We start from the raw sequence: 142,055 nt of genomic DNA, 5'->3' as shown, positions 1-142,055 counted from the left end.
ACTGGCTTCATAGAATGAGTCTGGAAGTTTTCCTTCCCTTTCTATTTCTTGGAATAGCTTGAGAAGGATAGGTATTATCTCTGCTTTAAACGTCTGGTAGAACTCCCCTGGGAAGCCATCTGGTCCTGGACTCTTATTTGTTGGGAGACTTTTGATAACCGATTCAATTTCTTCGCTGGTTATGGGTCTGTTCAAGCTTTCTATTTCCTCCTGATTGAGTTTTGGAAGAGTGTGGGTGTTCAGGAATTTGTCCATTTCTTCCAGGTTGTCCAATTTGTTGGCATATAATTTTTCATAGTATTCCCTGATAATTGTTTGTATCTCTGAGGGGTTGGTTGTAATAATTCCATTTTCATTCATGATTTTATCTATTTGGGTCATCTCCCTTTTCTTTTTGAGAAGCCTGGCTAGAGGTTTGTCAATTTTGTTTATTTTTTCAAAAAACCAACTCTTGGTTTCGTTGATCTGCTCTACAGTTTTTTTAGATTCTATATTGTTTATTTCTGCTCTGATCTTTATTATTTCTCTTCTTCTGCTGGGTTTAGGCTGCCTTTGCTGTTCTGCTTCTATTTCCTTTAGGTGTGCTGTTAGATTTTGTATTTGGGATTTTTCTTGTTTCTTGAGATAGGCCTGGATTGCAATGTATTTTCCTCTCAGGACTGCCTTCGCTGCGTCCCAAAGCGTTTGGATTGTTGTATTTTCATTTTCGTTTGTTTCCATATATTTTTTGATTTCTTCTCTAATTGCCTGGTTGACCCACTCATTCGTTAGTAGGGTGTTCTTTAACCTCCATGCTTTTGGAGGTTTTCCAGACTTTTTCCTGTGGTTGATTTCAAGCTTCATAGCATTGTGGTCTGAAAGTATGCATGGTATAATTTCAATTCTTGTAAACTTATGAAGGACTGTTTTGTGACCCAGTATATGATCTATCTTGGAGAATGTTCCATGTGCACTCGAGAAGAAAGTATATTCTGTTGCTTTGGGATGCAGAGTTCTAAATATATCTGTCAAGTCCATCTGATCCAATGTCTCATTCAGGGCCCTTGTTTCTTTATTGACCATGTGTCTAGATGATCTGTCCATTTCTGTAAGTGGGGTGTTAAAGTCCCCAGCAATTACCACATTCTTATCAATAAGGTTGCTTATGTTTATGAGTAATTGTTTTATATATTTGGGGGCTCCGGTATTCGGCGCATAGACATTTATAATTGTTAGCTCTTCCTGATGGATAGACCCTGTAACTATTATATAATGTCCTTCTTCATCTCTTGTTACAGCCTTTAATTTAAAGTCTAGTTTGTCTGATATAAGTATGGCTACTCCAGCTTTCTTCTGGCTTCCAGTAGCATGATAAATAGTTCTCCATCCCCTCACTCTGAATCTAAAGGTGTCCTCAGGTCTAAAATGAGTCTCTTGTAGACAGCAAATAGATGGGTCTTGTTTTTTTATCCATTCTGATACCCTATGTCTTTTGGTTGGCGCATTTAATCCATTTACATTCAGTGTTATTATAGAAAGATATGGGTTTAGAGTCATTGTGATGTCTGTATGTTTTATGCTTGTAGTGATGTCTCTGGTACTTTGTCTCACAGGGTCCTCCTTAGGATCTCTTGTAGGGCTGGTTTAGTGGTGACAAATTCCTTCAGTTTTTGTTTGTTTGGGAAGACCTTTATCTCTCCTTCTATTCTAAATGACAGACTTGCTGGATAAAGGATTCTCGGCTGCATATTTTTTCTGTCTAGCACACTGAAAATCTCGTGCCAATTCTTTCTGGCCTGCCAAGTTTCAAAAGAGAGATCAGTCACGAGTCTTATAGGTCTCCCTTTATATGTGAGGGCACGTTTACCCCTTGCTGCTTTCAGAATTTTCTCTTTATCCTTGTATTTTGCCAGTTTCACTATGATATGTCGTGCAGAAGATCGATTCAAGTTACGTCTGAAGGGAGTTCTCTGTGCCTCTTGGATTTCAATGCCTTTTTCCTTCCCCAGTTCAGGGAAGTTCTCAGCTATTATTTCTTCAAGTACCCCTTCAGCACCTTTCCCTCTCTCTTCCTCCTCTGGGATACCAATTATGCGTATATTATTTCTTTTTAGTGTATCACTTAGTTCTCTAATTTTCCCCTCATACTCCTGGATTTTTTTATCTCTCTTTTGCTCAGCTTCCTCTTTTTCCATAACTTTATCTTCTAGTTCACCTATTCTCTCCTCTGCCTCTTCCATCCGAGCCGTGGTGGTTTCCATTTTGTTTTGCATTTCCTTTAAAGCGTTTTTCAGCTCCTCGTGACTGTTCCTTAGTCCCTTGATCTCTGTAGCAAGAGATTCTCTGCTGTCCTGTATACTGTTTTCAAGCCCAGCGATTAATTTTATGATTATTCTAAATTCACTTTCTGTTATATTATTTAAATCCTTTTTGATCAGCTCATTAGCTGTTGTTATTTCCTGGAGATTCTTCTGAGGGGAATTCTTCCACTTGGTCATTTTGGATAGTCCCTGGTGTGGTGAGGACCTGCAGGGCACTTCCCCTGTGCTGTGGTGTATAACTGGAGTTGGTGGGCGGGGCCGCCGTCCGAGCTGATGTCTGCCCCCAGCCCACCGCTGGGGCCACAGTCAGACTGGTGTGTGCCTTCTCTTCCCCTCTCCTAGGGGCGGGATTCACTGTGGGGTGGCGTGGCCCGTCTGGGCTACTTGCACACTGCCAGGCTTGTGATGCTGGGGATCTGGCATATTAGCTGGGGTGGGTAGGCAAGGTGCACGGCGGCAGGGGGGGCAGGCTTAGCTTGCTTCTCCTTGGGTGATCCACTTCAGGAGGGGCCCTGTGGCAGCCGGAGGGAGTCAGATCCGCTGCCAGAGGTTTGGCTCCGCAGAAGCACAGAGTTGGGTGTTTGCGCGGAGCGAGCAATTTCCCTGGCAGGAACCGGTTCCCTTTGGGATTTTGGCTGGGGGATGGGCGGGGGAGATGGCGCTGGCGAGCGCCTTTGTTCCCCGCCAAACTGAGCTCTGTCGTCCGGGGGCTCCGCAGCTCACCCTCCCTTTGTCCTCCAGCCTTCCCGCTTTCCGAGCAGAGCTGTTAACTTATGACCTCCCAGATGCTAAGTCGCGCTTGCTGTCGGAACACAGTCCGTCAGGCCCCTCCGCTTTTGCAAGCCAGACTCAGGGACTCTGCTTGGCCGGCGAGCCGCCCCTCCGCCCCGGCTCCCTCCCGCCAGTCCGTGGAGCACGCACTGCCTCGCCGCCCTTCCAACCTTCTTCCGTGGGCCTCTCGTCTGTGCTTGGCTCCGGAGACTCCGTTCTGCTAATCCTCTGGCGGTTTTCTGGGTTATTTAGGCAGGTGTAGGTGGAATCTAAGTGATCAGCAGGACGCGCGGTGAGCCCAGCGTCCTCCTACGCCGCCATCTTCCCCTCGAGAGCGAGCATCTGACTCTTGAAACATATCTCACAGTTTGCGGTATCAGGCCCCACGTCGGACTCTGCATTGACATCATGGAGTCTGCTTGGAATTCTCTCTCTCCCTCTCTCTCTGCCCCTCCCCCAGCTGGTGCACGCATTTCTCTCTACATACATACATACATACACGTTAAAAAAAAAAAAGAATGAGAGTGATAGAGGCCATGTGTCACTTGTCTTACTAGACACCAAGAATTATTACCAAACTAAAGTAATTAAGAGAGCATGGGGTAGGGGCACCTGGCTGGCTCAGTCGGTGGAACGTGCGACTCTTGATCTAGGGGCCGAGAGTTCAAGACCCACGTTGGCAGAGATTACATTAAAAAAAATTTTTTTAATAAAAAAAGAGAGCATCGTGTTGGCACAGAATAGAGAAAACCTAAAACTGGTCTCCTATGTGAAAACAGTTTATAACAGAGAGGTGTTGCCATTAAAGAAGGTAAGGATGGACTTTTCCATCAATAATAACTAGAATAGTTAGTTATTGTGTGGGGAAAATGAAATTAGATCTGTGCTTCACACTCTAGATAATTTTAGGTTGGATTAAAGACTTGAAAATGACAGGCAAAAAAAAAAAAAAAAAGTGTCCCATCTTATATAAAGCATCATAGGAGGATACCATTATGACCATGGGGTAAGGAAAAGATTTCTTACATTAGCCCCAAAAAGTGCAGACTGTGAAGATGGAGATTGATAAATTTGACTTTGTTCAAATTGAGAACTTCTAAGACACCATAAAGATATTGTAGGTTTTTTGTTTTATTTTGTATTTCTTTTTTTTTAAGCCCTTAATATCATTAGAGATACATTGTGAAGTTTTTATAGGTGAAATGATGTGTTACCTTGGGTTTGCTTTGAAGTACTCCAGGGGGAGGAAACCGGGGGAGGGAGAGAGAAAAAGAATGGTAGAATGTTGATAATTATCAAAGTGAGATGCTGGGAACATGGAACATGGAGGTGTCTTACACAATGCTATTTTGTGTGTATATCTAACATTTTTTTATTTAACAAAAAATTTTTTTTAAACAAACCATCCATCTTGGGATGCCTGGGTGGCTCAGTCAGTTAAGTGTTCGACTTCGGCTCAGGTCATGATCTCACATCTCATGAGTTCAAGCCCCGCATCGAGCTCTGCTGACAGTGCAGAGCCTGCTTGGGATTCTTTCTCACCTTCTCTCTCTGCCCCTCCCCCACTCACTCTCTCGCTTTCTCTCAAAATAAATAAATAAACTTAAAAAAGAAAAAGGAATAGAGTACTGCTACATGCTACAACATGATGATCCTTGAAAACATCACGCTAAGTGAAAGGAGCCAGACACAAAAGACCACATATTGTGTGATTCCACTCATATGAAATGTGACGAATCGGCAGATCTATAGAGACTGGAAAGATTAGTGGTTGCCTGGGGCTGGAGGATGAGATGTGTGAGAGTGATGGCTAAGAGGCATGGGGTTTCACCTTCTTTCAATGAAAATGTTCTGGAAGTGATTGTGGTGGGAGATGCACAACTCTGAATATACTAAAGCCACCAGATTATACACATTAAATGGGTGAATTGTGTGGTATGTGGCTTATAGCTCATTGAAGCTGTTTTTTTTTAATCAATAAACAGTAAACTCAGTAAGAAAATAAGCAAAAGCCATGTCCAGACATTTCACAGAAGAAAAAACATGTATGTGCCATAGATACTTGAAAAGAGGCTCAACTTCATTCCTTTTTTTTTTTTTTTTTTTTAAGCTTATTTATTTTGAGAGAAAGAGAACGCGCATCGGGGAGGGTCTCAATCTCACAAGTCTGGAGAGATCTTGACCTGAGCAGAAACCAACAGAGGCTTAACCTGACTGAGCCACGCAGGCATCCCTCAACCTCATTCCTAATTGGGGAAAATGCTAATTAGAACCACAGTAGGACACTTGACTGGCAAATATTTTAAACTCAGGCAACACCCCTCCTCCACCGGTAGGTGAGGCAGAGAAGCAGGGGAAGCCCATCCAGTGCTGTGGGGGTAGGGGGTGAACTGGCGCAACCGCTCTGGAATGTAATACGGCTTCGTTTTTTAGAGTTGAAGAGGCAAGTGTCGATGACCCAGCGGTTACGCTCCTAAGTATATAACTGAAGAAATTCTCCCAGCTGTGTGCTGAGATCACATGTAATAATAGTTATAGCAGCACTGGGAAATTGAAAACCACATAAAACGAAACGACATATATTTAGGGATATGAGTATATGTGGTGAATAAACCTGTTTTTAAAAAACAAACAGGGGAAGGATAAACACAAAATTGAGGAGAGTGGAAATGGGCAGGCAATGGGAGGGCCTCACAGGGGATTCGGGGTAATGGTAATGTCTTTGTCTTAAACCAGGTGACGGGATGTAGGTGCATATATGGGGGATAAGGACAGGGGTACAAGGCAGAGTGTATTCTGACAACCTGCTGTTCGGCAGAGTTTTAGACACGCTCAGAGGTGTGCATAGAGCAGTGTTTCCATGCAGTTCGATACTGAATGCTAATTGTGCTGGCCCTACACTTCTAGCAAGGATTCACATATTTTAGCATCTTCTGTTTAAGAAGCAAAAGGGATAAAATGTTCTTACGGGGGGGTGGGGGGAGAAGGGGGAAGAAACTAAGCAGCACACAAAAAAAGCAGCAGCAGAACCGGAGTGTGTTAGAAAGGTTTCCAACAAAAGTGGTTAAAATGACAGGTCTTCAAGTTCAAGGTGAACTTCATTTATTTGGCCACAACTTCCTTACTCTTCCGTAATGCTGACTAAACCAGACGTTATTGTAAGGAAGTGAAACCCCATGTCCTCATTTAGGTCACTTAGCGGTTGGTTCTTTGTTTCAGATCCTGCTCACACTAAAAGATGAGCCACAACCGCACTGAGGAAGAACCTATTTGCTGTCCCGCTACTGCCATGGGTGTGTCGGAGGCGCTGCAAGGGGTCCATGGTATTTTTTTTTTTTTTTTTTTTTTTTTTGCTGCCTCAGTCCCCAGAGCCTTCAAGCGGCGGTGGCAGTAGGTTGTTGCCATTCAGCCACTCCAGACTTTTACTGAGACAACAGGAAAACACATCGGCTGGGTTTTGATTGAACTTGGCAGTGGGGACATTCCACTGATACGTTATGTACCCCATCAGAGCACACATGTATCTTTTACCCCTTTTACCTCCTCCCCCAACCTGCTTAGGTCTTCTCTGTCCCTCTCCTGCTACCACACAGAGACGATATAAAAGAGGCTCTTTGGCTATTTGCATTTTGCTTCCTCTTCTTTTCCAGATTGCAGTATTAAGCTTTACTTCCTACAAGCCTAAAACCCCAACAACAGTATCTACCAAAGTTGTTCTTCCCTTTTCTGAGGGTTTGGGGGAAGGGGGAAGCATACATCACAAGTTTCCCAGAGAGCAGAGAAGAGTCGGTGTGCTGCTGACCACATGAGCCATGGTAAGGGCACCCTTTGGAATTACTGATTTCTAAAATTAATAAAGTAATTCTATTTTTATTTTCTTTTTTTCCATTTACTAATTTCCCCCAACAATCAGTACTCACACACGAGCCTGAAATGGGGCCAACTTGGTGTTTTATGTCCTTGCCGGGCAAGTTTTGAAACTCTGTTTTAGAAATGCGAACTCGGAAAGAGAGGTTTTATTCTTCCATTTGGTTTCAGCAGATGGCGGGCCCAGGCCGCTCCCCGCGGGCAGCTCCTGTACCTGGGAAGCTCGTATGTGCAAATGTGTCCGTTGTCAGCCCGCAGCAGACAGGTCCTCTAGTGGCCAGTGGATCTGCACCCGTAAACAGTTCGTCAGAAGGAGGCCGCACAGCCCCTGATGGCTTTCCACTTGACCTCTGCTCCCTTGCCCCCTCACCTTTCCCCGGCCCTCTCTCTGGCTTCTGTTGAAGAAGAGGTTGAAAGGTGGGCTACAGAGCCCACCGAAGGACTGACTTAGCTGCCCTGGGGAGTACTGGGCGAGGATCCAGAGTCTGGGGTTTCTACAACAGGGTGCTGTAGACTCAGCATGGAAACCCCAAAGGAAGAATGACACCCAACAAGGAAGAGAGAAAAGGGACTTTATTGACTTCTTAGCGAACGAAAACAGGTTTGAGCACATTGAAGCGTCTTGTTTGCGTGTGAGGGATGAAGACCGTCACTTTGCGGGAGAAGAGAGAACGTATTCATGGGATTTCTGGTTAGTAGCTTGAGGTCCATCTTAACCATTTGCTAATTTGGTTGTGAATTGGTTAACGGGAGACAAATCGGAGTTCCTTCATGATTCCCTAAGTGATGTGTAGAACCAGGAAATGAGATGTTTGGGGAGACTCAGCATATGGATCTTGTGGGAGAGGATAAGAGGGTATGAGCCCAGTTTAAAAACCAAAAAACAAAAAACCTTTGAGACCTACTAGACTGCTTGGAATTGCCCTAGGTAACCGTCAGAATTGAGTCCTCAACCTGATTTCTTACTGCACTCACCACTTGCTTATCCGGTGTGAGACCGGACTCCAGATCTCTCCTTCATTTAACCAAGTACTTTTCACGTCATCTCTCCTGTACTGGACTTCTCGTGGCAAGTCCAAGTCTTGGTAATAAACAAAACAGATCATACGATCCGCCCCGCCACCTCCAACAACCGTGTCATTTCCAGTGTCCCTACCTCCCCTCCCCCAAAACAAGCGTGTATTTTTTTTTAAGACAGACAATGGTTCAAGTTTCTGCAGTGCCTATAAGTGGCATGTGGAATGCAGAGACTGGACTTCAGACCCCCGTCCATATTTGTATCTGCTGGTAAAGATAAGAATAGAGCTCTAATATAAAAAGAACATTTGGAATCACAGTGTGTTCTGTTTTCTTTGGGATACTTCAAGAAACATATCTCATTGCCTCGGTTCATTAGGATGAGCCACAGGCCAACATTTTAGTGATGTCCTATGAGGTTGGATAAGAAGGAAGGTTTATTCCAGGGTCAGAAAGAGTACTCCTTTCTTCCTTAAGCCTTAAGTAAGGACCAATGATGTAAGGTATAAGCTGCTCAAAATGGAGCTTTTAGGCAGCCTGGACCTTCCCCCAGGCCTAAAGACACCTCCAGAGCTGCAGCCTGAAGTTGCACATTTTTAGTAAACCCTTGGGTGCTTCTCCCGCCCACTGAAACTTGAGAACAGCTGCCACGAGTGAGTAGACTCTGAAGCTTGGGATAGCAATGGCCCATGGCCACAGGGCTGGCCCCTGTCTAGGCCCACTAGCTTCCCTGGGTAGGATGGACCACAATCCCAGGAGCCGTGAATTTAGGGCAGGGACACAGCCCCCAAAGTACAAACGGGATCAAGACCGCAGGGGACAAAGCCTTAGAGAAGCTCTTAGGATTGGTTGAGCATGGACAAAGCGAGAAAGAAAGACTTAGTGACCAAAGTCAGGAGTTCAATCCAGGAGAACTCCAGAAGGAGCAAGATACATCTCCATACACACACACATACCACACAGACCCTTCGACCTGCAAATTTTAGCTTCAGATAGACTTTTTCACCAATGGCACGGTGATTTCAATAGAGGAACGTGTTTTTGGGGAGCTGCTAGGTGGTTCCTCACTCATTGCAGATGGTTGCTTCAGGTGGACGTCAACGCCACAGTGGAATTCTGCATTGCTCTGGGATCTGGGACCTCGAAACAGAACCGTGGGATTGTTCTTTCCCCGCCCTCTCCCATCCCTAAATCATTGACAAGAGGCCCTCTGTCTGTAAAGGGTTTCCTGGCGAGCTTAACCTGATAACAGAATTAGCCTCGTCTTCTTAGGCCATTTGCCAGACAGTTTCTCTCATTCCCCACTGATGTGGCGGGTGAGATCAGATTTTCAAAAATGATGTTCTTCATGGATAGTGAATGTACAAACCAACACACTTCCACGTACAAGGGCTCACCCCGAGTGATTTTGGCCCACAGTTACACTTTCTGCCCATCTGAGCCACTGCCACTGCCTCTGTGTGTGTCTGAGAGCAAACTACTTCACGAGAAGGAAAGGAAGGAACACCAATAACAGTTGAGTCTTCTCCCTCCGATGGCAGAGGCAGTGCAGTTTACCGGTGTCCAGGGGACTCACACTAAGCAGTGTGCTCGAGATTCCCTGCCCCGGGCTCCCGTTCCCTCTAGTTAGTGGATATGAACAGGGAATTAAGAAAAGAGTGATTAAGGATATTCACCCAGTCAGACTTCCTCCTTAGAAAAGGCTTTTTACTGTTCTAGAAACAATCTTCCAGAAGATGGAAATGATCCAAGATTCCCCAAAAATATTTATTTATACAAAGATTTTGAGAGTAATATTTGTATTTGTCTTTATACCTCAGTCTATGTGTCTGGGGCCAAGTCGTGTGGCGCATTTGCTGCTTCCCCACATGCCTCACCCGTTCTAGCACCTGCTTCCAGGAACACCAGATGAACACAGGGTCTTGGGGGATAGAGGGGAACCCATAATGCCCCAAGACTGCACAGACCATAATCCAGATACGTGCACCCTGACCTGGACGGTGTCTAGCCAGATGTCCAAGGGGAAATACGGTCGAGGAAGAAGGCGAGAGGAGGGGCCCAGAGGGCGGGCAGGAGAGCGTTCATCCCACCCTCCGCTTCTGAGTTCGGCGTGTCCATACGGCCCAATCCAGTTGATGGCCCGGGAACGACATTACCTGGATTTTCTCCCTGTAATGACCCTCGGTGCTGACTGATGTTGAGAGGACCATTTGCAAAAAGCAGATTCATCTTTAATCCCAGGGAGTATGAGCTACAAATCTGGGACACTGTCTAGGTAACCTGCCTGAAGGAAAATGCTTGCCTTGTCTAAAGTGATCCAGGTTCCCTAGAGCGGATGTGGGGCAGCGATGAGCCAATCTGACCTCAGAAGCGTCTTCCAGCCTGGCCCTGTCCCGGCCGTTCTCTGCCCTTCCTCCTCCCTAGGGTTTCCCAGATCCATTGCCACACCATGTGTCAGGTGCCGACTCGCCATCCCTCTTCCTCCGTCCCCACCACGTCTGTCTAGGTCACAGAAAATCTGTGTATTCTGAAGAGTTGGGCCTTCCCCTAACCAAACCCACACTTTCTTTACCACAGTGATTCTCAGAGCCAGCAAGAAGGAGAAATGTCCCAAAAGGGAACATCCGTCTCAGCCATTTGCCTGGAGCTGAAGGTTGCGGGCTCCAGGCCTCTAGGTGAGGAGTGTTGCTTTTGTGTGTCCCGAGGAGCAGGCAGTCAGGCAGTGGCGGTTCTCTTTCCTCTCTCTCTGTCGCAGGCGGGCTCTCAGCTACACTTACAGGACTTGACCACCATGTTAGAGAGCTGTTCCACCTTGGGGGTCCTCCCGACATAGTACAGGATGGTCAGGGGCTCCAAGTCCTGGGGCACACAGCAAGGTGAGGCAGAGGCTTCGGGATTCAGGGTGTTGTACAGTCCCAGCACCTGGGGAGGACACATCATTTAGAGGTTGGCAAGCCAGGCCCCGGGCCGAGAGCCCTCCGCAAGTTCTGGGGGCCGCTCCAGAGACGGGGCGAGTGGTAGACTGGCCAGCCAGGCTATTTCGTTTTGGGGGAACATCTGTACCGGTTTGAGCATTATCAGGTTAAGCTTGTAACAATTATCAGGCGACTTTAACGGGATAATGAGATTTTCTCTGCTGTTAAGAAACGCTCCTGTTATCGGTGTTCCTAGCTGCGACTGGCCACTTTGGTGAGAAGTGATCTCACTAAACGCTGCTTTGGGCCATTCAGTAAGCGCCAGAGCGTGGGGCCCCAGACCGGATGCAGTAATCATGAGCTATCGGGAAACACGTTCCACAAATTACTGCCCTAGCTTTGATTCCCCTTGAGGGAAAGAAAGGCCAGCAGCTAGTTTCTCCCTTTCTCTTCCCATTGTTGCATATTAGCTTCTTCTGTGTGCTTTGCATTATCTTTCAAAGTAACTTTTCTGCATCCAAGAGGCTGGAATTATCAGAGTGTTTGAACGGATGGTAGAAGCCTCTTGTCCCCAACACTCCCCGCTAGCTGTGTGCAGACATCTTTGACATACAGGGTGGGGTGTGACCGTTAATTTCCAGAATGGTACAAGAGCTTTAGAACAAATTTTAAAGTCTGGTGGAAACCATGGAAGAAATTTTAAAGGGCACAATGTGACGAAGTAGAGTCGGGCCAGGGTGCCAAGATCAGAACCTTCACAAAGGGATTTTACTCGCCCTGGATCATCATTCGCTCATTCCACATTCAGTCCTTCACGCATTCAGTTGAACCAGTGGCCGGGCGGCTCCGCCCCAGCGCCCCGCCTGGCATGAGCCCCGCCCCGTACCGTGCTGTGGGTTGTGTCCGCACTGCGGAGGTAGGGGCAGGGGCCTGAGCAGAAGTTGGCATAGTAGCCCTTAGGTTCGTGGACCCATTTCCAGCCCAGATCTTGTCGGAAGTCAATGTAGAGAGGGCGCACACAGCAGTTCTCCTCCAAATTGCTACAACGAAAAACATTTAGAGACCATCAACCTAAAGGAAACCACCCATATAAAAGAACTTCACCAACGGCCCTCATATTTGTACCTGGAGTCCTTCCAGGTCATCCTAAGAGGTGGTCCTAATCGATGGAATCCCAGGTTCAAGTGCATTGAGCAGTATATACCATAAAGGCATTTTCTTGGTCCCAAGGACACAACAGGCAGATACAGATGATGCATGAGGAAGAGAAAAAAGGCAAAAGTGGACCTGCCCCCTTTTTCATGATGGATCAAAGCAGAGCCTTAAATTGCTTCACATAGAACCAAGCACTGAATGCTCTTAGCCAGCTCAGTTTTCTTGAGGTTGGTTTCATTGTTCCCTTCCTAACGTGCACCCAACCAGACGTGAACTCTAAGCTCATGCCGCTCACATACAACCTGAGACTGCTCAGACTAAACCCAGGGGCCATCAAATAAAAATGAAGGGTATCCTTCCATTAGACTCATGATTCACCCCAAGTGCGATTATCAGGCCATTTCAATTCTGTTCCCTGCAGAAATCCATTTGGCAGTAACTCTTGCCAAGTGGGCATCTAGCCTGTCCTTCAATGTCTGCTGAGACCTAAAACTTACCACTTCCAAAATCTGGCTTCTTGTGGGTTCCGAGGGTGGACCATGGCAGACACTCTTGGTTATCTATTCAGTAGCCATCCCTACTTCCCTTCTCCCTTGCCACCTCCCATCACAAGAGTCGAGAGCACCATTTTCCTGGCCTCTCTTGCAGGTAGGGGTGGTCATGTGACCCCGCAATGACCAATCAGACATAAGGAGAAGTATGCAGAGGGTAAGGGCAAATTCTGGCAAAAACATTTTGATTCTTTATAAAAGTCACGGATGGGAGAGGAGAGCTTCTGGCTCTGCCTCTTCCCCCTTCTTTCTTGTCTTGAGCCTGGACAAGATACCTGGAGCTTTAGCACTCACTGCAACCATAAACAAGAAGATGAAAAGCAAACCAACATAGTAATCGTGGTGGCCTGCAGAGAGAGAAAGCCCGTATTCCTGATGGCATAATTAGGCAGCCAGCCCAGCCCTGAGCCTGCTGCTGTGGGCCTATTGTGAACAAGAAATCCTTTGGGGTCTAGGCCACTGTTACTTGCAGCCAAGAGCATCCATTCCTAACTGATTAAGAGCCACACAGAACAAATCTACACGCCAGCCTTCAGACAGTCGGCGCAACGTCACTGCTTCTGTTACACCTTCAAGCTCAACAGCCTGAGTTCACTCAGTTGTTCCTCGTAAGACGTGGTCGTAGATCTGAAAAATTTCCTAATTCATTCTCCCCCAGCTCCATTCAGGCATCCCCCTCTCCAGCCAGACTGACCCACGCGTGCTCCTTCCTTCCTCTGCCCATATCCCTACAGGTCCAAGCCTCACTCACTCACGGAGGCTCAAATTCCACACCCTTCTGAAGCCTTTCCTGCATCCACAACTTCTTGCTCCAAGTTCCTCAGGCACTCGATCTTTCAGACCTTCTCATGGATGTGGGCATTTTCTACCTTTCAGTAATTGCTGTGTGTGCTTTATCATCCCCTCCCTTATGAATGAAGAGCTAAACTAGATCAGAGAAGAGGCTCTTTCTTTTCCTCTCTTCCCAGTGGCTACGTAGTCCTTCTGAGTGAGTTCATTAATTTCTCCGGCTCAAATTCCCCCGGAAAGGGGAGGCTGCCCTACTCCCCTCACCCAGGAGCATCCTTGAGCAGCTCATAGGGAACGGAGCACTTCTTTCGTGGGAAGTTCTCCACTCATCTCCCCCATGCACAAACACCCCCTACAAGTCCTTTAAAACACGAAAACTGTGGGGAGGCTTCGGCCAGGTATCTCCGATCCAAACTGTCTGAACAACACTCTCCTCATTTCCTTCACCTGGGCCCTCACAGAGCTGGGCTGTGGAGAAACAGTAGGGCTCCCAGAAAAACAAGAACACCTCTGTAAGAGGGTTTGTGAATCGCATCCAGGACCCCCGGGTTAGCACCGCTTAAGCCTAGGGACTGAGCCACAGCAGGTGCACCGTAAACGTCTCAGGAGTTCCGGGTCGTGAGAGGGCCCCAGCTCACCGGAAGCAGTAGTTGGTGTCCAGGGCCCGCTTCTTCCTCTGCCCGCCCTGGCCCGGGTTGTCCAGCCGGTGCGGGGGAATCATCATGAGGATGAGGTGAGGGTTGTGGTGGTCCTTCTGCTTCTTGAGGCGCCCGAGATCCCCACGGCCATGATCATCCTCGCTGTCCACACCTGCAGAAGGGAAACAGGATGACAGTCTCCTGTCTAAGGAAGGCAGAGTGGAGGCTGTGTTCTCACCCCATCCCATCTCCGCCCCGGAGGAGGGGCAGTGCAATCTCTGCGGAAGGTGTTGGGAGAAGCACGGCTTCATGCTAATATCCAGCTGCAGGAAGGGGAGGACCGGGTGGAGGGGCTGGTCGCACAGGAACTCCCAAGACACCCGTGGTCGGATCCCCTCATGGCTCCTGTGTGTACATCTTTCAGAATGCAGACAGCCCTTCCAAGAGGCTTCCTGGTATCTCAGGGACCCATGAAGCTTCTGTAGAGAATCCCAGACACATTGCTTTGTGCTGTCGGTGTAGATTCTGAGACTTAGAATCTTGGGGTGTGAGTTTCCTCTTATCATCTGAATCGGTCAAGACAGCACAGAAGTCCTACCCATAAGGTAAGGTGTCTCCATTGAAGGTAGCTTTAACGGGAGCCAGAGGAATGAGACTGAATCATCGTTAAACTTGCACGTGCACTAGTCGTTTCACAGAGTTCTCACTATCACGCTCAGGTGAGATAATGAAGTATATGACACACAGATTAGCAAATGAACTCTCAGGCTGGGGGGACCTGCTATTTCATCTAAAAAGGAGAAGACTGAGGACTGAATTAGTCTCAACTAAAAGGAGATCCATTTTGTGACGGGCAGCTGCCAGCTGTTCATCTCCACCAAGGACAGGAACATGAGGAGCTTAATTTACACAGTGACGGAAGGGACCCTGGACCCCACAAAGGGGCACTAGGACCATAAGAAGAATGGGAGGCCTGGATCTAAAATTCCCTTTTCTCCACATTGAGAAACCACCTCACACCGGTCAGAGTGGCTAAAATTAATGACTCAGGAAACAACAGATGCTGGCGAGGATGTGGAGAAGCGGGAACCCTCTTGCACTGTTGGTGGGAATGCAAACTGGTTGCAGCCGCTCTGGAAAACAGTGTGGAGGTTCCTCAAAAAATTAAAAATGGAACTACCCTAAGACCCAGCAATAGCACTACTAGGAATTTATCCAAAGGACACAGGAGTGCTGACCATAGGGACACATGGACCCCAGTGTTTATAGCAGCACTTTCAACAATAGCCAAAGTTATGGAAGGACCCAAATGTCCATCAAGTGATGAATGGATAAAGAAGATGTGGTATATCTGTACAATGGAATACTACTTGGCGACGAGAAAGAATGAAATCCTGCCATTTGCAACAACGTGGACGGAACTGGAGGGTATTGTGCTAAGTGAAGTAAGTCAGTCAGAGAAAGACAGAGATCAAATCTTTTCACTCACATGTGGAACTTCAGAAACTTAACAGAAGACCATAGGGGAAGGGAAGGGGAGAAAGTAGTTTCAAACAGGGAGGGAGGAAAACCACAAGAGACTCTTAAATACAGAGAACAAATTGAAGGTGGATAGGGGGATGGGGGAGAGGGGAAAATGGGTGATGGGCTTTGAGGAGGGTGCATGTTGGGATGGGCACTGGGTTGTTGTATGTAAGCGATGAATCATGGGAATCTACTCCCGAAGCCAAGAGCACTTTATGCACTGTACGTTAGCTAACTTGACAATAAATTATAAAAAAAAAAATTTTTTTAGTAAAAAATAAAATTCCCTTTTCTGCGGCACATGGGCGGCTCAGTCGGTTAAAAGTCCAACTCTTGTTTCAGAAGCTCAGGTCATGATCTCCCGGTCATGAGATCCAACCCTGCATCAGACTCCATGCAGAGCACGGAGCCTGCTTGGGATTCTCTCTGTCCCCCTCTCTCTCTGTCCCCCCCCCTCTCAAAATAAACTGTAAAAAATAAAAAATAATAAAAGTAGGCTCTGAAATAGAGCCCATGAAGGGTAAAAGCCCAGGGCTGGGAGCCAAGAGAGGCCTGCACCTTTTCCCAGACAAGACTCTGATCTCAGGCTCTGGCTTGGTTGGTTTGACCTTGAGGAACCACCTGGCTTCAGGCAAGCCTCAATTATCCAAAATGGGACTATGAAAGGAAAAGAGAACTTCGCTGACATCCAGAGATTGTCCACAGATTGCACGCCTTAGAAACATATTGGAAGACCACAGAAGATTCTTAACTATTTCTCTATCTCAATACAAACACCCTGAGCCCCAAAGCGATCATTCACACCCAGATGACTCCTGGGTGGGAATCAGGGTGCCTCTGTAACATCTGGAAAGTTCAGTAGTCAGATCACCACAGTTCATTTCTTTTAGGGAAGGGAAAGACAACAGCGATTTGTTGAGTGTTTGCGGTCCTGGGTTTTACATTTGTTATCTCGTTTAATTTGTGTGATAACCCTATGAAAGAAGCATTCTCAGCTCCATTTTACTGACTGAACTCAGAGAGGCGGACCCGTTGGCGTCCATGACTATACCCCTCTTCCCAATGTAATACTGTCTTCCAGATGTTAACATCTTCTATCTATAAACTGAAAGTCACGCCCGTTGTCTTTGGGGCGAAGCAGAATTACTCAAGTACAAAACAGTTGGCCATCTCTGTGAGGGAGCTTGGTTGCTTCTCTTGGGGCCTGGTAGGCGTCTCCTGTTCTATCCCATCTCATCAACTGCCCCCACCCCCACTATACACATCCATTTTGTTACCTTTGAATTTGATTTCCATCACCTCATGAATGTTCTCCAAGATGTCTCCATTGGGCTGAAAGGTGTGACACGGACAGTGAATGCTGATTTCCAGACCTAAGTTGGACTCTGCAAAATAAGACACGGAGTCAGTGAGAAAATTCTTTATGTGATGCGGAAGTGTGCCCATCACCGTGCCTGTGGGCCAGGGCTCTGCTCCCATAGGCAGTCACGGGAGCTGAGTAATCCCGAGGGTCACCGAGGACAGAAAGTGCTGCGAAAGCTACAGTGGACCTCCACACATGCGTTGCCGCACTGCACGTGTTTCTGTTATGTCATGAACAACCAAATAAAGGCATAAAGGGAAATTAATGGGAAGGAGAATTTTCAAGGTCATCTATTTTCAAAGGATGGTAATGGGAAAAACTGTCACCCACCTCCTTGGGGGGAAAAGAATGAGGACATAAGAGGAAGAAAAACAGCCATCACACCCCCTAGGTGTCTGTTGGAAGAGGGGATATTCGAGCCAATCTACTGAGGAAAGATAAAGTAAGAGGCAGGGGGACTAGGAGAGGCCAGGGAAAGAGGCTCACTGAAGAACTTTAGAGCAGAGAGGCAGTGATTCAAAAGGCCACAAAGTCCACCAGATGGGAGGAAGATGGGACAGTCTGGGCCATAGGATTAAGTGAGGAAGCAACGCTAGAGGCAAGGTCACCTGCACACAAGCAGCAGTATCAGTCTAGGTAGAAGACGCCAGCCTTTCTACCAGGGCCATGATTGTGGGTGTAAATGGACTGGTAGATTCCAGAGGAGATAAGATGAAGATCACAGTTACCCTTGGCCATATTTTCTTGAAGGGATAAGGACATAATTGGGTCAAAGTTACTTGGAAGTTTCTTCTCTGGGAATCCTTGTTCACTTAACAGCGAAGCTGGAGATGTGGATGGCTCGCTGAGGGAAAACGAACAGCTCAGGAAGACAATTGTGAAATCAGAGCACAGGCCACAGAAGATGGCCAATGGCCAATGGCCAAGGCCAACGGCCCAGATGATATGAGCTCAGAGAGAACCAGCAGGAGGAAATCTGGAGGTGCCAGGGTTTGTGGACTGAAACTCGGTGTAAGACTACCAGCTGTAGCCCTTACTCCTATTAGTTGTGGGATCGAGGTGTTTTGGTTACTAAAATTGGGGAATCAAGGAAATTAGTAAAAGGGGTTGGGTAAAGTGGAGGGGGGGGGAAGGAAGAATAAAAAGAGTTCAAAACATTTGAACTGGATCCAGGAATTCTGTGCAGGGAAACCAGGAAGGATCGGTGTCATATCAGTTCTGCAGGGTAAGACTCAACTAGGGAAGTTCTGTTAACCCGGAGGCAGCAGCAAGCTGTGGTGTAGGAAAGGTCATGAGGAATGGACCCTTCTGCATTCAGGGTCAGCATCTCAGCAAGCTGATTGATTTACTGCATCCCGAGCTGTAGGGGGGCAGCAGTTCTGTGTGAGCATCCAGCCTTGGGACCCACCTGTGGTCTTCCCGATATCTGGTGTCACCAGGGAAAACCCCAGAGCCTAAACCAGCTCAGCACCCTTCTCATGCACAGAATGGCCCAAGTTCAGAGGTTCTGGTCACTCTTAGGCAGGCTTGGATCCCTTTTTCCACAAACTCCAGAACCCAGTCTCATCTGTCCTGCTCCAAGCCAGGGCAGCCTCTAGGACATACTGACCCTTGCTGAGCTTGAAGACTTCTATTCCAGAAGGTTAGCTCTGGTGGGGAGGGATGGGACTAATATAACAAGGAAGCTGAGGCCCAGCCAGAGAACAGGGAGTGAACAGAGACGGAGCTGTAGCTGTGTTTTCTTCCTGGTTTAAGGCCATTGAGGGAAGGAGCCAGGGAGGTTGAAATGGGCTACAGAGTGTATTTCCTAGTACTCAGAAGGGGCCAAGGCCAAGAGAGACCTGGAGTGGACGAGTTCTGTGATTCTGTGAATTAGAAAGTCAAGGTGCAGACAGACGTGCTGGGGATAGTTAGGTCTTAGTGTCAGAGATGGTGGCCTGGCTTGGCCAACAGGCTCTGTCTGTGTAGAAAACTCACCGTGATGATAACAATTACCAACATTTGTTGGGCATTCTATGTCAAACGCCGCTTTAAGACTTTACATGCATTAATTCATTCAATCTTTAAAATAATCCTACAAAGTAGAGACTACTACTACCCCCCATTACATAGATGAGGACCCTGAGGCTTAGAGAAATTAAATGGCTTGCCCAAGATGCCCAAGCAGTAAGCAGTAGAACCAAGATGCCATCACCTGATGCTGGAACCATCCTAATTGTTTGAGACAAGGAGGGATAAAAAGTGGGGCAAAAGAGACTACCAAAGGAAGATGCCTGTGTTTTTCCAGCATCCGTCCCCCACCTGCCCCCATCCTAAGCTATGAGGCTGGCTGTGCTCCCCGACAGGGCTGCTAGGGGATGCCTGACCCTGCACCTGGAGAAACTGCAGACCTTGTAGAGCAATAAATAACCCAAGGGTCTGAGGACCCAGGCCCCTAACTCTGGATAGGGCTCCAGCCGGCTCCGGGACCTAGAAGGCAGCCTGGGAACCTAGCGCACGGTAGGCTCTCGGATGTTTGCTGAATGAATACGAGACCCTATACGTGACTCGGCTTCCTCATCAGTCCACACCACCAGTTGTTCCATTTGGAGTCCATCTGCTGCCTCGTTTGGGGCCACGAACTCTGAAAAGACTCCTGAGCTCTGCATAAGTAAAGGTCTGTGTGTGATTGCCCTGTACGAGGGGCGGGAAGCATCTGCCTAAGTGGGAACTGAAGGTTCCAATGAAGGACTAACCTCAGAATTGGCAGCAGTGGGGATGGTGGGTGGGGGACCCACAGGTTTTATTACGAAATTATCTTTTTGATGTCTCAAGGAGGATGGAAATCATTCTCCGCGCAAACTTCTCATTGAGCTCTGCAGCTGGGAAAATAAGAACTCCTTCAAGTGCCCAGGGCTTCAAAGAAGTCCAGGTGGAGCTGATCAAAATCAGACAAGGGAGCTAAGAGATTAATTTCCCCGGCCTCTCCTTTTCTGCAGCCATGTCAGGCTCTAGGTGGAGTGCCGTCTGAGTCAGAATTCCCAACTGTGCTGCCCACGGCAGATCCCTGTCCCGTGGGTGCTCCTAGGCCTCTGGCTTTGTGCTCAGTAGGGGAGATAGGCTGGAGCTCCCAGGCACCCCTGGGGGTGAGGCAGGACCTCCAGCCCGCGATCAGCCAGCTCAGCCATCAGGTGATGCCCCTTCGATGAGGACCTATAAATTCGGACGCCTACAGAGCCCAGGCAGGTGACATAAGTGAGCGGAGCTGGCCAGCGTATCATGCTTAATGGGGACTGCCGGCCTCACTCTGGGGGGTAACGGTGGGGACCAGGAGGGCCTACAGGGGTGTGAAGAATGTGTGCCCCACCTCAAGAGGTGGCCACTACTCCTCTCCCATGGATCGTTACCAGGAAATCTTCCCACTTTTCTAGAAAATCCAGAAGTCCAGGTTTTATGTGAAATCTCCTGACTTAAAAGACAAAACAAAACAAAACTGCAGGCCATTATTTAATTTACAACATCACGTAGGCCGAGCCTTAGTGCGTTAACCCCTGGTTTCCCAAAACATCAAGGACAGGGAAGGACCCACCAGCTCCAGGGACTCTGGACATCAGGACGTGGATGGACTGTGCCTCTGTGGCAGTGATGATGGAAGAAAACTCTTGGCAAGAGGGGGAGAAGGAACAGACGAGCCCACGTAGGCACCTGCTCCCCACTGAGCATCATACAGAAAGAAGGGGAGAAACAGCACAGCGTGATGTTTAGAGGCACCACGACTGCCAGTCAGGACACTCTGGTTCTGATCCAGGCTGGATAACCCTGGTCAAGTCACTTAACCTCTCCGGGCCCCAGTGTCCTCGTCTGACCTAATAAAAGCTTACTCTTGTGCAACAGGTTGAAAGCCATGAGGTTCTCTCAAATACATTGTACCCTTAACACAGCCCCGTGAGGCATGCAGGGAAGGGACCAGTAGCTGATTTTCCAGGTGAGGGAACACAGCAAGTGGGTGAGAAATTTGGAATGGGTGAAGTTTGATACGGCGATGGGACAGCTCTCCTTGGATGACTACCACGCTTTTCGAGCTTAGTTGGCCCCAGCAGAACCTGCCCCATATCTGCTCTTCTCCCCGCCTTCCCCATGTCAGTAAGTGTTAGCCACCCAGGGGGTTCCGTCCACAATCAGAGAAGGCGTTCTCCTGTCTTCACACCCCATGCCTCACTAGCCCGCCCAAAATATACGACAAATCTGTATCCTCTCCACGCCCACGGCCACCACCCTAGCCAAGCCCCTTTTGCCCTCATCCGGGCTGCTGCAGGGGCCCCTACATGGTCGTTTTGTTTATTATTTTTGAGAGAGAGCATGCGCGGAGGGGAGGGGCAGAGAGAGGGAGACAGAGGATCTGAAGCAGGCTCTGCGCTGACAGCAGCGAGCCCGATGCGGGGCTCAAACTCACGAACCGTGAGATCACGACCTGAGCCGAAGTCAGCCGCTTAACTGACCGAGCCACCCAGGCACCCCCCAAACTGGTTTTCCTACTCCTTTCTTTGACTTCATGGCAACCAGAGGGACCTTTTAAAGATGGAAAAGATATAAAATCACCTCAGTCCACATCCCAGCCCTGCTTGGAATACTCCAGGGCTTCTCACCACACGTGGAATGAGTCCTAAAACCTGACCATGGCCTCACAGGTCCCAAATTAAATGGCTCCGGCGACCTCTGGCCCCCCAGCTCACTCCGTTCCAGCCACATCGGTCCGTGTGCTGCCAGAACAAACCAAGCCTGCTCCTGCTCGGGGGCCTGGGCCTCACTACCTCCTTCGCCCAGCATATCCCTGTTGAAACCTTTTCATCACTCAGGCCTCGGTGCACACACTCCTTGTCACAGAGACCCTCCCTGAGCATCTCATGTCAGACTGCGCCCTGTCATCGCCACAGTGCCCTCTATGTTTCATGGCACTCATCACTGAGATTCCTGTTCATCGAAATGTTGCCTTGTGTAGTGTGTGTCTCTCCCACCAGGAAAGAAGCTCGATGGGATAGGGACCTCACCGGCCTGGTTCCCGGCTGCATCCGCAGTAAGCCACACTTAATTTTCTTCGTAAGTATCGGTTGCGTGAACAGATGAAGAACACAGCGAACCGATGGCAGAGCTAGCGTTTGAACCCAGATCTGCGACTCTTCTGGTTTTGTCCTCTTCCTTCTGTTTCGGAAATGACCAAGGGACCTGAGGGATCCTTCCCAAATGCTCAGGCTAAGAGTCAACCTACCTCTTCGCAAGAGCCATTCCCGCACGGTGTCAGTGACGTCGAAAGACAGCCATTCGGCGGTGCCCCGTGTGGGCAGATTTTTGCCACCGATATAGCGCTGTTTGGCGATGTGCTCATCGGGCCGGAGTATCTGGAGGGCGGAGAAAGGAGTAAGCGGCCCAGGCCAGGACAAGGACGGCAGCACATGTCACGATGCAGAGGGGCACGTGAGGGGAGCAACAGGAAACTGAAAATTCCTGAATGCTCCTTCAAACGCTTAGCTAATGCTTAATCCTCTCAGCAACAGACGCACATACAGAAAGCAAGACTCCAAGAAGGTAGGATTCACACCCAGGCCTTCTGAACGGTGCACAGAGCAGAGGCCTGCAGGGGCAGGGGAGCCGGCTTTCCCCATCTGTCCCTGTCCGTGTGGCTTCTGTTCTGGGAGGGGCTCACCTGGAAGAGCTCGATCCTCTGCTCACTGCGCTTAGAGCTGGGGTTGGGCACCCGCAAGACCCGGAATTCCGCTCGGAACAGGTTGGTTCCATTTTTCTCCACTGAGGACACGTTGAAGCGGAAGACCTTGGAGGTGATCCCTTTGGGGCAGACGGCCAGCTCATCTAGGAGATCAAGCAAGCAGGAGAGGTGCCGTAAGTGTGTGAGTGAGACCCCGCAGGAGCAGTGTGCGGCCCACAGACACCCGCCAGGCGGCCAGGGTCCCACCCATGACCTCCCTAGAGGCATGAGGCCCCAGGCCTGAAGGCGGAGATGGGAGGAAGATCTTGGTGAAGGCCCCAGTCAGGAGCAAGGAGCCCCGGGAGTCCCGGGACCGGCACTAATGACTGGCCGGTCAAAGGCAATCGCCACTCCTCCCACGGCCTTGACATCCCAACTGTGGCAGGCTCTCCAGCCTGCTTTGCTACTCTTTTAGAAAACACACGTCCTCAAAAGATCTCAGCAAACCCCCTGGCGGTTTAACCATCTCCCAGCTACCTGCCCCATGCATGTGTTCGTTCCTTTGGGCGTTCATTCATGTATTACTCGTGCACTGAGCACATACTATGTGCCAAGCGCAGCGCTGACACTGGGAAGCAAAACTGAACAGACGTGCCCCTGCCTTCAAGGAGAGTCATGTCGGGGGGTGCAGAGGGAGGATCTTAATACAAGGGCCCACATAACGGGATGAGTGGAAAAGTGTTGAGGGCCTTTGGAGAAGCCCAGGAGTTGGGAGGGACCAGAGTAGGGAGACAGCAGGGAGCACCTGATGGAAGAGGTACCATGTGATCTGGGTCCTGAAGGAGGAAAGGGTTTGAGGATGGAGAGGAAGGGATTTTCCATGGAAGGACTGCTGGAAACGAAGCAGGGACAGGAGGAGATGCGAGTAAGAGGAAGCAGCCAGGGGAGGGCCCGCGAGACAAGGTCAGCACAGCAGGCTGGGGAGGCTGAAGTATCAGCCCGAGAGGCTGGATTTTATCGCGTTAGCAGTAGGGAGCCATGGAAGGTGTTAGAAGAGCAGTGCAGTGACTTAATTAACACTGTGTTTTAGACCCAATGAGGCAGCATCGGTATGGCAAAGAGCCCACATGTCAAGTCTGGCAGACCCACAGATGTTTCTTCAGACAGAGCTGGGCCATCCCCACTGACTCCTTTCTAAGGATTTCTGACTTTGACAGCACGTGCTCTGCCAGCCTCTGTCACCGTGCTGGCCTCTCCGTCCCTGTCCAGAAGACACGAAGCAGCAGATGCTCTTTCCCCACACCTCGGAGCCAGATGAAGAGAAGAGAAAGATCCTGTCTCTTCTCCTGCACGCTTTACAACCTCAAGGTCGGAGCAGCATTAACACCCAGAGAAAAACTTTCTACCCAAACGGTAATAATAGCCAGAACTTGAAATTCAAGCTCATAGACCCAGATTCCACACATAATGGACATGGCTGGAATGAGCTCATAATCACCCCGAGGGGTGGTGTAGGAAGTCACGGACAAGGCGGGAAGGATCAGAGGCTTGGAAACAAGCAAATGCGCTACTGATCTTGAGGAAAGGATGAGCGAGTGTTTCTGGAAATTGCCATCTGGTGGGCCTGACACTGGTTCTTAGAAAATTAATGGAACAGATGTTAGGAAAACAAATGTGTGAATGCCGGCTAATGAAGCCCTGCTTAATAACTGGCTTCGAAAGAACAAATATTGCCAACTATTCCCTAAATTATTGCAGATAGAACCAGAGAGAGGCACCAGCGTGAGCAGTTTAATTTTTAAGTTTGCCCGTTTGAAACCCTCCGGACCTGGGTAGGTTCCTCAGACTGGCCACCCTCTCAAGTACTCGCACGCTTGGTTCCTGAAGGACCTGTCATCAGTGTGGCTTCAGTTATAATAGCACCTCCAGCAGCTGCTGAAAGGGGGCATAAAGTGTATGTCCACACGACGTGCACGCTGCTGTGGAAAAGAAGATGGAACAGAAGACAGCGCATGCCAGTGAGGAGAGTCAGAGGGGGGTCAAGACAGCAGGAAGCCAGGACACGCGGGCAGCGATGAGCTAAGAGGGTCTTTAGCACACCCTTGTAACCATCCCTCCTTTGCTTCTTCCAGCCCATCAATCAGATATCTGTTCCCTACGACGGACTCCTCTTGGTGGGAACCTCAAGGAGATTTCGAGAAGGAGGTGGAAGGGTCATTTTTTAATCACTGGGATCTACAGGTTTCTAGCAGAGGTAGAACGGACGCTGGGGCGGGGCAGGGCGGGGGGGGGGGGGGTTCCTTGGTTGACACAAGGAAATTGACCCTATCAGTAAAGCTCAGACAGAATCGTTGGGGATTACAAAAGAACTGCCTAGGAGAGAAAAGAAAACGTAAATATAATCTTGGCAATTAAACCCACTGAAGAATGATGCTGTTTTAAGTAATCTGTGGAATGAGACTGTAAATCAACTGTGATAACACCACCTTACATTGCACAGAGCTCTTATTAAGTCATCTGACCCTCGAACAATCCTCGAGGAGGACGAGAAGTCAAATTGACCATGTTAACAAATGAGAGCTGCGCCTGGGTGGCTCAGTCAGTTGAGCGCCTGACTTCGGTTCGGGTCACGATCTCATGTTCATGAGTTCGAGCCCCACGTCGGGCTCACTGCTGTCGGAGCAGAGCCCGCTTTGGATCCTCCTGTCTCTCTCTCTCTTTCAAATAAAATTTTTATTTTTTTTATAATTTTTTTTTCAACGTTTATTTATTTTTGGGACAGAGAGAGACAGAGCATGAACGGGGGAGGGGCAGAGAGAGAGGGAGACACAGAATAGGAAACAGGCTCCAGGCTCTGAGCCGTCAGCCCAGAGCCCGACGCGGGGCTCAAACTCACGGACCGCGAGATCGTGACCTGGCTGAAGTCGGACGCCCAACCGACTGCGCCACCCAGGCGCCCCAAAATTTTTAAAATTGCAAATGAGAAAATTGAGTGTCAGGAAATTTAGTGGGTAGCACAGGTGGTATTTGAACCCAGGTCTTTGCACCATACCTCTTTTATTGAAGTGGGGAATCTGGAAGTTGGGGGGCCCAGAGAGATCTAGTGGAGGCACAGTTTCACCAACAAAATGAAGGCTTCCCTGAAGTGGGCCCAGAGTGCCAACTTAGGCCTAAGCAACAGCCAAGCCCCGCTCAGTTCTGTGGGTAAGCCGTGCTTCTGCAGGATGCTGGTATTATTGGGAGCTGGACTAGAGGATCCACCTTTCAAATTACATTATGACCAACTTTTTCCACTGCGCGAGAAATACATATATTGGTGGAGGCCCTTTCCCCCCCTTTTTTCCTACGAGGAGAGAAAAATAAGCAAAGAATATTCATGTAGAGTTTTCACACAAAAACGTGGAAACAGCTGACCGTGTTTCGACCATGCCTTTTAAAATGTTTTCAGACACCGGGGCTCCTAGATGTGCCTTTGCTTATATACATCATTTCTGCATGTAAAACCCTGCAGGTTCCAATGACAGCATGCATATTTCAGTGTGGCCAAGCTTCTTCTGGCTACACGTTAGGATCACCTGGAGAACCTTGAAAATACATGATGCCTGGCCCCACTCGCCAGAGATGCTGACATGCTGACTACCTTGGAGTGGGTGGGTCCGGAGTTGTTTTTCTTTTCTTTTCTTTTCTTTTCTTTTCTTTTCTTTTCTTTTCTTTTCTTTTCTTTTTCTTTCTTTCTCTTTCTTTCTTTTCCTTTTCTTTCTTTCTTTTCCTTTTCTTTCTTTCTTTCCTTCTTTTCTTTCTTTCTTTCTTTCTTTCTTTCTTTCTTTCTTTCTTTCTTTCTTTCTTTCTTTCTTTCTCTTTCTTAAAGATCTCCAGATGATTCTGATGTGTAGCCAGAGTTGAGGGCCACAGTTTATAGTGCTCTGCAAAGGGTACCATGGCTTCCAGATGTTCTAGAAGTATGAGAAACCACACTCCAATGATTTCACCATTAAACGGGTTAACCTTTAAACGTATTAGACATGCAGTTGGACCAATGCATCATTTGAAAAATTTTTGAATTAGAAGCCCATCAACATGTTAAGCCCATGTTACAAGTTGGGAAATTTCACAAAAAGATCCAGATTTTCTGCTCTTCTGGGTAACGGCAAGGTCGAGGCAAGCTGGACCCACATTCCTAAATGCAGAAATCAGCAGGGACTGAGCAGCGGGTACCCTCTTTTAACAGGGCGTGGGCGCTTCCAGCTCCCCCCGCCCCATCAGCCTCTTGCACACCCTATTCTCTCCTCGACCCCGAGGCCAAGTGTCCTGTGTGCTCCGTCATGGTGTTGGCTTTTCTTCCAGATCCTTCGTATTAGCTGGGCACTTGTGTTTTCAGCTCCTTAAGGAGAGGTTTTGCCCTGCAGTTCACTGAGTCTTAAGCCTCAGTGAGCTTAAGGATCAATGGGGTGCTTTTCGGAAAGACAGATTCCCCAGGACCCCACGCCCAGATTCTGATTCTGTAAGGGTGGGCTTGGGCCTGGGAATCCACATTATTTACATTTACCTAGCCCTTCTAGGAGAAACACTTGATCCAGCGTGCAGAGGGCACTGGCCCTTAACACAAATGAGTTCTTGTGATACAAAATATCTTTTAATTTTCAGAATGAAAAAATCCAAATCCAAAAGTAGCATCCAGGAAAGAAAGGCTAAAATATCAAGTTTTCTCTTTGCTCAGGAACTCCGGGTTTGCCGGCTGTCTTAGAGCCACTGCTGGATGAAAACAAGGGTCTCCCGCCAGACACAGATAATTACGAGCCAGAAGTTAAAACAACACCTACACTGGTGATATCTTGATAACAAGGATGACAAAGGAATGGAAAAGCCTGTGTCCTTCCCCACCACGTGGGGCAGAGACAGCCTCCACAGAGCCAACTCCTGGTGAATTATAAAAGGATTTCCAGAGTCTTGCCTTCACTGCTGAGGCTGTTGAATCATCCCAGATGTATGCATAAAATTGGTTCGGCCGCGAGAGAGCTTAGAGATGATCTCTGACTTTACAGATGAGAAAACTGAGGCTCAGAGAGGTGACCTGACTAATGCCATCTGGTGTGGTTGCTTAACCAGCTTGCGGCTCTTCGTTAGATAAAGAACGCCCTTCCGCTGAATCTGGGAGAACGTCTGTGACGATATCAATCTCCTGGCCATAACGATAGGCGGAGCTAAGAAACAACACACCCAGTGGTCCCTGTGCCATCTGCCACCAGGGTTACAAAGAGCTCCTACCCGCTCCTGCTTGGTCCGAGAGGTGATTTGCTCATGTTGTAAAGCAAAGTGCTATTGGAGCCTTGAGGTTAAAGGTGGGGCTTAAAACGTTTATTTTCCACACTTGGGTTAGTGCCTCACAGCACGCATTCTGCAGGCAGAACAACGTCTAGGTTGGAGCCCCTGCTCTTTGAGGCACATTACTTAACTGATGCACGTTTCTGTGTCCTCATCTGTAAGGCAGAGAATCGGGGTTCCTCTCTGACAGGGCAGAGCCAGAAGATGGGCCCTCTCCTCTGTGCTCACCGTGGTGCCCTTTCTCCTGCACACGGGAAACGATTCCTTGCCACACTTTGCTCTCCAGGCTCCCCTACGTCCTTACGCCAGCTCCTGCCGTCACCTCCCTCTAAGTGCCCCTCCACTGGGTACAGGAGCAGGCTGGGAATGATGAAACGTGGAAGCGAATGCGATCTCATCACTTCCCCCCAGAAGCTCTGGCACCCAGACCCTGCTAGGGTCCCGCCACGGACCCAGTGCCACTCTAGGACACAGCCCTCGTGAGCTCAGGACGGGCTTCCCTCACCCCAAGCCTCTGAGGATGGCCTTCTGCTTCTTCTCAGCATCTGCCCCGCTGCCTCCTTTATAATTAGTGTGCCTTCTGCGTCTGCCTCTCTGGGGCTGGCTCGGCACCTGACCAGCTGCAGGGCGGGCCCGAGCCGCGTCTGCTCAGCCTCTGTGTCACCTCCAACAGCTGCAGAGAGTCTGGGCCTGCTTCCTGTTTGCACCTGCAAGCCTCCACGGCATCGCCCGTGTCCCACTGTTTCCTGGCCCCTCCACAATATCCCAAATAGTGTCTTGCTCCCTGTGCCGGGCTGGCTCCCAGCCTGACCAGGCTCTGTGGCCCGAGGGTCGCCCCTACCTGCTAGGGTTCTGCTGCTGCAGGCCGAGCTGCCCAGCGTCCGTGGGCCCTTGCCCTCGCTCTCCCCAAGACTGCTCGCTACCTGTGTCCTGAGTCTCTGTACAAAATCCACACCCACTGGCACCCATATGCCCTCGCATGCATCTGGCCCATTCATTCTCGGCTCTGGATTCCAGGCTGGATGCGCCCTTGTGACTCAGAACCCCTCCTCCCTGGGACTCCACCTCCTGACCCGGATCGTGAGGTCCGAGCCCTTCTCTCTCACCCTGGGCTCCCTTCAGACCTCTCCTGCAGGCCTCAGTTTTCCACCCTCGTGGCCACTGTCTCCGGACTTGGTGGTTGCCCGGGGGGTTGGGGGTTCAGCCATCCAGGTGCTGGTGCCTCTGGGAACCGTGGGCCCCTGGCAGAGGCTGAGCCAGACCCACGGGAGGACCCTGGGCAGGATGCACGAGCCCTGCCTCTTACTCCGGCTTCCGCCCCGCACGGTAGCCACATCCTAAGGCAAGGCGCTCCAGGCGGCCACAGGAAACGGGAGTGGGAACCCCTCGCCAGTAACCACAGGCTGCTGGACCTGGCATGGGCCGGCTCCCAGTAGGGCCTTTTGCACCTTCAGCTGGAGCTGCTCCACCCACCAGCCAGCTACTCCTCTTCCTCCTCTGCAGCCAGGTTCCTTTCAACTTCCCAAGTTCCCCCACTGACCCCCCTCACCCTGCCTGCTCCCTCCCACTCCCACTCCCCACTGCCAGGTGGGCCTGGAAGAGGTAGTCCGGGTGGTGAGGACACCTGCTGGTAGGAAAAGCAAACAGAGCTGCTCCCAGGGTCCCTGGCCCAGCGCGGCTCACATTCCTCCTTCTCGGGCTGTCAGTTTCTCAACATCTGCCAAATCTCTCTCTCTTGTATTGAGGTTTTTTAAAGGTCCGTTCAGTAAACACACATGACTTCCACACGTGTACAAACACACACACGCAGACGTCTCACCCAGAAGCCTCCCAGCCTCTCAGCACAGACGGGAGCCTCCTGGGAGGACACGCTCCCAGACATATGTCCTCTCTGCACCCACGGCCACACCTCCCACCCACTCTTCCCGTGACACGCAGACACAAAAGGGCGGCCAGCAATCATGTACACGTCCCGAGCCACAACCCTGCTCTCCCCGTGTCCACAGGCCTGGAAGACGCCCATTTTGAGCACATGAATCTGTCTACTGTACAAAGCCAGACTACACATCACCCTGAAGCACTCGTACGTGTGAACGTAGGTGCGTGCCTTTCAACCATGCTCACAGCTCACGTGGGTCATGTGTGTGGCATAGACCGAAGGGCCTAGACAGCAAGAAGCTGGATCTTGCCTGGGCTTCAAAAAGCTTGACAGACATTAATCTAGGGCAAGTGTACCCTTCTTCCCAAGGACAGGAAAAACTAAACCAAAGACGCGTCACAATGAGTGGCGAAAACAAGGGAGAAGACCCGAGGTCTCCAGACTCAGGGAGCTATAACGGCTTTCAAGAGACCCGGCCCTGTCCCTCTATGGCATCCGTATGCTCGCAGTCGCCTATCCCATCACATGGGCCAGAGCACAGATGTGAACAGGACGGCACGGTGTAATTCCAAAGTAAAATCAGTCGAGGATGTGATGTGAGTTCAGCAAGCCACTCAACTCCAGGGCGCCTGGCCTCCCAGAAGCCCCCGGCTCTTCCCACAATGGCCCGGTCTCCCTCCCCAGCCACCCACCCGGCCCCAACTGTGCATCACGCCTCCTGAGCCTTGGTGTGGGTGATCCCGGGGCACCCTGCTGTGAGGCCCCCACTAGGCCCCCCCTCCGAGGATCTCCCCACTCCTGCTCAGACCCTCTAGAGCAGACACCCCAGCGAGAATGTGGACTTACTGTGCTCCGCCAGCCCCTGGATCATGTCGAATTTATGGATTTCTTTGGCATAGTACTCCGACTCGGTGTTTTCCTGAGTGCAGCTGTCCTCCCTCTCCCCCTGCATCTCCTCCAGCAGCTCCCGGGTGCTGTTGTAAAGGGCCAGGACCTGGTAGGGGACGTGGGTCATCACCGATGGCTCGGGGGGACTGGTGAGCCTGAGCTTGCTCAAGATCTGTCCCCTAATGGCTTCCACCCTCTTCTTCTTGATGTGGCCAAAGTCCAAGGTGGTGCAAGTGGACAGAGAGAGGCTGACCGTGGCAAAGTTCAGCAGGGCCAGGACCACCAGAGCCCTGTGCAAGTGCATCTTCATGCGCAAGCTGGGGAGAGAGGCCAGGGGGGCTGCGAGGCCTGGCGAGGAGGAGACCCCAGCAGTCGTGCAGAAGGAGGGAGGAAAACCAGGCGGCCTCCCTAGATCCCGAAGACTGAGGCTTGGCAAGAAGGTGCATGAACTCACTGCACTGCGAGAGCTTCAGGACTTCCAGGAAGCGCTGGCAACCCTGAGCGCGAAGAAGCCGACTGTGTGCCTTGTAGCTCTGGGTTTCTTCTCCATGTGTCTAAACAGGTTCTGCTGGGCTCTGACTCCCAGCAGGCCAGGTGGAGGGCAAGCAGAGGGCTGGGAGGGGTGGCGAGGCAGCTGGGAGTGGGAAGGGAGCTGGAGTTTTTCCTTAGGTAAAAATAAATAGAGCGGATATCTGATATTGCCAAATGCCGCTTGGCGATGGGGAGAAAGTGGGTATTTTAAAGAAGGAGCAGAAGGACCGTGGCTGGGTCCCAAAATCAAAATCCTTGCCTTGCCCTGAAGGAGGGTAAGAAAAGAGAATGGAAAAGAAAAGGAAAAAAAAATTGTTTAAAAAAAAAAAAAGTCAGATCACCAGTGAGTAGGTGGGGAGAGGCAGGGCTGGGCCGCGCTGGCCCAGCTCAAGGTGGGGGCAGCCCGACACACTTGTCTCTCGGGCACACCATTCATGCTTTCTCTTTTGTTTACACTTCCTCGGGGGCTTTCTAAATGACTTTGTTCACGCTGCCTCTCCTCTTCATTGGCTGGGAAGTGGGGGTATGTGCAATTGGAAGGCAGGGAGAACAGGCCCCAGGAACAATAATCCACTTGGACGCCCAGGGTCACCAGCACCTCGGCTTGTCTTCTCCCTCGGCCATTGCTTCTGTTCCCTGCTTCTCTTTAAAAAATAAAAAGGCAAAGAAAGAGAAAATAGAAGCCAGTTCACTGCACGCCTGCTCCGGAAAGCTGTTATTCCTTCTTTCTCAGGCTTCTTCCCCTATCTCTCCCCTCGCTTGCTCATTCCCTTGGCCTTGGCTTTCTGCTTCCCTCCCTTCCTCTCCCTGCTGCTTCTCCCTCTCCTTCTCCCTCTCTCTCTCTCCCTCTCCCTCGCTCCCTCTCGCTCCTCTCCCTCTCCCTCTCTCACACACACATGCACACACACTGCTTTCTCTATTTCTCTCTGCTGAAATTTTATACCTCCCTCCCATGACGTCTCTGGCCCGGGTGGGGGAGGGAGGGACCAGCGCACGCAGCCTCTTTTGCAGCACGATTTTAATGTTTTAAACAGGCACAGGAAAAGCCGAGCCCATTTGAAAAATACTTTGCGAGTCCTCTCGCTCGACGTGGTAACTGAACTTTTTTTCCCCTCTTGGAGTCACTCCTGCTACACGTTGACTGTTTTTCTGGAAAGTTACTCCGACGAATCCCTTCCCTCCTTCTCCCCCAGCTCCTTCGCCCTCTCGCCAGCTGTCAGTCCGTCCTCTCGCCTCGGGGCCCGTCTCTCGCTCCGGCCCGGGCCCCCCGGCCCCCGGGCCGCCCCCGCGCCCGGCGGGACAAGGGGCAGGGGCAGGGACTGGGGCAGGGGCGCGCGCGGGGCCGGCTCTGGGGCGGCCGTGCCCACCCTCGGGGGTGGGGGGCGACGCCCGGCCGGGGAGCGGGGTTGGAGGTGGGCTCAGCTCCGCGGCGATCCTGGCCCCGATTCTTCACTGACAAGCCTGGAGTCGGGCGGCGGGCTGAAGCTTGGAGATGCTCCAGGGCCATTGAAAATGGTGGCGTTTTCCGGCAGATCGAGGGTGCCCTCTGGCGAGGCGAGGCCGCCAGTGAAGGAGCGCGGCGGGCCGGGGCCCGGACGGCGGGCAGGGCTGGGGCGGGGGTGGAGGGGGGGGGACTGGAGGGGGGTGGCTGGAGAAAAGGGGCCGCGGGGGAGGGCGAGGGCCGCGGGACCGGAACCTGCGGGGACCGCCTCCCTCTCGGCCCGACGTGCGCACAAGTGCACCTCTCTCTTCCCCGGGCCCCGTTCGGCAGCCGCTCTCGCAGAAATGTCCTCCAGATGTTCGCAGCCTCCCTCCCCGCCGAGGGTTCCGCAGGGAGCCGCGCCAGCGAGCGCAAAGTCAGCAGTTGGCCCCAGCCCATTTCCCAGATGGGTGAGGGGAAGTTTTCCCTCCGCTCGCGCTCTCGTTCCTCTTCTCCAACTAAGCTTCTGGGTCTTTTCCCACGAGAAGCTCAGAGAAGGCAAGGCGCGTTGCTTCCCAGTAACACAGCCTCCCGATCACTCCTGGGAATCAGTGCTGCTTCCAGCCACCCCACCCCACCTCACCCAGCCTTCCTGGACCCTTCCTGTGAGGTCAGTTCCCTGCTCCTGGCTCCTAGGCCGCTGGGATGTTCACAGAATTCCAGTCTACTGTTGAGGAAACTGAGGCAGTCTACTGTTGAGGAAACTGGACAGGCTACTGTTGAGGAAACTGAGGCACAGAGCAATTTTTTTTTTAAAGGCCACACGCTTATGGGTGGCGGAGGTGATAGTTAACTCAGCCCCTCTAGTTTGGGTAGGCATTGTTGTCATTTGAGTAACAAGAGGAAATCTAGGTGTAGAAAGCTTAAAAGTAATTTACCTACAGTATATAGCCAGTAGGTGCCAACCCTGAGATCTGGAGGCAGGAAGTCTCTTGCCAGAGTCTATGCACGTCCCATGCAATACTGCCTCTGAAATTCAGCCATCATTCGAGAAATATTTATGACATTCACTGTGTGCCGGGCCCTGTTCTAGGCTCTGTGGACGCAGCAGTGAACAAAACAAACTAATAAACAAAGCCCTTGCCCTTAATGGAACTTACACAGGGGGTGGGTAGGTGCATGGGAAAGGCCATAAACCAAGTAATTTATGTATTATGATAAAAGAGAAGTGCCATGGCAGAAAATAAAGCAGGGAGGTAGAATATGGAGTGCCTGGGTTGGGACTGCTGAAACTTGAAATAGGGTGACAGCAACACAGCTTGTTGCTGTGTTACTGAGGCCTTTAAGCAAACACTTGCAAGATGGGAGGAAAATTAAAATTATATCCTTCTGGACTCCACCTCTACCAAATCACCCTCCGGGGGTGGGGCCCTGGCACATGTGTTTTTAATAAACCTCACAGGTGGGGCGCCTGGGTGGCTCAGTAGGTGGAGCATCCGACTCTTGGTTTCGGCTAAGGTCATGATCTCATGGGTTCATGGGTTCGAGCCCCGTGTCCTGCTCTGCTGACAGCTCGGGACCTGCTTGGGATTTTCTCGCTCTCCCTCTCTCTCTGCCCCTCCTCTGCTCTCTCTCTCTCTCTCTCTCTCAAAATAAATAAACTAAAAAAAAAAAAAAAAGAGTAGTATAATAAACCTCACAGGTGATTCAGGTGCTCAGCAAGGTCTGGAAGCCACCATTCTAGAGCTTCTTTCTGCCCAGAGTGAGCACCAGGCACCTTTTGCTTTCAGCAAGGCAAGGAAGAAGTGAGAGTAAAGGTTTGAAAACTGGCTTTAAGGTGGTGGCAGTGTAGCTATGAGCTCACACAAAGCAGGGAAGTAGGTTATGGATTTTGGAAAAATCCAAAGAGTAAGCCCTTCTTCCTCATCTGGTACCAAGGAAGAAGAAACCAAAGGATTCATCGGAGCCTATATTTCATCTGTCTCAGATTTTGGCAATGGATGTTTCTTCAGGTTAAAATCTAACAGGGTATTTTCATTGAGAATCAGATCTTAGGGTAATCTCTAAGAGCAATTACAAGGGAGGAGACAGGTCCAGAGGGCTCTGCCTGGCCACACAGGTAGTTATCAGCAGAGCCAGGATAAGACCTCAAATCTTCTGACATCCAAGCAGTGCTGTTGCTGTCACAAGGCATGTGAACACACGGCCCTACCCAGTAAACATGTGTGGATGACCGGTTGAATTGAGTAATTTATTGGGTATTGAAGAAATGCTTGCAATCCACTTTTAGGGGGTGCCACTTCCACTCTCAAGTCCTCACGTTTTAGCAGTGGTCATCTTGACCTTATGCCCAGCATGATATCGGGGCTCTTGCTCACTTTCAGGACCATGAGACCATCTCTCTGGGGGTTCCAGCTGATCAGGACCAGGGACCTGGCCAGCGGTGTTGACTTGGGGATCTTACATGAAGAATCAATGAAGACTCAACTTGCTTGCCCCATTAGGCTGGGAATTGGAGGGATATCTTCCTCGGTTAGCCTAGGAGAATGGCTGGTACCCAGTAATATGTGCAGAAGAAAAGTACTCTTGTAAGATCTGGTATCACAAAGGCACCTGGCGGGGGCACCTGGGTGGCTCAGTTGGTTAAGCCTCTGACTCTTGGACTCTTGATATCTCATGGTTTGTGAGTTTGACCCCACATCGTTGGGCTTTGTGCTGACAGCATGTGGCCTGCTTGGGATTCTGTCTCTCCCTCTCTCTGCCCCTCCCACATGTGCACTCTTTGTCGCTGTCTCAAAATAAGTAAATAAACTTAAAAAAAAAAGGAACTGGCTCTGCTGCTTAGCACTCAGATGATTTCCCTCAAGCCACATCTTTGCACCTTAGTATCTATCCTCAATTGTTGAATGCAGATATCACTGGTGCTCACTTTGTGGGGCTGTTGGAGAGATTACTTATGCTTTTGAATGTTATTACTACTAAGGTATTTGACATCTTCGTTCAGCCTCTTTGTAAAGTTCTTGAAGGCAGAGATTATATATATTGCATTTTCTATTAGAAACTATTTATTTGCACCTGACACCCCCACCCACTCCCCCACCTGTAAGCCTGTTTTCTTTACTGTCCAATGGAAACAATACAACTCATCTTGTTTTTCCACATACGGTTATTATGCCTTTCATGTGAGCTAATAACTGTGAAGGTCGTTTGTACATTGCAAGGGCTATATAGGAAGCTAAATAGGAAGGATCAATTTAATTACTACTATTAGCTAATGCTTTGCACTTAATATTTAAATTAAAAAAATTTTTTTAATGTTTCTTTTTGAGACAGAGCACAAGTGGGGGAGGGGCAGAGGGAGAGGGAGACACAAAATCCAAAGCAGGCTCCAGGCTGTCAGCGCAGAGCCCGATGCAGACCTCGAACTCACAAACCGTGAGAAAAAGGGCCTGAGCCAAAGTCGGACGCTCAACCGACTAGGCCACCCGGACAACCCTGCACTAAATAATATTTAAACAGATCTACAAGTGTAGACAGTTCCTAAAGACTAACATTTTTTCACTGTCCCACAGGAGCAGCCTTAGCGGGATTTAATATCTGGAGGTTTCTTCCAGAACTGTCAAGCGAGGAAGTTTTGGGAAGTTTTGGTTTAAATTCAAAGGGGGCACACGGAATCCAGGAATGATGCCACGGATCCTTTAAATATTGAGATGAAAGGGCGGAGCCATCGTCAGGGACGCGACTGGGCCGCTTGGTTTCCAGGAAGTGACGTCAGGCGGCCGCGGAGATGGAGGACGTGCTGGACTTAGGCGAGGAGCGACGCCGCGGCTCGGCCACCTCCGTGAGGATTGACTTGGGGATTTGGGGCTAGGATTTGGCGGGTGGGGAGGAGCGACCTAGCCGGCTCGGCGTCCCTGAGGCGCCTCGGCCTGGCCTGTCCCCAGCGGCCGGGCCCAGAGCCGCGCCGGGGTGAGGCCGAGGAAGAGGCGGCCTCAGCTGCCCCGCCCCCGGCCTGGGGTGTGCTTTCTTTAAAATTCTCCAAAAGCAGAAAACAGATCCTGCGCCTGCAGGCCTCCGGAACCGGTGGGAAATTTCCCAGCCAGTCTGCGCTTTCTGGAGCCCCGAGTGCTAACTCCCCTAGAAAGGACATATCTGAAGGGTGATTGGGGCGGGGTGGGGGGGGAGATCCTGGTCAGGGTCGCACTTGCACCTACCCTAGGGCTTTTTCCGTGGGACTTCACCTGCCAGAAGTTCATGTAAAAACCACAGTGTTTTAACGCATGAAAAGAAGGCAGGCAGGCTGGAGTGGCCTTTTCTTGACCGGAGTTCCCACGAGGAGGTGGGAGTTACTTCAGTTTTATGATTTAGGAAATCAAGACTCGGATTTCTAACACGGAGGAATGGCTAGGAGCTGGGGGTCCAGAGGTCAAATGGAGTATGAAGCTGCTTACTGGGTTAAAAAAAAAAAAAAAAAAAAAAGGTGAACATTGTGTGTCAATTATAATAAAATTATTTTTTAATTAAAACAAGTGAACCCTCCGAACCTCGGTTTCCTTATCTGTAGAATGGAGACGTTGATATCTACTTCAAAGTGCTGCAGTGAAGATGAAATGGAATAACGCATGGGAAGTATTTAATCCAGTGCCTGACATGAGATCTCTGTTCCTTCTAGAGGAAAGTCTAGCTGCATTTCTTTGGGTAGGAAAGATCTCTGGTAGTTAAAAAGAGAAACCTGTGATCGTTAATCCAGGAATTTCATATTTTCCTATTAAATAGAAATGATGTCAGGTGCTTTGTTTTCAGGGTTTGGAGCATTTTTGAGAAATATATTCAAGTTACTCAAATCCCATCCTCCACCACGTCTTCATACATCATGTCCTTGCTTACCTTCCCAGAATTCTTGTCCTCATAGTGGCTCGAAGATGTTTGGGTCAGCAGCGCTCCCCATCTCTCCTTACAGGGGCCCAAGATGGGTCGCCGAGCTCAGCAGGAGTCAGCTCAAGTGGACAATCATCTCAGTAACAAGAACTCCTCTTCGATTCTGACTGGAGAGGTGGGTGTTACAAAAAAATGCCAAGGGTTAGTAATTGCTTTTTTTTTTTTTTGCAAGTTTATTTATTTTGAGAGAGAGAGAGAGAGAATGAGAGAGAGAGAGAGAGAGAGAGAGAGAGAGAGAGAGAGAGAGAGAGAGAGAGAGAGAGAGAGAGAGAGAGAGAGAGAGAGAGAGAGAGAATCCCAAGCGGGCTCCGTGCTAATAGCACGAACTGTGAGATCATGACCTGAGCCGGAATCAAGAGTCGGTCACTTAACGGATTGAGCCACCAGGTGCCCCAGAGTTAGTAATTACTTAATCAGCAAGGATTTGGTATTCCATATGGCTTCTCGTTAACACCAGCCCTTCCTCCTGTCTTGATTTGGGGATTCCCTTCCTTGGCATTTGTCCTGTTTGCAAGAAATGACAGAAGAGCGTTTTTCTTTGATGCCAGAGTAGTTTCTGCATTGCTTTATATTCTCAGTGGAGAATGTTCTTCAGCTTGCTGAGGCAGGGGTAACTGGGAAGTCTGAAAATCCCGGAGAAATCCAGGTTTTTATTTCTACCGAATAAATGTCAGTGAGGCATGCTGATGACGTAAGGTTGGATTACACAACTGGACGTTTGCTCTCAGCGGTGACCTGCAGTTTCTACAGTTTTCAGGCAGGAAGGGGATTAGTACTGGCCTTACTTTCCTGGAAACTTCTCCGAGTGCCCTGGAATTGTGGGAATTTATCCAGCTGCTCTGTGGAGGGTGGGTAATCCTGATGAGCAACACTTTTAATGCCAGGGCGCTATTTTTGGAAGTTTACGCAGAGCCCCTTTGCACTTTTCCTCTGTTCATTTGAGCAAACTTTGCCCTTTTCAAGAGTCAGTTTCAGGGTAATCCCTCTGTCAGTTCTTCCTAACTCCTCCAGGCCATCTTAGGGCTCCTTCTTCTTGGTGCCCGTGGTACCTATTATAGAACGTGTATATGTTCTCACGTCGTGTGCTCATTTTCTTTTTATGGATCTGTTTGCCCCACGAGACAGTTCCCAAGCAGCAGGAAACCTGGCTTCTCAGTTATCCAGCTCGTTGGCCCTAGCAGGTATAAAATAGATGAAGGGATCTACGCGGCAAAGCCATTATAATGGGCTCGGCAGGTGCATGAGCAAAGCACGCTGGGGACAAGACACAGACACAGGTACTTACATATCACATATGTTGGGATGTTCTTCACCCTTCTAGGAAGCAAGTTCTCCAGCATTTCTGTACATGGCCCTTTCAGTTTATCTTTCCCTTTCTCACTTACTATAGAAATGTGGGTACCAATAATTATTACTTGAAGGTAACAGTCATGCCGGCACAGAAAAGTGGTAGCCAACCGTTGGCCTCATTGCCTGGAGCAGTACAGAGAGGGTGGGAAGGGGTTGTGGGAAGGGGGGGTGGTGGCTGTGTGTGGCACACGTCCCCTGTAAAGAGGTAACCACTGCCTAGTGAAAGCTAGTGATACTGGAGAATACCCGGTATTGCCGGATCCTCTGATTTTCCAAGAGATGCTGGCCATCTAAAATGTGGTGAGAAAGCAACACATTTTTACAGGTTAGCAACCAATTATGACAACTCATCATATGGACCAGATTGGGCCTGAGGGTTGTCAGTTTGTGACTTTGGCCACAGCACCTACATTATGGCGCTTCTTATGTTGTATTCTAATTGTTTACCTGCCTGGCTCCCTCACAAGATGTGAGCTTTTGGAAGTCAGGTTGTGCTTTACCATTGTACCCCTTTGTTGATCACAGTGCCCAGCGTGGAACAGGCATGCAGTTGACAGTGCAAAGACTCGGGGTGAAGTACACCGTGTGCGATGGGGCCCTTAGAAGCTGAGAAGGAGTGTTGCAGGGTGGGGGTTGCAGGGTGGGGGTTGGGGTGGCGCACTGGAAGCACAGCTCAGGGGAGCGGTGGTAGAATCTAGGAAGACGGTGAGAGAACACATATACCCAACACTGGGTATGGAACTGCGGTCCATACTGCGACTCGAACTGCAGTCGTGGATGTCTTTAAAGAGAACTGTGCAAGCACGTGACTAGGTTAATGGAAGTCTCCTCTTGGCCTCTGGCCGCTTTAGACTGTGGGTCTAGAAGGATGCATCTCAACAGCAAATCATTTATTCCTTTGTCCAACAAATATTTATTGAAGTTTACTGTGTGCCAGGTACCATTTTAGAGGGTTGGCGTATCTCAGTGATCAAAAGGGACAGAATCTCCTGCCATCATGGAACTTCTATTCCCATGATCACTGGCAGCCAGAAGGACTAATCACACGTCTGCTTAACTACTTAACTGTGAAGGGGATTCTAGCCACCCATCATGGTTAGGTGGTGGGCCAGGAAGGATGTCCTGGAATGACCTGACAGCCTTGAGGCTCTGTGTCACCCCCACACCAAATCAGCTTCTAGGCTGGGGTCGGTAGGCGTCATTCACCCGCCCATCGCCTTCCCCTTGGCTCCCAGGTGAGAGTCAGTCCTGTGAGTACCTAACTTCAAAGTTGCAGACTGGGATGAACTTTTCAGGGTTTCAGCCCTCTGGAATACCTACTGATTTCCCCAGGGATACCTACCTCTGGGCCTTAGCATTTTTCTGGGAGAACGTGATGAAAAGTCATTCTGTTCTTCACCCAACCGGTGCCTGGCTGTGACATGCGCATCAGAAATGCAGCATTCCTGGTCTCCCTGGGCTGACTGAGGTTTAAGGCCATGTGGGCAGCCTCCCTCAGGGCCAGATGCTCACTGTGCTGTGTGGGACATTTTGGCTGTTTCTTTCTAAAATTAGATCCCGAGACTTGTGTGTGTGCCCATTTACATTCCGATTCAGAGTGTATGACTTGATATATTTTTCTTTGCCCTCTCGCTGACTATATTCTAGGATGGAGCTATCCATGAAAACGTACTTAATGGTACCTGGGGGCGGTCAGACAGCTGCAGTTCCTGTAGAGTTAAGTAGGAATGATGATTTCGAAGCAGGGTGGTGGAGTTGGACGCTCTGGTGGAGGAAGAAGAGGCGCATCCTGCTAGAGTAGAGAGAACACACGGCTTGGACAGACCAGAGCCTGAGACCCGGCTCTGCTAATGGCCTGGATCTCGAACAAGTCCACTCCTCTCTCTAATCTCCCATTTCATTATCTGGCAGGTGGTGGCAACAATACCACCAGGTTGCTGCGGGGATTACGAGAGGGATGCATTCGACAGTGCTTTGGTAAACTGAACAGCACTACGCACACATGCGTTCGCTTGGTAAACTAGCAAATAGACGGGCACTGGCCAGTGCTTTGCCATTTCTATTAAAGGACAGCGACGTAGGAGGATGTGAGCCTGGGTCTCTTGTCAAACTGACTTGGAAGTCCCTTCGAGGGCTCTGACTGATTTATCCACAGGTAAACTAGTAGTGATCCAAAGCAGTGTTTGTGCTTCCTGGGTGTGTGGGCATGCCTTAGGAAGAGTGGGGAAGAGCGCCGGCCTCAGGGTCATACGGGCCTGGGTTGAAATCCTGGCTCGGCCACCCATGAAGCCTAGGACTCCGGGCAAGTTATTTAACCTCTTTCAGCCTCAGTTCCCTCATCGATAAGCCGGGGATAATCATTTTACATCCTCCACAGGGCGGCTGAAAAGAAAACATGAGATAATAGATGTAAGCCCTTCACACAATCTGGCACATGGCTCGCAGTTTGTTACTAATCATTATTATCTCTCTAGAACTTGGATGTTCTTTTTATTTTGCCTTAACCCCCTCTATTAAGATTAATAGAGCCTTTGGGTTGAATGTGGCATACAGTCATGTCTTGTTTGATCCGCACAGAGTTTAAAATGTTTTCATTTGGTTGTTTATGAGTTAGGAAACTTCACGTGAAAATCCAGATTCTGGGCTTCTCTTTAAAATCAGAAGCTCTGGCACAGTGGGAGTGCTGGGCCGGCGTCCCCCCATGGCGACAGCTGGCCGGAGCTGGCTGGCGCCAATACCGGTGCTTGCTTACATGCGGCCTCCCTTGTCCAGTTTGCCACTCCTTCCTTTCATACACCTGCTCAGATTTACTCACGTTTCGTCTGCCGTGTGCTACTTCCATTGAAGTTTAAAACTCCTGGTCTTTCAGGACGGATTGATTTTCAGGTACCCTTGTGTATCTCTCAGTATTGAATTCGGCTACATGGATCAGAAACTTGACCCCAGTTTTTGAATCAAGCAGGCATGAGTCTTCTCATAGCAGGAAGTCCAGTGGAGGGCAGAACAGGGCAGGTGCAGTCACTGGGCAATATCCTGCATTACCCCGGCGCCTCCTGGCTTCTGACTCTGCCACCTGCAGCTCGAGGCTTGTTCTCACTGTTATAGTTGCGAGCTGGCTGGTGGTTCCCCGGGCATCAGATCTGCATTCTAGGTAGGAGGAGGGGCCATAGTAGAAGAGTTCAAGGTGCATGCCAGCTAAGTTTGTTCCTTCTTATGAGGAAAACAGTAGCCACAGACCTCACCAAGTAGACTTCTAGTTACGTTTCATTGGTCAGAACTGGCTCTTAAAAACCACCGTAAATTTCAAGGGACTTTTCAACCAGACATGTTGCCACAGCCATAACACTGGGGTTTGGAGTTAGGGAGAAGAGGAGAAGGGCTGTTGAGTGGGCCATTTGCAACCAATGTGTCATCATTTCTTCAAAAAACAATTCATACAGAGGTTTTATTCAGAGATTTGGGTATGACAGGAAAGAATTATTTTTAGTAACAACAACAACAAATCCACATTCCTCTCCAGATTTCTAATTTAAAGTTGTGTAGAGTTCGGTGGAAGATTGGATGCCCTGAAATCCCAGGATACCTGCCTGAGTTGCCTTTGTCAGCTCTTCTGGGTCTTTTCCTTCTGCCCATTTTCTCTGTAACCATTTGGGCCTTTCTGCCTCTAGGATCCCGGTGGCACAGTCCAGGTTGTTAAATGCTTCCTCCCTCTCTGAGAGGAGAGGGAATGTCTCTTTATTTGCTTAGTCATTCTGGAAATTTCAGATAATTTCAAAGAACTTCAACTGTCTCGTTGTACTGAGTCACCTGGAAGATGAGCTCTTGGTGAAGTTTTACTAGCTCGGAGTTGGTTAGAGTTCTACTTCCTGCTTTAGATGAAATTAGGTAACGAACATAACGTGCTTAGCCCAGTACCTGACACACAGGAATCTCTCAAAAAACAGTAAGCACCAAGAAAGTTTATGACTGCACTCTTCTCTTTTTGGGGGTTATGGGGCCACCTGTCACAGATCAGGTGTGGATCGTAGATGCCTAGTTCAGCTGGCAGTTTGCTATTGGTTTGGTATTTGGTATGGGTGCTGAACAATTACGGTTGCTGAGAATTGTACTGGAAGATGATTCCATGGTGAGTATCTTCCTGCCTGCAGTGTCTAACTTCCTCCTGTCAGGGAAGCTCTGAGAATTGAACTGGATTTCTCTGTTTGACCTTTCACCTTCTGTTGATTCAAATGATTCTGCTCTTACACAGCTCCTTCAAGAAAAGACCAGGGCGCTCTCTACCATGATGTTACATTACCGGACGATGCTGTTGGCGGAAAGTAATCTCGGGCAAAACCTGCCCAGGGCTGGCCTGTCTTTTGGATGAACACTTCTCACTTGGGTCTAGACCTCTTTGCGGCTTAACTTTTGGCTTGCAGATTGTCCTTTTAATAAGTTTGGTTTGCACTGGAACAGCTGCTACCTCTCTGTTAATTGCACACAATGTCCTACGTAAGCCTCACGGGAGCTCTTGAACTGGGTGCTCCACTGACCTCATCTTACTTTGAAGACACTAAGACTTTGAGAGGTTGGGTGACTGGTCCAGAGTCATTCAGCTCATCTCCGACTCTAGTCTCGTCTCTGTGACTCCAGCCAGGTGCTTCTCCACCACCTGACCTCTTCTACCTGCGGGACAGGTCGGCGCACAGAGCTCCCAGCAGAGAGTGGCTTTTGGGTTACTCCCCGGGAATCCTTCTGGAGCGGGGGTTGGTTCTCGCTTGACGACCCTTATTCATCCACTTGTCTGGAGAAATGTTTGAGTCACAGCTGTTCCCTTTCTCTCCACCCCCCATCCCTTCAGTGTTCCTCCTAGGACGCAGAACTGAAAGTTAGCCAGATTCTCTTGCAGGAATCTGAGCAATGCCGTTGGGCTCATGTTCCCAAATTAGGCCAATTTCCTCATCCCTCGGCCGCTTCACTCCAGTGGAGCTCCCTCAGCGCTCTGCATTACGTCTCTCGTCCTCCGCCTGTTCCCTGACGGCTCTGCCAGCCGGGCAGTTATTTTCAGCCCAGGAGGGTTATCTCCTGACCCTTTTTGGTGACATTTTTCTTCTTTCTCACAAAAATAACTTTCCTGATTGGTCACATTTTTCAGCCTTTTTCGTAGGCGCGCTCCAATGGGCCGGGTTGAACGATGCTCCTGATAACGTCGTCGAAGAGGGATGCGGGGAATTTGACGGGGAACCGTTCGCGAGGAATGCGTTTTCCACACTTCATGTTTGTGTCATGGTTCGCATGCTTCGGTTTTGAACTCTCCCTCAGGGTGGGCGATGCCCGTCGCTCACCATCCCTGGGGCCACCACTGTGTGGGAGGGAATGTCAACTGAGGGTAGAGGCCGCCATTAGAAATAGCATCTTGAGATTCTCCTCCAGCGCTGGCTCAGGCTCTTTCATTGTCCCCGCACGACACACTTTAATAACTCGTGACTCATTTTGCTATCTGGAAAGCCAGAGGGAACCGCTCTCGCTGACTTCCTGCGGGTCTCGGGGTGAAAGATAGTGCTTGAATGCCACTCGAAGGTTCTCTCAGACACCTGTGGGCAGGGCTAAATTCGAAATAAGTGTAAAGAGTTTAGCCCAGGGCCCCGCTAAGTTAGCTGTCGTTCTCGTGATCTGCACAACCTGACAAGTGGACAGGATTATCATTTCGTCTTTAATCCCCGACGAGGATGAATATCCTGGGCAAGTTCCTTACTGCCCTAAGCCTGGCTTCTCATCTCAATAGATCATATGGAGATAACAGTAGTAGTTCTCTGTTAGCAGTTGTTGGAGGATTAAATACGAGCACATACAAAGCTCTTGGCCTAGTGCCTGGCACACGCCAGCCATTATTGTCATCCACGTTAGATGAGAATTAGGAGGTATTGTCCATATATCTTCAATTGCATTTCTGTTTAAGATACGGAGATATTTATATTTCACAAAACTAACTGGCCCTTAGGACCAGAAACATGTGGATGAGGAAGGAGCCTTTTGATGAGAAATCTTGGTGCCACTTGAGAGCTATTTTATTGGTCTCCTTTAGTGGCCTTTCTCCCTGTGCCACAGACCAGTTATCCGCTAGTCTCTTTCCATCTCCTTCTCAAAACCCAACCCTCTGTCTAGAGGTTGGCGGTCTTTCCAAAGAATCATCTTTAATTGCTGACGTATATCATTCTGTCATTCTGGAGAAATGTGGGTAGAAAGTGCGGAGGGTAAGAGTGACCTTGGTGACCCCCAGTGACCTTGGAGTAGAAAGTAATAGCTATTCATTTATTCATTTACTTGTGAAACTAGACTGAGGATTTTCTACGTGCCAGGCATTGTGCTTAGAGCTGGCAACCCAGTGAGAAACTGGACATGCTCCCTGTCCTCTCAGAACTTTGATCCGGGAGCTACAGAGAATTAAGTGCCAGGCAGGGGTGAACACAGCAAAATACAGGAATACCTACGTTGCGCCCCTTTGAGCCCTGAGGACATCCAGAACGGTTGTCTAGGGAAAAATCACATCTGAGCTGAGACTTGGAAGAGTGAGTAGATGTTAGCCCAGGGAAGGGGCAGAGGAGAAAATACTTCCAAGCAGAGGGATGAGCATGTGCCAGTCCTGGAGGTGAGGGAGAGAGCGTGGCCTGCTGGCTTTGTTAGTGCAGCCATTGACCCTACCAGCGAGGGAGTAATGGTTGGGAGGGACTTTTGCCAGCAAAGAGATGGTTTTCAGATCGTCCCAAACCCGTCCCGTCGTCTTTTTTAACAAAGAACCATATGAGGCCAGTGTTTCTTATATGACACTGAAGTAACTGGTAATATTGTGAAGGTGAGACTGACCTTTCCATGTTTTTCTCGCCTTTCACTGATGCATCTTCCGTGCAGCCATTACACTTCACTGCAGGCGTTTGTGTTGGCCGGTCAGGAAAATCTCAGAGATGTGCTCAAGTGCAGTACCCCTGCCTTGTAACTCTCCAGGCTCATCCTTTATGAGGGGGCGCCTCATAGTCCAGCAGTTTACAGCGTTCACCCTTCATTTATATCCTGAAAGTTCTTAGCTTTCTCTGAGGATTCCTCTGAGCATAGATCCTAGTGACCCTGGAGAGAAATCTGTCCATAATGGACGTAACACTGAATTAGTCGCCATCTGCTAGGATTTAGAAAATGTCCTTTAATTTCACAAAATAAGAGACTAAGTATTCAGAACTCTGCTATGACAAGAATATGCTAGATGCTTAATAAAAATATGTGTACAGGAATCAGTGACACAAGCCAAGTTGGTGTCCGTGACGCATGACTGTTGCATAGCCTCAGGGAAGACAACCCTCAGCTCAGCATCCCTAATTTGCATTAAAGAACATACATGTAATTTAACAACCCAGGTCATATCTGCTTACGACCCAATTCAAAAGACTTCAGATTCTGTTGTAACATTAGAATTTGATGTGACTCCTCTTTGAAATAAGTAGAATACTGGCATGTGCTCGGAAATCTTTTTTTTTTTTTTTTGGTATGTCAAAATTTTCACGATCATGATACTTTTGTTGTAGTGAGAATTGACTCATATTCAGGCAAGGTTCCCGGAGCAAAGACTTAGCAAAATCTATGACCATCAGTGCCATTCTGTTAGGGAAAAAAAATTATCAACAATTGGCGAAATGGCTTAAGCCACTGTTAACTTACCTGAACTGTGGCAGCCACCTTATCCCTGGACTCATCTTTTGTACTTCTGCCCTCCTGCAGTTCAGCTAGAGTGGGCTTATAGAGAGGTGCCTCGTTCACTTCATACTCGGGACCCTTTACTAGACACCCCTTGCACTTAGGCTAAAAGAAACCCTAAATCTTACCTTGAACCTGTGTGATTTGGTGCCTGCCTGCATCTGCAGATTCATTTCACGCCTGCCACCTGCTTGTTGTCCCATGGAACGAGCTTCACTTTGCCTAGAAGTCCCCTACTTATTCTAGTTTCCTAGAATACTACAGAATGGACTGGACTGGAGTGGGTCCCTAGAATATTCATGCCTCCTCTTTGCTGGGCTGACTCCGACTTCTCTTTTCCACTGTGTTCAATGTGAATATCACTCCTTTTTAAAATTTTTTTTAACATTTATTCATTTTTGAGAGGCAGAGAGAGATAGAGCATAAGTAGAGGAAGGGCAGAGACAGAGGGAGACACATAATCTGAAGCAGGCTCCAGGCTCTGAGTTGTCAGCATAGAGCCCTACCCGGGGCTTGAACCCATGGACTGTGAGAATCATGACCTGAGCCGAAGTCAGATGCTCAACCGACTGAGCCACCCAGGTGCCCCTATCACTCCTTTTTAAATGAGAATATTACCCTTTTATTTAAATTACCTCCCTTTATTATATTGTCTTTAGCTTTTTTTTTTTTTTTTAACTTTTTCTATCATCTTATCCACAGTTTGTAACTGTGTCATTATTTAGGTCCTTGTCCCTCACTAATTGCAAGCTCCAGAAGTAGTACCTGAGCCTGTCACTTTGTAGGTCCTCAGTAAGTCACTTGTCCAGTGAAGCTGAAGTGGGTGTGGGAGGAATGATGCATTCACTTTAGGGGCAGGTTAGCTTGAGATGCCTCTGACACCCCTAGCTGGACACATCCAGGAAGCTTTGATGTGTGGTACACCTGCTCGGGACGGGGCCCTGGGCTGGAACTGGAGCTTTGGAAGTCATTAGTATTGAGGTGGTAAATGGAAGCCCAGCTCTGTAAGGGAGAGTCTGTGTAATAAGAGAAGAGGCCCTTGGACAGAACCTGGGGAACATCCATGTGGAAGGAACACACAGCCAAAGAATGTCTCGCAAAAGGAAATTGAGGACGGGCCAATGAAGGGAGGGGAAACACAGGCATGTGGCATCCAGAAGCCAAGGCAAGAGAGTGTCAAGAAGGAGGGAGGGGTCGAGAGTGCTTGATGCCACTAGGAGGGCGGGAGCAGGGTCTGTTGGATTTAGCGGTACGGAGGTGTCTGAGGTTTCACATTAAAATGCACGACTGTTTTTAGAAGGCACATCAACAGACCACCTCCAGTTGTCTTGCTTATGGTGGCGTATGTACCTTACTGTGGGGAACAGCAGACTAAAGCCTGGCTAAGGTGGTGAAGAAGAGAGGTCAGCGCCCATAGGCATTTTTTTTTTTTAAACTTTTATGTTAGAGAGCGCACACCTGAGTAGGAGAGAGGGAGAGAGAGAGAACATCTTAAGCAGGCTTCTCACTCAGCATGGACCCTGATGTGGGGCTCGGTCTTATGACTGTGAGATTATGACCTGAGCCGAAACCAAGAGTCAGATGCTTAACCCACTGCCACCCAGGTGCTGCCCCAACCCATAGACATTTTGAAGGAAAGATAGATAAGATGTGTTAGCGGACTGGCTGTTGGAGGTAGGAAGAAGGACAGTCTGGAGTTTATCCCACGTGTAGCTAACGTGACTGAATAAATATTGATATTTTTGAGACTGATGGTTTTTTTAAATTCAATTCATTTTATTTACAGTTTTTAGGAATTTAGAAGAGACTCATTTGTCTTTTTTTAATGTTTATTTTGAGAAAGAGAGAGGAGGGCGGAGGGGCACAGAGAGAGGGAGACAGAATCTCAAGCAGGCTCTGTAGCTGTCAGCGTAGAGCCCGACACGGGGCTCGAACCCACGGACGGTGACATCATGACCTGAGCTGAAACCGAGAGTCAGCCGCTTAACCGACTGAGCCGCCCAGGCGCCCCCAAGACTGAGGATTTCAGAGCCTCAGCTGAGGGGAGCAAGAAGAGATCATTATTTCAGTTTGGGGCATGTTGAATTTGAGTTACCCTCAGGATTTTCAAAGAGGTATGTCAGGTAAACAGTTGAAAGTTTTGGTCTGGAGCTTAAGAGGGGAAGTTGAAAACTAGTGATAACAGATGTAGGAGTCATCATTATATATTCTGGGGTTTCTAAGAGGAACATATAAGAAAAACTTCTGATTCCTTTGGGTAGCTTACAGACCATTCATGATCTCCAGGTGCCAGTGTGTGAGTTTTTTTTTGTTTTTTTTTTTTGTTTTTTTTTTTTTTTTTAATTTTTTTTTTTCAACGTTTATTTATTTTTGGGACAGAGAGAGACAGAGCATGAACGGGGGAGGGGCAGAGAGAGAGGGAGACACAGAATCGGAAACAGGCTCCAGGCTCCGAGCCATCAGCCCAGAGCCCGACGCGGGGCTCGAACTCACGGACCGCGAGATCGTGACCTGGCTGAAGTCGGACGCTTAACCGACTGCGCCACCCAGGCGCCCCCAGTGTGTGAGTTTTAAGCAGAGAAGAGCTATGATCAAATTTGCGTTTTAGAAGGAGCGCTTTGGCAGTCAGTGGTCAGGGATACTTCCAGGTTTTGTGGGCCCCAAGCTTACACAGTTTGGAGGCCTTCTTTAGGAAAAATAATTCAAAGTTATGTGTTCAAAATGAGTTATGAAAGTGAATACCTATTTATAATGAGGAAAGAAATCATAGCTTATAGTTACAAGAGCCCTGGGTATTCAGATGCCTTTCTTCAGAGAGCTTGTTAGGCAGCGTACCAGCAATGCTTACGTCAAAAATGCCTCCTGATTGAGACCTAGCATCCCTTTCCTGTGTAGAACTCTCCGTAATTCCCAGGGGCCCATCCAGGTAAGGAGTACAGGTTGAAGGAAAGTAAGGCCGATGCAGGGAGACCAGGTAGGATCCAGCCAAAAGAAGGCAGAACACGAGCCTGGTAGGCCTTACTTTGCATGATTGTGCAGGTTCCCAACAGCCCTCAGCAGGTGGGTATTGACAGAGTGGAGGTATATGGGTGCCTTGATCCAGTTTTGGGGTAGTTCTCGGGGAAATGTGCTAAAGAGGCAAGGGAGGGAGGCATAGCGTGATGGACCTTGGGAGTGAGCTGGGTTGATGGAGAAGGAAGTAAAACCAAGGAAGAAGTTCTTAGATAAGGAAGGAGGGAGGGGATTAGATATTTCAGGGATGGAGCAGTTCCAGGTTATGACATGTTGGAAAAAGTAGCAAGGTCATTGGTATTTAAAGAGTCAGGGACCTCTTAGCTAAGCATTAGATGAACTGTTGATGTGAGAGTGGACTTTGCTCAGAATGGTGGGGCAGGTTGGGGAGCAGTCATGCCCTAGCGTCTCATCAGTCTGTGCTCATGCATTGTTAGTGACAGACATGAAGAAGGAAGGAGAGGTGATGTAGCTGAACAGTACAAGTTTCAAGAGGAGTGTTCCATGATAATTTAGAAGAATAATCGTCTCAAGGAACTTTGGGGAAGTGAACCTCACTTGGGACCCTGTTTTGTGCAGTTTTAAACAATGAACAGGCTCTACTTGAAAGAACTGCCAGAGAAATGGTGTCCACGGGGGAACGCCAGGATTCGGGAGAGGTGAAGAGATGGAGAGGGTGTGCCGTGAACAGAGAATATCTAGTCGGTTAGGAACCAGGAGACTGATCAGAAAGCCTCATTGAAGTCATTAGCCAGGCTAGATTTCTTCTCATTATGTAGCATGGCGATAATTACTGAGAAGGAGCGGAATGATAGTAAAATATTCTTTTCAGAATGATATTTTACAGGAAAAGGGTACTGACTGGTGTTGAATGTCACTGGTGATAGACGGAAACATTTCTGGTCACGTGCCTTTACCCCATGTAACAGAATTATGTCAGTTACTAGCTGATTGCTTTTTATATTGCATTCTAATCCCTCCATTGGCTTTTCAGGTATAGGTTTTTTTTGCTAATTTTTTTTTAACATTTATTTATTTTTGAGAGACAGAGAAAGGCAGAGCATGAGCAGGGGAGGGGGAGAGAGAGAGATACAGAATCTGAAACAGGCTCCAGGTTCTGAGCTGTTTGTTAGCCCAGAGCCTGACGCGGGGCTCGAACTCACAAACTGCAAGACCATGACCTGAGCCGAAGTCGGACGCTCAACCGACTGAGCCACCCAGGGGCCCCTCAGGTATAGTTTTTTTACGCTTTTTTTTTTTTTTTGGTCCCAGGGATTAGAATATGCATCTTTAACTCCTCCCTGGCTATGTGGAGTTAGTATAATACCCCTTCACGTAACATGCGAGAGCCTTGCAGCGGCGTGAGTGCATCTGACCCCCTCTCTCTTTTGTGCTGGTGACGTCACATACTTTAAAACAACCTACTTCAGAAACTCCACGGCACCATTTGTCATTTCACTTTAAATAGTTGTCATTTGGAGAAATCAAGAGAAAAAGAGACTCCTGTATTTCACCCACATGTTTACCATTTCTGGTCTTCCTTTCTCCCTGTAGGTCCAGGTTTCCATTGGGCATCATTTCTCTTTACCGTGAAGAACTTTCCTTAGCATGTCTCATAGTACGGATTTGCAGAGAACTGCTCCCTACTTGCTTGCTTGATCTGAAGATAGTTTTATTTTACCCTCATTTGTGAAGGATATGTTCTACCCACCTAGAGTTCTGGGCTGAGCATTTTTTTCTTTTCAGCGCTCTAAAGATCCTCTTTCCTTTGCCCTCTGGCCTTCATTGTTTCTGAGGATGGGTTTTATATATAAATCTTTTCTCCTGTCTTTGCTGCTTTAAAGATTTCCTTTTTATCTTCTTTGGTTTTCAGCAGGGTGACTATGACTGGCTAGCTGTGATTTTCTTTGTATTCGCCGAGGTTCTGAGATCAGTAAGTCAGTATTTATAGCCGAATTTGGGAAACTTTAGGCCATTATTTCTTCAATTATCTTTGCCCCATTTTCTCTCTCCTTATCCCTCGGACTCCAATTGCAATATGTGTTAAACTGTTTCATATTGTCCCATTAGTTTGTCATGTGTTTTTTGGTCCTAAAACTTTGGTAATTTTTTCCTATCTTTTATCTTTTTTTTCCCCTTCAAACTGGATATTTTCTGTTTTCACTGATAATTTCTTCTGCTGTCTTCCAGCTAAACTTTTCACTGCAGCTACTGAACTTTTAAGTTCTAAATTTCCATTTGTTTCTCTTTCTTTCGTTTTTACGTCGCTTCTGTTAGATTCCCCGTTTGTGCATTTATTACGACCATCTTTTCTTTTAAAGTCCTTGAACATATTTATAGTAGCTGCTTTAAAACCCTTATCTGTTAATTCCGTTATTTGGGTCATCTTGGGGTCAGTTTTTGTTGTTTTTTTTCTTTTGCCTTTGGGTCACATTTTCATGTTTCTTCACATGTCCAGTCATCTTTATTTATACACAGGACCTTGTGGACAGTACATTGTGGAAACTCTGGATTATGTCACTCTCCTCTGAAAAGTGTTGTTTCTGTTTTAGTAGGCAGTTTCATTCTTTGCAGAGCACCTTGAATTTGTCAAGACTTGGTTTGAGGCTCTGTTAGGTCAGGTCTATTTTGGTTTTCCCTTTAGTCGTAGAGCGAATCCCATAGTCCTGGGACATGAACTTCACTCCTAATGTGTGATTCACTTGGGATTTCACTGGCACACTCAAGGAATGTACCAAGTACCTCTAAGTTGCTGGAACTCAAACCAATGTCTTTCCCCTGCAGGGAGCAGCAGCTGAAATCTCATCTCCACTCAGTGGTTTGGGGGTGTTTCTTTGTTGTGGTTTATGTTTTTGTTTTTTTCTTTTTATCTCTTCAGCAGTTGTTTTTCACTGGGTTTCATGATGCAGCTCAGGTAAGCCTAAAGGATTTTAGGGGAGTTCAAATGCAGATCTGGGGCTCCTTTCTTCCCAGGATTTCTCCCTTTCTTTTTTTTTTTAATTTTTTAAAATGTTTATTTATTTTTGACAGAGAGAGAAAGACAGAGCATGAGTGGGGGAGGGGCAGAGAGAGAGGGAGACAAAGACTCCGAAGCAGGCTTCAGGCTCTGAGCTCTCAGCACAGAACCCGACGTGGGGCTCGAACCCACGAACCATGAGATCATGACCTGAGCCGAAGTCGGATGCTCAACCAACTGAGCCATCCAGGCGCCCCAGAATTTCTCCCTTTCTATGTTTAGTGACTCTGGCAGCCCCCAAATTTGTCCTCAAGCCAATACAACTGCAGCTTTCTGCTTCAGTTCTGTGCTGCTCAGTTGCTGCCCAGACTGGAGAGTGCACTCAAGGGGAAAATCCATTTTAACATGGATTTTTGGCCAGTACAGTTTTTCTTTTTTCTTTCAAGGGTCAAGTCCCTTCCAGTTTCTGCCTGTTTTTGTTTGCCCTCCGGTGCCTTCGAATAGTTGTTTTACGTATTTCATCCAGAGTTGATAGTTGTTATCTGTGTGGAGGTTAGCCGAATACAAACTACTCACCCATTACTGAATCCAGAACCTGCCAGTTGCTTTTGGATTGGTTCAGAGTCACTGTGGTTTTTTTCAAGTGATAACTGTTGCCAAGAAAAGAATGAGAGTGGTTGTTTCAGAGACAGAGTGTGTCGATTTTCTCTCAGGGTAACTGACGGGGCGTACAGGTACGTTAGCTATTCAGGCAGGAAGCGTTCTGACATCAGTGGTGCCCTCGGAAGTAATGATCAGAAACACGGGCATGAAAGAGACCCAGAGACCTGTGATGCAGACACTAGGATATCAGTACCCATTCAGGCACGCGCTGTGCTAAGCACTCTGAAAAGTTAATCTAGAAAGGCCTCTAGAGTTGGAGAAGTTGGCAGTGGACGATTTGAAGGGTGGGAGGTCTTCCCGTACAACTTCAAACTGAGTATCAGAATTTCTAGATTAAGGGACTGCACCTAGGCCATGGCTTTTGTGTCAGAGCATCATCACCTGGGAGGAGTAGAGTGGCTGGCCTTCTGCCGTTCTTGTTTGAGGAAGGGTGGGATGAGAGCCTGGGATGAGAAAAGACAGAGAACGTAGCGTGTTTTAACCCTGGTCTAGGAGGAACTTTTTACCAACACGAGAAAACCAAGAACAGTGTAGTAAGTTTTTCATAAGCGGTTCAAATTAAAGGAACATTCTTGGGGTGCCTGGGTGGCTCAGTGGGTTATGCATCCGACTTGGGCCCAGGTCATGATCTCACAGCATGTGAGTTCAAGCACTGCATCGGGCTCTGTGCTGACAGCTCGGAGCCTGGAGCCTGCTTCAGATTCTGTGTCTCCCTCTCTCTCTGCCCCTCCCCTGCTCACCCTCTGTCTCTGTCTCTCTTTCAAAAATAAACATTTTTAAAAATTAAAAACAAAAAAAGGAACATTCTTTATCCTGATTTGTGTCCTTCCTAATTTGTGGAGATTGAAAAGGTCCCTTCTTTAGTGAAATGATCATGAGAGGAAATGGTGTGTGTGTGTGTGTGTAAGTTTATTTATTTATTTTGAGAGTGAGAGAGAAGGCAAGCAGGGAAGGGACAGAGAGGAGAGAGAGAATCCCAAGCAGGCCCCATGCTGACCATGCAGAGCCCAACATGGGGCTCACACCCACAAACTGTGAGATCATGACCTGAGCCTAAATCAAGAGTCCAAGGCTTAACCACTGAGCCACCCAGGTACCCCAGAAATGGTGTTTTTTTTTTTTAAAAAAGAGCCCTAACAAAATTAAAAATTGTGAACTCTGAACTGCCAACCACTTCCTACTCCCCACAAATCAGTTTTTTGAAATATTAACAGTCCATGAAATTTAGAAGCTTGGGAAACACAGTTGTAGAGTTTTTTTAGATTTTCGGATTACTGAGTTCCTTGAAACATTGGGGGGCAAAGTGGAGTGGGTGCTAGCCCGCCAGCCATGACTTTGTGGTGTGCTAGCGCCTTCTCCCCTTGCTTCCACAAGTGAGTCAGGACAAAGTCGGGCTGCAGCGGGAGACCTGTGGTGTGTGGCATCTCACCGCAGCGAAGAGAGGAGTGGAGCCCGCCATCGCGCTCTCTAGGTCACGTGATGGGGGCCGCCAGCCCATGGTTGAGTACTTCCTTCAGACTCCCTCCATTTCTTTTCCGTCATCACCCTTGAGGAGTCTTGTGAGAGATCAGGCTTCTTAAAGCGTCAAGGTCACAGCTCACTCCTCTGCTCTCAGCTTCCTCCAACTTATCCCGCTCTGGATTTGGTTGAGGGAGCAAGTCTAGACCGTGCTTATACAAACTCACAGGTGCCAGGAAGGGCTAGCCTCTCGGAGTTCTGGGAATTTACACCCTCAGTGTTGTACACGTTTCTGGCTCCACATGTGCCGGGTGGATTTTTAGCAAACTGAAAGGAGTTAAGAGAATGACAGAAATGTATCGGTTTTAATTTATGATGAAAGTTGGAAGGAATGTTTATTTTAGCTGAACTGCAAAAAGTATGGGGGAACAGGGCATTTCTTTGTAAATGTCTGGGAGGTATAGACCTGAGGAGAGGGGAGAGCTGATTTAGCAGGACCCAGAGGGGTAGAGCTGAGATTCAGAGGATGCCATCCGGGGTGGAAAAATCCAGGACAAATTTTAAGAATGACTTTTGAGGCTGAAATCTGTTCTCTTTGGATCAGCTACTTCAGCAAACTGCCGGCAGCCTCATCCCACGAGTCATTTGAAGTGGGCAGTTTGATGGCCGCACATTGAGATACGGGATATGGGTCTTTTATTATGGGGTACGTGGGAATATTTGGGGAAGTGTGACCCCGCCAGAGTAACTGGCAGACACTGTGGTCATCCTGAGCATCACGGTTAGTTGCCAGTGAGCAGCGGAACTGTGGTTTCCTCTTCTTGGTTAAGCCAACTTTAAAGGATTTCTGTATCTTCGGGGCAGCAGGAATAGGTAAGAGTTGGCCCCCTGGAACGACACTTGGGCGAGGCAGCCCCATATACAGGTCCCTGCAGTGTTCGCCTGCCGGAAACTTCCTATTGTTGCAGCCCTAGGCATTCCAGATCTTGCCGCCAGGGTGTGTAGTTTAGTACTATCATGATTTCTGGTAAATAGTATGGCCGCCACCGTCACCACCGTTTACTGTGTGCTCTGTGCCAGAGATGGTCTCCAGTGTTCACAGTGGATCTGCAAGAGACTTGGGACCACTGTTGTTCTTCCCATGAGGAAAAGGAGCTTAGCGAAGACACGACTAGCCCAAGGCTACACAGCTGGAAAGTGGCTATTCTAGGATTTGAACCCAGGACTCTCCTCTCCTCCAATCTGTCCCTCCATCCCTCCTTTAAAATCATCATGGCTTTTCCCCTTTCCTTCTTTATGGCAGATGCCCTTCTCCCCGCATTTAGTCACCCCTTCTTCAAACTGCTGTTCTGTCGGTATGAAGAGCACATCTTGTGACATGAGGCAAAGACAGCCACTTTCCAAGGCCTGAGACTTATATTGAATTCCTCTTAATACACTTTGGCACAATGCTCACTAACGGTATATTGTTGGCATCACTTTTTGACCCTGACTTGACCCTTAACCCATCCGTTGGCTGACCGCTCTACAGAGGTTAAGGGTTAGGCTGAGTTCCTTTTTGGTCCTCCCGTCTTATTGAACACACCTGTATCTTGAGCAGATGTATTTACTCTGTGCCTAGAAAGTGAAGGAAGGAAATGGTCCTTTGGTTTGGTCTTCCCAAATCTTCCCCTTGTCATTCTAGTCTCTCTTGTTATTGGGCAATTTTTTTTTCTTTTTCTTTTTCTTTTCCTTTTTCTGTTTTTTTTTTTTTTTTTAGCCTAGACAGGTTCTTTTTGTAGTTTCTCTGTCGTTTCAAACCTGTTCCAGCTGGCATGCATCTAGTGTCTAGGAACTCACCTATCACCTGGTTCAGTGCAAAGCTTTGGTGTCAGAGACTTGGACTTGAATCCTTGCTCTGTGACTTAGAACAGGATGATTTTAGGGGAGTTAGCCTCTAAGTTTCAGTTTCCTTGTTGGTAAACTTGGCGGGTGGTATTGTCCTTCGCTGGGGCACGAGGATTCTGCATAGCGATTCTGCTAAAGCTTTGGCGTATAGCAAATCCTCAAGGGATGATGGCTAATACTATTATCATTCGTTAGGAATTAGCAAGGATATTCTTTGTCATTGTGTAGATTGGCTTATTCACCATGGATGAAGTCTTTTTTGCTTATTCTCATTTTTCTCTGTACCTTTTCTTCTCTCTCTCTCTCTGTCTCCATCTCCTTCATACCGGCTCAAACCGATGATGAGTGTCACATATCATCGTTTACATCTCCTTGCCCAGATACCCTCTCCCAGAATTGAAAATACTATAATTCATAGACTCTTAGAATCACAAAATTGTGAACCAAAGGGAATCCCCTCTGGCTTGAGTGAAAATCCAGAATCTTGGAGCCAGTCAGTGGTAGAATCAGGACGAGAGCCTGGATTACCTGGTGTCCAGTCTAATGTTCTTTCTGCCATGTTTTTTCCTTACCCACCTTTCACATACCCATATGTACACACAACTACAATAGAATCCACGGTCAATTGAAGTGGGTGAGGGTGTGAGGAGGCACCTTGTATAAAAGGCTCTCTCCTGTCACTTGTAATTGTGGCGGGGATGTCAAGACTGGAGGTTTTAGGTGAAGAGTTGTTTTCTGGTCCTCAGGGCATCGGTGTCAGGAATTCCCAGCCGCCAGGTGGAAAGTGACTGTCACATCCAGCCCAGTTCTTCACTGAGCAGATAGATCCATGAACAACCCCCATATTGGTGCCCCTCCTCTTCATCAACCCTGCCTTTGGCCTCCTTTGTTAACCTGAACTTTATGCATCTGGTTTCTTTCATTTCTTAACTTCACATTAAAATCAGAAACATCCAGAAAAGTAGACACAATAAACACAGTAGTCCAATGAATAGCATATGCCCACCACCTAGCTTCAACTGTTATCAACATCAACGATTATTTGTCTTTCCTTAAATGATAATTTGTAAAATATCTGTTAATTCTATGCATAAGTGTTTTATATTTATACATTTTGCTCAATTATCTCAAAGCAGACCTCGTGACGTGTCACTTTAATACTTCAGCGTGTATCTCTAGAAAAATGGGGATGTTTTCCTAGAAATCTACAATTCCACACCTCACAGTATTAGCAGTTCCCTGACATCATCCATACTTGGTCCATATCCATTGCCCCCCGTTATCATCCAAATGCATTTTATGGCTATTTTTTCAAAGCAGGATCCAATCCAGAACCAAACCATTACATTCCTCTTAAGTCTCTCTGAATTTAGAATAGTCTACCTTTTTAATGGTGTTGACTTTTTGGGCCAGTTGTCCTGTAGAGATCCCCTCCCACCGGATTTGTCTGAGCCTTCCTTTCTGCTCTCACTCTTACTCTTGCAACAAGCTGGAAACATCTTGGAGGGCTCGATGGACATTGGCAACAGGAGTTTTTCCTGGGTGATGGTGCATGCTTCAGGTGAAGCACCTTACCTCCCACTGGTAGTGCTGCTAAGTCTGACCACTGAGTTAGGGTCAGGATAGTATCTCTGTTGTGAAGGAACATTTTCTCCCTTGTGCCTGCATGTGATATATGGGGCAATTCCTTGGTACCGTGAGAATGTCTGGTTCCCTGTCAGTCTTTCACCTAAGAGCTTTAACATCTAGTGACCATCAAGTTTTATTCTTACACTTAAAGCAGATTTTGCATTTTGTTACGTCCATTTCCGTCTTGAAAGAGCTATGCGTACTCACAGGGGTCGATTTACAAGTTTGGATGGTCCATTACCTTCATGACCTTAAATCTGTGAGGGAGAAACTGAGGTCTGTGGTGAATTAGTTGTCACACCCAGGGCCGAGGCTGGAGGAAGAAGGGGACAGAGATGGAACTGGACACAGGTTTAAGGAGCACACACCAGCCCCTGTGTTGAATTCACATCTTTATCAGTGTTAGTCTTCTCTCTCATCAAGCATATAAGAACACCTGTCTTGGATCTTCTGTCCGGTTCTTAGAGAAAGGTGGGGAAATTTGCTCTCAGCCCATAATCGCGTTGAACACCAGAGCTGTGTTGCCCCTAGAAGCTGGGAGATGGGTGGGTGTGAAGTTTGCGAGGGATCTTGCTTAACCAAATGTCTCTTCTGTTGGGAATCCATGCGTGTGTTTGGACTGCATTTTTGAAACAGGTTGCAGTTTGGATTTGGGAGTGACTCATATTGTGGGGTTTCTCTGGGACTTTCGAGAGTGTGTGAGAAGTTTCTAAACTCAAAAGGCTCCTTTTTTGGCACTGCAGCATCTTTTCTATTTCGGCATCTTAAGAATCTGGGGGAACCATATAAAGATCAGAAACAAGTCTGGCCCTAAAGGCTCCCTGTGACATAGTAATTCCAGTTAGTTGAATCTTGGCCCATTCGGATGAGACCATATAAAGAGGCCGCTTCCTGAATTTCCCGCTCTCTGTCTCTCACAGGCTCCTTTTTGTAGAAAGCTGGTATTTCAGGACCGCAACCGCCAGTCATGTGCTTTCAACTCTTCACTCTCAGTCTTTCCTGCCCCCTGTTTATTTTTGGAGAGAGCACATTTTTGCTTCTCTCCAGGAGCTATGCGGGGTCCTGCCCCCTCCGTCCATCAGGCGGCAGCCCCAGCAGGCTGTGCTCATTTCCCACACTCGGAGACGTGACTCCAGCTTTCAAGAGAGAACACGAGGGATGCGCCGCCTAAGGGCTCCCGTCGCCCGATCCTATTTCTGGCCCTCGTGCTGTTGCATGTTTTAAGACTCTCCTTCTTAAAGCACATTTGGATAATGTTACCTGGCAGTAAATCTGCCCAAATTGGAAATGGTTTTCCCAGCAGATGTTTTGAGGCTGTGCTTCTGAATTTCAGAGGCAGAACAATGAAAAGAAGAAACCAGGACCTTTTGAATTCTAGAATCAGGTCTTCTTTTTCGCTTTTAAGATCACTTGAGTTTTCCCCTCTTTTCCCGTCCAGGGTTTTGTTTGTTTGGTTGTTTGTTTGTTTTGTTTGTTTACCCTTCTCCTAACACAGGGGTAGCAAACAGACTTCTTCCAAAGTCTTGATTCAAACAGATTGTTGATGTCTTCCTGAGTGCTTGATTAGGGAGGATTCTGGACTTGGTGGGCTCCATGGAAAAAAAAAGAAACAAAGGCCCCAGCTGACTGTCTTAGCCTGTCTAGCCTTATTAGAGTAAGTTTCAAGTTTAGAGGATGGAGCAAGAGCTAATTCCTTTTCCTTTAAATACCCGGGCCATTATACAGAGAACTCAGACCCAGAATATTTGAGAGCAGATAAATCACATGTTCATGTCCTCTTGTCCTGCCCAGACCTGATGGGCAGGAGAGGGAAGGACCCCTGGCCCCAATCGAAAGGTTTGTAACCAAAGGGTTACAACTTCTCACCACACCAGGCAGGGACTGGAGCTCTGGAAGTCAAGCTTGGGAGCACGTGCATGTCTCTAAAGCAACCCCCCCCCCCCCGCCCCCCAGCATTTCATCTGTCACCCAGGGAAACTGGAAGCTGCGTTCCCGGCAGCTGGTCCTAAAAGGACAACAGGAAGGGTGTGGCCTGTAAGTGTGTTTCCTATGAGATCACTCTGTGAGAAAGCTGGGACACTCTTTTTGAAACAGGGCCTATCAGGTATCTAGGTGTCTTCATAGCTCGTAGGAAGCTCAGCCAGACCCTCACGGGCTGGACTGTCCATTCAAAGGACCCGCCAGACCTTTTAAATTATATTGCTAAAAGCCAGTGAGCCACTTACATTTCAGACAGATCGCTTGCACTTAATGTCAAACCGCTGCCTCATGAACAAGTTGCAACAGCTTCCACTTAACAGCCTGCATTGGAAAGTAACAGGTGCCAAGCTGCTCAGACCCCCCAGAGAGTTCTCCCAGGGACTCCTACCAATATGCCGATCAATGAATAGCGTTTACTGCAGCCCAAGTGTTATTTATGTGCTCTCCTGGAATCCCTGTCCCTTGCATCTGGTTGCTTCAGGAACGCTTTTCCTTTTCATCTCCATGTATATTTCGAATCCAGGGCAAGCTCCACTTTCCCCATGAAGCTTCCTCGCCCTCTCCTTGTCCACAGCACTTCCTGGCTTGCACAGTTCTGTTGAATCTTCAGTCCTGTACTGCCAGCTTCTGCACTCTTGTCACAGTTCTGTCTTAACGATGCGCCAGGGGAAAGTGGTTCCAGTAAAACCACCGGAGGTGGCAAGAAAACTGCAGAATTCGGTGGAACTATCCCGTGGCTGAAGGGATCCCTCCTCAGCTTCGCCTTTGGACCATGGATGCAGCCTGTCCCTGGAATAACCCTTTCCCTCCACCCCTGATGCCTGCTTCCCACCTCCAGTGTGGCCTCTTCAGTTTCAGAGTAAGCCAGATGTCCCATCACGTAGATTTCATACAGACCTGATAACACTCTGAATTTGGCCTCTTCTCTACCTCACTGAACAGGGGTAACGTTTGAGGACAAAGGTGCCATCTGTTTTTTGTTGTTGTTTTTTAATCTTACCCAGTGCACTTAGGACAGTGCCCAGCTCCCCACAGAGGGAACGAAGTTGGATTCTGGGGGAACTGCCTTTGTAACTTAATAGGGGTTAATTAAGTCTGTTTCATCTAGACAGAATATTTGTGTGTGGCCATAACAAGACTTACAGTAGGGAGTATTACAAAAAAGTTTTCTTACCCTGGGACCCAGGGTATGAGACCGAAACTAAGGATTTTCCATGAGGAGGGAGACAGCTCCCGCTTCGTGCCAAGCCCCAGCTTGTGGGGAGCGGGTTCTGCCTGCCCTTCTGGTCTCCCCTCTTCCTCTGCACTCTCTCCCAAGGTCGAGGTCGGCGAAGCTCCCGGTGGGGAGTGGGGAGGACAGTCGCAGCCTCTGCCCCACCCTGCGCATCTCAGGGGAAGGTAGCTTACACAGTTTTTACAGCCTTATGTCAAGTCTTGAAGTCTTTAGTCACTTGTGAAAAAAAACCCTTTGATTTTGGAACTAGGTTTTCAGTCTGTTGGATGCGGAGGTATGACTCTTACGTGGTGATCTTTTTGTTTTGATGCTGCGGTCCTAATGTAGCAGCTGGTACGCTTTCCTAACGGGAGGAGCGTGAGAGAAAATGCGTCTTTGTGCTACTGCTGGCCGGCTGGAAAGGGCTCGCATCAGCCCCCCGACAGCCGTGGCTTCCTGGGATTTGTGGTTAAAGGAGATAAAGCAGGTCGTTTTGGTTTTCAGAGTCTTAGGGAACTTTATTAACCACACAATGTCTCTTAGTAGTCAAAGTGACGGCTCAGGCCGAGCTCAATTTTTTTCTCTTTTTTTTTTCCTAATGGTGGTATATTTTACTGCCCGCAGTCTAACCTTTCACATACTGACATTAGTAACGCCGCCGGTGATGATCACAGGGGAAGACAGAGTGCTGGCGTGGCGGGCACTGCTCTAAGCGCTGACCGTGCAGCCCCTGATTTAGTCTGGCCATTTAGCAGTTACTCAAAGGAGCGCATTTTGACGGAAGTATAGGCTGCTGGTGCCCCTTTTCCGAGCCGTCTGATCTCCCAGAGCCCCTTCCCAGTTCAGTCTCTGCTCCCTCTGTCGCCGTTGTCACCCCACAGTGGAAAACCGCCGGGACCAGGAGACAAGTGGCGGAACCCTGCCAGTGCGACCCCAGTTCGCTCCCTTCTCGCCCACTCTCAGCATCTCACGGCACTGGGAGAGTGCCAGGGGGACTCAGGCACCCCGACCTTGTGGCGCCCTGGATCTGACTTAGTTCATTCTGTGCTTCCCAACATCCAGAGCGAAGAGAAGAGAGCAGAGGATGCCAGCTCTGAGGCCGTAGCTCTGGGGTCACTTGCACACGTGACAGCGTGGGCCGGGCAGGTGTTATCGCTGAGTGAAGTGGGGCTAGGGGTAAGATACGGGCACTCCTTCGGTGCGCATCCGGAACTTGTAAGATAAGCTCACACTTCCAGCCGAGAGATACGCTCAGGCCCGTCTTTCTCAAAACACCTGAGCTGGCTTTCATTTTCCATTAGACATAGGAACAGAGAGAGGATTCTGCACTGCAAGGGGAACAACAGCACAAGAGCAGTGGTAACAGAGGGCAGCTGCGCTTTAGCAGGAAGGAGACAGAGAGGGCGGGTGGGGACTGTGGCCAACTGGAATGCGCCGGTCTTGTCCACAGGGGCAACTATGATCTCAGCCCCAGAGCTACTGGATCTTAGAGTTTTTCAGGAGAAGCCGGATTTTGTGTGCAGATCTTCCAGTTTTTTAAATATTAATTTAAATTTACAAACCAAAACAAAAAAACCCACTGTCTGGCAAAACACAACATGTGGCTGTGGGTCTGTCACCTCCAAATTCAGGAATGTTCATTCTCACAAGATGGTCCTATCCTTGGGTAAGGAAGTAGGGAATGTTACCTGCAGAAGTACAGGGAAGACGGCCTGTAGGCCAGACTCGTTTAAAACATCCTCAAGGGGGCCCCCTGTGATTCAGTCTGGTTCTCTTTAACATTTCAAGTGTCCCCAGCACAGTGCCTTACACACAGTAGAAGCTCAGCCAGACAGGGTTGTTGGTTTCTGCTTATATGCAAGTTTGGTTTGTGGTAGTTTGGGGCTATTCCGCTTCCAGGTAGCTGGTCCTTCGACAGCTCCTGCTTTTGAAAAAACTTAACCTCTGAGCTTCAGTTCTGGATTCCTGGGACAGAGGAATCGATTGGTCCCCTGGTTCATCCAGTGTCTGAGGGAAGTAGGGTTGTGGAGTAGAGGCTTCCCCTTCTGGCCCAGGGGTGGGTGGGTGTGGGTGGCAGGGACACCAGACAAGGATGTGTGGACTGGGGAGCAGTGGTGGGCATCTCCTTGCTACATCTTCTTTGGATTGGGATTTCCCCCCTGATAGAGACAGACGGTAGCTTGTTTTCCACTTCTGCATTTTTGTCATTTCTAACAGAGTCCCTCAGATAGCTCTATTACCTGCCTCTAGCTTAGAAAAGTCAAGTTCGTTTTCTCTAACGTGGCACCTAGCATGTCCTGGGAGCTGAGTTGGATAGAGGCATTTTAGGGCTTCGTTTCTTCTCAGTCATTTCCGGAAGGTTCTGGCTCACCCTGGTATCTAGATGGAGCATGTCCTTGGCAGGCTGGGGTGCTACTAGAAAAGCCAGAAAGAAAGTATATCTTGGTGCAAAATAAAACATCAAAAGTATAAAGGTATTTTGGCACATTGAGAGATGTTTTCTTAAAAAGTTACAAGTTAGGGGGAGCCTGGGTGGCTCAGTCAGTTGACCATCTGATTTCAGCTCAAGCCCCATGTTGGGCTCTGTGCTGACAGCTCAGAGCCTATAGCCTGCTTCAGATTCTGTCTCCCTCTCTCTGCCCCTGTCCTGATCGTGCTCTGCCCCTCTCTCTCAAAAATAAACATTAAAAAGAAATTTTTTTAAGTTACAAGCTAAGCTTTAAGTGATAAATTTAAAGGATGTTGCAATGACACATTTTAGTCTAAGGTTCTACAAACCACATCCTTCCTGCTAAATTTGACTGCTGCTTGTTTTTATAAAGTTTTATTGGAACATGGTGACACCTGTTTGCTTACTTATTGTCTGTGGCTGTTTATTGCCCTACAGTGTCAGAATCGAATAGCTGCAACAGAGACTGTGTGGCCCGCAGAATGAGAAATATTGAAAAAGTTGGCCAACCTATGTTTTTAGTCATTCATCAAAGTATCTCCTTAGACTGAGAGCAACAGTTAGAAGTATATGCAGTTCTTAGAAAAATGAAGTTGACATTTCAAAAAACAATCCTAGGAGAATGCTGGGCAATTGAAAATAGGAAATGTTCTCATTGCTGTTTTATCCACCTTGATTGACTCAGTGGATTGCTTGATGTTCCCTTGGTATTTCCAGTTGAGATGTGCTGGACCAGAATGCCCACACTTGGGTTCCTGAATGCATCCTTTGCAGGTGAATCCTTCTTCCCCAAATAAGCTGAGTAGATTTTTATCCTGCCAGTTTAGTTTATGTTTTTTAAGCAAACCTCTGTTTTACATCTTTTTTTATTACCTTTCAATTTATAAAAGATAAAGTGATTGTAAAGAAAAAAAAACAGAAAATGGACAACAACACAAAGAAGGAAATTAAAAATTGTCCATAATTCTGTCACTGGGGTCCTCTCTCGTGTATTATATAGCTCATTAGACACTTGATATTATGTATTAATAGTTTTTTCACCAAATTGGAAGCATATATGTACTGTTCTGCAACATGTTTGTTTGTTTGTTTTTAATTTTTTTAAGGTTTATTTCTTTTTGAGAGAGAGACAGAGTTCTAGCAGGGGAGGGGCAGAGAGAGAGGGAGGCACAGAATCCGAAGCAGGTTCCAGGCTCTGAGCTGTCAGCACAGAGCCTGACGCAAGGCTCGAACCCACCAACCGTGAGATCATGACCTGAGCCAAAAGCGGACACTTAACCGACTGAGCCACCCAGGCGCCCCTGCAACATGTTTTTTAAAAGTTAATATATACTGAATATTCTCATATCATTAAGTATCCTTTTTTACCATGTTCTTCATTATTACATAGTATCTTCGTGTGTGTATTCCATGATTTACTTCATTTCTTATTGCTGTCTATTTTGGTTTTGAATTTTTTACGATTCAGAAATGACACTAGGTCTCTCTCTCTCTCTCTCTCTCTCTCTCTCTCTCTCTCATTCTTTCTTTGGAATAAATTCCTTGGATTAGAATCACTGGCTTAAAAAGTATGAAGTACTTCTAAGGCTTTCACTAAGCTTTGCCAAATTGCCCTATAGATCTTGCTTTTTTACATACCCACAGATGGGCATGAAAGCACCCAGATTTTGAAAGTAAATTAGAAAGGCTACCGTATTTTTATTTGAAAGATTTCGATAGGCAGAATATTGGTTCAGGTGGCCTTAACCTCATCCACTGCGTGCTTGAATGTCAATGGTGAGCGACTGTTATTTTGGATTCTCCTTCCCTTTTAGGCTCCCCCTCCCAAGCCGCCGCGCAGGCAAGGAGGCTGGGCAGATGATTCCACGAAGGCTTCAAAGTAAGTGCGGCAGCTCATGAGGGTGGAGGTGGGCATTTTGCTCTTGTGGGTTTTTTCTTTCCGTTTTTGTAACAACTTGATTGAGGTGTAATTCCAATTCCATGTAATTCACCCATTTAAAATGGACAATTCAGTCCTTCCTGGTGCCTTTAACAGAGTTGTGCTACCAGCACCTCAGTCAATTTTAGAACATTTTCATCACCTGCCCCTTTAAAGAAACCTGGTACCCATTAGAGTTATTTCCCATGCCCTCCGCCCCCCAACATCCCCAACCCTAGGCAGCCACCATTCTGCTTTCTATCTCTGTGACTTGCCTGTTCTGGACATTTTGCATAAATGGAATCGTACATCATGTGGTCCTCTGTGACTGACTTTTCACTTGGCTTGACGTTTTCAAAGTTCATCCATATGTGGCATTCGGTGTTCTTTTTGTTTTATTTCATTTGTTTTGTTTTAAATGTTTATTTATTTTTGAGAGAACGAGAGAGCGGGGGAGGGACAGAGAGAGAGGGAGACAGAATCTGAAGCAGGCTCCAGGCTCTGAGCTGGTAGCACAGAGCCCGACGCGGGGCTCGAACTCACGAGCCGCAAGATCATGACCCGAGCCGAAGTCGGACGCTCAACCGACTGAGCCGCCCAGGCGCCCCTCTGTGTTCTTTTCTTAAAAAATGGAGGGGGGCGCCTGGGTGGCTCAGTCGGTTGAGCATCTGAGTTCAGCTCAGGTCACAATCTCGCAGTTCGTGAGTTGCTAGCTGCTATCAGCACAGAGCCGGCCTCAGATCCTCTGTCTCCCTCTCTCGCTGTCCTTCCCCCGCTCACTCTCTCTCTCTCAAAAATAGATAAAATATTAAAAAAAAATTTTTTTTTAAATGGAGGTATAATCGATACACATTATATTGGTTTCAGGTAAACAACATAATGATTCGCTATTTGTATCTATTGCTACATGATCACCACAATGTACAAGTTAACATTCGTCACCATACATAGTTACAAAAATTTTTTTTTCTCGTGCTGAAAACTTTTAAGATCCACTCTCTTGGCAACTTTCAAATATACAATACAGTATATATATTTTAATGTTTATTTATTTTTGAGAGACACACACACACCATGTGAGCAGGGGAGGGGCAGAGAGAGAGGGAGACACAGAATCCGAAGCGGGCTCCAGGCTCCGAGCTGTCAGCACAGAGCCCCACGCGGGGCTCGAACCCACAGACCGTGAGATCATGACCTGAGCCGAAGTAGGACGTTTAACTACCCAGGCGCCCCCTGCAATACAGTGTTATTAACTGTAGTCACCACGCTTACATTCCATCTTCATGACTTAAGTCATTATATAACTGGAAGTTTGTACCTTTTGACCCTCATTCTGTGTTCTTAAAGTAACTTTCTAAACAGAATGGAATGGCTGGTTAGTAATTGCAGGATTACAAACCACTTTGGTCTCTAATTCCTTGCACTAAGTCTTTGATGGGAAGTAAACCAGAAAAAAAATATTTACTACACCAGCAGGATGGCCAGCTTTCAAGTTTAACTATTTGAGATATACTTGGAAAAGGAATTTCTTTTTCTTGAAACACAGACATTACTCTTTTTTTTTTTTAAGGTTATTTATTTATTTTTGAGAGGGAGAGAGAGAGAATGCAGGAGGGGCAGAGAGAGAGGGAGACAGAGAATCCCAAGCAGGCTCTGTGCCGTCAGCACAGAGCCCAATGTGGGGCTGGATGTCACAAACTGTAAGATCGTGACCAGAACCAAAATCAAGAGCCAGTTGCTTAACTGACTGAGCACCCCAGGCCCCCCAGACGTTACTCTTGTCGAGAAATTTCCTTCAGCACTCATTGCCTTCAAAGTATATATTTTTCTAATTCTTTTCCTCCCTTCATTTACACACACACACACACACACACACACACACACACACACACGTACGTTTCCCCCTCTGAATCATTTGAAAACAAGTTGCAGACATCATGACATTTCACCTCTAAATACTTCAGCATGCATCTCTCAAGATTAAGGACATTCTCCAGATAATCACAGTATGATTATCACATCCAAGTAATTTCATAATGAATTAACAGTTAGTATATAGTTTATATTTAAATTTACCCAGTTGTCCCCAAATGTCTTTTATAGCTCCAGGATCCAGTCAGAGTTCACACATTGTGTTGAGTCGTTCTACCTCTTTATCTAAAATCATTTTTATTTAAATCTATCTGGATAAGTGCAGTTAAAGATAAATTTATCTTCTCTAAAATCTCTCTCTTGATCTGAAATAATTCCAATTCCTCCCCCGCTCTCCCAGACTTTTTTGAGGAGTCCAGGCCAGTTGTCTTACAGAATGTCATACATTCTGGTTTTCTCTGATTGGTTCCTCATGGTTAGGTTCAAATTGTAGGTTTCGGGCAAGAACAGGTGATTGTGTATACTTCTTATCATATCAAAGTGGCATAGAAACACGTACTCAGAGACACCTCACTCCCATCCTTATTCCCTCCTCCTCATTCCCATCCACCCCATCCAGTAACCTCTGTATTAGTTTCTGGTCTGTCCTTCCTATCTTGTCTTTTTCTTTCTTTTGCAGAATTAAACACACACACATGCAATTTTAATTTATTCTTCTTTGTTTCTATACATTAGGATTCAGCAAACTTTGACCCACAGGCTAGCTGCCAGTTTTCATAGATCATGTCTTATCAGAACACAGCCACACCCTTTCATTTTAAAAATTCAGATCTCTGATCTGTTTGGAATTAATTGTAGCCTACGATATAAAGCATGGATTCAGGTTTAATCTTTTTTGAAGTGGCTATTGCCCCCCCCCCGCCATTTATTTAAAAATGCATCTTTCTCCAGGGAATTTAGAATCATCTTTATCATATTCTCCATCTTTGTACCTGAGTCTCCTTTTGGACCTGTTACTCTGTTCCAGTGGGCTTTCTGTCTGTTCGTATGCCAGTAAATGCCACGCTCTTTGCCTTATGGAACACAGCACTACTTTTCAGTGCTAACCGAGAACAAGAAGGTAACGCGGCAGTATTAGTGAGAGTCTTAGAGGGTAGCCCCATTTTTCTAAGCTATTAGGGGATTTTAGTGCTTGTAATAGCTGGAATTTATTTTGAAGTATGGAGATGAGACAAATCCTGTATCTGCTCCTTCGAGAACAAAAGAGGATCTCAAAAACGGATCTATGAAATGAATGTATCAACGTATGTATTAAAGATTTTTCCAGATCAGATCAGCTTGCTCTTGGAAAAAGATGCTTTTCCATCTCGTATATTACTTCTCAAAGTATTGTCTTGCGTGGCTCCTTGGTCTGTGGCCTAGTCCTGAAGCTGCTGGGGGGCACAGGCCTCCTCCTCGAACCTCCTCTCTTTGGCGTCAACCCTCACTCTTGCACGATCTCAACCCAGTCTCGGGAGTTTTACTATCACCTTCACAGTGACGACTTCAAAATATGTATCCCTCCAGGCCTTTCCCTGAACATCCAGTTATCCACGTGATGTTTCTACTTGAGGACACAACTCAGTCATAGCACGTCTGAATCAGTCCTCTTAATTGCCGCCCCTTCCATCCCATCCCCTAACCTGTACCTCCCAGAGTTTCCCTCACATCTCCGTAAATGGTGACTCTTCTCTTCCCCATTTCCCAGGCCATAAACTTTGGAATCCTCTTGGACCCTTCTCTTGGTCTCAACTCATGTTCAGTCTGTCAGCAAACTGGCTCAGGTCTACAGATGAAATACATCTGCTGTGTGTCCTGCCAGTGCTTGGCTACAGTCACCGTCATTTTTAGCATTGACTCAAGTGAGAACGTCCTGACTGGTCTCCTCCCTTCATCCTTGCTTCCCTCTGTCTTATCTCTACGGAGGCAGAGTGACTTTTTTAAAACATAAGTGAGGTCATTTCACGTCTGTTGAGAACTCTCCAGTGGTATTCCCCATAGTCAAAGTACATCACAAAGCTTTTACCGTGGCTTACAAGGCTCTACCTGACTTCACTTTATATGAAGTAGCAGCCTGGTCACTCTGTGTTCCCATCTCTTGCTTTATGTGTCCGCATGTGACATATATGCATACATGTGCGTGTGTGTGTTTGTGTACATGTGCATATGTTACCTTTTTCTCTCTACTGTGATGTAAACTTCTTGAGAGGAGACACACACTGATTTGCCTATGCCCAGTACCTCGAATAGTGCCGGTCCATAATAAGTGCTCAGTGACTGTTTATTGAACATATGAGTGATCGCATCAGTGTTTTTGCTATCAGATCGAGCCACTCTGCTATCAGTGTGGAAAGTGGAGGTCTGAAAGGTTAGAACCGCTTTGGGGAAGGTACTAGTCTGTATGAAGGATGATAAGAGCTGAACTAGGGCACTGGTGTGAGCACGGAGAGGAGAGGAGCTTTGGAGACGTTTCGGAGATAGAGTTCACGGATGTGCCATTGGTTGGAGGTAGGGCAAAGGAGGGAGGAGGGGAGGGTCACCACAAGGCGCCTCGCTTTGATGGCTGGTTGGGTAGTGGTGCCATCAGATAGGGAATGCAGGAGAAACCTGATTTGTAGGCTGGTGGTTGTCCACATAGATAATTTCCACTGGAAATTAGTCTGGAAGGGAGGTCAAAAGAGAGGTGCAACTTGGATCATCTACGCAAGTAGAAGTCAAGGATGGAGCCTTGGATTTGGCTGTTTGGAGGTTACTAGGGACCTTTGAAAAAGTGGTACTGTGGGGGCGCCTGGGTGGCGCAGTCGGTTGAGCGTCCGACTTCAGCCAGGTCACGATCTCGCGGTCCGGGAGTTCGAGCCCCGCATCGGGCTCTGGGCTGATGGCTCAGAGCCTGGAGCCTGTTTCCGATTCTGTGTCTCCCTCTCTCTCTGCCCCTCCCCCGTTCATGCTCTGTCTCTCTCTGTCCCCAAAATAAATAAACGTTGAAAAAAAATTTTTTTTTTAAAAAAAAAGAAAAAGTGGTACTGTGATTTGCACTGGGGCAGAAGCCAGATGATGGGCTGAAAAGGAATTGAGGTGGGAAATGGTGATCTGGTCTCCTTCCCTGAGAAAGAAAGGAGATAATGGGACGGTATTTGGGAGTGGTTTGTGTTGAGAACGATGTGTGTAATACGTGGGGAAAGAGTGACTGCAGGTGAAATAGGGATTTGACCAAGCAGATCGTTGGAAGGATAGGACCTTCCAAGAGAGATTAATTAACCTTGGACAGAAGGAGGCGAGGATGTTTTTCCTCCAAGATAGGGAGCTTGGAAAAGTTGGGTAAGTGATCAAGAAGAATTCAGGGAGTAGGGAATTGGGGGAAGTTCATTTTGGATTGGCCTCTTGGTGTTCTTCTTTTTTCAAAGTAGAAAGGCACACTGTTGAGTTCACTGGAGCAAAGGAGAGCTGGTCTCGGGAGGCAGGCGGAGTAGATGTGAGGCACAAAGAGGATGGGCACTGACTAAGGGTGAGAGAGGCCGTTCTTGGGCTACATTGAGGAGTTGCCTGTTCGGGTCGGAAAACAGGGGCTCGTGCTCCTGCAGGGCACCCCAGGGAGTACAGAGTGCCCCCTGCCCTGCTAGAGCTTCTGTTCAAATTGCAGGGTCAGGCATTTTCATTCACGAAAATGGTGAAAGGAGCACATCACAAGTGAGAAACAGACTGGCTAACACTGGTGATGTGACCTCAGAGAAGAGAGTAATCACAGTGGTCAGGGTCCCTTGCAGAGGAGATAGGGGTCTCACTGGGTGGATTCTCACGCACAAAGACGATCGGGAGGAGAGCACTGTAGTTCAAGGACATGTAGGCAGAAGTGTTGGAGGGGGGCAGTAACCTTACTGTTAGTCTGCTTAGAGTAGAAAATTCACACTGGAAATACTCGACTTAAGTTCTTCTGAAAGGATAATAATAATGGCATGGACTCAGTTCAGGCCGCTAGAACAGAATGCCCTTGACCGGGTGGCTTAAACAGCACACGTTTATTTCTCGCGTTTATTTCTAGTTCTGGAGGCTAGAAGTCTGAGATCAAGTTGCCAGCATGGTCTGGTCCTCACTGAGGGCCCTGTTTCTGGATATATCCTTACGTGGCCTTCCTCGGTGTGTACACACAGAGAGAGGCAGGTGTTGTGTTTCTCCTCATTTTATAAGAGTACCAATCCCTTCCTGGGGGCTCTACCCTCATGACTTCATCTGACTCTGATTAGCTCCCAAAAGCCCCACCTTCAAACACTGTCACAATAGAGATTAGGGTTTCAACATGTGAATTTGTGGGGGGGACACAAACATTCAGTCCATAGCTGCCCCTTATATGTGCATTACACCGAATCTCTTGGGTAGGTTCCATTCTCTAAGGTAGATATCCCTCTACAAGGGAAGGAGGAGGAAAGTGAGGCTGACAGAGGTCTACAGCTCTGTTGTTGCCAGTGGGAAGTAGAAGACCTATTTCCAGACACGATCTGGGAGCTCATAGTCAAGGGATACGAATTTCTGGGATTATTTTATTTGCGTCAACACCGCCCAAGGTAGAGAGCAGACCGTGCGTCAACCACCACACTGGCTAGAGATGTTGGTGCCAGAACTCATGTGCTCACTCCTGAGCCACAGGAAAGGGCTGTATTCAGGAATTCCATGGGACCTGGGATCACTACCTTTCCCTTCTCCCGGCACCACAGTCACAGCCGTGCCGAAGATTCCATCTTGGAGCCAGGCTGTCCTGGGCTCTGAAGTTGCCTGAGGTGGGGCCCTCATGGCCTGTGGGTCGCTGACTTGGCCATGGAGAACAGAGCTGAACAAGAGGCAACCGGACTTGGTAAAGAGAGGAAGGAAAGGTAGAGTGATTAAGTTTTGTCTCAAAGTGTCTGTTTTTGGGTTTGTCCCTGCATTGATCTGCAAGGGAATGAGGCAAGTAATGGCCCCTCAGGGACTTTCAGGACTTTGCTCTCAATGTCAGCCGTCATTTTCAATCACCCTCTCCCTCCCAGCCATTAATTTTGGCCCAGGATCATGGGGACTTGTCCATCTATCACTCCTAATTGACACTAAATGATCTGTCAGTTTATTGATGAACGGCAGGAGTGGAATTGTCACAATATATTTTACTTTCTAACAACTCCTCCTGACAATTTTACCTTGTCCATCTCACTCTCCTCACATAAATCTCCATTGGCCGCTCATTCCTTCTCCTGGGCTGTTCTGGTGCCAGCCCTTCCACACCATCTGCACGCGTCAAGGGCATCAAGATGGCGGGAGAACAGCCGAGTGCTGGTCCTGAGGTTGCCCCCTTCCCTCCTCCTTCCCTCCTCTCTCTCTCTCTCTCTCTCTCTCTCTCCCTCTCTCTCTCTCTCTCTCTCTCTCTTTTTAATGGCATAGATGTTCCAAGAATACTAAAGGGCTTCTGTCCTCTCTCTCTCTGTGTCATTGCCATACCGGAGTCTCTCTACCTTCGTGTTAGCAGGGAATAGTTCATTCTTATTAGGCTACAAAAGTGTGAAAGGCAAAAACTCAGAGCTGCCGGGCACCTAGGTCTATAAGCACAGTTGCAAACACGTTTTGTCCTCTCACACAAGCATCGTAACAGGCTTTCTAGTCCCACAGAAGTCAGTTTCTTAGCCTGGAGGGTAGGTTAGCTGGAATTTCACCACTGGTGTGCCCTGGGCTGCACTGGGAGCACAGGTGTGCCCAGATGCTTGTGCTCTGCCTCAGGGCCAGACCCAGAGCTGCCAGGGCCCCGAGGCTGGTCGCTTGTAACCATGAGCAGTCTTGTCTGTCACCTCAGTTTTCCACTAAAATGACAGTTTTAAGTGGTTTTTTTTTTTTTAATGTTTATTTGTTTTTGAGAGGGAGGGAGGGAGGGGTGGGGAACAGAGGATCCAAAGCAGGCTCTGTGCTGACAGCAGCGAGCCTGATGCAGGGCCAGAACCCACAAACCATGAGATCATGACCTGAGCCAAAGTCAGATGCTTAACGGACTGAGCCACCCAGGCACCCCGAGTTTTAAGTATTTTAAGTTTTGAGAAAGATGAAGGAAATACATATATATATATATATATATATATATATATATATATATATATGTATATCCACGTACACACACACACACACACACACACATATATAGTACTGGGTCTTATGTCGATATATGTATATGGATGTATATATGATGTAGTTATTTAGTCTTAAGGTACACATACGGGTGTGAAAAATCTTTTATCGTCTACGAGGTCAAGGATGATTAGAGAAGCTTGACAACATAGAAAGAATGTCATTGTTTCCCCTCCCTCCTTCCTCTCCTGCTGCAGGTAATTTTTATTAACTGATAAGGACTGTTTTTGTTTATTAACTGCCATCCCATTATCATGTTTTTCGAAATTAAAAATGATTCCTTAATGCCATCTCATATACTCAGATATTTCCATTGTCTCAAAGATGTTGTTTTACAGTTGGATTGTAAGAAGGCAAATCAAGGTCTACACCTTATATCTAGTTACCAGATGTCTTTAGTCTTCCTTGCATTCTGCGACACGCCCCCCACCTCCCTTTTATCCCCCATGCCATTGATTTTTTTTGGGGGGGCGGGGGAGTCTTGTCTCATAGAATGTCCCACCTTCAGGATTTGGCTCATTGCTTCCTGCTCATGGTGTTTAGCTTGCTCCTCTGTCCTTCATGTTCCTTGTGAAGCTGATAGTTAGATCTAGATTAACTGCAGGTTAGATCCAGGCTCACTGTTTCGGCAGGAATACTTGGCAAGTGGTGCTGTGCCCACACTGCGACATCACATCCGAAGGCACGGGCAGGCATGAGAGGAGCAGGTGTGCGGGCGGTCCATGTGACACGAGGCTGCAATTGATCAGCGGGGTCAGGGGCGTGCCCCGCATTTCACATTGCCCACCAGACTCCCACCTAGAGGCCACGGTGTCCATTGGGGATCGTTGCCTAGAGCCATGATTTCAATCGAAGGATGTCAAGTGGTGATTCTCCAATTTCCTCTTAACAAAACTTCTTGCATAAAGAACTTTCTCTTGCCGATTATCTGGCTGCCTGAAATACAGTTTATAATCCTGCCTCCTTGCTCCCTCCAATCTTTATTTCAAAAAGTTTCAAACCTGTAGGAAAGTTGGAAGGGTAGTACATCAAACACTTTGCCGGGTAATGTTTTACCCCCCATGGCTTTTTCTCATTCTCTGTTTATTTTGAGTTTTTCTCTTTTACTGAACTGTGAGAGAGCTGCAGCTGCCTCTGCCTTCGCATTAGTAGTAACTACTAAACAGTTACTTTACAAGAGACTTTTGCCTATATTTTTTGCTTCTGAGTCTGTAGTGCCTGGCACATTTAGGTGCTCAGTACACAGTTGATCGGTGAGTGAGTTTTAGACAGTAATTAAAGAGAGACCAAGTATCCCTCGGTCCACCGAAGTAAAAGATCTTAATCCTTGACCTTCAGATTTTCATCAGTAAACATAATATTGTTTATTTAGTTTTTCAAGAAAAACAAAACGGATTAGAAGTATGGAGAATTTATTTTCCACCTGCAGTCCTCAGTCACAGCAAACCCAGAATCGGTATGGCTGGACCAGGGGTCCTGGGCACCGTGGGTGAACAGTTACTTGGTTCTCAGTGAGGTCAGCCATTAGAGAAGAATGTCTACGATTGGGTGAAATCGGATGGGCCGTCGCATATGAGGTGGTAAGAAGGGAAAGTCCTCAGTAGCGAATTGTGCACCCATTTCCAGTGGCTGTATCCAGGGCTCAGGTGCCTTGTCCCTGGAGATGCCCACAAGTGCCCCCTGCACAGTTGTCACACCTTTCTATCACATGCCTTCTCCTGCATTTACGCGTCTCCTCTGTAGGGCCTGCAAGATACAGCAGATTCAGAAAAGGTAGCCTCGGGGCTCAGCAACAACAGATGGCTTAAATGTACACCGCACATTTGCTTGTTCTGTGTAGGCTCCCCGAAGAGTCATTGCTGGCTTTGCTCTCCACTTACATTCAGAGCCTGGACAGAGAGCTGATAAAGGAAGGTCTGCATACATTTCCATTGTAACTGAACTTGGAGAATTCACAGTTGTTGTTGTTTGTTTGTTTTAATGTTTTTAGCATTTTTTTCATTTTTTGAAAGACAGAGCATGAGCAGGGGAGGGGCAGAGAGAGAGGGAGACACAGAATCCGAAGCAGGCTCCAGGCTCCGAGTTGTCAGCACAGAGCCTGACGCGGGGCTCGAACCCACAAACCGCGAGATTGTGACCCGAGCCGAAGTTGGCTGCTTAACCGACCGAGCCACCCGGGCGCCCCTGTTTTTTGTTTTTTTAATTAGAATTTAATTGCATTGTTTGTTGCTAGAAATCCAGTATGTTCAGTAGGATCTGAAGAGGAAAGAACACCTGGACCGTGTTCGTTGAAATAACTCACCAAAAAGAAGTCTCCTCCCTGAAGTAGTGGAAAGTGTGGACTGTGCCGAGCTCACTCTATCCTTAGGCCTTTCCTGTCTTCACACACTTGTACCATTTTGGTAGATTGCATTTGCCTTGGTGGCCGGTAGGTGGGAAGGAGCAAGAATAATGGGCAGATTTGACAGGACTTAGCAGAGCTGCTCTTTCCCACTCGGCCCTGCAGCATACAGCAGTGAGGTCCTTACTAACATCCCCCTTCACACAGATTCCTGCGTCTGAGTTCCTTGTATAACCCCGTGTCATCTTTTGAGACATTAGAACTCCTAGTGAGTCTTAATTATATTTATTTTAAATACATTAGAAACATGCCTAGCACAGAAGGGTAAGGAAGAATGGTAGGAAGCTACGTCTCTCTTTCCCTGCCCGCCCCCCCCCCCAGGCACTCAGTTTCCCTTCCTGGAGGCAGCCACTGACTGTTCCCCAGTATCCTTCCAAAGATACTCTGTGCATTTACAAAAAATATAGATTAATATATCCTCTTATCCCCTCAAATGGTAACCTATCTCCTCTGCGTTTTTCTCTTATCATATGACAGTATTTCTTGGTGACCTTAAGAATCTCAATATAGAATAGAACTGCCTCACTTTTAAGAGCTACGTAGTACTCCAAAGTTTCCTATCTCAGTAAAAGCAATCATAAGCCACCAATAGGGTGATATTTTCCCAGGTGGAAAGCAGACTTCCGACGTTGATTCGTGTACTAGCCATCACATGACCCTTTGGAAAGTCTCATAAAGCCTGGAGGTAAGGTTCGTATAGGCCCCGTGGGCGAAGGAAGAGGTACGAAGCATGGATCAGCCTTTTCCTCTTTGAGGTTCTGGGGGGTGGGGGGGCATTTTTGTGCACTTCCACTCAGCCTGATCCAGTGATGTTCCGTCCAGAGCAAGCAGAGATGTTCTGAGTGATAGTCGCTACAGGTTAGAGCCCTGGATGGCTCGTCTGGTGTCGCAAAACCAATTTACTTATGCAAATGACTAAATATGAAATAATTGGAATCTTGCAATTCTGTCAAGTGCCTCCCAATTGAAGGTGATGGCAGTCTGTTCCCGTAAGCCCCACGCGGAGTAGCATTTGGCCACCTCACTCCCCACTGTGAAAAGTGGAGCAGTCTCCCTGACACGTGGCCCTAATCCGTCCTCTCCCTGGAGCAGAAGTGAGTACCTGGCACCCAGGGAGGAGGGGAGGAGCACGTGCGGTGACTTGAGGTAAACCTGTTGCCTACGTTTGTGCACCAGGGGAGAGACAGCATCCAATGGCTGTTTCCAAGGGCTTGGGTCAACAGAACTGCTTCCCAGTTGCCTGTGCGACGGCCTGTAGGGAGGCCTGTGTGGCGGCCTGTGTGGCGACCCGTAGGGAGGCTTGTGTGGTGTGGTGGCCTGTAGGGAGCCCTCCCAAAAGACTACAAAGTCCAGGCCCTGATCCCCACCTCCCCTGAAGCTGCTCTCAGCTTCCTTTCAAGCCCTCAGCTTTTCTTAACAAGTCCAGCTACTGTTGAATTTTAGTTTCGTAACTGAAAACCAGGAGTGGTTCTAGAGTGGGTTCTTCACATGTCCTGTGAGTGAAGGCTTTGACTTGTGGCTCTTTGTCATTTCTCATTTTGCAGAAGTACAAATTCTCCTGTGACTAGAGCTGCTCATTTCGTAGAGCTGGGGGTAGGATTGTAAAGCAGGAGGGTCTCTGAAGGTCACGAAAGAAATGATAGGCCCACAGGAGTATCCCTTAGATAACAACAGCCCAAACGCCCACAACGTCCTGTGGCGTATTCCTTTGTCTCTCTGGATTATCACCTAGTGCAGAGGTTTGAAGCTAGAAGGTTAGAGCCAGTTTCCTCCCATCTCCTGTCAAATTCTAGTGCCTCTTCTTTTTTTAAATTTATTTGTTGAGAGAGCACAAGCCAGGGAGGGGCGGAGAGAGAAGGGGACAGAGGATCCGAAGCAGGCTCCGTGGTGTCTGTGCAAAGCCCAACGTGGGGCTCGAACTCAGGAACTGGGAGATCATGACCTGAGCTGAAGTTGGACGCTCAACCGACTGAGCTACCCAGGTGCCCCAAATTCTAGCATCTCTAGCAGTGTTGGTGCAGGGTCTGTGTGAACCCCTCCATTGCTGGGGAACTCAATGGAAGCATATGTTTTTACAAAGACTTTTTAAATCGTGCGAGCAAACCAAAAGCACTTTAATGACGTAAAAACTCAAACAAGACAGATAAAGCTAAATTTGCCTGAAGCCTCTATCTTGTCCAAGCCTAGTCGTCTCTCTGGAAGTAGCAACTGGTAACAGTTCCTTGGTTATTTTTTACCAATAATAGATATTCAATATATAATTGTATACAATAGATATGCTTGTGTGTGTGTGTGTGTGTGTGTGTGTGTGTGTGTGTGTATTTTTTAGCATAAATAGGATCATGCTAAGGGTGTTCTGCTCCTAAATTTTTTTCATTTTTCACCTAACAGCACATCTGGAAATCTTTTAGTCCAGGTAGATTTTCTTTATTTTTCTAACTGCTACATTACTATCCCGTGGTATGGATGCACTATTCCTCTGTTGGTGGGCATTTAGGTTGTTTCTAATTTATATGCCATTATCAACCCCCTGATTTCTTTTTTATTTATTTATTTATTTTTAACATTTATTTATTTTTGAGAGACAGAGACAGAGCATGAGGGGGGGTGGGGCAGAGAGAGAGGGAGACCCAGAATCCGAAGCAGGCTCCAGGCTCTGACCTGTCAGCACAGAGCCCAGCTCGAGGCTCGAACTCACAAACCGTGAGATCATGACCTGAACTGAAGTCGGACGCTCAACCGACTGAGCCACCCAGGCGCTCCAACCCCCTGATTTCTTGTCAACACCTCATCTTTAGGAAATTTGTAGCCTCACCCTCTGATCCGGATTCTGCCTCCCGGGGCCCCACTGCAGAACCCGTGTATGGGTAGCCCAGATATCTTGCCCACCCTCCTTGTTGAATGGATGAGACACACACACTATTTATTGTGGCTTTTGTCCTGGGCACTGTCCTAAGCATAGTTGTTTTGCTTTATCTTCAAAACAACCTCAGAAGCTGGTACTATTATTATCCTAGCTTACAGATGAGGAAATAGAAGTTCAGAAAAGTTAAATAACTTGCTCAAAGTTACATGGCTCGTAAGGAACCAGCCAGGACTTGAACCCAGGTGAGTCTGACTGCAGAGCCATGCTCTTGTTCTCTGTGTCTCGCTTCCTTCCATTTTTATGCCCTTGGCTCCTGATACCGTGCCTTTGCACGTGGTAGACCTCCAGCAGACGTTCCCCGAGGGCTGTTTGGACATAGCTCCAGCATGTTCAGCCCGTGGGAAGAATGGCAGGGAGTGAATGCTTGCCCTTAACCTCCTCTGGCCCACCTGTGTGCAGAGCGGAGCTCCAGCCAGCCGCCTGGCCCTGGGAAGGTGAGTACAGAGGATGCAGCCTGCACTTAGGGGCACAAGCCAAGGCCGTGCCAGTCCTGCCATTAAAAGGCCTAATTAGGCTGGTCATTAAGTTCAATTAGGCATTGGAAATGATCATTCCTTCTAACCCTGCGGTGCCCTCCAAGAACTGGATCCATTCCCAGGCAGCCAGCTCGAGAGCCGGCTCTAGTTACCGGTGCGCCCAGCAGCCCCGCCCCTGGTGTCGGGCCTGTGACTCCCCTTCGAGGCTGAGGGCAGAGTAATCTAGGAGGCCTTCAGCCCAGAGCAGGGTGCTCCAAGTACATGTCAAATACGGTCAGGTGTCTGCCTTGGTGGCCATTTCCTGAGCTCATTCTGGTCACCCTCCTTTCTCAGGGCCACCCTTTGGCCATGCACCTGTTAGGAGTTGGGACCTCTGCCTGTGTCCTGGTCCCCTTCTGCCACCCACTCGCCATGTCAGCCTAAGGCCAGTCGTGTGGACTCTTGGGGCGGAGGCTCCCCTGAGGGGTTTGAACTACATGATCCCAGAATTCCGTTTTCAGCACTGGAGTTTGATTCTAGGAAATCCCAAATAGATAAGCCTTGGCATGTACGAGATTTCTCCTCACTGAGCCCTGAACCGAGAGCAAGGAGGAGAGGGCCAGTGTAAGCCTGTCCCACTAGCTCAGCACGCTGGAGCCCTGTCTCTTCAGCATTAAAACAGAGTGGTCTCCCGGGCCCTCCAGAGCTCAGAAAGTATGTTTAAACTTCTGAAATCTGCTTTCTAGATGGCTACTTGAAACCTTTTAGTTTGGGAATCGTTGCCTTGAAATGAAACCGCTAACAAGCACGGAGGCGGGGGCAGGCCTTCCAGGCACAGGGGCCGGGTGTATGCGGACTGAATGTCCACAGTCATTCTGGAGTGAACAGAACAGGCTGGCGACAGCCCAGGGTTTGCCTAGAGAAGGAGATGGCAGCAGACGGTGAGGTAGGAAATGGGCTGGAGCACAGGACCTTGAGCTCCAGCACATGGGAGAACAGGGAGCCGCTGAAGTGTTGACAGGTATGTGACCAGTGGTGCGAGGGACACATCACACCTCTTCTGAATGCCTTGTTGATGTGGTATGAGCTTGGGGTATTTGCAGGGGTAAAAAGACACCCATTTCTCCCTATGCGGAGTCATCTTCTTAAAGGTTGTCTTAGCTCCATTCTCGATGGCAGAATGTTGTCTTTTTAGACCAGACAAAGCTGTAGAGAGAGTCTACTCACCTTTTCTCCCCAAGTTTGATGGCTTTTTTTCCCCAGCAGACTTTGGGGACATTGCTCCTTCCTATTCTGAGAGTGCATTACTCTTGTATCTGACTCAAATGCTTGCTTTCTCTTAAGAGAACTTAACTAAATCTGATTGTGTGAGGTTGGTTTTTCCACAGGATCTGTGTTCCTTCTCAATTAGGATGACTTCTCATTTGCCACTGGATGTGCTGTGTTTGTTGAGGCTGCATTTTTATCTGCAAGCCACAGGGAACCCCACTAGCAGAGGCTTAAACAGAAAGCAGTTTGTCTCAGAAAACAAGAGGTCCAGGCTTCACAGTCCTGGGCTGGTGTGGCAGTTCGGTGGTAACGACATGGACGGAACCCTTTCCATCGTCCTGCCCACCATCCTTCACACGTGGGCCTTCGTCATTGTGTTCATGCCTCATGGTTGTATGATGGCTGCTGTATCTCCAGCCCTCACATCTGTTTTCCAGGTAGGAAGAAGAGAGAATGACATGGAGGTGAGGGTGAAGGCTGGTGAAGGGTGAAGGAGGTGAGGGCTCTTTCTTAGCGGGAATTTGTCTTTTGGAGGAAAGGAAATAGGATCTGCTTTCCAGGGATGGCCACATCTTTCTCATTGGTCAGAAATGTGGTGTATGCCCACCCCTCAGTGTGGAGTAGGCTGGGGAATTGAATGTCTTTAGTTGGGCTCATTGCTGCCCCAAACAAAATTGGGGTTTGAATCCAGAGGAAAGGACTTGTTTCTGTGGTCAACCCCATCAAATGGAGCTACAGAAGTCACTGGGTGAGACTGTCCTACCATAAGGAATGTATTGTGCGATATGAATTTTTTTAATGTTTATTTATTTTTGAGAGAGAGAGACAGACAGAGACAGAGCATGAGCAGGGTAGGGGCAGAGAGAAAGGGAGACACAGAATCTGAAGGAGGCTCCAGACTCTGAACTATCAGCACAAAGCCCAGTGTGGGGCTTGAACTCATTAACCACAAGATCATGATCTGAGCTGAAGTCAGCCACTTAACCAACTGAGCCACCCAGGAGCCCCAAGAATGTATTGTGTGATATGGAGGGTCAAGTGTGCTAAGGAGCATAGAAACAATTTCACCTAATTCTAGAAGCTCCCCAGCAGTGGAAAATCCCTTCAAAAGGATTTGAAAGCCAGCAAAAGTTGCATTTTAGACAGGGATAATGAAGGAAGGGAACCAAGAGGCAGAGAAAGTAAAGCAAGGGACAGGAAACATGAGAAGGGTGCCTGCTGAAAAGCCTGGAGGCTGACACTGGAGGCGAAGTTAATGTCGTCGTAGCGGGCAGTGTCCAGCTGGCGGACAGGCCTGGGAGCCAGGCAAAATGTTTCCCGTGTGGAGGTGGGAGGTACCAGGCCAGGCAGTGAGGGAGGGCCGCTGGGTGTGTCCGCTGAGGGCTCCAGGCAAGTCAGCAAGGGGTAGCAGGTGCAGGGGGAACAAGGGATCTAGAAGCAAAAAGCCTGAAGCAACTCAGCTGGGCAGCCAGCCAGCACCCACCTCCGGGCTGGGGTTCAGCGGTGGGACCAAGGAGGAGAAGGACAACTTGTCGAGCATGGGCAGCATAGGGAGTAGAGACTGGGGTCAGAATAATAACATAGTAATAATAACAGTAGTCACGATAGTAATGGGGGCAGCAGCCACTGTTCAGAGGACTTCCCGTGTGCCATGTACTATACACTAAATGCTTGGCATGGATTATAAGCTCATTTGATTCTTAAGAGCAACCCTGTGAAGCAGAATGTGGTGTTACCAATTTTGTGGTTTTTTAGTGGCTGGCGTAAGGGCACACACCTGGTGCATGGTAAAACTCTGCTTTGAACCCCCGGACTCCAGAGCCCTGCGCAGCCACTGGTTTTAAGCCAGTGTTCAAATCAGGGCCCCAGATCAGAGCTCCGCACCCACACGTAGGCTGGCTGGCTGGATCCCAGGTGGTTGAGCCCAGGGCTGCGAGTCCCCTGGGACCCAGAGAACAAAGGGCTACTTTCTGAGAAGCCCTATTTGGAGGTTTGGAGAGTTCAATACAAGATACCTCTTTCCAGCTGCTTGGTGGGAAAGGAAGTAGAAAGGAGTCAGTGAGCAGGAAGAAACCAACGGGAATGTTAAGAGGGGGTTAACTGTTCAGAAGAGGGGGGTAAAGGGAAAGTAAAAGTGCCCTGTGTGATTGGGAAGGTAGTGGCTGCTTTGACAACCCCTAAGGGAAGACTGCAGTGGGAAATGTACTAAGTTCTGAAGTAGGAGGGGAGCTTGTGTTTATTGTCCCTGAAAATGATTGACTAAAAGAAAGAGATTTTCCCTTCTTCCATCCCTCCCTTCCTCCCTCCCTCCCTCCCTTTCTCCCTTCCTTCCTACCTTCCTTCCTTTTTTATTTTTTTCTTGCCATGTTGACATTGGGATCTGCACACCAGCACATCCCAGTAATTGAAATTTGGGGACCCGATAAGCCAGTTCCAGGGAAGGTGGTCAGACTAGGGAATGAATGGTGTAAATGGGAAACAGGGAGGGTGGGGCCAGGATGGGGAGAGGCAGGGTCGGTGTCATTCACAGAGCCAGGGAGGGACCTGAGAAGTCATGGCCCCTTCACGTTACAGATGCAGACAGTGAGGCCTGGGGTTGGTGAAGCGACTCAGGTGTAAAATCTCAGAGAGAAGCCCTTACAAGTCACCTTGGCCTGCTGCCCAAGGTCATACAGCTAATTAGTGTAATAGGAGGTGCCTCTCATTCTACAGCCATGCCCGTCCACAAAGCTCCCGTGCATGCATTTATCAAGTTCACGAAAAGGCCATGCACTATAGTATTTGTGCAATAGCTCTGTTAGCATGAAATTGCCTTTGCCACAATCCTCTGGGACCCTTACAAAAATGCAGTGTTGATTGTATGAAACAATCTGATTGAACAGAAAAACTTTCAGAGAAAAAAGTTATGGACCCCCAAGCCAGCCAGTCCCCTGAGGGGCACTCGCAGCTCTGCAGCTTGAGCAGGGAAACACCAGGAGGAGGTGACTAGGGACGCCAGGCACTGGTTAAAATTCCCCTGACATCAATGAAGTGATCTCCTTGTCCTCCCTGTCATGGATTCAGTCTCTCAAAAATGAAGTGCATGTGTGAACGTCATACCTAGCCCTTCCCTTTTCTTTTCAGTTCTTTGTGGAGAAACAACCAAGAACAGTCTTGGTGCAGAAGCAGCAGCTTGGGCATCCGTGGGTATGAATATATGCACGGAGTACAACCCCATCACACGATCTAGGTTTTTTCCTCGTCTGTTGTGTGTGCCAGGGATTTTGCTTTTTGACCCATTCTTCTCTCACCACAGCTGGTCACCAGTGGCTATACTGGGCTCTCCTGGTTTCATTGGAGAGGCCATGTTTAGAAGCGCCAGGGTGTTCTTGGCTCACCTATAGCAGGAGGGCACCGGGGTGGGTGCTGAGCCTTCCAGGAAGCCGCCCCACACGGTGGCCCTGCACTGCCTCGATGGCCTGGCATACCGATGGCCAGCTGGAAGAGGGTCCCCTGTAATGGCACGTGCCACCTTCTCTTGGAGCACCTCATCACTTGGCTGAATCTGAATGTATTCATGGGGCTTTGGGGACCACAGGATATAACAGAGGGGCAGAGAAAACAGTGGGGAAGTGGCTGGAAGGGAATGTTGAAAGGTCGCTCCATTACAGAGCGGAAAATTCTCTCCAGGAGAAGCAAAAGACGCAGCCCATTCAGTGATTTAAAATGGGCTGAAATCCAGATTTCCAGAAACACCGGTAAAAGTTTGCCCCCGACTTGTGGACCCATGATTGCCTCTTGTTTCAGCCCCCGCGCCCTGTGCTGTTTTGCTCTCTGCCCTCCCAGTCCCACCTCCCAGGCACTGCGTGCGGCTGCACCGTCACTCTTTGCCACTAGCCTCCGGTCCCTCCGGTCAGGTCAGTGAAAGTCCCTGTTTGCAGCTCTCATATTGTTAGCACCTTCCTAACCCTGCTAATCTGCCCACCTAACAGAGAAAGAATGCACTGTAGGTCAGACTTTTGGCAGACGGCGATACCCAGCTACGATAAAATAAACTCTGCGATGTTAAAAAACTCTTGTTTTTCGCGGTTAGCCTTCTGTCTGGCTGGTAATGGTAGCTTTCCATTGAGGATGGAAAGCTTTTTCAAAAATAAGTTTACGAAAGTAAAAGTAAGGAGCCAACTTAAAATATGAAGCGGGCACAGAAAACGCACGGCTGTCGCACAACCCACGAAGGTGGCATTTGGAAATGACAGCCTGTTGGGAAGCCTGTGCAGCCGCACTTCGTGACCCGTTGCCGTAGCCGGAGGGCGAACACAGCCTCACGCCCCTAACCCCTTCGCGTGCCCCCGTGCCACACGGGGTGTGAGGTGAGCCGCACTTGATTGCCACCTCCCCTCTCTTTACATTCTGGGCTTGGATAACTTCGAGGGACAAAAGGAACCCGGCAAAAATGCATATGTCCGGGCCCATGATTCCCTCCTGATGCCTGGCCGGTGCCTGTGCACATATTTTTATAGCATCAGTACCAACACGCCTGCATGTCGGCCACCCCAGATCCCCCGCTGTCTCCCGAACACACCTGGCCCTTTCCTCCCTCCTCCCTCTATTCGAATTGTGTCCTCCGGCAGGAGGAGCCTGCCTGGGGCTTTTCCACCTGCCGCAAGCCTGCTCATCTTTCAGTGGGCAGGCCCTCTGGAAAGTCTCCCCTGACTCTTGGAACTGGCGTGGCCAGTTCCATCTCTGGTGCCACCGTGACGTTTTGCTTCCGTCTACCTCACTTGTCCCGGCAAACTGGGGCCAGCAGTTGATGAGGAGTGGGAACTTTGGTTTCAGGCGCCAGCTCTGTGTCCGGCTAGTCCCAGGGCTGGAACTTCGGTTGCTCTAATAACTAACTCCTTGTCTCCGTTTCCTCCCGTAGGAGGTGCACAGGGAGGGCGGCGGTAGTTTTTCAGGCCCTGCCGCATATGTCTTCTGGAGGTATTACTGTTATTTCTAGAATGTTCTTTTCTCCAGCCAGATTGTCAAATCCTGAGCAAAAGATCCCCAAATCTCAACATCTAGTCATGCCAAAAGTTACCTAGTAAGGTGTCCCAATAAAATAATGTTCGTTTGAGACACCAAAGATATGGAGTTCTCAATTCTTCCATTCTTTTGCATATTGATATCAGGCATTTACATACATTTTATATGTTCCCACAATTATTTTTCGCTATTACAACTTTCAACCTTTTTCCCTCCTGATAAATGCTCCTTTAGAATTTGAATCAGAACAAAGATGTTATTTTGAATCTGACCAGCAGGGGGCAAACTTCACCCAGGAATTGCCTTGTAATTCACTATGCGTTCAATTTGATAAGGCTTGGTAGTCCATGGACATCCGTTTTCATCTTTCTACTGAACACCTTGTGGACAATACCAGCAGAAGCTAAATATGATATAATATGACCTAAAACCCCAGAGTGCCAACATTTGAGTGCTGAGGAATTCTTGCTTGTCTTTAAAACAAGGGCGAAACACAATACCTACAAATATATGCCGGACTCCAGACACACGAATGGCAAGAACTAGGAACCGAGGGGAAAAACAGTGGGGGCTTTAACTTTCAGGAGTGATTTTGATGAGGAAAAACCTTGTGGCGAAGCAAAATTGCATGACAGATCTCTGACTTCTAGTAAGTGTTATAGGTGCAGGGACATCTTAGAGCAGAGGAACCCCAGCTGCCCAGTCGACAGCCTGATACTGAACAGACACAGTGGCCGTGATTACAGTGGCAATGTCTCCTGTGCCCAGATTTCGGTTTTCCCTGTGAAGGCTCTTTTTGTGGGTCACGGGGTTCATAAAATAGAGCCTCAGTTTCTGATGTGCTAGTGATGTATATGATCTGGGACAAATTACCTCCCTTTTCTCATGCCTTGGTGGAATTGACCTCAGTGAAGTTTGGAGGCACTTGTGAGATTTCTACTGGACAGTGAAAAATTATGAAAGTAGAGGGGCGCCCGGGAGGCTCAGTCGGTCGAGTGCCTGACTTTGGCTCGGGTCGTGATCTCGCGGTTTGCGAGTTTGAGCCCCTCATCGGGCTCACTGCTCTCAGCACCGAGCCCACCTCAGATCTTCTGTCCCCCTCTTTCTCTGTCCCTCCCCGACTCGTGCTCTCTCTCTTTCAGAAATAAATTTTTAAAAATTTGAAAATTATGAAAACAGAAAACCTCACAAGAAAATGGTATTTCGGCTTCTTTTCCTCCGGAAGAGTGATAGTTTTTGAAAATGTAAGGTAGCTTTGGCTCCATTTCAGCTGGTGTCTCATTCTTGCTCTTCCCCTTGCCAAGCGTTTATGAATTTAGCCCCTGGCTGCAGACTTTCTTCTTTTCGTCATGGGAACCCTGTGGGCTACACACCGTGGCTTTAACTTTTTTCTCCCAGGCAACAAGTTGCACTAGTGAACCATTTGTCCGAAGCCTTCACATCCGGATCAGAGGCCGCGGCCCTCGGGGACTAGGCTCGCAGAGGGCCTTTCCCTGGGACAGTCGGGCCTCCAGATCCCTGGCACTTTGGTCTATTTTAAGCCTGTTCTGTCTTGCAGCAGGAAGGTGAGTCTAGGGTCCAATGTGTGCTGTGGTTATTAAGAGACTTCAAGGACACTTCCCCCCATTTATCCCAGTTATGTCCCCTGCTAAAATAGGTTAACGGTGTCTAATTAACCACTGAACATTGTCATGCTGCATAAAGATAGCATCCGGGCTGTTCTCTGAGCCGTGGTACTTTATCTCCATTTAGATCTCTGCAGTATTCCATTAAACTCGAGAGAAACATTTTAACTGAGATGATGTCTACATTAGGGCTGCCTTTCACCCTTCAGCACGTAACCTGTGTAAGCAGCAGCTGAGGCCTTCTCGCTGCCGCAGCGGGGAGGACAGAGGAGACGGACTGCAGGCAGGAGGCTTTTTACGTGGCAGCGTTTCCTCACCACGGAGCCCCAGAAGGAAACTAAGGCCCCAGGGTTCAGTAGCGGTCCCGCGTGACCGCGGTCACAGGATGGGCAGTGCCATCCAGCCGGTCCTCGGCTGCCCGAGTCATGCCCATCGAATGGCAATGTGGTCTGTGAATGCCGAGAGAAAAGAACCGTATTTGAGCAAAAGAACTCAGGAAAGGAGCGTGTGTGGAGGGAAAGGTGACTTAGCTGTGTGGGGTCTCCTTTTTTGGCACGTGCAGGCTGTCCAGTTGTAAAGAAAACATACACGATAAGTCTCACAGAAGAGTTAAGGCGGCGTTAACTACCAGATCGTCAGGCCAAAATGCGGTCCTGCTGTGGTTGCAAGCGTGTGGTGGGAAATAGTCGCTGGATTTGAAGCACAGTCTATGGGACAAGCGTTCCCCATCATGTAGAACTACCTGCGTGTCCCTGTCATGTAGAACTACCTGCGTGTCCCCATTGTCGTGTAGAAATACCCGCGTGTTTCTATTGTGGAGGGGCTCAGAACTGGACTTTGGTGCCAGACGCCCCAGAGCTTGTATCCCGGCCCGACAGCTTTCTAGCTGGGTGGCCTTAGGCGAGCTGCTTTACTTCTCTGAACTTGTCTCATTTGTAAAATGGAGCAAATCAAAAGAGATAATGTGATAGTTCAATAATGTTGTATCATACTACATAGAGAGAATGTATCGTATTATAGGATAGTAATATATGTAAGGATAATATAATAGCATTGCGCAGCACCCAACAAGCTCAGGAAATGTTAACTGTTGATGTCATCAGTCGCCAGCCTTCCTGTGACAGGCTCGCGGGAGCGGGGCCTGGGAATGGGCCTCCCCCTGAGGGGTGATGGTCTCTGTGTGGAGCCGAGGAGAGGAAACCTGGTGTGAGTCTGAGGGAAGCAGGGCAGTAACCAGGAGGGATTGGTTGAGGGTCGGGCTGAAGACGAGGCTTTAAATGGAAGTAGGGATACCGACCAGGTATGTCTGTGTCACTCACAGGAGAGCAGGAAGCCAGAGTGCCCTTACTCCTGTCGCCCTGTCTTCACAAGGTGGGAGGTGAAGGAGAACATTCCTGTCATTGTCCAGAGCTAAAGCTTCATTCTGCAAAATGGCCAAAGCAATCAGCCAGTGATGGAGTAGCTCTTCAAAAGAAACCTGGCATTTAATTAACTTTTCAAAGCGCTGGTTCAGCAACCTCTGTGTTCTACATTTTGAATATTGAACAAGCATCTCTAATCGGATCTGAACCGCTTCTGGGCCTGCCGAGACGAAGAGTGCCTGCTCAGGTTTCACGGGCACCATGGAATCTTGTCTGAATTTCGGGAGAGCCAGCTCAGGATCCCTCAGGAGCAGAGGCTTCAGCTACGAAGGCTTTTCCTGCCTCCCCTCAGCCTTCAGGTCAAGGCAGAGTTCATTGACACTGGTGTTAGAAGACAGCGGGCAACTCAACAGCATAAGGCGACAGGGTTTCCGTTTTGCTGCTCAGTACCTGTCGTTCAGCACACTGGCTGAAGTGAGCTTCAGGGCACTGATTCTCATATGTGTGACCGGGTCCCGTCTCTGGAAATTACTTCCTCGGGGGGCCTGGGGTGAGGCCCAGCACATACACACTGGGGAAAAAACAAAAAAACTCAGTGATTCTCTTGTGCGCCGCTGGTTGAGAGCTGTCGTGGTAAAGGATTCTTTCTAGTTCTCTGTATCCTCCTTTGCCTCCCGTAAGTGTGGCAAGTCAGGAACGGACGGTCTGCACGGTGAACGCACACAGGTGTCCGGGGACCCGAGGGGCGTCTGAAAGCCAGCGGGTACCCGCTTTTGAAAAGGCCCGGGCCAGAGTGTTTGGAATCTAGGGTGCAAGTCAGGAGATGGGGTTTCTTGCGTCAGCCTCGTGACTGACTCGCCCCATGACTTGGACGGAGCACACACCTCTGTCACATAGCGTCTCTGAAACCCGCTCGAGCTCATCCCCAGAGCCGGGCTGAGCTGGCGTTAGTGTTGGCAAAGCGCGAGGTGAAGAACACTGAGGGACACTCCTCCTGTGGAAGGTGGTCGGGCTCCCACCACCACCCCCCCCCCAGCCTCCCCCTCAGGAGCCACTTCTGGAACAGAAGGCTCGTGGGCCGGGGGTGCAGCAAGAGACCAGATGCCCAGGGCACAGCCGACTACAGCCCTGTGGACGGTCTACGCTGAGGCTGGGCCCGGTCACGCTGTTTCCTCAGAAGTACGTCTGTAAGGAGGAGATGCCCCGGAACCCTCCGTCCTCTACCTCAGCCTCCACCTCCCCGCAGTCTATGGGAGCCCAGATCCTTCTCTAGTTACCCCACCCTATGGCGCTGTGGTAAACCATGGTGTTTGGGTTTTGTTGGTTTTTTTTTCTCTTTAACCTGTCACTGACAATTTAAAAATACACTTTACGTCATGACTGCGTTTGTCTGTTTATAAAACTGGGGGGGGGGGGGGGGGAATGTTTATGTAATACATTCCCTTACCATTTGCAGGCTACTCTCTTTTCTGTTCTACTCTATGCTGTTAAAAAAGAAAAAGGAAAAGACCAGAAAGGCTGGCGATGATCCACTAAATTGATTTTATGACTCACGGTGGGTCATGACCTGTAGTTGGAAGATCACTGTGCTCGAGTCTGTGTCCTTGTGCCGGACTCTGTCAATGTGTGACTGGAGGTGCCTTTGGGGACCAGGCGGGTAAAGTAGATCTGCGAAGTAGGTGGGGTCGTATATCAAAACGGCACCTTAAATTCTGTTACTGAGGTGCACGTACGGATTAGTTGCGTGTTCGCATTTCCGTAAAGACACGTACGCTGTCACTTCTGAGACGTTCTTCCCACTTAGCCTTCCTTTTGCTTTCTGGCTTTTGGTAGCTGCGAAGCTCCGGGAAATGCTTCTCTTGCTTCTTAATTCCTACTCTAAGAGAGCCAGCAGTGCAGACTGAATGACAAAGACACTCCTCCTGACCACCCGCCCCAACCCTGTGCTGGGAAGGGCTGGGGGTTCAGGCTCGTCACAGCCACACTTCACTTGAGTTTTCCGTAAGGGAATGCAGGCCCGGCCTCGCAGGCCTTGTCTCTGAAGAACTCAGAAATCTGGATTTTTGTACAAAATCTCCCAGTGTGGGCAACAAATTCATGTTGAGACCAACACAAAAATGAACACCAGTGTGGTCCAGACAAACTGACACGCTCCTAGCTAAGGCCAGAAAGTGCTCAGCTTTATCAAAGGCAAGGCACTCCCTGGTCCGTTCTCCAGGGCCTTGCCCAAGTTCCCACTGGCCTTTCTATCTATCCCAAGCAGAAGGCTTGCCCAGAATCTGCTATTTCAGGCAGAGAGAGTGAGAGAGAGAGAGGGAAAAAAACAAAACAAGAGAGAACGAGAGAACATGCCACCCGAGGGCATCCCCACTCTCTGTTCTTGAGGGCTCCATTCTTATTTTTATTATTTTTCTAAAGGTTTATTTACTTTTGAAAGACGGAGAGAGAGAGCGCTAGGCGTGCGGAGCAGAGAGAGAGGGAGACACAGAATCCGAAGCAGGCTCCAGGCTCCAAGCTGTCAGCACTGAGACCGATGCGGGGCTCGAACCCATGGGCCGTGAGATCATGACCTGAGCCAAAGTCGGACGCTTAACCGACTGAGCCACCCAGGCACCCCAAGGGCTCCATTTTGATCTTGTTCCTCCTCATGGGGTGAAATGAAATTTTGAAGGAGTCCTTGGGCCACCCTGGAGTGAGAGAGAGTAGGATGTGAACTCAGCAGCAGTTATGCTGAATGTGAAACTCCTCCCCGTTTGGATGTGGAGTGGATAAATGGCAGCTAATCAGCCTTCCCCTGAAGATTAGTGGTACCATTATTGCTTCCTTCAGACAAAATCACTGCTACTTTGGCCATGGCATGTTGCTTAGGAAGGAACGATATAATCACAACTCTTCGGGGTAATCAGAGATGCTATGTCTCTGATGTACGAAATGCAGGTGCTGGCCGGCCCGCCTGGCCTCTTTAATCACGTTGTTCTTCTCTGACCCTGTATTCAGCCAAGCCCTTCTGCTGTCGGTGACGTATTCCTGAGGCATTTGGATGGTGGGTTGTAAAGTTCAATTTCACCAGGACAATGAGAGGCAGTGGTCCTGGGGAACGTACATGAGCTGAGAGTAGAGCCTTCTGTCCTCCCACACAAACAGGTGGCTTTGGTGGCTGCTAGGTGCTCTATGTTTAGGATTTTCTTGACTCAGATGAGTATTGAAAACAAATATCCTCCAGCAACAACATTGGTGGTGATGCCTTGGGCACCCGTCTGCAGTTTTCCTGTGGTGCCTCCCTTCTACCTTTTCTGTCCCCCGTGCCCTCCTGGCCCTCCCTGCTTGCTTAGTCTCTTTACTTTCTCTTTAAGAGTCAAAAACTACAGCCTGAGAGATCCCCTTAGAGTTGTTCCATCCAGTTCTTACCCATTCTCTTCTTCCCAGCAGCAGCCAAAACTCTCCCCCCCTCCCCCTCTTCCTTCCTTAACAGTGCAGTTGATGTGGTCCGAATTTCATGGAAACTAACCTATTTAAAGTTGGGCTTAATTTCTAATTACACTCAGGATGGGGGTGGGGGTTGTTTGGATTTTAAGGGAATTGTGGGTTGGTTCCCATGTAGCTCCACTGGCAAGGCTAGTGGGCCCAGCACTGTTGAAGGCCTTCTCATGCATCCTGGCTCTTGGCCATTATGACATTGCCACCACCCTGTGCCCATGTTCATCATGGTGGTTGATTTCTGACTTGCAAGAATTCATTAAAACACACACAAACACACACACACACACACACACACACACACACAAAACCTTTGTTACTGTGGAAATTTTCGGACATACAGAAAAGTAATCAACATGTACCCAATACCCAGCTTTAATAATTGTCAACATTTTGTCAGTCTCATTTAGAAGACTTTAGATCAGTGTTTCTCACAGTGTCAGTAGTGATCAACTTACATTAGGATTATCTGGGGATTTGTTTAAAATGCATATCCTCGAGCTCCCCTTTTCCCAGAGCAACTGATCCAGAAAGTTCTCTCTGCCAGGTCCAGTGATCTGCATGTCTAATAAGCTTCCCAGATAGTTCTTTAAAAAAAAAAAAAAAAGTTTATTTCTTTATTTGGAGAGAGAGTGTGCACGCAAGGGAGGGGCAGAGAGAGAGAGAGAATCCCAAGCAGGCTCCGAACTGTCAGCACAGAGTCCGACGTGGGGCTCAATCCCATGAACTGTGAAATCATGACCTGAGCCAAAATCAAGAGTCAGATGCTTAACTGACTGAACCACCCAGGCGTCCCTTGAGATGGTTCTTATGCACGTTGAAGTTTGAGAACCACAGCCTTAGATAAACGTCTGTATAATTAGGCTTCCTGTTCTCATGGAATGTCTTAAGGGCACTACTTGCCCAACATCACTCACAGGATCTTCTGATTCGCCAGGTGGAGGCTACAGAAAGGCCCAGAGCCTGCAGCTCGATCTGTATGGCTGGTTCATCCATTTTTGCTCCTGGGAAGCTACACGTGCTAACAACTAAAGCTCCAACTAAGACTCAAGGCCTCAATCCTAAGAAAGTGTTCTATAAATTGGTCTGTTAATTGTTGAAAGGAGGGCACCGTATCGTCTCTATCCTTTTGCGTTTTGAACTTCCTAGTCTGCCCTTAAACTCAACGATTTCAGTTGGAGTTATACTGAAATAAGCCTAGGCATTACAGGGGCGCCTGTGTGGCTCAGTGAGTTGAGCGTCTGCCTCTTGATTTCGGCTCGGTCAGTCTTGTGGTTTGTGGGTTCGAACCCTGTGTCGGACTCTGCGCTGACAGTGCGGAGCCTGCTTAGGATTCTCTCTCTTTCCCTCTCTCTCTGCCCCTCCCCCGTGCTTGCACGCGCGCTCTCTCTCTTTCAAAAATAAATACAAATAAAATAAAATAAAGTAAAATAGAGAAACACGGCAGCGTCTGTAATTCTCTCATGCGGGTTATGGGCCTTGGTCTAGAAAGAAATACAGATAAATAAAGCCCTTGGAATATGCTAATTTGCCCTCGCTTTTGAAACCCCCTCTCCTCCATAGACATGAGTCTAGTGGGTTCTCACAAACCCTGTTTTTCTGTTTTTCAGGTCAGGAAGGAGGGCTTCTGAAGAAATAGAAGAGTATGTTCCCAGCATATTCTTATGGCATCCTTTGGGGACCTTTGCTAGCCGTGCAGGCTTCGCGGGCGTCATCCGTTCAGCCTTTGTTGGACTTAACATTAGAAAATGGAACACATCTGACCGCAGTCTGCCCCTTTAGTTATGCACGTTGAATCAAGAGTTCAGTTAATGCTGCTTCCTCAGCCGGAGGTCTGGACCCTGGCACTGACGTCCCCGTCCCCCTCCCACCCTGTGGATTTTAGAATTGGACGTCCAGGTACCAGAGTGCTGACCCATGGGTTCTGCTTATTGGTACAGATGGGAAGAAGCAGCACCGGCTTTCTAAACCCAGCCTTCTCCTAAGACTTCCATCAAAGAGAGAGAAAGAAGGTTTCTAGGCAAAGATAGAGTGTAAAGGCAGAGCCACGACGCCAGTCCCCCCGGGGGTGAGAGGAGCATCCGTGTCATAGTCGGTGGAACGGTCCCCCGCACAGCTTGTGCCACCGTATATGGCAGACCCGGTTGCCTAATTAGGTCTGACCAAGCTGATGGAGGAAAGTGGGTCCAGAGACAGTTTCATCTGGGAGAAAGGATACCCACAGTGACAATTTGGGCGGTTTCTTTCTGTGTCTGAAGTTGATTTTCTTCTTTCCTTTCCTTCTTTTTGGGGGCAGTCACCGCCTCAGACAGCAGAGCTTGGATGGATCAGATGACGGAGGAGGTAAGATACCTTTGGAGGAAATCAAAAAAGCTTCCAGAGAGGCTCCACGGCCCCCAGAGCATTTCCTGGGTGGCAGCGAAGGCACTGTTTGCCGCAGCCTTACCGGGCTGCAGTGGCCGCATCCTGTCATGTCTCCGTGCCTCGGGGGAGTGCTGCTTCCTCTGCCTGGAGCACCTCGCCTCCGGGGTTATCCTCCAGCCCTACTTGTCCTTCACAACTCTGCGGAAGCATCACCTGCTCTCACGTGTCCCCCCGTCCCCACGCCACTGCCTCTCTGACTCAGAAGTTTCTCCCCTGTGCTCCCACAGCGTGCTGGGCAAACTTAAGTTATAATAGCTAATGTTTATTGGGTGTTTATTCTGCCGGGCGCTATTCTACCAGTTTATATGTGTTAAAGCGTTTAGTCATCACAACGACCCCGTGAGATGGCGCTATTCTCCCCATTTTACAGATGAGGAAACTAACATACAGAGACATTAAGTAAGTCTTCTTTCCAGTTCGTTTTAAACTCTGTGGTCCAATGAGGATAGTTTCCACTGCTACGTAGCTACTCTTTTCTTCTATGGTGTCTAATCTGCCATTAAGGCCATTCGGTGAATTTGTTCTTTCAGATAATTGTATTTTTCACCTCTAAAAGCTCCATTCAGTTTTGTGTCTTCCAAAATTTGATTATGTTTTGCTTCATCGTTGACGGTAGCCTTTATAGTAGCTGTTTTAAAGTCCTTTTCTGCTAATTCTATCATCTCTGTGTTTCCTGTGTTTCTTTCTACTGACTGATTTTTCTTCTGGTTACAAGACATATTTTTCTGCTTCTTCGCGTGATTGGTAGTTTTTTATTGGATGCTGGTCATTGTGAATGCTGCTATGTTGAGTGTCTGGACCTTGTTTCTGTTTTAGTAGGCAATTGTATCTGTTTTTTGTTTTTGTTTTTGTTTTTTTTAATTTTGTTTTAATGTTTATTTATTTTTGAGACAGAGAGAGACAGAGCATGAGTGGGGGAGGGTCAGAGAGAGAGGGAGACACAGAATCTGAAACAAGCTCCAGGCTCTAAGCTGTCAGCACAGAGCCTGACGCGGGGCTCAAACCCACGAACCGTGAGATCATGACCTGAGCCGAAGTCGGGAGCTCAACCGACTGAGCCACCCAGGCGCCCCGGCAATTATATCTGTTTTAGGAGACAGTTAACGAATTTGTTAGTCAACTTGGTCATTTTGTTTTTAAGCTTTATTAGGGCAAGTCTAGAGCTAACTTTATTGTTTTCATACTTTAAAAAGTTTATTAGAGGCGGTATTAGCAAAATGTCATTTCTAACAACTATAGGCTCAGTATAATCCTAATCAGACTCCCAGCGAGTTTCTGGATATTGACAAACTAATTCTAAGGTTTATATGGAGAAGAAAAAGAACCAGAATATTCCCTCTCTCTCTCTCCCTCTTTTTTCCCATAGAGTTAACTTTAAACATTAAGATCCCCAGGCATCCCTGCCTGGTGGTTCACAGGACTCTCCACTCTGCCTGGGTGGAGCTGAGCGTCTTCCAGTTCTCTGTAAGCTTCGGGGATTGTTCTTTCTTGGTAGTAATTCGTTGTCCATCCATGCGGAACCTGACCCTATACACACACAGCTTAGAGTGCAATCAGTCTAGATTTCCGCGGCCCTTCTGCTACATAGGTCCTCTCTCTCATCCTCTGCTTCTCCGGTTCCAGCCACCTTCGCCTACCTAAATTTTGACCTCTGTCTCCTCAACTCCACGAGATCTCCATGATCCACTTGGCGTTCCCCCTCCCTGGGCCAGAGTCCAGGAGGTATACACCCAGGCAGGAAGCCAGGGCGGATGGTAAGGTCTCACTCATTTCCCTTCTCTCAGGGATCACTGTCCTGCACTTCCTACTGTCTGCAGTCTGCACACAGTTGTATCTGTGTTATTTCCAGGTTCCTAATTGTCCCCCGCAGGAAGGTATGCCCGGTGCTGGTTACTCTGTCATGGCTGCAGGTGGAGCCCCAAAGCTTTCAGTAACTAACCTTTGCATGTGACCACAAAGTGAAATGGAGCATTAAATCTAGAAAGCTTAGATTACCTGTGTTTCGGCTGCCTCACAGGATTGGGGACATGTGAGACGCGTGAACTGTACTGGGATAATGGTCGAAATATAGATTCCCAGGCCACCAGCAATCAGAAGCTGGAGTTGGGGCCCAGAGATCTGTATTAATGTAAATACACTCCCCGGACGAATATTTTGCACACCAAAGTGTGTCAGGCCTGCTGTAATGCCTCAAAAGTCAGGATTGAGGACAGGAACGGACAGCAAGTATGAAAAGGTACTTCTGCCTTATTTCCTGCCAAAGGGGTTTTAAGGTAAAAAGGTAGTCATAGGAGGTCAGGAATTCAGCTTCCGCTCTGAGATTTAGAGAGAGCTCCTGAGCACGGCTTCATCGTTCTTAAGTATTTGACTCTTCTTTTTCTATTATCTTTTATCGACAGGGTCATTTCTTTTTCACCAGATCTTCTTCCTTAGCTCTACTCACTAAACTCCTTGTCGCTGGCAAACTCGTCCACCCACTAATGATTCCCAGTTAAATGAGCCCCTGTAAAATGAGGGATCCTGCGTTTCTGTTCCACAAGTCTCTTTCCCAACACGTGTACCTGGGTTGTCTCGTGTCAGTGCCAGATGTGGTGGCTCCGTGATTGGTGGCTGCTGGCCACACTTTTGATCTGCCTGTCCTCACAGATTGTCTCTCCGGACGTTGATTGCACAGGATGGCAGGGTGATCATCTAGGACGATGGGCCAAAGGACTCAGGGAGGCAGGGGCCCCCCTGGACATTGACAAGGCTGTCAGGTGGTTAAGCAGCAGTGAGTGTGGGCATTACGATGCTGCTAACTCTGAGGTGTTCATTAAACTCATGGTCTACAGAAGGTTTACTCAACTGGTATCTTTTCCCGGCCTCCTCCTACCCTAAACCTTAAACCTCTTTCTAACTCCCTTCAAAGGACTTCTGAAATCCTTCTTTCTCCATTTTTTGCGATGTGTGAAAATGCTACATTTCAAGGAATAACTGTTCAACATTACAGCACTCATTACCTCTGAATGCTGAAGTTAACACACATCATAAACGTGTGTTATTAGAAGGTTGTGCTGGCTGCCGTTGTGACGTCGTCACATTGGAAGTAAAGGATTTCAGCTTTGAGCACCTCTGCAGGCCATCTCGTCCCAGCCTGTCATTTCACATGTGACAGCACCGAAGCTTAGAGATCATCATACGAAATAGGGTTCTGAGAGGGACTCTGGTCTTCCGACTCACAAAAGAACTCTCGCTCTCATAGCGCTTATCCACCAGTATCACTGCGATCACCACTCATCACCAAACTCCTTTAATTCTCAAGACAAATCTATGAGAAAGTTTTTAAAAATCACCTTCATTGAGGTCTAACGTACATACCAGAAAATGAATCCACTTAAAATGCACCAGTTGAGTTGTGACAGATGTATGTATATGCCCCATGAAACCGCTTCCGTAATCAAATATGGAACATTTCTGTTGGCCCTCCAGAATTTCTCATGCCCCTTTCCAGTCCATCCTTCCTCTGCCCCTGTCTCCAGGCGACTACTGATTCGTTTTTTGTCGCTCTAGGGCGGTTCGCATTTTCTGGAGTTTTATGTAAGTTGAATCATAAGTACATATACTGTTGTGTCTGGCTTTTTTCACTCATTGCAACGATTTTGAGTTTATCCAGGTTGTTGTATATATCGTTAGCCTGTTACGTTTATTGATGAGTACTATTCCGGTGTATGGACATACCACATTTTGGTTATCTGTTCACCTGGCAGTGGACATTTTGGATGCTCGCGATCTCCATATTAAAGATGAGCTGACTAAGGCAAAGAGAAACATCCTTGCCAAAGGTCACACAACTAGTAAGTGATGACACTTGGAAGGCGGCTGTGCTCACCTCTATACCACCAACACTACACAGCCCAGCACCAGGATTTGAATACAGATCTTGACCCCAGAGTCCTTGCTCCTGGCCTCTGGGCTGTCACAGATGGTGTGACCCTCAGCTATGTTGGTGTCTCCTTCCACAGGTGGGTTGTATTCATGTGAGCTCCCACGTTTGTAATGTAGAGTGCCTAGCGTGACTGATAGGATACTTAATACAGTTCCATGAAGGAAGGAGAGAAGAAAGAAATCTATTTTCAGAGAATACTCCTAGTATTTCTTTTTCCCTTTCATAAACTTGAAGTGTGAAATTAGTGATTTGGCCTTTATTTTGGCTCTGGAGGTTTAACACGTAAAACCCCCTTCCTTGTCACAGTGTACTTGATTTTACCTTCGAGGAGGGATGCCTCTTCCCCGGCATAAATCTGTTTTCCGTGCAGTTATGCCTGAGTCCTTTAATGGAAAATCAGTTCATATGTTACACTTCACACTCGACTTCGTCTATTTGACTGTATGTGAATGTTTAGAATCCATTTTGCAGTAGGAATCATATGTTACCTGTAACTAGTTTTTAGAATTATCTTTGCTCAGAGAATTACTTGGTTGGCTAGTGAAGGCTGCTCCTTTGAGCTTAGAATAGCCAGTGGGTGGGGACACTCCATGAATGATTGCCCTGAACCATCCATGGATGCTCATTCAGCAATGCCATTAAGCAGATCTTTGGGTGCCTTATGAGGGAACCTACTGGTGCCCATAATAAAATCACACCCAGGTTCTTCAAGGTCATTGGTGTGAGGAGCTTTGTCACCTGGGAAGAGGCTGCTAGTTTCCTTGTACTTGGTAGGGGTGACAATTGGCCAGCAATCCCAAAGGAGACTGAATCTTAGGGAGTAGATACGAGGATCCAAGGTCTAGGATCCAAACAGGCGGTCTCGTTCCACTACCAGTCTTAGAGGTTAGATTTTATTGAAGAAAGGCAGCAGATATTCGTACAATGCCTCCTGTGGCCAGGACTGCCCTGATGCCAGAGATAGTGGCGAGTAAGGCAGCCCTCGCCCTCCAAGAGATTCTGATGTAGTGAGAAATGCCCCCTCCGTTCCCTCCCTGTCTTGTCTAGGAAATTTCCAGGAGCCATGTTTCTGAGAGCTGTGTCTCAGCATTCAGCCTCCCAAGCTCTGGGTACGTGTTCTCCTTCTTCCCTGGGGAAGATGCCCAGGGAGAAAAGAGAAATGCTTCTTCCATCGATGTGTCAGACTTCCAAGGAAGAGAGCAGGAAAATAGAAGAAGAAAGGGGCTTTTAGAGTAAAATTTGTTTTTAGAATGAGAAATGGGAGTGAGTGACGTTTGGAGGTGGCTTAGAGTCTGCTGGTTAGCTAGAATGTCCTGCACGGGACTGTTTGCAAGGCCATGGTGGGCCACAAGCTTGCATACCCTGAGGGGCCAGACAGATACCATACGCACATGAAACAGCACACATGTGAGACAGTAAAGGATGGGGGGGCCTGTGGTAAACCTAGAGAGGAGATGGCATAGCCTGAAAGTTCAAATTCATATTTCAGAAAATGACAATTTTCTAAATCACTTCATTAACAGAACAAAATGCACCTGCAAGTTGGATTAGGCCTTTGGCAAGTGATCTGCGAACGTGTCATCAGACTTTGTAGGGCTGTGCTCAACGGGAACACAGAACTTTGTTGGGAAGACGAAACAGAAGAGATGAGAAGCGTTATGGAACTAAGACAGCAGCAGTATACTGGATGACAGAGGCAGCCAGTGGTGGTTGCTGTGTTCATGATTTCCATTAGGGCCACAGTTCAGGTGACAAAGAAATCCCTGTGGGCTGAGGATGCTTCAGGAGGAAGGAAGAATGAGCAGTAGGTCCTGAAGGCCAGGCAGGATTTGAAGGAGGAGAAGAATGCAAAGGGCCTTCCTGGTGAGGCCTGGCAAGACGAGCTCGTTCTGCAGAGCAAAGCCCTGATTCTGGTCCTTTCTCAGCTACAGATTTTCAGTGTCCCATATAAACTGCCTTTAATGAAGTTCAGAGATTGCCATTGATCTAATTTGCTGATTCCAAGTGGAATCACTCACAAGAGTTGACACAATGTTTCAGGGAAGTTGGGAGTCATGAGTATGAGAATAGCTGAGAACGATGGACAGCCAGAGCCCCCAAATGACCACAGGGTCCCCAAATTGTAGATGGCCACACTAATCTTTCTTATTTAGATGACCATCCTTTAGTGGCACGATTATCCATCCCGATCCTTGGAATCAAGTTTCTGGTTTACACTAAGGCGTTCGGACTTCTTCTGTCATGGAAGGTTGTGTGGTGTTAGAAGAAAGAACATCAGATCTGGAATAGGATCGAACCCAGGCTCTACAAGTGACTTTGGGTGAATCATTCATTTAACCACCATTTGTTGAGTACCTACTCTGCGGTACTCAGGGCTGGGCTCTGGGGCTATGGTGTTGAAGAAAACGTGCGGTCCTTGGCCTCCTACTGTTTATAGCTTGGTCAGGGAAACGGGAACTATGCAAATGGTCACACAACTAGATGAGTAAGGACAAGTGATGATTGAGCCCACTAAAGGCAGAGCTCAGAGCGCCATGAGAGAGAATAGTGCAAAAACCTGACTTGGATTGGGTGATGAGGGAAGGCCACCCTGAAGCAGTGGTTTTTACACTTCAACCAGAAGGAAGAGTGAAGTTTCCAGGAGGGAGGGTGCGAGCAGGGGGCTGGGGGGACCCTGGTAGAGGAGACTGCAGGTGCAAAGTCTTGTCACCTCTCCCAACTCCAGAAGGGTTTCCAGCTCCAAAACACAGCTCTCAGAAAGTGAACTCTGGATAGAGTGTGAAGCTTTGAAGACGAACTTTGAGAAGCACAGAAATGGGGAAGAGCATTTTCTTGTCCTTAGAAAAGATGGATAATACTCAGGGTGAAACAACTTCTGAAAGTACAATTAGATACAGACTCAAATTTCAAATAGTTTGTCTCAGAGTTAAGGTCAAGCTAGGAAGGAACCTGTGAGCCCCCACAGGTGTCTTTCACAAGTAGAAAGTCTCTAAAAACAGGAGCTTTAAAAGAAAGGATTAGCTCTTTCTCACATTTAACCACTGCAACTTGGCGTGATCCAGGACCGTGGGCAGAATTCTCACTGCCTCTTCCCACCATCTCATCCCCACTGGAGAGGGCTGTGCTCTTTGCAACTCGGATTCAGTTTTGACAGAATCGAATACCTCCAAACCTTGGGAATAATAAATCCTTATGGCCGACCAAAAAGTGTTTAATTCCTAAAGGACCAGCCGGGTTGAGCCACTTCTAGCCAGGGGCAATTGGGGACTTAATTCTGTAAGTGTAGCAATCTGGATGATCTGAGAGCTCTGAGTTTAAGGGTAATTGCTCAATTTTCTGGCCATGTCAACAGGGAAAATAGGTAAAAGTGGCTGAACACAGCCAAGCAATGAGGCTGGATGAGATGTGAGATGCTGGACTGTCAGTGGAATTAGAAAAATGCCATCTGTAGAGGGCTGGCGCGCCCTCACCCCTGTCTTCCCCTCTCCCCATTCATCGCCTACCCTGGGCTTCCCATCTCTCTTTTGGGCTGCTTCTCACTCCTTGCTTAATCTTCCCCCCCTACTCTGTGTCCCTTCTGCAAACAGCAGAGCCGCTACGAGCCTGCACAGCTTCAATGTGGAGAAAGAGAAAGTGGAAAGAATTAAGTACAGATAAATTAGAACCCTGACATCTCAATTCCTTTCTCTTGCTTAGTGAGAACGTTCCATTAGGGCAGCATTCAGCATACGGGACTTCTTAGTTGGTTCCCAAACCTACTTCCTTTGCCTCCCTAATCTTTTTAAACTATTACAGTCAGCACTAATTTTTTGATTAAATAACGTTCCTTAAAATCTATTTGTTTCTTCTAAGTTTAGAGTCAGTAGAAGTGGGCGCTAAGGTTTTCCTGAACTCACGCCTGCCCACCCTTCCCTGACACACACCCAAGCAGGGACTCCTTTAGCTGAACATTTGCATCACAGGGGTGGGGCCTGTGGGGGGGGAGCCGTGGAGGGGGGGGTACTCGCTGGTGCAAGGGTTGGCTGTCATGTCTGTTGTGTCTCCGCTTTGGTCTCTGTATATGAGGTAACAAATTTGGAAAAGGAGCCATTCTTTTTTTTTTTTTCTTTTTTAAGTTTATTTATTTTGAGAGAGAGAGAGCGCACACAAGCAAGTGGGGGAGAGGCAGAAAGAGAGGGAGAGGGGGAGAATCCCAAGCAGGCTCCTCACAGAGCCCAGTGCAGGGCTCAACCTCACGAACGACGAGATCATGACCTGAACCAGATTAAGAGTTGGACGCTTTACCAACTGAGCCACCCACGAGCCTCGTCTTTAAATTTTTTTTTATTTTTGAGAGAGAGAGAGAGAGAGAGAGAGAGAGAGAGTGAGCCTTAAGCAGGCTCCATGCTCAACACAGAGCCCAGTACAGGGCTCGATCCCACAACCTCAGGGTCATGACCTGAACCAAAATCGAGAATGGGATGCTCAACCGATGGAGCGCCCCCGGCACCCCAAGAGAAAAGTCATTCTCGTGGGAAACGGTATTGGTAATTCGTGTTTGTGCTCACTGCGAGCCAGGCCCTGTGCTTTTACCTGTAGTGGCCCTCACGGCGGCTCTCGGAGGAGACACTGATTATCACCCCTGTACAGAGGAGGAAATGGAAGCCTTGGCACGTGAAGCCGCTCACAGAAGTCACATGGCTGTTTCGCAGCGATATGCTGGTTACTGTTTGACCACTGGCTGTCCAGGGGAGCAAAGTCCTCACGGGGTTAGTGTTTGCCGATTTCTGTGGTGTCAGTATCCCCACCGTGACTGGTCTCGGGCTCCCAGAAGGACATCACTGACCACAGAGCTGGGAAGACATGGGCAGGAGCACACCAGTAGACCCTAGTTCTACCCTACAAGTGGAGAAGAGAGAAATTATCACAGGAGCATGGATAAAGTGAAATGTAAAATTTAGGAAGTGCTGAGTTTTGACTATTGATTGCCTTTGTTTTTAATATAATTTATCTGGTTATGAGGGTGTATAACTTAGTCCTTAATGATGTTTATGTGTAAACAGCTTTTGCAGGTAGTATTCCTAATAATTTAGCCGTTGGCTCTTACAGGCCAGTATGAGCTGCTCCGGCACAGCCCCGCTAGCTCGTAGGCAGTGGAGCTGGATTGCAGACGTGGTCTTCAGGACTCCCGAGCACTCTGCTGTCACAGCCGTCCTCGTCCTTGTTGAAGCATCGGGTTGGTGTCTCAACCCTGCTTATTGAGGAAGCTAGTCTCCACTCATTTTTCTAGCCCCCTGTTGCAGATCCCTTCCCACCCCGGTTCTCAGACTAGCCTGCCAGCCTGTGTCCTCGGCTCTGCCTACCCTCCCACGCTCAGGTTTCGCCTACAGGAGTGGCCCGGCTGACAGGCATAAGCCGAAGAGACCAGGCTTGTACAGCTCCGTGACATGAAACAGAATCTTTAGGTTTGACTGTTCCTCTCTTGTTATGCTTCGTTTTTTATCAAATCCATGGAAATCGCTTTTAGATGATGATTTCTTGTGCCCGTGCTGAGTCTTCCAGAGAGGAGAACCTGCTTTGGAGGTTTCCCCGGGCTTCGGCGGATGGCAGCAGGTGTACCGGGTGTTTGGGACATTTGTGAGAACCAAGGCCCCACGGGGCTCCTCCTGGGGCTGAAGGGCCATGTTTGTAGTTTTCACATCAACCTGCCCCTTTGAGGTGGAGCAGAGGAGACAGACTGACACCTCAGAGACACGGACACTTGAAAGACTGTGTGGGATGTGGGGGAGCCCCAGCCAAGGGTGCTGAATCATGGTGTGGGCTGAGGGCATAATGGGGCTGCAGGTGGAATCTGTGCAGGTTAATTGCATTATGGAAAATGAAATTTATTACAGTGATTCTAAACAAAAGATTTGCTGTGCTCTACCAGTAGGCCACAACTATGGCTGGAACATTTGAAAAGACTCCTCTGTAACCAAATGTGACAGAAAGAGTTGGTTGGGCAATACATATACATATATATGTACATGTATATGTACATATATATGTATATATATCATGAGATATATTCCTTTTTTCATTTTCTAACATTTACTTATTTTCTTTTTTTTTTTAACATTTATTTATTTTTGAGAGACAGAGAGAGACAGAGCATGAGTGGGGGAGGGACAGAGAGAAAGGGAGACACAGAATCCGAAGCAGGCTCCAGACTCTAAGCTGTCAGCACAGAGCCCGACATGGGGCTCAAACTCACGAACGGTGAAATCATGACCTGAGCCGAAGTTGGATGCATCACCAACTGAGCCACCCAGGTGCCCCCATGAGATACATCGTAATGGACACCCCAGAATAAGGTTGTCTTAAAGATAGAATAGTCCTTCTTCGTTGATAAGGAAACCTAGGACCAGAGTTGATAAGTAATTGCGTAAGTTCAGGAAATTGGGGGCAGATCTGGGACCCATGTTTCCTGATTTCTAATTGGGCACACCCTGCAGTACAACTCTGGACCAGAAATCTGGGAATTCAGTTCTTCCTTGATAGGCAGTTAAAGTCACGTTCTTGGCAGCAAAAGAAAAAGGAGCATTAGTAGATACAGACTCTAGAGGCCACAGGGTTAACTTCTCTATTCTCCAATGTGGGTATGGCCAGTGCTGGTCCCCAGAGTGAGTGAGACACCAGAGGGGTCACATGGAACTTGCCAGAAATTTCTTCAATGCAGCCAGAGAAGTTGCTTTTACTTACTTACTTACTTACTTATTTATTTGCAGGAGGTGATTCAAGGTCCCATGACCCTACCCTAAGCAAAGTATGCACTCCCATAGAGTAGGCGTCTACAAATTGACTCCACAAACATGGGAGAGACTGGTTTGGCTATATTCTTCTGGCATCCCCAAAAGGCAGGGGCGTCTGTGAGAACCGAGTTGAGCTTTCAGCAGATCTTAGTTCTGCTTTGTCAGCTTGGTTACGTCCTACCTTACCCCCCATCCAGCTGCAAAGCAGGGCCCAGTGTCTTGACCGGACCTCTTGCTCTGTTGGCAGAGCTGGGACCAGGTGCTTTATGCCACGCGTGGTGCCCTAAAATCTCTAGGTCTCACCAGACTTTCCAGACTTACAGTCACGGATGTCTTTACCTGAAACGTGGCTGACAGTGACTTTTCTGGGTTCCATTTCCTCTGTTCCTGTGCACAGCCTGCTTCCACGTGCCCATCTGAAGAGGCAGAATAGGAGAATGGAAACGAAAGCCTGGTGCCACGCGTGCGCACGTGCTTTAAATGAGGCACATTGTATTAACCTTCCTCCAGGAACACACACGGAGAGAAAGCTCCGTCAGCACTCTGTCATGCTATAGTCAGTTTAGGGGAATGTGATTAATAATAAATCATCCAACGTTAACCACTGACAAAAGTAAAAGAGAGCTAAATCTCCCTGAAATCATTATAGAGATCAAGGTATTTATTCTGTAGCTCCTTGGATTGCTGTCCCGGTTGAATACAGGAGACAGGATCGGGATAGGACAAAACTAATCGCATTTAGTTTTGTGAGACCGTGGGAGAAGTGTCGGCAAGCAGTGTTCCAGCTTTTGGGGAGGGGCATGGGGACTTCACACAATTGTGAGGGGAGCGGACAAATAAGGAATCAAAGGGCCCGAATGCAGCAGACAGGCCGTGTTGCTGAGAACTACTGCCGGAGGGAGCTTGTAGACAGCTCAGATTTTTATTTGACTAGAAAGAAATAGAGGCTCAGTTTTCTGGGAGGTCTGTCTCAAAAGATGGGACTGTATACATAGGCATCATGTTCCCTGCGTGTACAAAGACAGGTAGAGTCGTGGAGTTGTTCCAGACCGTCTTTGTGACCCAAACACAGCAAGTTGTGCCCTGGGATAGCTGTAGACTGTTCTCCCAGAGAGATGGCCAGGGTGCAGACCTGACAGCCAGGTGTCGCTTAGGGGAGATGGGAAGGGACAGGCATGTTTATGCTCGGAGGTTGGACTTAGCTCCCCTCTTAGCCCTCAGTGGAGAAGTCTTTTCTTTCTGACATATCACACATGGAAATGTGTTTCTAAAGAAGGATTAGGTAGGGGCTCCTGGGTGGCTCAGTCGGTTGGGCGTCCGACTTCGGCTTGGGTCATGATCTCGCGGTCCGTGAGTTCGAACACTGTGTCGGGCTCTGTGCTGACAGCTCAAAGCCTGGAGCCTGTTTCAGATTCTGTGTCTCCCTCTTTCTCTGACCCTCCCCTGTTCATGCTCTCTGTCTCAAAAATAAATAAACGTTAAAAAAAAAATTAAAAAAAAATAAAAAGAAGGATTAGGTATAGTAGAAATCTAGGGGAAAGGTAACGGGGGCCTGACTTTCTTACCCCAGTAAGAGATGAACCTGATATGGCCAAATGGTAGATCTTACTCTGTAGCTTTATGTTCTGCCAGTTTTCTCAAAGTTCACAGATGTTGGGGTGTGTGTGTGTGTGTGTGTGTGTGTATTCGTCTATATATACACACACAGGAGGACACACACTGGGAATGTGATTCCTGAGTCCATAAGTGTGGTTGACGGACTAGGTTTACCTAAAAGACCCTTTAAGAGAAAGCTCTTGAAAGATGATTACAGAATTGAGACACCATCATTTAAAAGTGCCCGAGGCAAACGCCTTTGAAAATTGCAGCAGCGGAGGGACAGAGAAAGAACCACGCAGCCCTTGATTGTTGCGCTGTTCCCTCAGGACCCGTTCTCCCCCTCCCCCTCTGTTTCTCATCTGATAAGAGAGAGAGCAGCACTAAGACTCCTCATCTATCTTATGAAAATCCGATTCGGAATGGCTGTGATCAAAACCAGCTGGCTGTCACCAGCAGTGGCCTCGCGCGGAGGGAACCGCTCAGAAGCGTTCCGTATGTGGGAGTGTCACGGGTGGCACCGATCAAAGTGGCATTTTTTTAATAAATATATATAAGGAAAAACACAAAACCTAAGGATTTAGAATAAAAGCAGTGTAGTTTGTCTTGTTTTTTTCAATGTAACACGAAGAGGATGAAATAGAATCAGATATGCCTGGTTTCTAACGTCCCTACTTCCACGGGCGGCTCTGAGAAGGCGCTCTGTGTCACGTTAACACTGTATCACTCATCTTGGGCCTTACTGAAGAGAGTGGAAAGTTCCTCAGTTTCCATTCCTTCCAGCCAGTTTTTCCTCGTCGCTTTTAAAGTCCTTTACCCCTCCTTGTCCTTAGCACATCTCTACAGATCAAAGCTGGAAGCACCAGCGACCTCCGAAAGCTAACAGAGTGGCAGGGAGCGTTCCTGTGCATCGTCCTCCGTTTCCTTCAACTGTCAGTGACCGGTGGGTGTGATGTTCCCTGGGGGCCACCTCGGCAGGTGGCAGCGGGGTCCTCCCCGTGTCGGGCTCCTGGGCTGAATGGTATCTTTCTCCATAGAGAACTCTTGTGCTCGCGAGCACTACCTTTGAATTGCTCGGAAGGCTCGATCTTGTAAGCACACCGTGGACTTGGGTGGGGGGATGCAGCCAATCTCATTCTGGGGTGTAGGGTTCATGGTTCCTTGCGAAATGTGCAACCATCCCTCTGTGGGTACCGGAACACAGCTCCAGAGGTCCGGCCCTCACACACCACGACGTACCACGAGCCGCGTTGCCACTCTTAGCGAAGCGCCCCCTCTGCCCGCGATCCGGCCAGCACCATGCGTGCTGGGGCCCGGTTTGTCTCGGAAACTAAAGTCAGTCCCAGCCTTCGTCGTCAAACCGTCGTCCGCCAGGAGAGCCACCACAGCTTGGGGGGCCGTGAGGAACAATCGGCTATTTTGATCTTCGTGAGGTCTGTGATCTCCTTGCCCGGCGACATGAAGAGAGATGCAGTTTGGCAGGAACGTGGAGGCATTTCAGGACCTCAGCACCTCAGGACCTCAGGCTCCGTCACACGCTTCCCCGGGGACCTGCTCGTGCACAGCGCCAGAGTAGACATTGGCCCTGCCATGTATTTCTCGGCGTTTTAGGTGCGGGTCTCTAGCGAACATCCCAGTCTCCCGACTCTTTTCTGCCGTGTCCATTGCCTCTCTCCTCCCCTGCCAGTAACGAGTCCGGGCCGGGCCAGCTTCGATCAGGTGAAGTCACAGGGGAAAGGTCTTCATCAGGCGGACCTGTGGGGACCCGCAGACCTGTTTTTGTCCCTCGAACCCTGAGTTGGGGAGTGCGGGGGACCGACGGTTGCAGGGCCCAGGCTCGCTCAGGAGCTCCTCTGAGACCGTCTCTTTCTCTTGTTCCTTCTGGTGTTTGAAGCCTGTTGCCTACTGCTTTCCCCTTTTCTTCTCCCTTTTAAAAAATTCCCCATTTTTTCACTTAGAAAAAAATTATTTATACGATTGAGATCCACTAATTAAAGCCATTTTCTGGTATTTGGTTACTGGAGCGTTTGATGTCTCTCTGACAAGACCATGAAATGCACAGAGTGTCCACAGGGACAGAATTTGCTGAACACGGCTCTTTGTAAATGAGGGGACACAGTGTCGCAGCAGCTCATGAATATGGAACGCCCATGATGCCACCTCAGTGGACTTGGGAACACAGATGAATCCTGTCATGTGCTAAATGAGACCAATTTCTTTCACTTAACTTCATCTTCAATCAGACCTTCTTCCATTTGCCTGTTTAAAATTCCCCATACGTGATGCAGAAGGTAACAGCATTCAGTAAAACAAAGTTTTGCAGCTGCAGAGAAAAATTATAATGATCTCTGGCTTCAAGTTGCCGTCTCCCCCGAAAACATGGACATTGTTTCACTTAAGAGCTCTGCTGAGGTCTTTTGACTTTGGGCACAGAATTAGGGGCTGTGTGGACCACTGTCTCTGCGGTGCCCTTAAGCAGTATGTCCAGATCCCCCTCGTGTGGATTAGATATTGAGGTTGGCTATGGACGGTGGACGTGAGCCATGAAGAGCCTTTGGGTGCTCTGTGGTGGCCAGTGCGCCGAGTGGGAGAGCAGCTCGGGGAAGAGATTGCATGTAACCAAGCAGGGCCTTTGCCAGAGGGAGCTCAGTTAGTGGATGGAGCAAGAGGGACAGATGTCATCAGAAGGCACCCGGCAGAACCTGGCAAGGTAGGCCAACCACTTATATCATTTACTAAGATGTCAAGATGAGAAGGTGCTAGAGTGTAGAAGAGACTTTAATGGAGCTCTCCAGAAACGCCTGTGGATGCGACCAGGAAATCCCATTCAGAAATCTCCAAACAAGAAAATCGGCAAAAACCTCAAGGGACACAGAGAAGAGGGGCTCCAGGGTGGGACCCAGGGTCTGGATTAGGGGGCCCCCTTTGTTCTCTTCTTCCTGCAGGACTTAGCTTTATATCCCAGGTAAAGAGTCGGAGTCATGCTCAGGGTGTATGCTGCGTGCTGAGTCCAGTCTTCGAAAATCACTTTCTGTTCTAGTTGTACCAAAACAGGCCAACGACACCGGGGTTTGAACGCGGGCCATCTCGCACACAATGCATCGCAGAGATCTGGAGCCAGCTTTATTGGACGAGGCAGGCTGGCTTCTTACTGTCAGGCCACAGGGGCTGAAAAGGAGCCCTCTGGGACTTCACTGGGTAGTTAGCTTTTTAGTGTGTGCGTGTGATGATATTACCCATAACGGATGTATTTCGGGGCAAATGGCAGCTTCTCACATCTTTGAAACCAGTTGCAATCGATCCTGCTGATGTTCCCACATGTTTCTATTATTTAAGCACCCCTCATTTCTGTGGTTTCATCCGGTAGTTGGTTTGTTGGGTAGATCTGTTGGCAGACGGGTGTTCTGGATCGTAATGAGTTGCCCATTTGGCAGTCTGTCTCTTTGAAGTAACTTCTTACGATTGGTGCTATGCACTGACAGACCTTTACTGGGGGCTTCCAGAAGGTGGAGCGATACAGGGGAGCACTCCAGAAGTCCAAACAGAAAGAAACACGTGTTAGTGAAGAGCAGTGTGACCCAGCCTCGGGATGGGAGCCCTGTGGTCCATACTGCCAAAATATGAGTGAGTCTTCCTGTGTAACTTTGTGCCCACTCATCCGTTGTTTCCTGTGCAGACACAGGCCCTTCCCAGGCAGGCCTTGCAGCTGTCAAGTGAGGCAGAACCTTTGCTAGGATGTTATCAAATCCAGGAAGTATGCAAGGATTGTGTCCGTGTCGTGTATAGACAACTATGGACTCGGTAGCACTTACAGCATAATTGGAACGAAACAGATCAACGCGGCTCGTCCCTGTGTGTGACTTTCAGATGGGAGGAGAATCTATTGATTCGGTTCTGTTCGGTTGTCCCTTGGTTTGCTAGTCCTTGGGAATACAGAAGTGACTGGGAACTGCTCTCTGCCCTCTGCTAGCGGGGCATCTAGGGGGCAGACCCAGGGCAAATTTCCTGTACTCTGCCCACACAGTGGCCACTACCTGTTGGATTCCAAGGTGAGTCACAAAGGAAGGGATTTTACATTTTCCTGATTCTGCTTGTATTACTATTTTTTTTTAAGGTGTGGTCCCTCCCTCTGCCACTTTGCCATGCTTCATCAATCTTGGTTTTCCTGTCATGTGCCCTAGAAGGTCTTGTGTATAGCAGACACCCAGTCCATGTTTCCTGGCTGGTCGACGCAGGTCCTTCCTCACCTGCCACCAGGCACCCTGTCTCCTCCCCCCACCTCCCCCCGCCCCATCACTCTCCCCTGGCCCCTGGGCCGCCGACATTGGCCTTTTTCCAGTTTATTCAGTGCTGGGAGATGCTTCTCACCTCACAGCGCCTTTGCACCTGCCGTCCCTGCCTGCTTTAATCCTGTCTGTCCTTCGGCTTTGAGCTGCGTCGTCCCTCATTTAGAGACCTTCCCCAACTCCCCACCCCACCTTCCAAAGTTCTAAATGAGATCTCTGAACCAGATTAAATGCATTATGGAGCACCCATTCAATAGAATCCTAGGTGGCCATTTAAAAGAATAAGATTTACAGTACATTTATTGATAAGGGGAGAGAAAGCAAGTTGCAGAACCATGCATGTGTAAAGTGATCCTGTTCACAAACATTTTTTAAAGGACATGTGTGCTGCGGTAGGTACACATTCTTTTCAGTAAATACAAGAAATTGTTAATAGCACCTCTAGGGAGTCAGACTGGGGCTCACATAAGAATAGAAAGTTTTTCATTTTAACCTTTTCTGGAGCATTTGAATTGTTACCACATATGATATTTTACATTTGAAAAATAAGACAATTAGTTGTTTCGGCCCTGGTACTTTCCGGCGCTCCACGAAGACAAGGACTGTCTTTTATTTGCTGTTGTTACTGGCACCGCATGGCATTGCACCTTTCAGATGCTCAGTGTTCCTTGGATGAATGAACGAATAAACAAGCAAATGCGGTTTCCCCACGTGCGGCTAACCAGGTGACACGTAGGGAGACAAGCAGGTTGAACAGGCAGGAGAGATGGCTAACAGAAGAGGTGGGGAGCAAGGGCAAAGAGCAAAGAGAACCCGTTCAGTTGAAGGAGTCGGAGCTGGGAAAGAGAAGCACGTGATGGTGGCCTGTGTCCGGGTGGCAGTCCGTGTGAGGTCATAGCCCTACCTGCCTTGGTCCCCTTTTCTGAGACTGTTTGAGGTGCTCAGTCACCTCCATGGGGCCAGTTTAGTAAGACACGGGCCGCAGGGAGGAGTCCCCAGGGCTCCGGTGTCACTGTGCTCTTTCCATTCTGTTCCATTTGGCCTTGCTGAGGCAGTGGTGAGTTGGGGCATATGGCGAGGGAGAGACTTAGCTTATTTGTGGTGATGGGAATCAGGAGAAATACCAGAACAGAGGTCGTTGAATCTTTAGAGTAAAAACCGTCCAGACTCCGCTCTACGAGTGCCTTTGAAGGCACTGTTCATTTGCAAAAAGAGCACGAGTGGGCGAGGATGAGCTCATGGGTTGCAGTCGGACGGAGCCGGAAACCTGGCGCTGTCCGTTATTGATGATCTCAGCTCACGCCAGCTGCTTAATCTTGCTGAGCCTCACTGTTCTCGCCTGCAAAATGGGCAAGAGTAAATGAGACGCTGAAGGTAGAGCATATAGTTTCTCTGCAGGCTCAACACTTGATCTGTTAAGCGAATAAGAATAGCTCTAGGATCTTTATTATGCACGGAGCAGAGTTTGGCATTTTGTATGGTGAGTATTTTGTAAAGATGATGGCATTTAATGCTTGTAACAACTGTATGCGGGAGGTGAAATTCCCCCTTCTACAGATGATACCACTGAGGCACGGAGAGGATAGTCACACAGCTGGTAGGTGGGGAAGCCAGGATTGGAAGCCACCCATCCTGCCTCCGGAGCCTGCGTCTTAACCACGGGATGGACGTCCTGCCCGTATACTTAACCCACTCACTGTTTCTGTTCATGTTCTTCTTGCTTTTAGCAGCGCAGAAGAACAGGAGAATAAAGTCAATAGAACCATTACATTTTTTCAAAATAGCGGTAGCTTTTCAGCAGCGCTAGAACAGACCCCCTGTATTCCTCTTACCGTCTCTGTTAAAAATCACGCGCTTTCTATTTCATCTTATTAGAAATTTGTTTTCTATTTGAGCACAGTTGACATACAGTGTTACATTAGTAACGTTCCGAGAGTGACGCTTGGGGTCCTGAACCAGACTGGGTCACCGGTCCAGACGTGCAGGCCAAGCGGCCATAACCGAGCATTCCCGGTATATACTTTTGTGAAGAAGCGGATTTCGCAAGTCCGTTTTCCGAAATCTTCTAGGGGAAGACGAGGTGGGAAGGAGCAAGGCCGAACAAGTTACGTATACATGAAAGCTTGTCTGTGATAGTAAATCAGGAACTGTAAAACTGTGAAGTTCTTTGAAGTTTGCCCCAAACCGGCTCCACGGCCACCTGTTCCACGGGGGCCGGGAGTTGGACGGCCCGACTCTGCTGCGATGGCTCAAGCTGTCACCGCACCGGAATGGTCCAGCTTGCCTCAGCCTGGCTGTCATCGCTGGCTCTGTCCCACTCAGGCGGTTCACCGGGTTCTGTTGGGCACCGGGCTTCCAATTAGAGAGAAATCCCACTGTGTGGCCGGCCTCACCAGTGCCACTCTGAGAGGCCCCTTTGCCAAGGCCCGGGCTGACCTCTGATCTGTCACAGATGGGCCAGCCCCACACTCCTTTGTGCGCATTTGGAGGAGGGGGGCGGGGACGAGGAGGGAAGCCCGTGAGGAGTCAGAGTGGACATTGGGCAGAAGTGCAGTTCCTCAGAGCCGGGAGGAGCAGGGCGGAGTTGACAGGACCCAAATGCTAACGCTGTGGAGGGAGAGGGGACTCGGGGAAGACCCCGTCCTGAGCCCTAAGCCCAGCGTGGGGCCTTCTCTTGCCACCTTCTGAATATTCATCTCAGGCTGGACTCCACACCGAGGCGAGCCGGGGGCAGCTAACTGGCTCGCTCCAACACTGTCACAGTGCTGATGGCGCGTGGCACAGCCAGCTTCCTCCCTGCCCCGCCGCTCGGCCCGGGCTCAGGGACGGTGCTGTCAGCGGCTCTCACCGTGGACGGCATTAATCACGCAGAGCGAGAGTGAACAAGAAGGCAAAATTCCTATTAGCATAAGAGGTAGAATCTTAGAGGACTCCATGTCTAATTCTTCAGCAGGATGGAGAGACAGAATCTAAGCCCTCTACAGCTGCTTTCTGGACAGAGGACTTGCCGAACGTGGGTCGTTATTTTGGGGGTGGTGTGTGAATGTTCTTTATTTCCCCTCTCAGCCATTCCTTTTCTTAAGCCCTTTTGATTCTTTTAATCACTGCCTTTAACTCTCGGTCTTATTTTCTGTGTCTCCGTCTCTCCCTTGCCTACCTCCTCCCTCTCTTTCCAGGTACGGCATCTGTAGCTCTGCAGTCGGAGGCCATAATAAAGACACCAGGCTCAGAGTTGGCATTTATATACTCAGGCTTAGCTGGACCAGAGCAGTTGCAAAGTCTGAATAATGAATAGTCTGAAAGTGGCAGAAGGGTCTTCCCAGCTGTTCTTGGAATGACTCTGCATGTCTTTTAAAAATTAAATTGGGGGGGGGGCCTGGGTGGCTCAGTCGGTTGAGTGTCCGACTTCAGCTCAGGTCATGATCTCGCAGTTTGTGAGTTCGAGCCCTGCGTCGGGCTCTGTGCTGACAGCTCAGAGCCTGGAGCCTGCTTCAGATTCTGTGTCTCCCTCTCCCTCTGCCCCTTCCCCACTCATACCCTGCCTTTCTCTGTCCCTCAAAAATGAATAAATGTTAAAAAAAAACATATTTAAAAATTAAATAGGGGGCGCCTGGGTGGCTCGGTGGGTAAGCGTCCGACTTCAGCTCAGGTCGTGATCTCACAGATCGTGGGTTCGAGCCCCGCGTCGGGCTCTGCACTGACAGCTCAGAGCCTGGAGCCTGCTTCGGATTCTGTGTCGCCCTCTCTCTCTGCCCCTTCCCAACTCATGCTCTGTCTCTCTCAACAATAAATAAACATTAAAAAAATTTTTTTAACGAAATAAAATTGAATTTAGTCCATGGAAGCAAAAACAAAGAGTTTCTTCACTATTCAGTCTTCACTGGGCTTTTTCCTCCTGATGTTTGTGGTTGGATTGGGAATTCTAGGATGGTATCTCTCCACTTGGCCTTTTTTTCTGCCCCCTCTCTTTTTCTCTCCGACCGGTTGAAACAAAGAAAACCCCTCAACCAGTCAGTGATGCTCATTTGGAAAAGGAAATACTTCTTTAGGGCATTAGGTTGTCCCCGTGACAAGAGGGGCTGTTTGGGGGAAGTCGCCACTTGCTTCTCTGCTTCTCTCGGCCTCTCTGCTCGCGTGACTCTGTTGGACTAATGAACGAGATGTCTGTCCCCTCCTGTGTCTGGACGTCTGACTCACATGTACAGTTTGAAGAAGGGAAATCTCCATGACCCGGCAAGAGACGTGTCATCGTTAGAATCGGCATTCTTTATTATATCAGACCTGGCAAGACTGAGCCCAGGGACACCGCTGGGGAACCACTTCATCTCATTAGGTGTGAAATGTCCTTCAGAGTCAGGCTCAGGGCCATGACGGCCGTGATGATTGCAGGGATTACGACGAGCTAATGCACGGGTGGACCTCGGTCATGAGGTGGCTCATTCTCCGGCTCCTCCAATGTAAATTTCCCCAAGTACAGTCGGGGACTCTCTTCCCATTTCTTTACATTTCTCATTGGGAGGGCCACTCCAAGGGCTCCTAACCTGGAGCGTACAGCAGGATCACCGAAGAAATCTTAGGAAAAAGTACAGAATCCTGAGCCCCGCCCAGGAGGTTCTAATCCAGCAGGTGGCTGGGGTAACGCCTGGGATTCGGAAACGGTTGCAGCCCACCTTTGGTTTCAGGCATACCTCTAGTTCAGTACCACAGCCCTAGATGGGGACCCCGGAGGCCAGAGACTGTGTCTGAGTATCCGTCCTACCCCCCACTGGCACGTTGAAGGTGGTAAATACACGGAGAAGCGGGCGAGATCCCTCCCTATTCACAGTGCTTTCTCCTCCTCTCGTTGCAGATATTCCTGTTATTCCGGATCTGGAAGAAGTACAGGAAGAAGACTTCGCTTTGCAGGTGGCAGCCCCCCCCAGGTACGTTACATTAGGTGTGGAGTTGGCGGGAGGCGGAGAGCATGTGAATGAACACATGCCCAATACCGCGTACAGCGGGGCTGCTCCCCCCCCCCCCCCGCCCCGAGTGGAGACGGGAAGTTGCTGGTGATGGGTTCCTGCCTGGGTTCCCGTGTTACTAGGCATATTCTTCCCACTTTGGTCCTTCCTCGCTGCCCGGGAGGCTCTGGGGATGGTGGCCCGGCAGCCCGCCTGGAACCCATCCTGCCTGGGATTCCTCCTCACCTTTTCTCTTTCCTGCAGCATCCAGGTCAACCGGGTGATGACCTACCGTGACCTGGACAATGACCTCATGAAGTACTCAGCCTTTCAGACCTTGGTGAGTGCGGCAGCTTTTGCACAGAGGGGCGGGCTCCGGGCCTCATCTCCTCCGTGGGTCTCTGGGGCCTCCTGGCGACAGTCTCTTTGCCGGAGGCATTCCCCTCGGGTATTACGGCATCCCTGGGCCCGACCTGTCCCAGTGTGTCCCGGGGCCAGGCTCCCACCTGCTTCCATGGGGGCCCCCCAGCATCAGGAGGTACCGCGGCCCTATAGATCCGGCACTGTCACGCCCTGCCCTCTTGGTGTTGACCTTCCTGCAAAGAATGTCCAACCTGTAGGATGCTGTGGCATTCCCTCATTCCTCAGTGGCTACGAGGTCCACTCACAGTTTTCCTCTTTTTAAGGCATTTCTGCAGGTCTCGGTTTGGGAACTTCCACCACACACAACCTGACCCTCCTCACTTTGCAAGACATAGGTGTCCGGAGCGCCCCCCCGCCAACCTCCCCCCCCGCCCCGGGGAAACACAAGCCGGTTTGTTTGCTTGCTCGTTTGTTTGCATCCTTGCATCCACAGGATGGAGAGATTGACCTGAAGCTCCTCACCAAAGTCCTGGCGCCAGAGCACGAAGTCCGAGAGGTCAGTAGCAGCAGAAGCTCCTTCCTGTGGGCTGCGTCATCCCTACGACCAGCCGGCTCCCCAGCGTGAGCTCTGCCTCCCCGAGGCCGAAGGGTGGGGGAGGTCGGCTGTGACCGCGGGGAAAGGCCTTCTGCCTTCATCTTACCCAGCGCTGCCTCTCCGGGCAGGATGACGTCAGCTGGGACTGGGACCGTCTGTACACCGAGGTGTCCTCAGAGCTCCTCACCGAATGGGACCTGCTGCAGGCGGAGAAGGAGGACCCCGTGGGACAGCCCACGCACACCTGAGCCCTAGGCGGTCAGCAGACTGCTGTCCCCGCACAGAGTAATTTCTGCTTCGGACTTGAAAAAACGCGATAAGCCTACAGCTGAAGAAGCTTGCTGGTAGCTGAGCATTTTTGTACGGAATATTTTGTAATAAAAATGCTTATTTTCAGTAGACCATGTTGGATCATTCAAGTGTAATAAATTGCTTTATGCTGTGGCCATCTCTTCCTTTTCTTTCCAGCAGCCTCTTGGAAAGATTCGTCAAGAGTGAAGGAGGGCAGCTTTTAAACAGTCTGACGGGTTTGCTCCCCGCTGTTGAAGAGCATGAGGGAAAGCTAGACTCAGGGGGAGAGGAATGGCGCCCCTTCTAGAAAGTGTTCGGTTCACAGAGGCCACAGCATTTCCCGGGAGCACCTGTCTACTTGGAAGCACCTGGAAGCAGGGGTATGGGAGGCTGCAAGCCACTACCTGCCGGGGTCCGGGGAGGGCCTGGCAGGACGCCTTTCTTACTGCGGACGTTCAGTTACGTTAGTGAAATTTTACTGTCTCCTTCATGCTGTCGGGCAGCTTGGCTGAGGAGACGGCAAAAAGTGGGCGCGCTAAGGCAACCCATTCCTCACAGCGGGACTTGGGAGCTATTCTCACAGCACCCCCCCTTCTCCTTTCTTCTTGCAGCCCATGCCCAGGGCTCCCCAGGCATGCCCTTCCTTTCCGCCACGGGCTCCCAGAGCCTCGATGCTAGCTCTCATTAGAAGCGGCCGGCTTGGCCGCTCCGAGCATCCCACAGAATGCTCTCTCTCGGGGAGCCTGGGACCCCCTCTGACCTTTCAGATACTAGCCGCTCGTCTCCACTGCCCCCCGAAGCATCATCGCTGCCTGTTTGCAAACCATGCCGACATCTGGAGCAGAGCCCAGCCCTCTTTCTAAACAGAGACATCTTTTGTTTTTGTTTTTCTCTCTTTCTCCCCCAAGACCTCTCATCTGAGGACAGGGACGTCTCCCTGCCCGCCTCCCCTAGATGCCACCTTGGATCAGGCCCATGCAGGCTGGCAGCCGCTGACTAAGCCCTGCTCCTCGGCCACGGCCACGGGGAGCTCGAGTGCTGCTCTCATCCAGCCTGGAAAGCCCTTCATTAAAATTCAGTAAAACAAAGAGGCTCAACACTTCAAAAACCCACTGGGGGGTTATTTTTGTATGACTACTAGTGCCCTTCCCCAGTGAGCCACGAGGGCTCCAGAGCCAGCAAAGAGACTGTGTGGCTGTTAATTATAAACTCAGGGATTTAGTGGCTTTGGGGCCCCTCTTCCTCCTCTTCCAGAGTCACACGTTTAGCCCGGCCAGCCCCTCTTTGGAATAATTCCCATGGTCACTGAGAACTTTGTGTCCAAGCTTGTTTTTCTTGAGCACCATTCTGAAACCCAAAGGAGAAAGGTCTTTCTAGTACCTTAATTACTAGCAAATTCAGCCGCCTCGGGACTCTGATAACCTTGGAGGTCTGTGGCCAGCCTGAGCCAACGGCTAGGGGTCGACATCCTTCCTCCCTTTATTTTACGATTGCAGTGGCAGCAAGGTCTAACGCGTCATGAGCCCTCACCAGGTGCCAGGCACGGGGTTCAGCACGTACGAATCATCTAGCTTAATCCTGACAACCACCCAGTGAAGCACAGAATGTTTGTTATCCCACTTTACAGATAAGGAAACCGAGGCTCAGAGAGGTAAAGAGATTGCCCAAGATAATCCAGCTACTTAGTGGCGGCGCTGGAACTCAAAACCAAGTTCTCTGACACCTCTGTACTTTAAACACTTGTGTTAAAAGGAATCTTCTGCCGCCTCCAGCTTGGGAACGTCCTCGAATTTCCAGCAGGCCGAATTCGCAGCGTGCTGACCAAGCCCCGCCCCCCACGCCAGGCATCCCTTCTTTCGGTGGAGTGAGCACAGGGCAGAGGGCTTCTGTCCGGCCTGGGGGGGCGAAGCCTCTCAACACGGCTGAGCTGCAGAGTCCCGGCCCCAGGAAGGTACAGACGACCTGGGTGGGGAACAGCTCTAAGTCATATGAGCTGAGCCCGGCTGAGAGTCACGTGCAGGCCACATGTGGCCAAGTCTCCTGTCACCTGTCGGCTTCGTCCTTTACACAGCATTTCAGGGGTCCTGGGGAACGACCTAGTTCTTACCCGACTTCTGAGATATCTTCCTTATGTTCCAACCAGCAGTGTCGCCCGGCCCAGCCTCCCTAGAAGAGGGCTCGAGAGGTGTGACAGAACGGACAAGCGTCTACAGGTACCCACGGTGTGGTTTTCTGCAGGCGCGTCGGGGAGGCGCGGAACGGGTCCTAGGGACGCTGCCTCCTTCATGGGGCACCTCGGTGGGCTCCCGGCCCCCCCCCGGGCAGCTGAGAAGCGTCAGCTGGTCTCTGACAAAATCTCCCCTGGCATCTTTGGCATTGGGTGGTAGCTGCAGAGATGCTATTCGCGGGCCGGGCCCTGGTGGGGGAGTTTGTTCCTTCGTGAGATCTGGATTGCTGTTTAGCCAGGCTCTGTCGTAGGTGCTGCAGCCAGAGAACTAGGTAAGCCACACTCCCTTCCCTCTGCTGGGGGGGCGGGGGGGATGGACAAATACATCAAACACATGGCCTGTCAGATGGTGATAGATGCAGAAAATTCAAGCTGGGATCAGGAGTTACGATTTTTTTTTTTAATTTTTTAATGTTTACTTTTGAGAGAGAGAGAGGGAGACTGAGTGCGAGCAGAGGAGGGAGAGAGAGAGGGAGACACAGAATCTGAAGCAGGCTCCAGGCTCTGAGCTCTCAGCACAGAGCCTGATGTGGGGCTCGAGCTCACGAGCCGTGAGATCATGACCGGCGCCGAAGTCGGGTCGGATGCTCAACCGACTGAGCCACCCAGGTGCCCCAGGAGTTATACATTTTAAATGGAGTAGTTAGGGGAAGCCTCACTGAGAAGGTGACATTTGAGCAAAGACCTGAAGAAGGCGAAGGGATGACAAGACTGGTAAGTGGATGACAAGACTGCACAGTGTTCTGAGCAGAGAGGACAGTATGTGCAGACCAGACGCTGGCAGGTCAGCGTGCATGGGGTGGGGGGGGGGGGCAAGGGGAGAGCAGATGTCCTGTCTGGCTGCACCCGGAGCCTGGGCGTATCGCAGAGAGGGCATCAGGGGGCGTGGGGTCCACTCCCTCCAGTGCCACGAGCATTTCCAGGTCTCCTCGGCCTCGCCGGGCAGCCTTTGGGAAACTCAAGCTGCTGTGTGGCCTGTTGGTGCCTCTGCCTGGAAAAAGCAGGACAGTTCTTGCTACGTTGAGAGAGAGGGAAACCATGAGCTCTGTCTGCCACGGAATGAGGCCGAGGAGGCCTGGGAATGCTCGTGTCACTGGAAGGAGTGGACCCCACGGCACAGACCCCTGCGTGGAACACGCCCTGGAAACTTGCAGCGCCGATGAAAAGTCCAAGCAAGAAATCCACGTGGGCAGGCCTGTCGCTGAACCTGAGGTCATCTCTGTCCCTGATTGTTGGCTCGCATTTGCTGAACCCCAGCGCACTCCAGACAGGCTTTAGGAACCGTGTGCTGCAGACAGAAACTGATGCTGGTGCCTGCTCGGTGTTGCCTGACCGAAATGTGTGGCTTCCGTAAATCAGGGCCTTTCTTGCTTAGTGGTTAGGGCGGCTCCTTGCAGCGTTGGCCCTGCAGACCTGAATGAAAGGTAGTGTTTGCTACAGTGAGCTGAGGAAGGTGAGCATCCTGGCTCGGCTTGTCCAAGCAGTGCTGTGCTTCTCTCCTAGGGCCAAAGAGCCATTGGGGGTGTGAATAGCTGGGGAGGGGCGGGGGCGGGGTGGGGGAAGGGATAGGGCACAGGAGCAAAGGACACAGATTCCAGAATCAGCCTGGGTTCCCGTCCCAGCTCTCCCACTGGTGGCTGTGGGTCCTTGAGTGAGGTGCTTTCCTATTCTGATCCTGTTTTCTCATCTGTAAAATGGGCGCGATGCTAGCACTATCCTCGTAGGATCGTGATTGCCCAGTTAAAGCTGACTACTCTTCGAGTTTAGAACTGGACGGGCTCAAAGAGCGAACATAGGTAGGGGAGCTTGGGAGCATAGTTGACCTTCTGACTCTTGATCTCGGTTCAGGTCATGATCTCACGGTTCATGGGTTCAAGCCCCACATCAGGCTCTGAGCTAATGGCGTGGACCCTGCTTGGGATTCCGTCTCTCCTTCTCTCTGCCCCTCCCTGGCTTGTGCTGTCTCTCTCTCTCTCTCTCCCCCAAAATAGACAATTTTTTTTTAAAAAAAGAAAAGAGAAAAATGAACATAGGTTAAGTCGCATTGGATGTTTTATTGCAACGACAGTGCATTTTGCTAGGGGATATCACCTTCATTTCCTCTCCTGCTACCAGAATGGTTTGCCACCAAGGTCTTTTGTTTTTGTAGCAACTTTATTAAGGTACAATATGCACGCCTTAAAAGTCACCCACTGAAAGCACACAACCCATTGATTTTAGTAAATTTACAAAGCGGTGCCGCCATCACCATCGTCCTGACGTTCATCACCCTACAACGTTCCCTCCTGTCTGTTTACGGTACATCCCTGCTCCCGCTCCCAGCCCTAAGGCAACCACTCGTCTGCTTTCTGACCCTGTCAATTTGTCGTTTCTGGAAATTGCATTTAAATGGATATGATGCGGGGCTGCTTTCACTTCACAGGTTTTCACGGTCCATGCACGTCATAGCACGTGTCAGTGGTTTGTTCTTTTGATTGTTGAACGGTGTCCCATTGTAGGGGTTCACACCACACTGTGCTTATCCATTCAGCAGTTGATGGGCTTTTGTCCTGTTTCCAGTTTGGGGCTATGATCAATGATGCCCCTGTGGACATCCAAGTACATGTCTTTTTGTGGACCCCTGGTTTCATTTCTCTTAGGTAGATTCCTAGGAGCAAAATTACTGGGTCTATGCTGTTTAACTTTTTTTTTTTTTTTCTGTTTCTTTACATACTTTATGTAAAATCTCAAAAAATGTGAAAGGGCAAACAAAATAGTTTCAGAATTATTTACGTTTAACTTTTTAAGAAACTGCCAAACTGGATTTCAGGGCATCAGTTTTGTTTTGTTTGTTTGTTTTTCAGTGCTTTAGGGTATCAGGATTAATAAAGTACTCAATTTTTTTCTTGTAATTTTTCCTTAAGTTTTTAAAAAAAATTTTTTTAGCTTCTTTTTATTTTTGAGTGAGACAGAGTGTGAGCAAGGGAGGGGCAGAGAGAGAGGGAGATACAGAATTCAAAGCAGGCTCCAGGCTCTGAACTGTCAGCACAGAGCCTGACATGGGGCTCGAATTCACAAACCATGGGTTCATGACCTGAGCCAAAGTGGGGCACTTAGCCGGCTGAGTCACCCAGGTACCGCTTAAGTTTTTCAAAGGTGGTAGTTCAGTTTATAGGAGGTGCAATCTGCTCCTTCCTTCCTTCCATCCTTCCTTCCTTCCTTCCTTCCTTCCTTCCTTCCTTCCTTCCTTCCTTCCTTCCTTCCCTCCTGTCATTGAACTTATCTCGGTTTTGAGAGTGAAGAGCTCATCTGTCTGTTCAGGATAAGAAGGGGTGTTGTTTGAGTTTCTATGGAGCCCCTCGCGCACTCCAAGAGTTCCACGTCAAATATGACGTGGTCCCGACCCCAAGGGGCTCACAAACTAGTAGAGAAATAGATAGGTCTCATCTGTGTTTTCAAAGCACTGGCTCTGAAAACCACAGAGGCTCTCCAGAAGAGTGGAAGAACCCCAAGCCATCCATTGCAAAGTGCAGATGAAAATGGGGACAGAGGGAGCTTCGTATGTCCACCGAGAAGTACAGAGGTGGGGTTGGTTTGCTTAGAGCAGGGTCCGCAAACCGCAGCCCACGGGCCAAATCCAGCTGCCGCTGTTCTTATAAAAGTTTTCCTGGAGCACAGCCATGCTCTTTCGTTTACATATTGTCCATGGCTGCCTCTGTGCCACGATCGCAGAACTTAGTTGCGACAGAGACCATGTGGCCCACAGAGCCTGAAATATTTACTGTCTGGCTCTTTACAGAAAAAGCCTGCCAACCCCTCCTTAGAGGACAGAATGAACACGACAAATAACAACACCCACATGCTCCCAAAGTTCAGCTGCGTGGTGCTATGCAGAAAATCAATTGTAGTAACAGTGATTTGAGTTAGACGTAAGGGAAGACCGGACGGGTGGCAAGATTCTGGCTCCTGAAAGAGAGAGACGAACCTCCCTTCAGAAAAGGGGAAGACAGCACTCATCAGTTCCAGCACATAAGCTAAGACATAAGCTATCTGGAGACAAAAAGCTGGAAAGAGCGACTCTGGGCTTCTTCTCGGTCCTCTGATGCTCTTTGAGTTGCGGGCAAGGAGGGGCTTCTCCAGGAGTTTGGCAGTGGGCTCAGAGTACTGAAGAGAAAGCCTGGTGGAGGGGACTTAGGAGCAAGCGAGGGGGGAAAAGTCGGACTTTTCTTCTGGCGAGGTAGAAATCAGAAAGCAGGGGTGGTGGAACCAGACGGAGGAAGCGGCCGTCCCTCTTGCGGCTGTGACGCAGTGAATTAATTCCCGGCATATGTTCCCGGCATCTGTCGTGGTGGCCTGGACCGGAGGGGTCAGCGAGAGAGGGGACCATGCCAGGGCTGAGCATTAGCCCAGAATTCCCAGGCTGCTGGGGCTCTTGGCTCCCGCAGAACGGTGGCTGGCCAGCACGCCCAGGAACATCTGCTACAGCTGCAGCAGGCAGCACTGCCCTGGGGAGGAGGGGGTCCCCTCCGCAAGAAAGCACCTGGCTGTGAAGGGGCTGAGAAAAGACCAGTGAGAGTCCTGCAAAACCGTCTCTTCCAGATCTCGGCTGCGGTGGATTCCACCTGCCAGCCGGCTGGAGGTCTGATGTAAGGGAGCACCCCTGGTGAAGCAGGGCCAGGGGGAGCCACAGCCCTGGGTGGACACAAGGCAGAGATCTTGGGACGCCCTCCTAAGTACCAGTCGCGGAATCCCCCTGGATGCTCTTGGGGCTGCTGCCTGCAAAGCGTCCCTCGGGAGTCCGTGATCACCCGAGAGGAAGCAGGGCAGAGGACACGGGGGCTAAGAATGCAGACGATGCCGCGTTCGCATTTCTGCTCTCCCATGCTGTACCTGCACATTCCCACACCTCTCTGCGCGATGGTTTCCTCGTCTGTAGAGTGAGGTAGAAAGTGACTACAGCCTCATCGGCTCTGGGCTGAGCAAACGACCTGCTACGCGTCAGGTGTCTGGCAAGAAGTGAGCACTCAACGAAGGTTAGTTCTGATCACACCTAGGGACAGTCAGCGGTGCCTTGTTGTCCCTGACAGGAAGTCACTGAGAGGACCTACGCGGGCATCTCCCCCAAAGCCATGAACTGGAGGCCTCTCGGCTGACCTTGAGCCATAGGACATTTGATTTGGCCTACACACTTCTTAAATTGTTTAGTTAATTATCAGCATTAAAAATGGAAAGGTTTCGGGCGCCCGGGTGGCTCAGCCGGTTAAGCGTCTGACTTCGGCTCAGGTCATGATCTCACGGTTTGTGCGTTCGAGCCCGCTTCGGGCTCTGTGCTGACAGCTCAGAGCCTGGAGCCTGTTTCGGATTCTGTGTCTCCCTCTCTGTCTGCCCCTCCCCTGCTTGCACTCTGACTCTCTCTCTCTCTCTCTCTCTCAAAAATAAATAAACATAAAAAAAAGGAAGGAAGGAAGGAAGGAAGGAAGGAAGGAAGGAAGGAAGGAAGGAAGGAAGAAGGAAGGTTGGTTTCACATTATACCCAGATTTCCGGCTTCTCTGAGGAAATTAGGGGATCTGGAGCCACGGCTCCTATGGTGGTGATTGGCTCGAGCAAAGAGACGACAGCTCCTCTAGGTTGGGGCGGTTCAGCATGTCCCCCCACTGACATTTCGAACCGGCCGCTACAGGCATTGACTGTGAGACCCCTGCCCGACCCTCCCCCTCACCAGTGAGAATTCTGTTCCTCAAGAGCCCTTGCACAAGGTCATGTTCTAAGACTGGAACCTGAGTCCTGACTTGCAGGCCGTGTCCTTTGTCGGTAACCAGGACCCTCTGGCTGACGTGTGACCTAAAATCACGTACGTTCCGGAGAAGACCCAGTTCGCCTGTCGTGAGCTTATTCCCCTCTGAGCAGGAATCCTGACCCTGTGTCCAGCATGGCTCTGACTCGAGTTTGAGCAGAGTCCTGGGACATTTCCTGGGCCAGAACCTGGTTAGCCATTTGCCCTCTCCTGAACCGGTTCAACTCTGCCCTGGAGCTAACGGTGTCTGCTCTGGAAGAGGGTCCAGCTCGGCAGTCAAGAAAGGGAGAAGGTGTGTGCCTTCTTTCTATAGCAGCCACCAGCGCCTCAAGCACCCCGCTGAGGCGTTAGGAGGACGTGGGCAGCTGAGGGCGCAGATCGCGTGTCTGAGTTTCGGGCTTTTGGGCAGGAGGGCGCCCACATCAGTCAGCCAGGAGGGTCTCCGTGCGGTGCTCGGGAGGAGGGACAGCCCCGAGGGCGCACCCTTCAGCTCACCCTTCAAGAGAGAGGACGTGGCGGACAGCCTCCAGCGATGCAGCCTTCAGGGTCTGCCCCAGTGTCTAGGCAGCACCCAGCCAGTTACTAAAGCCCGTGGCGGCAAAGCCATTCCTGGCCGGCAGAACACTCCTCTCGGGCCATCCTTCCTCCAGAACTCTCCCTGGGGCTGGCTAGGACTTTCTCAAAGCTGCACCATGGTCTGTGACTCTCACTACCCGGCCCTCCTTCCTTCCGCCTCTCATCCCACTGGTGACACACCTTCACCACCCCCTGTAGGTTTTCTTATTCCTCCTGCTCCTCCTCCCCCACCCCGTATCTCTCACAGGCACTAATGACCTGGCGCCCGCTTCCTTGAGGATCCAAACAGTGGGCCTGGGGTGGTCCTGCTAGACGGGGCGGGCAGACTCCTGGGCAGGGCGGAGAGGTGGCCGCTCCTAAGGAGTATGGCTTCTCCTCCAAAGCCACATGCCTCATGGGCTCCAGCGGGTCAGCTGGAGTGTGGGATCCCGCAGAGGGATAGAAGGTTGGCCAGAGGTAGAGTCCTCTGTCACTCGTGTAAGTGCCAACTTGGAAACTAATCCACCTGGGTAAGCCTGGCAGGCACTTGGCCAAAAGAATTCGGTTTCCTTGCAGCAGGGAAAGGAAACAGCTCCCCCCGCCCCTTTTTGTTTTGCTGAGGGCGGGCAGGAAGGGCCTCTGTTGGTGGCTTTAGAGGCAGAGAACAGGGACGTCATGGCATACCGGGCCTTCTAGGAGACGAGGCTGTGCCGTCTAGAGAACTACATGTTGCCCGTCGGGATCTGGCGGCATCCCCGCTGAAGGTGGGAAAAGAGATGGAGTTTGGGCAACTGTACCCCAGACCTCGGCAGCGCGGGGCCGGGTGGCCAAGCCCCCTCTGCCGTACGGCGGTACGGGTGATGCGTTCTCTGCTGGCAGAGGGGAGGCTGCTGCGGGCTTGCGAAGGGCCAGGCTGTCGCTCTGGAAGCCGAGTGGGTGGCGCAGGGCCGGCCAAGGTGTTCTTGCAGTTTCAAGGACAAAGACGATGAATCAGAGACCTGACGGAAAAGATGCCTCACAGGGCATAGACGACAGCGATAATACTTAGTAGGGAAGGCTAAGTAAAGAGAAAAAAAATAGCTTAGCTCTTTGAATAGGGAACAGACTAAAACAAACTCAAAACCAAAACCTGGGTGGGGCAGAGCGGGTGGGGTTTGGTGGCAGAGGACAGGAGGGAACTTCTGGGGCTGCTGGAAATGTTCCGTAGCTTGACTGTGGTGGTGGTTACATGTCTGTTTATGTTTGTAAAACTCATCAACTATCCACTCTGAAAAGGGTGATTTTTATTGTATATAAGTTATACCTCAGTAAGCGTGACTTTAAAAAAAATTCTCCCTGTCACTCCACACCATCTTAGGAACACGAGTTGGCAGAGTTTCTGTTTGCCCCACAGCATCTGACGGGTTTTTGCAGCGACCCCCTGGGCTGTGGTCATTCCTGAGAACCAGGCCAGGAAGGAGAGACCACCTTAGTTAGCCCCTGAGCCCCCCGACCAGGGGACTGTTCAGAGTCCAGAGCGAGCTTTTACGTCCTATCTGCACTTTGATTCTCCATGAAAGGAAAACCCAGTAAATTTGACTACTGGGGACAGCAGATGGTCCAATTTGAAGGAAAACACAGGCATCCGGGAATCGGTTTTGACAGTCTAACAGAAGCGTGGGTTTGCTGAGCCCAGACTAAGGAAGGACGCAGAGAATCTTGAAAACCCAAGATGGTTTAAAGGAGATCTGACCGCAGGGAGAGCAGGCCGTGCCCTCTTCTGCATTCAGTAGTTCTTTTGACCTGGGAGATGAGCAGGGATAGAAAAACTTTGGTGCCAGGTCTTTAAAAAAAAAAGTGTTTTTTCCTTTAAAAGTTTACCAACACGATTTTAGAATATTATCTTCTACAATGAAGATACGTTCACGAAATTAAAAACTATATAGCTAAATATAGCGAATATTCCCTTTCACTCTGCCCTGCCCCATCCATTCCGCAGACCTCCCCTCAGGTGACGAAGGGGTATTCTGCCAAACGTCTCGGTGCATTTATCTCCACATGGATGTACAGAGACCTAGACCCTGGTTTTATTTATGTAACTGGGACCATTCTGCAAGTATGGCCTACATTTTGCTTTTTCTACTTAAGAATACCTATTGCAGAACTTCCCTCTCTCTTCCTCATTCCTTCTGTTTTGTTTTGTTGATTTTTTTTTTAATTTTATTTAAATCCAAGCTAGTTAATATCCAGTGTAGTAACGGTTTCAGGAGTAGAATTTAGTGATTCATCACTTACAGACAACACCCAGTGCTCATCCCAACAAGTGCCCTCCTCAATGCCCGTCGCCCATCCAGCCCATCCCCCCCCACCCAACACCCCTCCAGCAACCCTCAGTTTGTTCTCTGTCTTTAAGAGTCTCTTATGGTTTGCCTCCCTCTCTGTTTTTATCTTATTTTTTTCTTCCCTTCCCCTATGCCCATCTGTTTTGTTCCTTAAATTCCACATGTGAGTGAAACCATATGATATTTATCTTTCTCTGACTGACTTATTTTGCTTAGCATAATACACACTTTTGAGAGAGACCGAGAGAGCCAGCAGGGGAGGGGCAAAGGGAGAAGGAGAGACAGAATCCCAAGCAGGCTTTACGCCGTCAGCTCAGGCTCGATCTCCAGAACCGTGAGATCATGACCTGAGCCCAAATCAAGAGTCCGATGCCTCACCGACCGAGCCACCCAGGCGCCCCTCATTTGTTTTTAAAACACTGGTGAGTGCTCTGTGGACAGACATGGTATCAGGTGCCTGTCACCGTGACAGTTCGTACCTGGTTTCAATAAGAGCTAAGTCCCTGCATTGTCCATGTCACCCGTGTGCCCTTGTTCCTGTCACCCTGCCTCCAGTAATAGTAATATCTAACGGTTAGGATGCCCTTACCAGATCTCAGGCAGTGTACCAGATGCTTTCCGTACATCATCTCCCTCAATCTTCTCAACTCCCAGGAGGTGGGTACTAAATCCTGCCCACTTCAGTAGTAAGAGAAACTGAGGCTTGAACCCAGGCCTTTCTCATTCTGTGCTCATGAGGCACCCAAGGAGGGGAGTAGTGTCCATTCCTATGTTGTGCATCACCAGCGTTCTGTCGCTGCCTCCTCCCGACCGGGGGCACAGCAAGGTTCTGTCCCCCAACGGGGGGCTCTCTCAGTAACCCTTGATAAATGTGCCACAGCGGTGCCAGGAGACTCTGCCCACTGGCCGCACGATGGGAGCACCCACCATAGGGAGCTCTGCCTTGGAGACAAGGACCTCAGGTTGTCTTTCTGGCCTCCATTAAGTGGGCTGTTTAAAGTGTTTTTCCTCGAGTCTAGAAGCAAAGTGAGAACATCTGCAAGGCAGGATTTCTCAGAGGCGGTCACCTGGCATGGAGCACCTCCATCAGAAGCATCTACAAAGCTTATCAGATATGTAGCTTCCTGAGCCCCCAACCCATCGGATTAGAGTCTGGGCAGGGAAGACCTGAGAATATGCATTTTAAACAAGCCCTTCCCCAAACCCTGACTCTGTTCAAGAACCTTGCACACTGCTGGCTCACAGGCTGTAGCCTGTACTCACCGCTCTGACCGAAACACTTCTGTTGCCCTTTTTGTGTTAGTATAGTGATCGATCTCGAAAAATCCAGGGTGCCATAGGAAAACCACACGGACCTCTGCTTTTTGGGAAAGACCCGGCAGTGCCGAGGCCATTGACAGTTGAAGCGCTAACTAAAGAAGTACGGCAGGGCGTGGGCCGCCCTGTCCGCCCCAGTCCCTGCCTCCTCCCTCCGGCTTCCGTGGACGTTTTGCTTGTGACCACTGGTCAAAGGAGAGGGCAACGCTCGTGTGTGTCAGCGCCAGGTGGCCAGGGCTTGACAAGTAAGGCCAACTCTGGTGTGCGCTTCCTCCCTGCACGCAGGCCTGCCTCTGCCCTGCTTCGTAGAGCTTGTGCAGACGGCGTCCGTTCACTCCCCTACCCCCCTACCCTCCATCCGTTGGCAGCTGCTGCCAGATGCGTTTTGGGAACGATCCAAACATGAGACGTGCCCCCTCTTTCCGGGTTGGCATGAGATCCGTGTTCCTCAAAGCGCGGTGCACAGACCACCTGCGGCAGATCCCCCAGGGAGGCTCACAAAACACAGATGCCTGGCTTCCACCTGCACCTGGGCAGTCAGGATCCCTAGACTTGGGGAAGCAGAATTGCCAGGTGTGGGCCCGGGAATCTGCATTTTAAGCGCAGTGCCACAGGGGGTTTTGATGTACTTTAGGGCATTGAGACCTGTACGCATCTGGAGGAAAGAGGGTGCACGTAAGTTTAATTGGGCCTCGGGTCAGATCAGCCTCCTGGGTCTTTGGCCTCCCGGCGAGAAGCAAGTCCCTTCCCCAGCCCTGAGCCTCCATGGCACACTCAGCTCCCGGGGCCTCACCCCACCCCCAGGGCAGCAGGCACCCAGGCCGCCTTCTATCAGATTCAATCTCCTGTCACTTTCAGGACCAGTTCATTATTCCTTTATTATTCCCATTCTCCTGCTTATCATTATTAATAATCACTCTCACTGGCCAGGGTGCTGACAGCTCCCCCTTGTCCATTCTTTCTGTCTGTTTTAATCCTGCCTGCTTATCTGGCATTAACCTGATCTTTTCCCCCGTTTAATTAAGCAGTCCTGGTCAGCCCACTACTGGCCACGTGGAGATGGGAATGATGGGTTCTCCTGATAGGGCGGAGGAGTGACCGGCTCTGTGGCCTGGACCTTCTATTTCCCAGAGGGGCCCGAGGGCAGCGGTGTGAGTCCCAGGAAGGGCCACATTGGGTCTGAGGGCTGGGAAGGCAGGGACGGTCGATGACTAGTATGTACCCCTGAGAAACCATGCTTCACAAACCTTGGGGAGTCTGGCCCTCGCTGGGAGGGCCTGTTGGAATGCAGATTACTGGGCCCCACCGCAGGGATTCTGATTCAGTAGGTGACCACGAATCTGAATTGCTAATAAGCTCCAGGGGTCACTCTCTCTCGTGAGCAGCCCTGCGTCAGTGGGCCAACGTCAGATTCGCGCTGGACGCCGGCCGGGCCCGAGTGTTCCTTGGTGGGAATGGACTGAGGAGGAAGAGACTTGGGCAGGGGGTAACTATTACAGATGTGAGGTGTGAGGGACTGAGCCTAGGGGGTGCTGGGACTGCAAGGGGGTTCCGGTAGAGGCAGTGGAAGAGAAAAAGTAAAGGCACTTTGGTTTTGAGCAACCGGCGGTGTGCTTGGGAGAAATAAGTACAGAGGCAGCATGTGGGGGTAGGGCAGGGATGTGCTGAGGTCAGGATGAGCTGTTTAACTTTCAGGGGCTAGGGAAAAATGAAAATTCTGGGATCCTTCTTCAAAAACTAGTGAGAATTTCAAGGCAGGACAGCAGAGCATTAGACTAAGCCCGGGGCCTTTCCAAAGCACAGGGTTCTGTCCAGTTGCACAGGCCACGTGACAGGAAGTCAGCCCTGGCTGAGATCCCATGTGATTCTTTTGCCCTTGATAGCCAGACAGAACAGGCCATCACCTTGGTGGCCAGTCGGTTGCTCTGCGGGCCCTTCGGTGATTGGCGTGTCCGCCTCTAGATGCCATGGAGACAGAAGGGGAAGTCATGGGGCCCAAGACTCACAATTCAGAGTCCTATAGTAAGAGCCCCAGTAAGAAAACACACGGGTAAGATCCTAAAAGAAGATGCTGGTAAGTGAAGAGTACCATGGTACTCTTTTATGGGAAGTCACCCACCTTCAGGAGAATCTGACGTTTTCTGTGCGCGGACCTTTCGTGTTTTAAGTTACCACTTATTATGTATGTATTCTGTTCCACACAAAGAGAGAGAGAATCTTGAGCAGTCTCCATGCTCAGTGTGGAGCCCAACGTGGGGCTTGATCTCATGAACCGTGAGATCATGACCTGAGCTGAAATCAAGAGGTGGATGCCTAACTGACTGAGCTACCCGGGCGCCCCCACACAAAGCGCTTTAATATCTTTATTTCGTCCTGGCAACAACCCTGTGTATGAACTATGTGTTATTATCCCCCTTTAACAGATGAGGAGACTGAGGCGGGGAGACGCACAGAAAGCTGCCTCATGAGGGAGCGAGCCAGCCCATTAGGCTCGTACGTGTGTGTCTGGAGTGGGAGATCCTCAGTGCACATGACCAGGGAGTTGGGGGGCTGATGTGGATGGGGGCGCGGGAGGTGTTACAGGGAAATGCAGATACCCAAGCCAGCCAAAGATGGAAGGATTTAGAGCAATTAAAATGTTTTGCCTGGGAGCTGTTTGGAGCCTTTTTTTTTTTTTTGAAGTGAGAGTTTCCTGACTTCAAGGTGTTAACAGGCTTTCTAAATGGTTTTGTTTTTTAATTGCAGCAAATGACTGTGGAGCCATTAGATTTTGCCTCTCTGCGTTGTTTCTGAGCCCGTGAGGTCCTCCTCCTTCTATTTATTCTATTTAATTCAGTCAGGTAGCTCCAGGGCAATGGAGATCAATACTCCTCTTTGATAGAAAAGAGTCAGGTTTGAAACCCAGAGATAAAACTGACACATTTTGTATAAATTTAATTAAAAATGCACCTTTAGTGGCTTGTTGCAGGCACAAAGCCGAGTGTCTATCTCTCTATCTCCCTGTCTTTCCCCCTCTCTTCCTCTCTCTCCCTCTGCCTCTCTCTCTGTCTCCTTTCTTGTTCCTAACTAGGAGATCTCTACATCTGCCTCGCCACAGTCTTGGTTCATGATTTTGGACTTGAAACTTCCGTGCTGAGGGACGCCGAGGGAAGGGTCTGAAATTCTAAGCAGATGAGCCCGGCCTCCTTTTGTCCAGAGCCGGCTGGGGACAGGGCTTCTGAGGGGAGAGGAGTGGGGAGCAGAAGCCTCCGAATCGGTTTGCTTTTTGTTTCAAACCCTTTCTCTTCGAGCGCTGCCGTCTGTAGGCTCAGAGGCTCCTCTGGCCGGACGTTTTTGACCCGCCTGCCGGTGCACCTGCTCACACTTCCTGGGGCCCTAGTGGGGTCCCGGATGGCGGTGCGGGGTGTGTGGGGGGGAGGCACAGAGCCTGGAGCCCCTCTCTAGTGACCCCAGGGCTGCTGCACACATTCGTCTTGTGTTTTACAACCCCCCCTTCACCTCCTTCCCCGCCGGCTCTCCCCCTTTCACTCGCCTCAATCCCATTTGGCTTTCCTCATTTTTCACTTGAGTGCGTTTCCTATCCCCGACTCTGCTCTGGCCTCACTCTGCTCAACACCAATAAAACACACTCAACACAGGTAGAACAAGGTGCCCGGGCCCGGCGTGACAAATGACTCACCAGCCCTCGCTAAGCGCGGCTGTAAATTGCCCCTCCCGTCGCGAGCCGGGGCCTGTTCTCCCGCGGCCCCTCAGTGGGCACCACAAGGTTGCAACGGCAAAGCCTCAGACCCGGAGTCTGGTCAGCCCCCGAGGCCTTCCCTGGGATCCTGGGCAGACGGCAGGGTGGCAGAGGAGGGACCGCTGAAACGTCTACACCTGCAGCTTTGGCTGGAGCAGCTCAGGCTTCTGAATTTACTGGCCGTGAACTCCAGCAGCTGGCATTTACTACGCCCTTGCCATGTGCCAGGCACCGTGCTTGGGTTTACGTTACATTTTCTTTGACCCTCACAGCAGTTCAGTGAGGTGCAGTTCGAATGGCTGCCCCCGTTTTCACAGATGAAGACCCCGAAGGAGGCCCTGCAAGGTCACAGAACTTGTCCAAGGTCATCTGGCTAGTAAACATCAAGGCAGCATTAGGGCAGACCTCCCAGACTCTAAAATCTGGGCTTTTCATCACCACATCCTGTGTGTGTGGCAGCCTGCGAGGCACTTTGGGAAGCAAGCTCTGGTCTGCATTCTCCAGTGTTCATGATTTCATGCTAGGGGGGCCCGGGCTTACTGGAGAAAGATCACAGAGGAGATGACAACTGATTTCCTTCCCTACCTGGTGAGACTCCTCCCTCTGGGGCTCCTACAACCTGTGTACATGGGGGACGTTTGTGTCTCCTTCCCAGGAAGAGCGATCAGAAGCTGGGAAGCCCATTATGTCCATCCTAGGACAGCGAGGGCGCCACCACCATGGAGAAGCAGAGGGGGACGTGGTACCATGGGGCGAGGGCAAGGAGGGCTTCTCTAGCACATTCTGGGGCTCGTACGTCAGGGCGTTGTAGAACCCAGGGCTTGTGCACCTGTGACCTGTGGGTATGAGTCAGGCAACGTGGTGGGGCAGCATGTTCTAGCCGGCCTTCTCTAGAGCCTCGGGGGGCCTTTAATCGTTGCAAATGAATGTTCAGGCTGGAGAGGCAGACGTCCCAAGTTTGAGCCACCGGACCTTCCTCTCTCTGCCTACCTCCTCTCTGGCAATTACAAACACCAGCCGCTTTGTGTCTAAAATGGCTGAGATAATTGAAACGGAATTTGGAATCAGGGCCCTGCAGGCAGCACTTGTTGAAAGAAGAAATAAAGATCGTTTGGGTCACGTCTTTTGTAATTTGCGTTTAATAATCGTACCGGGAGGTGTGCACAGAGGGAAAGGCGGCATGCGAGCCAGCTCCCAGCCTGCCAGCCACCCTCCCTGGGTCTGCTGGGGAGGGGTGGGCAGTGGCAGGAAGGTGCTGGGGAGAGGCACGCGAGTTGGAAAAAGTTGGCTCCGTGGGGCGGTGGCAGGAGGCAGGGCGCAGCTTGGGACGGGCCTGAGTAGGCGAAATGGCACGTTGGGTGTCCTCGCCTCTGTCCTGGGCACATCCTCCACACACGGCCATGCCCCTGCCCCCATGTGTGGGGAGAGTGACGGAGTGGAGTGAGACAGCAGGAGCCCCCAAGACCCATACAGTGATTCCACGCAGGCTGCAGTGGGGCTCTTTCTGGATCAAATGCTCGGGACGCTGCCACTATTCAGTATTGCCAGCCACACGTGGAGCTGGGGCAGAAGGTGGCCCCGGTCGGGGGGCAGATGCAACATCCAGACTATGGGTCTGTGGGTTTTCAAAGGCGTCCTCCAGGAGCCCTGCAACCCACGCTTCCCTGGAATCACAGCTGCTCATGTTTGGGTCCTCAAAGAGCGTACCTTTCTACGCTGATAACAGCCCCCTCTCCCACCAACGACACGTACTACTCATACATAGAGTCACCCGCTCCCCACAACTTCGAAAAACAGTCCCCCCCTTCCCCTGTGATGCTGCCCTTTCCTGTCTGCAAGAACCTCTATACTCAGGATCTCAAGGGTTCCCCGCCCCCCCGTGTCCACCATTGTCGTAGAGTGGGGAGGCTGTGAGGAACTCGGACTTGAGGGCGAGAGACAGTGGTAGGAGCTGAACTGTGTCCCCCCCCCACCACCACCAAATTCTTATGTTGGAGTGCTAACCCCAGTATCTCGGAATGAGACTGTGTTTGGAAATAGGCCTTTGGAGGTGGTTAAGGTAAAATGAGGTCGAATGTGGGGACCCTAATCCAGTAGGACTGGGAGCCTTAGAAGAAGAGGAAGGGACACCAGGGATGCTTGTGCACAGAGGAGAGACCACACGAGGGCACGCTGTCTCAGTGTGCATCCATCTACAAGCCAAGGAGAGAGGCCTCGGGAGAAACTAACCCTGCCCATACCTTCATCTTAGACTTCCGGCCTCCACAACTGTGAGAAAGCACCTTTTCCATTGTTTAGGCCACCCGCTCTCGGGTATTTGGATACGACAGCCCTAGTAAACCAACACAGATGGTCAGCTGCAGGGGGGCACTGGCTTGTGATGCTCCTTGTGCTGCGTCCTCTCCACCCCCCCTTGCCCAGACATGCATAATGTATGCTTCGAAGTACCAGAGAGAGGAGCTCCAGCCGCTTCCCTTTCCCGGTGGCCAGAATCTAGATGACACATGGCTCAAGGAAGGGAGTTTGCATGCCTGTCTTTGCCCTTGATTCTTTCTTGGAGGCTCTGTGCTGTCCGCTACCCGGTCCTGGGCTTGCGATGCTTACAAGTCTGTGATGCCCAACTTCAGTGTCTTCCCTCCGTTGTTAAGACCCTTCCCCTTTTGCCATTGGTCGTGTTGGTGACACAAGGGGACTCTCAATCCTTGCAGAAGCCAGAGGCCTGGTGTGCCCTAGAGATCTGTCATCTGGAACCACCCAGGCAATCACAGTCATGAACAAATTGCTGTAGAAAAGGAGGGATGAATGGGGAGCTTTTCAAATTCGGAGTGTCTGGTGGGAGCACTGTGATTCCTCCCCCTACCCAAGACCCCTGGCACCCCCTCTCAGGGCAAGGCCAGCTTGCCCTGGGGCAGGGGTCCCAGGACAGCTGGTGGAGCACACTGAGATCCTGAGCTCTCTGTGGTGCATGGCTTGGGCTGTCAGAGGGTCAGGCTCTGGGTAACAGGGGTGACCCAAGGCCAGGGGACACAGGAAGGAGGCAGGAGCAAAGGATGGAAAGGGACCAACAGCGTCCTGGGCTTTTCACCGTAGAATGGCTTTGTGGGGAAGAATGCCGGACCGGCCAACGTTCCTGAGGACCACTCCTGCTTCTAAGAGCTGGTTATATGCTCTTGACCCATCTCACCCTGCTTGCTGGCGGTAGATGGCAGAATCTCCCTTGTGCCAAGGAGGGAATGGGGTTCAGAGAGGTTATGTAACTGCTCATGATTGCACAGCTAAAAGGGGCAGAGGACTCCATAATTCAAACCCAGAACTTCCAGCCTCCCAATCCAGCCTGTTCCTTCCAGAGCAGGGGTTGGCAAACTACAGCCCGTAGGCCAAGTCTAGCCTACGACCCATCTTCGCTGAGCTCAGAGCTAAGAAATGGTTTTATATTTTTAAATGCTCGGGGGGAAACAAATCCAAAGACAAATAGTGTTTCGTGGCGAGCGAAAGCTATATGCAATTCAAATTTCAGCGTCTATAAATACAGTTTTACTGGAACACAGCCACACCCGTCTGTTCACGTGTTGTCCGTGGCTGCTTTCCTGCCACACCGGCAGAGTTAAGTAGTCATGACAGAGATGGTATGGTCCTCAAAGCCTCAAATATTTACTTCCTAGGCCTTTACAGAAAACGTGTACCAACTTCTGCTTTAGAGCCACGTGACGTGGAAGGTGGGAGAGATCTTAGAAAACATCTAGTTGAAAAACCTTGATGTCCTCTTACTCTATCCTTCCATTTTCCAAATAACCGGAGCAAGACCCATTGCATCTGAAGAGCCACAGTACCAGGCTGCCCTTGGACCCCCCGATCCCCCTGCTGTCAGGAAGCCGGGGGCTGGTAGCAGGACTCTCGGCCCCACATTGTTTGCTCCTTTGTGGCCGAGGTGTTTACGGGGCTCCTTTAGCACCTTGCAGGCTCAGGACCTTGCAGCCTGCAGGAAGCATCAAACCCCGGAGCCCAGAGGCGACCATCGCCTGACCAACAGGGTAGGGCATAGGTGATGAAACTTGGGGTGCACATTGGGGCAGCAGCATGGTGGTTTACGCAGGCCCAAGTCCTGGCTCTGTGACTGGTGACGTCGGGCGAGTCACTTCAACCTTCTGTGCCTTAGATTCCTCATTTGGAAAACGGCGGAAGTAATAGAATTTACCCTGTGGGTAAATGGCCCGTAGTGCGTATTGTGTGTGATGGTGAGGAGCCCTGGCCGAGCCAGCTCGTTATTCTAGCCCTAGTAGGCAGAAGCAGAGACTTCTGCCGGGCCTCCCCCTGCAGGGGCTTCCCTCCCCAGGGCCTTCACAGGACCGTCAGCTGCAAAAAGAAGCAGGCCACGGGTCCGTAGCTTGAGATTTTCTGCCCGTTTCCCTTGAAGTCTGTGTCTGGGGACTGGCCGGGGAGGACCAGAGGATCAAGGCCACAGGCCGAGTGTGCTGTGTATCAGGGGGTCAGGGGGCAATTGAAAAACCTGGGTAAGAATGCGGCGAAGGTGGGTGAATTGACAATATGCTTGAATCCCGTAAATATAACACGGAGACAAAAAAGCAGCTTGCGAAAGAAGACGAACGATGTAGTGGCCGTTTGTACAGAAAATTAAAACATACAAAACAATGGTACCTTTGGTTTAGGGATACATCCCTACATGGTGAAAGTCTGAAGAAATTTGCAGGGATGACAAACACTGAACTCAGGGTAGCGGATCCCCAGGAGGGAGAATACTGCTCACGGAGAGGGGCGGGCGCCCAAGGGCCTTCACTTGAATTTGGGGGGGGGAGGCACAAAAGTGTGATTTCTTAAGCTGGAAGGTGAATGTGTGAGACTCCCTCCTATTACTCTTGCTAACCTTTTGAAGGCCTTAAGTATTCTGTGATATATATTTTTTAATGTCGGCAAGGCTAGCTTTGCAAAACCCAGTAGAATCTTGAAGCCGCACATTTTTACCATGGAGTCCCGAAGACGGGTTGGTAGGGATCAATGCGTCCTGGGGGACGATGTGCTCTTGTGGTGTGTGGGCAGACGCCTGACACCCTGCGCCCTTCGTCCATGCCCGCTGGTCCCCTCGCCCACACACACACACCCCCGGCCCCTCTCCTGCCCTCTTTGTCCATGCCTAGCAGCCCTTCCCCATCTGCTGGCTGCGTCGCTCCTGGCTCAGCCATGTGTCCTCTCTAGGCTGTGGAGCGGCAGAGGCTCCGGCCCCCCTCCCCGGTGAGGCAGAGGGACTTCGGAACATGTGTTTCTGGGAGGCAGACACCAGCTGGTTGGGGAGACATTTGCATATTCAACTGAGCCCCCCAGAGCCAAGCCAGGACTGCGAGACGGAGGCTGTGGCAGGACAGAGGGAGAGGGAAGGCTCTGGTCAGCCAGGGGTCAGGTGGAACAGATTTCAGAGTGCAGAGACAGATGGTTAAAGCAGAAAAAGAAGGAGGGGAGCAAATCCCCACTCCGACATGAGGGAAGCCATTCGAGAGCCCTGAAATAATCTTCTGTCTTCACAGGGCTATGTGGTTTTCAAAGCGTTTTTGTATCTTTCATCGGATGCCTCATCGTAGTCCTGCAAAGTAGGCATTAACATCATCCCCATTTTACAGATGACGAAACTGAGGCTCAGGAAAGTTAAACCCCCTTGTCCACAATCACAGGACTAGTGTGCGGGGCGGGGGAGGGGGGCACTCTGGACTCCTAGTTTAGTGCTCATTTCCCTACACCTCAGAGCCAACCAGATTTGCTGCCTCTATTTGCCTGTCTGACATCTTTCTCCCACCCCACTCCAGGGGGGTTTCTGAGCCCTCCAGTCCACTGAGACTGCTTCTCTCTAGGTCACCAGTGACCGCCCCCCCCCCCCCAGCCCCCTTCATGTCAAACCATGGTCACTTCTCTGTGTGCATCTTACTTGGCCTTCTTCCTCAGACAGCCTCTTCCTTGGTTGCCATGACAATGTAGGGTCTGGTTTCCCTCCACCTTCTTGGCTGCTCCTTCTCTACTCTTTTGCAGCCTCCGCTCTGCCTCTTAATGGGGGAGCTCTTAGGGCTTAGCCCCGAGCCCTCTTCTCTCTCTCTATGAGCCTCCTCGTCTAGTCCTGGCACTTCAAATGTCATCTGTGCTCAAGGGCCCCAAGTCTGTGTCCACAGTATTGCCCTTGCCTCGGGCTGCTTTGCACAGCACAGACTCCGGAGTCAGACCGGCCAGATTTGGATCTCAGCTTTGCCATTTATTAGTTAGATGATTTGGGGCAGCCTTTCTCTGTCTCCTTCTTGCCATCTGTGAAATGGGGATGCTAAAGCCCTTCCTCTAGGTGGCCGTGAGAATTGAATGAAACATAAAGGCTTAGAACATTGCCTGGCACGTGAGCCTCAATAAATGGAAGATACTGTTACTTGGTAACTGTTCTTCCTCATGTCAGGCATCTTTTCACCCCAGGGCCTTTGCACCATCTATCCAGAATGTTCATCTCTGGATGTTCCTAGGGCTGACTTTTAAAAATTCGGATCCCCTGATCCACCGGGAGAATCCCTCTAGTCAGTCACTGCCACGTCACCCCATTTAAATTTCCTGCAGAACAGATGTTTTCTTTATTGTTTTTTTATTGTTTGACTCCCTCAGTGGGACACAGTTGTCACAAGAATGGGGATTTTTGTCTGTTCTGTTCACTGTATCCCCCAGCTCCCAGAAAGGACACATTGAGGGTGTTAGATACAAATTCATTGCATGCATAAAGTGAACGGTGGCTTCAGCTTCCGGCCTGGGAAGGGCCTGGCGTGCGCCTCATACATGGACATTCTTGTGATGGGCAGCTGGGGAGGAAGGTGCTTCCAACTGAGAAATCACTGAGAAGGCGTTTACTTGTGTGTCCAAGCCCCAGAAATGTTGGAGGTATCATAAATTCTGGGGCGCCTGGGTGCCTTTGTCAGTTAAGGGTCCAAATCTTGATTTCGGCTCAGGTCACGATCTCATGGTTTGTGAGTTCGAGCCCTGTGTTAGTTAGGCTCTGCTCTGACAGTGCAGAGCCAGCTTGAGATTCTCTCTCCCTCTCTCTCTGCCCCCCCCATTTGCTCTCTTTTGCTCTCTCTCAAATAAATAAACATTAAGACAACAACAATAATAATGAATTGTCCCCCACCCCTTCCCAAAACGTGATCACAGCAACCACACTCCCCCTGTCTTGACCCAGCCTGTCTCTCCGCCAGGGCTCGACAGATGATTCTAGCATGTGGAAGTCAGACAGGAGGGCAGGAGTACAGAGGGCAGTGCCCGGGTCGCCTCCAGGGTTCAGATGCACCCCTCAGGCTACCACACCCCAGGAATGGGGATGGAGGGGTCATCCACGAGCTCCTTCATCCGGGGGCCCCATTGCACTTCACCTCAGCTTTTAGTCTTATCTTTTCTCTTGCCTGCCTCTCTTGCCTTCAGGGCGAAGAACAATAAAAGAACACTAGGAGGCCTGCCTTTGGGTCAGTGCAGCTGGCCCTTTAAGATGCAGGGCGAGTCTCCTCACCTACGAGCCAGTACCGTGCTTGGGTTTTTTTGTGTTCAGTCAGGAGCCAGCTCCCTTTGTGGACAAGGCATTCCAGACCTTTGCAGAAAGCACGAGTTGCAAATCCCTGATCCCAGTGACTGAGTCACTGGAGCACACAGGCTGGTGAGATGTGGGCACTGGCTTTTGATCCGGAAGCTCTGGTCATGGGCAACAAAAGGGTCTGGTCTTCCTGCCCCCGCCCGCCATGGGAGGGAAATGGCTTCAGGCAACAGTAATACAGGAGGAAAGTATACCAAGACTGGGAGCCCCAGAGATCCAGGTGGGTGGCAGTGAGGAAAGGCAGGCTGGGTCAGGTAACAGATACCAGTCCTTGGAACCACGTACGCCGAAGCACGCAGAGGCAGGACAGCAAGATTCTCCTGGGGATGGACCAACGTGTGCAGAAAATGGTCACTGATGTGCTGCAGCCCCATTCACTCCATCATCACAAGGTGGCTGTGGTGGCTCCAGTTCTGGGTCCTCAAATCCACTGGGAAGAGACTCTTTTCAGATTCCAGAAATAGACTCATGGTGTACCACTGCCTCTCACTGGGCCATGTGCCTCTTCAAGAACCAATTGTTTGGGTCCAGGATGGGAAGCTGGGGTTGGCTGGGAGCTAGATTACCTGTGGCCGGCTGGTATTGGGGCCTTCCGTGCACAGGGCCTAAGAGTAAGGGAGGGCTGGTTCCCCAGAAGGGAATTGGGGTACAGATACCAAAGTAAGAAGGAATTGAAATTCCCTTTTTTAAAAAAATGGTCCACTAATCAAAGATTGGCTTCTTTTCCACTCTGAAAATATGGTCATCTCACATAAGGGCAGCTCAAGAATTTATTACCCAAAGGGAGGTAAGCCAGAGACTCTGACACCCCCAAATTCTCCATAAATATGTACTGAATTGAACGTATGCTCTCGTGTCCAGTTGGTGAATGGCTGGGAGGTTGGATGGGAAAGACAAAGCAACAGTGTTCTGTCTCTTTTGCTTTTCCCCACCCTCTCTTTTCATTAAGCAACTATATATTAACT

The 142,055-nt window shown here is 49.3% G+C and overlaps 2 protein-coding genes across 2 annotated transcripts; one reads left to right on the top strand and one right to left on the bottom strand.

Moving 5' to 3' along the window:
• Positions 1-10,718: 10,718 nt before the first annotated feature.
• TGFB3 (transforming growth factor beta 3) lies at positions 10,719-30,969 on the bottom strand. The gene is made up of 7 exons (XM_047080321.1): positions 30,618-30,969; positions 22,571-22,734; positions 22,136-22,265; positions 16,805-16,912; positions 14,004-14,175; positions 11,757-11,910; positions 10,719-10,877 (listed from the first exon to the last, which is right to left on the bottom strand). Exons 1-7 carry the CDS (start codon positions 30,967-30,969, stop codon positions 10,719-10,721), a joined length of 1,239 nt encoding a protein of 412 aa, XP_046936277.1.
• Positions 30,970-36,103: 5,134 nt separating this feature from the next.
• Positions 36,104-117,655, top strand: IFT43 (intraflagellar transport 43). Its single transcript, XM_047079810.1, has 9 exons — positions 36,104-36,451; positions 37,571-37,663; positions 65,682-65,746; positions 93,963-93,995; positions 94,649-94,695; positions 116,203-116,275; positions 116,558-116,633; positions 117,150-117,212; positions 117,380-117,655. Exons 1-9 carry the CDS (start codon positions 36,398-36,400, stop codon positions 117,497-117,499), a joined length of 624 nt encoding a protein of 207 aa, XP_046935766.1. The 5' UTR covers positions 36,104-36,397; the 3' UTR covers positions 117,500-117,655.
• The last annotated feature ends 24,400 nt before the right edge of the window (positions 117,656-142,055 follow it).

Source organism: Lynx rufus, unplaced genomic scaffold, assembly GCF_022079265.1.
Source record: "Lynx rufus isolate CCGP_SWC_20201006 ecotype Redwood Valley unplaced genomic scaffold, mLynRuf1.p SCAF_17, whole genome shotgun sequence".
Classification (NCBI taxonomy): Eukaryota; Metazoa; Chordata; class Mammalia; order Carnivora; family Felidae; genus Lynx; species Lynx rufus.
This window is presented reverse-complemented; position numbering and strand designations above follow the sequence as displayed.

Excerpts from the sequence above, each read along its gene's own strand:
- TGFB3 (XM_047080321.1), bottom strand. The coding sequence starts at position 30,969 with ATGAAGATGCACTTGCACAGGGCTCTGGTGGTCCTGGCCCTGCTGAAC. Across the intron at positions 16,913-22,135 it reads GGAATGGCTCTTGCGAAGAG|AGTCCAACTTAGGTCTGGAA; the intron begins GTAGGTTGACTC and ends CTTATTTTGCAG. Across the intron at positions 10,878-11,756 it reads CGGACACAACCCACAGCACG|GTGCTGGGACTGTACAACAC; the intron begins GTACGGGGCGGG and ends TGTCCTCCCCAG.
- IFT43 (XM_047079810.1), top strand. The coding sequence starts at position 36,398 with ATGGAGGACGTGCTGGACTTAGGCGAGGAGCGACGCCGCGGCTCGGCC. Across the intron at positions 93,996-94,648 it reads GCTTCTGAAGAAATAGAAGA|TCACCGCCTCAGACAGCAGA; the intron begins GTATGTTCCCAG and ends TTTTGGGGGCAG. Across the intron at positions 117,213-117,379 it reads CAGAGCACGAAGTCCGAGAG|GATGACGTCAGCTGGGACTG; the intron begins GTCAGTAGCAGC and ends CTCTCCGGGCAG.